This window comes from Lygodium microphyllum, chromosome 7 (genome assembly GCF_053477565.2).
Source record: "Lygodium microphyllum isolate KBCC chromosome 7, Lygodium_microphyllum_v1.1.10, whole genome shotgun sequence".
Lineage (NCBI taxonomy): Eukaryota > Viridiplantae > Streptophyta > Polypodiopsida > Schizaeales > Lygodiaceae > Lygodium > Lygodium microphyllum.
Genome location: NC_141141.1, coordinates 35,753,774 through 35,897,952, shown reverse-complemented (window position 1 = coordinate 35,897,952; position 144,179 = coordinate 35,753,774). Strand labels below are relative to the sequence as shown.

The following is a 144,179-nucleotide window of genomic DNA, read 5'->3' as shown; positions in this document are numbered from 1 at the left end:
TCTTGCAGAGGCAGTATGGATTGGACATGCTGTCCAAATATGGGATGACAGGCTATAAGCCTATTTCAGTTCCTTTGGAGCAAAATGTGAAGCTGAGCACAGATGTAGGTGAGCTTCTGAAAGACCCTACTATGTACAGACGCATAGTAGGAAGCTTGATTTATATGACTATTACCACGCCAGATTTGAGCTATGTTGTTGGATTGGTAAGTCAGTTTATGCAGGCTCCAAGGAAACCACATTTGGATGCGGCTAGACACATACTCAGGTATGTAAAGTCCACATTGCAGTATGGACTATTTTACGAGACTAGGGTTCAGATACAGCTGCATGGATACACTAATGCTGATTGGGCTGGTAGTATTTCTGATAGACGATCTACCAGTGGATATGTGTTCTCTTTTGGGAGTGCTGCAGTCACTTGGAGCAGCAAGAAACAGCCTACAGTTGCCTTGTCGAGCACAGAGGCTGAGTACAGGGGTGCAGCAATGGCTGCATGTGAGGTAGCTTGGTTGCATAAGCTACTTTATGATATGCATCAGCCTACAAATGGGCCAGTTGTCATTTATTGTGACAACGTGAGTAGTATACACTTGGCAAATAACCCAGTCTATCATGCTAGAACAAAGCACATTGAGGTGCATTATCACTATGTGCGAGAGAGAGTTTCACTAGGTCTTATTGATCTAGTTTATGTCAGCACAGAGGATCAGGTAGCTGACATATTCACGAAGGCATTGGGCGCAGAGAAGCTGCGCAAGTTCAGAGACCTACTTGGTGTGCAGGAATTGGGATTGAGCTCGAGGGGGAGTGTTGAGATATCGAGCTCCACTCGTGATATGCCAGGGTGACCGTTGTGCATTTATGTCACCGACTTGTCAGTTGCAGATGCGGTTGGTACACCGCCCATGAATAATATCTAGATGACAGCTATCGTTATCTACTCTAGTTCGTGGCTCAGTTAGTATGCCACCTTAGTTAGTTGAGTTTGGTTTGAGACCCATATATAGGGTTCTTCTATTTCTATGTACGAGAATTCTTTTTGGCTTACACAACTAAGAAGAGGAAAACTGTTTTCAGCCTCCATCTCTGTGTGTATTCCCCCATTGTGCAAGCAAGAAAGCTTCAAGTGAGACTCCTTCCTTCTCTCCCACAATCTTGACACCATGTATATATACAACTACTATATTATCGCTATCTCTCTCTTATTGTGCACATTATCCTCTTATCTACAAGTTTCTGGTTTTCACTACAGCAATATTATATGGAAGACGCTTCAAATGCTACAAGTCATCATCTATACTTTAGTACTTTGCTTGTTGCTTTTGGCACTTCTCGAACCTCGCCGAACCTCCTTCAACACTCCAAACCTTATGGTGAGAACTTGAAATTGAAAATCTGTTGAAAGCTACCATATGCAACCACCACAACCACCATCCTTTCCTACATCCTCGCCTCTCAAATCTCATCTGTCATTTTCATAAGGACACTGCTGTGACTAGAGTTGTAACACTAGTGTGAGGTCATGAGATTGGACATCATTGTTCAAAGGTAAACTTATGTGCTCTCCTTCTATCTTTATCTCTCTCTCTCTCCTACACATGACACTATTCATAAAGGGAAGTAGCATGTAGAGCTATTGTCAAGGGAGGCAGTGTACAAAGCTATCCATCAAGGGAGGTGATGTTGAGCCTCTCTCTCTCTCTCTCTCTCTCTCTCTCTCTCTCTCTCTCTCTCTCTCTCTCTCTCTCTCTCTCTCTCTCTCTCTCTCTCTCTCTCTCTCTCTCTCTCTCTCTCTCTCTCTCTCTCTCTATATATATATATATATGCTTCTAGGAGTGTATAGTCCTCTCTCTCTCTCTTCCTCTTTCAAACCTACACTTTGAGAATATGTGTAGATAGGGTAAGGTAAAGTAATATATTGTTGTGTGGAGACAAGAATAACCATACACCCTCTTTGACTCTTTCACAACATAATTCTTTGTATGTTCTTTCTGTTAGTGATGAAGTTTTCTTTGCTACATGTAGAGTGGGTGTGAGTGCATGTGTTCATGGATGTCTCTTTGCACACAAGAATAGGAACACATGTATATTTAGTACTCTTGCACTGTAAAAGAAACCCTAAGCCTTCACTTATTTGCAAAAATCCAACACCCCCCCCCCCTATTTCTCCTTTTCTATCTTAGCCTAATCCTAGATATCTCTTTGCACACAATAATAGGAATGCATGTATATTTAGTACTCTTGCACTCTAAAACAAACCCTAAGCCTTCACTTATTTGCACAAATCCAACAACCCCTCTCTCTTTCTTCTTTTTTATCTTACCTTAATCCTAAAATGGGAATGTGAGGTTTCTATATTATATCTATTGTTTATTTTTAAGATGGAAATAGTTTGGTACATTTATGTTAAATAAGATGATTCTTGTGAGATAGAAAATTTTAAACTTTAGTGATAGTTTAATGTTCTCTTTCTCTTGCTTTTTCTTTTTTTCTAGAGCCATTTTAGTCTACCCCCATGCACATGCACACATACACACACATCCCATGCACGCACACATGCATGTGCACGCACGCGCGCGCACACACACACACACACACGTAGACACTCACACATGCTTATTCTCTTGGGGTTCAGAGTTCTCTCTCTCTCTCTCTCTCTCTCTCTCTCTCTCTCTCTCTCTCTCTCTCTCTCTCTCTCTCTCTCTCTCTCTCTCTCTCTCTCTCTCTCTCTCTCTCTCTCTAATCATATGTCCTCTAGGAGTTTCTAGTCCTCTCTCTCAATCTCTTTCAAATCTACACTTTGAGATGTGAATGACCCTATTCCCTCTATGATTATTTGACCACTCGCTTCTCAATATATTCTTTCTATAAAAGTGATGAAGTTTTCTCTTTTTCTATCTAGCCATTTTAGCCTTTACCTCATAGCATATACAACACATGGAGGAAGATGGACGATCCTATTCACTTGCAGTCTATTGCCCCCCTTTAAAATTGTATATTTGCTCTTCTGGAGAGAGGGAGAGAACTGTGGACCCTATTTAGCCTCCACAACATAAGTTTTCTCTTTTAGCATAGAGGCTCATATTCTAATTGAATGAGGTGAAACCGATATTAAAAATGGTATGTTTACTCTCTCGGAGAGAGGGAGAGAACCCTAGGCTCTACTTGCCCCCATGACCTAAACATGAACCCTATTCTTTATACCTTATTTATCCTCAACACCACAAGTTGTCTCTTTTGCTATAGAAGTTTATATTCCAATCAATTGACATGAAATCAATATTCCAAATTGTATATTTTCTCTCCTAGAGAGAGAGAGAGAGAGAGAGAGAAGCCTAGCCTCTACTTTCCCCCATAACTTATGCAGAATGGTTTGGAGAGATGCAGGATTTGCAAAATATAGGTTATGTGCAGACGGGTGATGATTCATGCCACCCAATTTCACACATTGGAAATTTTTCCTTGTCCTTGCATGATGGTAAGACAAAGAGTCTTTCAGATGTATTACATGTGCCATCTATTATAAAGAACTTGGTGTCAGTAGGTCAAATGGTAGAGCAAGGGCTGCAAGTTAGATTTAATGCAAAGGGCTGCTTTGTAGAAGACTTCAATGACAAGTGCAGGTTGGTTGCAAAGGAAAGTAGAGTTGGACGTATGTTTACTCTGGATGCTGGAATTCCTACTATGAATGCTGCTATGTATGCTAAAGGAAAAGGTGTTGTTGTAGATATTGACATTTGGCACAAACACATTGGACATGCAAATATACAAAGGCTAAAATTAATGCAGTCCAAAGGGTTGGTTACAAGTTTGCCTACATTTAGAATTGCAAAATTTCATAAGGTATGCGAAGCGTGTCAGTTTGGTAAGCATGCAAGACAACCCTTTTCACATGACAGAGATGTAAGCAAAAATATCCTTGATGTTGTGCATACAGATATTTGGCAGCCTACACAAAATGTATCTCTTGGAGGCAGTTCATACTTTGTCACATTCATTGATGATTGTTCTAGAAAGTTGTGTGTATATTTTATGAAGAAAAAGAGTGAAGCATTTTAGCACTTTAGAACTTTCAAGGCTATAGTTGAAAGAGAAATAGGCTTGAAAGTAAAGTGCTTGAGGTTAGATGGAGGGGGAGAGTATCTCTCGAATGAGTTCAGTGATTTTCTGAGGTCTCATGGGATAAAGAGACAGTTCACATGCAGGTATACCCCATAGCAAAATGGGGTTGTAGAAAGAAAAAACGGGCATATTGCAGAAGTTGCACGCTCCTTGATGGCTGAAAAGAATATGCCTAAGCATTTTTTGTCTGAGGCTATCTATACTGTTGTCTACATTATGAATAGAACTCCCACAGCTGCAGTTCATGGGATGACTCCTGAAGAATGCTTTGCTGGCAAGAAGCCTGATGTATCGCACTTGAAGGTATTTTGCTATGTTGCATATGTTCATATGCCAGATGAGCTATGGAAGAAGCTTGATCCAAAGGCAGAAAAATGTGTCTTTATTGGATACTCTTTAGAGCAGAAAGGGTATCATTGTTATAACCCTGTCACATGTAAGTTCAGAGTGAGCAGGGATGTCATCTTTGATGAAATGAGCAGTTGTATGCATCTAGTGGTGATGCATTGGATGATGATGATGATCATGACACTCATGTGCAGACTGAAAAGCAAGAATCACGGACTCTTAGTGGACCAGAGACATCATCTAGTAGTCCTTGGTCCGGGAGACTAAGGAGTAGCTCTACATCTTCAAGTGCATTTAGTAGCACTACATGTAAAGACAAAGGAAAGAATAAAGTGTCAGATGGCATTGATGCAGTTCTTGATGGAGACTCCAGTGGCTCAGAGAGCTTGGATGATGAGCTTGGTATTCCTTCTGTCAGGACACTAAGTGTACAGAGAGCTCATAGTAACGTAAAGGCTCCATTGAGTGATCCGATGGTATGCAGATCTAGCAAGGTCAGATACCCTGTTAAAAGATTTGGTTTTGAAGGTTATGCAGCTCACCATTATGCTTATATGGTGAAACTAGTTGAGGATGTTGAGGCCACATGTTTTGAGGAGGCTGTTGGGTCATGCTCATTGGGATGCAGCAATGGATGAGAAGATAGCTGCATTAAAGGCCAATAAGACTTGGGATCCAGTATCATTACCGAAGGGCAAGAAAGCTATTGGATGTAAGTGGGTTTATAAGATTAAGCACAACGCAAATGATTCTATTAGTAGATACAAAGCTAGACTGGTTGCAAAAGGCTATGCCCAGACATATGGCATAGGTTATAAAGAAACCTTCAGTCCAGTTGTTAGGATGGCAACTGTCAGATGTGTGATTGCTTTGGCAGGAGCCAAAGGTTGGAGGTTGCAGCAAATGGATGTGAAGAATGCCTTCTTGTATGGGGATTTGCAGGAAGAAGTGTATATGGATGAGCCAGCAGGTTATGAAGATTTAGAGCATTCCACGTATGTGTGCAGGTTGAAGAAGGCGCTCTATGGGCTCAAGGAAGCACCTAGAGCATGGTCTGACAAGATCAAGAGTATCTTGTCAATATTGGCTTTTATGTTTCTGATGCTGATCACTCACTTTATGTGAGAAAGGGAGATGCAGGTTTGGTCATCATAATCATCTATGTGGATGACTTGATTATTAAAAGTGATAGTGATAGCGGGATTGCTGAAGTCAATGACTTTTTGAAGAAGAAGTTTGAGATAAAGGATTTAGGTGAGCTAAGGTACTTCCTTGGCATTGAGGTGATCAGATGTGATGATTGTATATGGCTGTCCCAAAGACAGTATGGCTTGGATATGTTGTCTAAGTATGGTATGGTAGCATGCAAACCACTTTCAGTCCCGTTGGAGCAGAATGTAAAGTTGAGTGCTGATGTTGGGGATGAGATAGAAGACCCTACTATGTTCAAGAGGATAGTGGGGAGTTTGATCTACATGACCATTACAAGGCCAGACTTGAGCTACGCTATTGGTCTTGTGAGTCAGTTTATGCAAGTACCTAGAAAGCCACATTTGGATGCAGTCAGATGCATATTGAGATATGTGAAGTCCACATTATATTATGGACTTTTCTATGAGACAGGTACATATGTACATGTGTTTGGATACATAGATGCAGATTGGGCTGGTAGTATGTCTAATAGAAGATCTACCAGTGGATACATGTTCTCTCTTGGTAGTGCAGCAGTTACTTGGAGCAGCAAAAAGCAATCTATAGTTGCTTTGTCGAGTACAGAGGTTGAGTATAGAGGTGTTGCTATTGTAGCATGTGAGGTAGTATGGCTGCAAAAGTTATTGGTTGATTTAGATGTGCAGGTGGAAGGTCCAGTTGTCATTTATTGTGACAACATGAGCAGTATATAGTTGGCTAGGAACCCTGTGTTCCATGCCATGACAAAACATATTGAGGTACACTACCATCAAAGAGTTGGAGAGCTCTTTGAGCATGACCTCACTCAACATCTCGATGTCTCTTGGGAGCCATGGAAGAAGCTTGATGGATTTGAGCAGTACTTCCACATAGGCGTGGAGAGAGAGGCTCGGTTGATTGCAATAGAGCTTCGTCTCATCAACAATAGAGAGACTTCTACAAGGCTTGTTGTTTTTTTAAACGTGACACTCTATCCTTGTTTATATAGTAATCCGAGGGAATAAAGAGAGAATGCTTGCTTTTAGCGTTTTCAATGACATCATCAATGAAGTCAGAGAGAGGCTCCGTTTTTAGAACATAGCATGGAGATAAACATAATAATTTATGAATATATGATGAGCACCACATGTCGCATTGTTGGTGAGCAGGTATCACTCCAAGGCTCATGACCAAGATGGCGACCAAGGAATAGACCTTGGCATCTTGGCCTTGGCATACTTAGTAATAGCTATAGAGGCTTTGTTGGCGCCGTTGGCTATGCGCGAGACGTTCGTACTTACTTCTACGAAAAGCTTCTCGAGAGGTCACCCATCCCAGCAGTGTCATCGCCCAAGTGTACTTAACTGTCAAGTGACTATCCCACTAGGCTAGTTCTTTTTGTTGTTCTATACTACAAACATAGTTTTAATAAGCTTGCCTTGGGAGGTTTTCCCAAGCCTTCCTTCAATTATCTTCATAGTTAGAGCTAGTTTTAAAAATGTGCAATCTTTACCATTTTGTTTTTAACATAAATCAATTTTTGAAATGTATATGCACATTGTTTATTAAAATAAACTAAGTAATGGGGACATTACAATTTTGATCCTCTATGTGGATGATATGTCGATTGCTAGGAGTGCTTATGATGAGTCGGATGTCTAAAAAGATCAAGTCAAGAAGAGCTTTGAGATGCAAGGATATGGGACAAACCTCACATATTCTTAGGATGCACATTACACACAATCACTCTAAGGGTCTCCTCTACCTATCACAAAAGGTGTACATCTAGAAGGTCCTTGAGCGATTTCATTTACAGAATGTTAAGTCTATTGGCTGTCCTTTACCTTCTCATGTGACAGTTAGTCAAGTCGATTGTTCGCAATATGATGAGCAAAAGGCTGAGATGGCCAAAATCCCTTATGCATCCACAGTGAACAATTTGATGTATGCCATGATAGCCACTCATTCATGATAGCATTTATATTGGGAGTTATGGCACGCTATATAGCTACACCTAGAAGATGGCATTGGGATATTTTCAAGGGTATCATATAATACCTGAAGGGCACAATAACTATGTGCATATGCTACAGTGGCCAAGATATAGGAGTCATGGGATACACTAACTCTAATTATGTAGGACATGCAAGTAGTAGGAAGTCCACCTCTAACTATATCTTTACCCTTGTTGGAGATGTTATTTATTGGATATCCAAGGTGCAAAAATGCACGGCCCTATCTACTACAAAAGCAAAGTACGTTGCAGCCACAGAGGCTTGCAATGAGGTTCTCTGGTTAGGCCATCTGGTGGTAGACCTTGACATTACTGATGCGGTCCCTAGACTGCATTCAAATTCTATGAGTGCTATTCAGTTGGCCAAGAATCACGTATTTCATGCGAAGATGAAGCACATTGAGATGCATTACCACTTTATTCAAGAGGTTGTTGTGAGGACAAGTCCATTGAGCTTGTTAAGATCTCAATTGACCAAAATCTTGCAAATCTACTCACTAAAAGTCTCTCAGTGGAGTGCTTTGCCCACCTTCCTTAGGAAGTTGATGGGTGTTGGATGAGATGATGTATTTCCTCATCCTGTTGTACTTATGGACATTTGTACTTTGTCAAATTTTTCTTATTCTCTCCTCACTAGGAGCACATTCACCTTTAAGTGAAAGGTCGTTGGGGATAAAAGATGTCTGTGCCTAGCCGCCTGTGCATTAGTTACACTGACAATACCTACATACCTGCACACCTATACACTATAGGTGGTGGGCACCCATTCCTTATTCTTTCAGTGACATTTGAATAAAGGGAAGGTTGGGACTATTGGAGTTCCCACATCTTGTGTCTATCTCTCTCTCTCTCTTGCTCTTAGTCCTTCCACCATAGCTCTTGCTTTCTCTCCATGCTTCCACTTTAGGACTCACACCCTTTAGGTATGGGGATAAGAGGTTTATCATTCAAGTAGGATATTCCTCTTAGATTTAATTCCTTGTCAAGTTGGATAGTTTTACAAAATTTTGGTCCCCATTGATTCAACCTCTACTAAATTATTTAGATCTCTTCTCTTGTCATGTTCAACTACTATCTTAGCAACTAGTTCGGATATATTCATGCTACTTTGTCAAAATCCCAAAACATCCTTCCATACTCTAAATCCTTTCTTTGCAATTCTGAAGGCCAATGGTAGACTCCTAAATTCCACTAGTCCATGGAAGATGTTGAACCAAATGGAGTCAATTGCACACTAGGGAAGTGTGAAATTACTAATTGGGGATATATATATATATAGACTCTATAAGGTTGCCACAACTCCTAAATATGCTCCATAAGGTCTAAGTGCCCCTTGATTGTCAATTTGATCTTATTGAAGACTATTGTTTTGGCCTCATAGTTTTTCCATCTAGGAAATTCTTCAAGTTGGAAATTAGTACACCTATTCAGAAAGAGTATGGCCCAATCCTCCTTTTCATGAAGGAAAACATGGCCTATCCATTTAGTAGCATCTTATCTACTAATTTAAATAGGTTGGATAGTGATAGTCCCAAACCATCCTCTTCTTTTGCCTATGTATAGTCCTCCCAAGCCACTTTGGGAATTTGAATCTTTCACAATATCTTGTGACTATAATAATTTTTTAAACAAGCTCTTAATTTTGGTAGGTCTCCAACCAACAAGAATTTAGATGGTTGATGGGATGTTAACATGTTTAAGGATGAAGATTCTACCTGCAAAGTTGAATTGTAGTCCTCAAATATTCTAGTTTATTCCTAACTTTGTCCAAAATCCACTCCCACATTTCTTTCAATGTAACCCCAAATCCATTAGAATGCTTAATTGTCTAAATACCTTCCCCTCTTCAAATTCCTTGCATCCCTCTTTTAATAGCCATTGGGGTGGAGGTTTAATTAGAATTTTGATCCCAAGTTTTATTAGATTAACTATTGGACCTTTAAAGGCAATGATAGAATATTTTCATACAATTTCAAAATGATTTGATTAAGGATGGGTCATTTTTTATTGTGCCATTCATGTCACTAGCAAACAAGTTAAGAACCATGTAAGCATTATTGGGGAGATTTTATCCCTGTTAATCTACCTTCCTTGAGTTCCTCTTCCATTAGCCATCCAAAGGCATTAGCTGAGATTGCAAAGAGTGGGGGGGCTAATGGGCATCCTTGCCTTATGAACCTAAGCAATCAAAAGGGGGCAAACAATTCTCTATTAGTTGCCACTATGGCACTAGCATTACCAAATAGAGTGCCCACATGTATGATAAATCTCTTACCTAGTTGCATATCATGTGGTGATTGTTTTATAAAGCACCAATCCAACTAGTCATATGTTTTGTCAAAGTCTATTTTGAAATATATATAATCTTTGTGTTTTTTGGTGCATATTCAAAGCCTTCCCATAGTCCAATGATTGAGTCTAGGATACATCAACCCCCCTTAATAAATCCTTTTTATTCCTCCTAAGTTAACTATCTAGGTGGGGGTTAAGCCTTCTAGCCTATGCTTTAGCAAAGATTTTGTAGGCTAAGGATAGGCATGTGTGATTGTCCCAAGTTTGACATATTTTCTCTATTGTCCCTTATGTGAATGAGCTTAATAACTCCTTGTTTTGTCCCTTCTATGAGGGCTCGATACTTGATGGATTCTTTCCGTACTAATAGAAGGGGTTTGATAATGAACTCTTTAAATTCCTTATAGATTCCATTTGGGAGGCCATCCAATCCTAGGATTTTTCAAATTTCTAAACTCCCAATGATATCTCCTATTTCTATTTTCTGACAGATCAGCTTCTAGGATTTTAGCCTATGAGTGGGGGATAATTCTAGGTCTAACTCTTACTATATTGGCTCTAGTTAACATAACTTCTTATGTTTGTTCTTTGGGAGGGGAAAAGATATTAGCAAATAACTATTTGGCTATTTCCAAGTTTTCATCTTTTGATAGTACAAGGTTGTCGTCTTTTTTAACTAGCATAGGAACTACATCCATTTTCTTTTTCTTCTTTGTTTTGCATCTTCTTCCTCTAGTAATCTATGACCTTTTTACTATTAGTATATCTTCCTGTAGATCCTATCTTGCTTTACTTATTCCATATGGTGTTTTTCTTGACTCTCACTTCTTTCATCTCGTTAAGTTTGTTTTTTTCTAAAATTGTTTCAAAAAGTCTTAGGTAGCTTTAAGTACAACTATGGCCCAAGCATTTCGTGTTGTGGAAGGCTTTGCCCCCTATAAATTTTCCATTTTACCCCTCAATTTTTGTGCTTTGAAGAGTAGTGGATTTGTATGGAACCATCCAACCCAATAATATTTAAATTATTAGAGAGACTTGTATAAACAAGAAACTCAATATCAACTTGATTACTAGTAGATGCATAATTGTTATGTTTCTTCTCCCATATCTATTATTTCCACCTCTTCTCTTTTTTAGACAATCATATTCAATATGACCTCTCTAACCACAATCATAACATTCTCAATTAGCAGAACATAACATGTATTCTATCATCCACGTCCTCTATGGCTCCCCTTACCTCGAGACTGGCCTTTGCGACTTGTATGTGACTACTCCTATGAGTCATGAGATTGTCCTTGATTTTGCCTATAATGGCCACCATATCGGCCTCTGCCTCTACTTGTGTTAGAGTAGGGCACATGTTCTAAAATATTATTGCTTTGTGACGAGGATTGAACAAGACCCAAATATTTCTCTTCTAATAATAACATAGATAATAGATTTGCAAAATCAAGGATGGTGTCTCTTGTGTTGATAGAGGTTTGAAAATACTTGCACTCCCTTGCCTAATGTAGAGAGGGAGAGACATAGAGTGGAGTGGAAGATGAGCCCCAGCTCATTGTTGTTATTTTTCCATTATTCTTCCATCATACTAACTGAAAGAGACTTACACATATAGGTATGACTAACCAAGACTAACTATGGCTAAGTCACTGACTACACAGACTTATTGAATGTCACACACATGTATAGCTGTATCCAGCTAATGTTGGTCACACACATAAAGATAAACTAATTGAAGAGTAACGGGAGCTTGATATTCTAACACTCCCCCTCAAGCTCAAACCATATGATAAACTCCAAGTAGCTATTTGAAATATATGAACTTTTCTTTACCAAGAGACTTGGTAAATATGTCCACTACCCGGTCTTCAGTCTTCAAATGAATCAAGTCAATCTGCCTTGTAAGAACCATTTCTTTGATGAAATGGTAGTAAACCTCAATATGTTTGGACCTAGCATGGTAGAAAGGATTTCTAGCCAACATAACACTGTTGAGGTTATCACAATGCAATCTCACTCTGCTTTCTAGATGTATTCCCAAGTCTTTTAGCAGTTTCATCAGCCGAAGTGCTTTGCAAAAGCCGCTAAGGCAGCTCCTCTGTACTCAATTTATGTACTAGGCAATGCAACAGTAGGCTATTTCTTACTCTGCCAACTGATCATATTGTTGCCCAATCCAAATGCATAACCACTGGTTGACCTCCTATCAGGCACAACCAGCCCAATCAGCATCAGTAAACCCTATCAAGTCAAGGGATTTTCCATATGCATAAAACAGCCCATAATCTATATTATCCTTTACATATCTCATGATCCTCTTGACTGCATCTAAATGTGGTTTGCGAGGCTTTTGCATGAGTTGACTAATCAACCCCACTACATAACATAAGTTAGGATGGGTAATAGTCAAGTATATCAAGTTGCCCACCATCTATCGATACATGGTCACATTCTCTATGTCATTCCCAACATCAATCTACAGCTTGACATTATGATCAAGAGGTGTCTCCATACGTTTGCATTCATCCATACCATACTTTTGTAACATGTCATGAGCATACTGCTTCTGTAGTAGCCATATACCTTAAGGTGTAGAGACTACCTCAATCCCAAGAAAATACTTTAGCTCACCAAGGTCTTTGACTCTGAATTTAGCACATGATTTAATTTCAGCAATACCCTCTTCATCATCTCTAGTGATGATAAGATCATCTACATAAACCACTAGAAACACATATCCATGATCTATCTTCTTCGTGAACAAACTGTGATTTGCATCACCCAATCTAAATCCATGTTGCTATAAATAACTGTTGATCTGAGCATTCCATGCTCGAGATGCCTATTTCAATCCATATAAAGCCTTTTTCAGCTAATATACATGTGTAGAAAATTCCGTGTGAACATAGCCTTTAGGCTGCTCCATATATACTTCCTCAACCAAATCACCATTCAAGAAAGCACTCTTGACGTCCATTTGCCATAATTTTCAGCCTTTGCATGATGTCAAACCAATGACAGTTTTTATTGTTGCCATTTTAGCCATCGAACTGAAAGTCTCCTCATAGTCAATACCATATTGCTATGCATACCCTTTTGCAACTAGCCTGGCCTTATAGCGTTCTAACGAACCATCTGACTTGCACTTAACCTTGTACACCCATTTGCAACTAATGGGGACTTTGCCTTCAAGAAACTCAACCAATTCCCATGTCTCATTTTCAGCAAGGGTTGCATACTCCTCATCCATGGGGCAGCACACCAGTTATCATCTGTAACTACATCATCAAACTTTGTATGTTCTTTGTAACTTGTCACACTAGCCATATATGCATAATGGCGGGTTGAATAACTAGTGTATGTAAACCTGTCAATTGGTTTTCTGACTCTCTTAGATCTCCGTAACTCTGGCTCACTCTGAGCTTGCCTCTCATGAGGTGGTACATAAGGACTCTGCCTTGCTCCAGGCATCATAATAGATGGAATGCCCAACTCACTATCCAAACTATCACTGCTAGATGACTCATAACCTGCTGTAAGTGGACTTGTCACATCCTCAAGCATCTTTTATTTTTCCTCATCCAATCTCCCCCTCACTAACAAATCCGTGTCAATGGATGTAGGAGTATGACTTCGCAAGTGTCTTGACCAAGGACTTACTGTAGGTGACCCATCACCTGTAGGACCACTCATAGATGTACTCACTCTAGGTGTATTTTCAGCATTACTCGTGCTGGGGGATCCATCAGTAGCCACTGCAATAGGATTGCCATACCACAATGCCAGCTCATCAAAAACATCTCTGCTAATCAATGTCTCATGTGTAGACGGTACATAATACTTGTAAGCTTTCCGGTCTTGTGCATAACCAAGGATCACAATCTTGATAGCTTTAGGATCCAATTTCTTGCTCTTTTCATCAGGAACATGCATATATGCAATGATGTTAATACCTTCAAGTGTGAAATGTTAGGCTTATGACCATACAACCTCTCATATGGAGTTATATCATGAATCCCTACTGTAGGAGTTCTATTTAGCACATAGACAACGGTCACTACTGCTTCAGCCCAATAACCATTTGGCAAACTCTTCTGATTCAACATAGCTCATTCCGATTCCATCACTACCCTATTTTTTCTTTCTACTACACCATTTTGTTGCGGTGTATAGCTGTAAGTTAACTATCTTCCAATCCTATATTTAGCAAGGTACCTATCAAAGTAATTAGAGATATATTCTCCACCTCCAACTATTTTAAGACATGAAATTTTACTACTCAACTCATTTTCAGCATGCTTCTTGAAGTCCTTGAATGCATCAAACACATCATCCTTATGTTTCAGTATGTAAAGCCAAGTATACTTGCTGAAATCATCATAGTAACGAGCACCACCAAACAAAGCATTATGAGACAGACCCCATACATCAGAATGTACCAACTACAAGGATCGTGAGGTATTCCGTTCATGTCTCATTAATGGAAACCGTGCTTGCTTTCCAAACTGACATGCATCACATACATGTCCAAAGTCACGATACTTGAACTTAGGCAGTCCAAGCACAATCTCCTTCTGTTGCATAGATTTTAGCTTTTGTACATTCACATGGCCAGTCCGCTTATGCCATATCTCAACATCCTGTTTAGCACCATCATCATGTGCAAACATGGCTGCTTTCAATTCTGGAATTGATGCATCAAGAGTAAAAATTCTGCCATCTCTTGGCCTCTAGCAATCAATTTGCAGCCATTACCATATTCTTTAACAAAGCATCCATCTCTATTAAATCTCACCTGCTCTGCAGATTCTGTTCTGCCATCTGTCCAACTGACAAAAGATTCTTGGTTATTGTAGGTACATGTAGTACATCATGCAAGCTCTTTTTCTTACCATCAAGCATCAACAACGGAACAATTCATGTGTGTTGAATGTCATGTTGGGTGTCATCCCCAGTACACACATAACCATGTGAACCTGCAACCATCTCATCAAACCATTCTCCATGGGGTGTCATATGATTTGAAGCCCCTGAATCAATGTACCGTCTCTCATCTATGTTCTGCCTAGATGCATTCTTAGACACATGTTGCATGGCAAACAATCTATCAACCTGCTCATCATGAGCACCGCTAGAAGATGCATAATGCCCATGCTGTTTGCTCTTTGCCTTCATATCTCCCTGCTTCTTGTAACAATCATTTGCAATGTGTCCATATCTATCGTAGTAATGACACTCCTTATCTCTGTTTGACGGATCATTTGACTACCATGAACTAGATCCACCACCTCTACCATGGGGTGATCTCCCCCTTCCTCTAAGCCGCCAGATCCATGTTGGCCCTATGTATTTGTGCCATGCCAGGCATTCAACTGGTGCTATCCATAAGCATTTCGAGTGTCTCCTCGACCTCGAAAAGAGCCATGGCCTCTGACACCTCTACCACGCTGGCTAGAGTAAAGAACATTGTCTTTGCTTTGAGACGTCCTAGAACTTGTATTCAGTCCAAGCTTAACTTCCTCATGTAGCAGTAAAGAAATCAGCTCATCCCAATTAGGGGATTCAGCTCTCACAAAAATAGATTTATCAAATATTTTATACTCTTTGCCAAGTCCATTTAATGTCACTGCAAGCATATCATCCTCAGACAACACTGAAGATCCAATGGTGGCAAGCTGATCTGCTTTGTTCTTGATCTCTATAGTGTATCTCTGTAGTATAGGCGTGAATGCTTTTGCCATTCCTAGACATGTTATTGAATTGTTGCTTTAGCTGAATCTTTCTTGCATGTGTTACATTTCCATAATTCTTCATGAGTATATCACATGCATCCTTTGAAGAACTGCATCCTATAACCATAGCATCTGATATACATAAGGAAAACCAATGTAAAACCTTGCATGCTCTCTCAATCCATAACTTATGAGTCCTTTTCTCATCATTTGTTGGATTCCTTTCATGCATTTCAGGTTCAACATCATCTCCTGTACATAAGTCCCAATAACCTCTGCCAACCAAAAACTTATTCATACGGAACTTCCATAAAGCAAATTTTTTGTTGTCCAGCTTTTCTCCCACAATTTGAGTGATATTGTCAGTGCCTTGAGCATTTGCCATAGTTGTAGCTTAGGTATTCAGTGATGTATACAACCTGTGAGTATCTGACTCATTTTCCTACAATTCAGAACCAGTTTCCTGCTATTCAGGATAGTTTCTTGCAATTCAGGACAGTTTTCCTAATAACCTGCTTGCTATAAACTATATTCCAATAATGAAAAAACACAGTCAAATGAGCATAAACCAAGCTCAAATAAGTTCAAAACATTCTATGGTAGTGGCAAAACATCCCAGCAACAAACTATGTCCATACAAGTATCAATGTTTGTACTGTATGCAAGTAGCAGTACCAAATATAGCCAGCCCACTGCTATAACCAGCAATATTTTCTCTGTTAAAACAATAGTATTCAGACCTCAAAACAGCCCCAAAACATCTCATTCAGTTGCCACTCTATGCAGGAGTTGATACATGTCCAACCGGTCATAATATATTGCATGTATGTCAAGTGAAGATGAAAGGTATCCTTCCTGTGAACAATAACTAGTCAATAACCTAGTATAACCAACAACAAATCAGTCCAAACTTTGGACTTTTAGCACTCACAATATCCCAAAAAGCATCTACCACTCAAGTGGTATAATCCAAGCATTTGTCAGTAGCAAATAACCATCATAAATACTTCAACCCTGTAGGTATATTGTTTCCAAATTTAGGACAACAAACCAATTCATTATTTCCAGCTTGCAAATAAGCTCCAAAACTAAGAATTTAACACTCCAATATCATGCTCAAATGCATGATAATAAGGGAATATACATTGTAAGGATGAAAGCCACCAATGCCCTAGAATCACCTGATGTTTACTGCAGTAAATAGCCAGTCTACACAGGTCTGTGCTGAATATCTCAAAATCTATGAGGAATTTGAAAAAACTTTATTCTGCAAAGTTGTTGACCACATCAAAAAGGTCAAGATAGTTGGGTTGTTTCTCCAAAAATCATTTATGTAGCAAGATATAGCTTCTACAAAAAAACAGGCTGCAGGCACAATCTCCCTTGATGAGTTTTCTTCATATATGATGACTTCATGTCAAATGGCCACTGCCGAGCCTTCAGGCTTTAGGCATTCAAGCTCTGATACCATGTTGGAAGAGAGGGAGAGAGACAGAGTGGAGCAGAAGATGAGCCTTAGCTCATTGTTGTTCTTCTTCCATTATTCTTCCATCATACTAATTGAAAGAGACTTACACACATAGGTATGACTAACCAAGACTAAATGTGGTTAAGTCACTGACTACACCAACTTATTGAATGTCACACACATGTACAACTGTATCCAACTAATATCGGTCACACACATGAAGATAGATTGATTGAAGAGTAATGGGAGCTTGATATTCTAACACCTAAACCATTTGAACATGTAGCCAATATATCATCATCAATGTACACTATATTAGATCCAAGAGACTCAACAATGCTTGTAATCTTAAATGCATAGTCATTGATAGAAGATTTCCATGCTTGACATTATTTAACTTGGACTTTAATTGTAACTTTTTGGCTTTGGTATTTATACCAAACAACTTCAATAGATTATTCCATGCTTCTGCAATACTATTTGCATCCTACATATGCCCAATTATGTTGTCTAAAACAAGTAGTGGAAAACCAATATATAACTTTCTGAGCATCGTGGTTCCATTCCTTAAATGCCTTGGTTAGCTTAGGCCTGGTATTTTCATTTGCAAACTATAGAGCCTCAACATTATCTCCTTCAATGTAGTCCCAATAAAGTTTACCCATAAGAAAACCAATCAATCTGAACTTCCAAGCATGGAAGTTATACTTGTCAAGCCTGTCACTAACAATTTAATTAAACCCCTTAAACATTGTGTAATAAAATCCAAAAATCTACTATTATTAATAACCTACTAATTTAGTTAAAATGTCACTTGTATTAGTCTCAATATATAAGCATACCATGAGAAACACTTGTAATGTTTGACAATATGCCACACCCAACACTTGCAACTTGTTTGGGAAATGACAAGGTTTATAAAGTTCTTGAATTTTACCAAATTGGCATGCGAATAGCCTCCAACTCTTGAACAAAGGCCGAAATGCACTTGGAACTCAAATCTAACTGCATATATCTAGACTAGAGGTCCATAACACTTCCTGAGTCACTCCAAGCTTGTGAAGATGGCTCATTAATCAAATATCATATGAGAAAGATCTCCATAAGTGTGCTCCATAGCAAGGCTTTCTTACTCTTGTGCTTTGTTGCTCTTGTGAAGATGGCTCATTAATCAAATGTCACATGATAAAGATCTCCATAGGTGTGCTCCATAGCAAGGCTTTCATACTCTTGTGCTTATTACAACTCACAGCTCCTCACTTGGATGTTGCTCTTATACCATGAAAATATAGGAGGAGAGAGAGAGGGAGGAAAGGAGGGAGCTTGAGCTCTTGCAAGGCACACAACACATAGAGAATGCATAGAAGATAGGAAGTTAAAAACCCTAATCTTTCTTGTTTTTATTCTTTTCCACTATGATAGTCTACTAAAGATAGAGAAAGATTATGACATACATAATATACAAGCAGTCCATAATGTGAGCATGCTAACTAGAAAGATGGCTAGATAGATATCCCATAACTCAAGTAGGTGGACTACAACTATAAAGTATCATTGGAAGCATATGTCCATATAGGTACCAACCATGCCCCTGATATGAATGTGGAAATGCTCATCCAAGTACGTGAGTTTCAGCTCATGTTGAGCTTGATATCTCAACAGGAAGGGCCCATCTCTCTGATCCATATTATAGGCTTTGTCTCTCTTTCTAATGGCACAATGCCATGCTAATTGATGATTAGTGGATGAAGAGAGATTTTGAAAAAAGTAAATCAAAATAGAATCTTTGATTCCTTTCTGAAAATATATATACAATATAACCTGATATAATTGAATATATATCATTATACAGATGTGTCTAATCATGTAAAAAAGTTTAAGAGAGTCAAAGAGGGGTCACAAAGTACATATTGTAGAAGAGAACAAATCCTTTATTCATGATTTATCGTATGTGTGCATGATTTATTTAAGCATATGTGCGCATGCATGTTGGTATAAGAATATATGGTTTGTACTAATCTAGAATTTTTGATTCAATAATTAAGCATTTTATATCATATCAACTAGTAATCTCTACTTTTCCATCCCATCTTTTAGTTTTGATTATGTTGTACACCATGATCCTTTGGAATATGTGATCTTTTAACATTGAAAATTTTATTGGCTAGTATAAAAGTATAACATATTGCATCATTAGTGGAGTTTTACACAAGATTACATGCAAAGCACACCATGTGTCATTTATGCTTCCCTTTGCTCATAAAAATGCAAAGTGCTCTAGCAAACATAGTTAGCTAGCCTAGCTAAACCAGCTATTGTACTTATGTCATTTAACAACATTATTATGGTGATGCATTTTATATGCCTTTTGGTAGAAATTATTAATGGGATCACCCCATCTCTTAACAAGAAGATAGCACAACATGGACCTACAGAGTTGTGGGATTCAAACTTTGAACCTTCCACAAACTCACACCCCCATCCAACCAACTAGGCTGCTGATTGTCATTCCTCAAATCATCTTTTCTTTGCCTAGGGCGTGCTTCTTTACATGTAATAAATGGATTTCTTAACACATGCAGCCAAAGACAAGTTCTTTTTTTAAAGGGGTTTATTTGCAGTAAGAATATTTTTTTGTGATTATTTGAAGTAGATATGATTTTTCCTTTATTTAAAGACGATGAATCCTATAACAATTATCACTATTTAAAAAGTAGGTAAAAAGCTGATGAAGAAGAAGGTGATGTAATCCCTTATTTTGCATTGTTGCTATATTGAGTGGAATAGATGAGCACATCATAGCAACCAAAGAAGAACAAACCCATTGCAACTAGGCCAATGTCAAATTCCAATATTTTTTTTGTACCATTGTAGACTGACCAAAGGAAACTCTAAAATATCAAAATGTGTGTTGATTTGCAGAGCTCTCTAATTAAAATAGAGGGAATGCTCGTAGGTGGGTCTAACGAACTCCATATTCCACACCATGTCACTATGTAGGGCAAGGCCACCCCATGTGTGATGGGCTTCCTATGTCCTACCCGCAACTTTTCTCCTACTTATTGTGCACAATCGTCTCCTTCAAGAGGAGAACTAAGCCTTTAAGAGCAGGGTTATGACACCCAATGAAAGGAATCATCCACAATAGAAGCAATGCATTATGTCTATGCTCCTTCTACCACTCATGACTTTATGTGACACACCAAGCTCACCACACTCTCCTCCCCACCATCATTGTCGTCAAACCAATAGCATCCCCCCAAGACAAAACAAGATCCACTCCTATGAGAGCTTCTTCAGTTGTCAATGGCACTGGCTTATATGGGCGACTTACTAGAGGTGTAGAGTAAGGTGATAAGCTTACCATTGATGGTATAGCTCATGTATAAAGTGCAGCTTTGACACAAGGTGCAACTACTCTAGATGATATAATTCATGACATACATGCAATAGCTCATGATGATAATGTGTTATTATATGCAACAAGGACCTCTTGGGTATAGACAATGTGATGACCCTTCATTGCCCACCACTAATGAGGATCCAAATTTCTTTACTCATGGCCCCTAAATTGAAAACGGATGCTTTTCTTACTACTATGAATTGTGGCTATGGCATTATCTCATCTCCTCTTCTATCATCTTCTCTTAGGAGAAAGATCGCTTGGAACAAGAAGAAGTTTAAAGGGGTGGCAACTTTTGAGCAACAACCATTGCTACAAAGGCAAAGTGGGCTAGATGGGGAGGCCCAATAGAAAAGGAGCAAAGGGGGATGAGGGATGGGAGGCAAGGGTATCAACTACCATAGAGGGAGACTAAAGCGGTAACAATATTGGTGGCCAAGAACAGTCACAAAGCTAAAGAAGAAGAGGAGACAGAAGGTAATAAGGATGAGAGAGAGGAGAGGAGGAAGTTTGGAGAGAGAGAGAGAGAGAGAGAGAGAGAGAGAGAGAGAGAGAGAGAGAGAGAGAGAGAGAGAGAGAGAGAGAGAGAGAGAGAGAGAGAGAGAGAGAGAGAGGGGGGAAGGGGGGAGGACAAGAGAGGAAGGGCTTGTAGGAGAGAAGTTCTGGTGTAGAATTGCAAACCATGCTTAAATTATCATGTTATCACATTTATTAGGTAACACTAATGTTAATACATTATCAATATAATATTAGTTAGTAAATATAGTTAATAAATTAGTTATTGTATTGATTAGGAGTTTTGAAATATGATAAGCACTAAAACGTAAGAACAATATTCCAAGTTAAGCCATTTTCCTTAAATGTCTATGTTTCTATGCTTTATCTTCATCTTTGTCTTCCAAGTTCAATGTTATATATTCATCCTACATGACCTTACCAATGAAAGGTATTTTTCTACTTTCATACCTCTCTTTTCATAATTATAATTGTAATGGAGGTGCCTTGACTAAATGGCCTCCCCATCTTACCCGTTATTATAGAGCAATGGCACCTTCAACTCAGCTGCTATTGCTAATTTCGTACTACTAGTACCAATGCTCTATATTAGTAAGGTTGGTGCCACTACAATGTATTGTTGATTTTGTACTATTGATACTAATGATGTGTATTTTTAAGGCTAGTGCCACTATTGTGTGTTTGGGTATTAAAAAATCACCACAATCATATTGTGATTGAACCTATGTCAATGTTGTTGGCAATAACGATGATGGCCACTATCGTCTTACTGTCATCACTTGAACAAAGGCAAATGTAATCTTCATATGCACAATCTTTCCCAAGATTAGAAAATACATTTTTTTCTTTTTGTCATAATGAATAGTAAAGAAAAGCAAAGAAATGTGTATATCTTTTTGAAATATGGGGGAATGGCACCTCATGAAACAAAAAGGGACTTATGCCAACTCTTTAATATGCTTCTTGTATAGCATCTTTGTGTGTTTTTTTGTGTCACTACTATGCTTTTATGAAGTAATGAGTTAATTCTTAACCAAAAAATTTAGTGAAATGTGAAAGCTAACATATCTCAAACTTTGACCAAGAAACTTCTAGTTATGAGTTTTATGTTTTGCAAGGTGCTCTTTATCAACACAATGTCTTAGACAATACGACAAGTTTCCAACCAAATTTGATTAGGTTCAAAAACTTGTGAGTATTCTTCATCTAATGCATAGTTTAAGAATAACATTTCATTTTCCTTAGATATGATTAAATACATATTCAATTCAACAGTACTAATATCATAAATTTAAAAATACACATTTAGTTTTCATACAAAGTTTAAAAGACACATTCATTTTGACTAGATATGGGTAAAAGCAACTTCAATTCGATAATATTAATATGATTCATAAATAGTTAAATTTTCTAGAATAAGTTACTCCATGCATTACTATTGTAGTCAAAAGATGTAGCACTTATTTTCCAATGTAAAAATATCAAGTAATCTCAATGGAAAAGACAAAGACTTGGTCAATTTTTAGTCATGAAAAGATAGTTGAAATAATAAATCTCATGGGTTACAATGCTTTGGGGATTACAATATGTGGGCCAAACATTTGGCTTTGTCCTATTTTATTAGATTTCCAAGCTTACATCCCATTTCCAAAAGCCAAGATGCTTTGAGGGCTATTTCCTCCCATACAAAGTCTATGTTTTCTCCTTTGAAGACACTAATATTTCTCTTTTCCTAGATTGTTTGAAGGGTCATGTCTAGTTACACAAAGTGCTATTGATTTATGTTTTTCCATGTTGCCAATGGTGCTGAAGACCTAGGCCTCCATGAGTTGGGAGGGATTTCCTAGTGTAGTGAAGTTCAATTGGACTTGGGACCAAGCAAGGTAGGCATAGCAACCATCCCAAAAGATGTGCTTGAGAGATTCATCTTGTCCACAATTGCATCAACCATCTATCATGCCTCTTTTTCTCAATTTGAGCCCATATAGCAGTGCTCTTGCCATGATCCTCTATAGGAAAACCCTATCCTTGAGCAGGAGAGATAGGGACTAGTTCCTGTCAAAATGGATCAAGAGAGAGTCTCCACTAAGGTCAGTTTCCCAGCCCTTATTGATCTAGGTTCGGTCAAATGTAGTGCTCCTCTTGATGTTTTTTACGCTTAGAACAACCAAAATCTTCTTGTCATCAGGTATAAGGTTGTTGTTGCTCTCCATACTAGAGGAGAGCAACCAAGATCTTCTAGTCATCAAGGTGTAAGGTTGTTGTTGCTCTCTTATGTACTAGAGGGCTATTTAAACTTGCATAGTTCTACACTATCTAGAGCCAAGATAGCTTAAGTGCTTTGGAGGAATCTGGCAGTGTGTTCATGGCTTCCATGAGAGCCACCCTTGTTGGACCTTAACCAATGCTTAAAGAGGTGATAGCCAACCCTTACCAAGTATGTTCCTCATTTGCTAAGCTGAGTAGCTAGTGGGGGGTCAAATTGCTTAGACCAAAAGACTTTCTCATTCGGCATTCGACCCCGTGCATTTAGGGGAAATCTTGCCCTTTGCTTTATTGAGGATTGAGGCCCAACCCTTGATGAGGTCCACTAGCAAGCAAGCCTAGGGCATTTCTTGAGACCAGCACTATTTCAGGAACTTAGCTTTGAGTATAATGGTTTGTAAGGTGGGGTCCAACAGTCCTAACCTTCCCTGACCCTTGGGGAGCTTGCGTGTGCTCATTTTGATGGGAGACATGTATCTAGAGCTTCCCATCTTGCCCCATAGGAAGTTTCCTATCATGGATTTCAATTGAATCTCCTCCTTTGACCCCCATTTGATGAAGGGGAGATAGAATAGGAGAATGGGGTTGATGAACAGGCTTAAGATCTCGAGTTTCACATGGAGTGGCCATCTTGTCAACTTCCAACAGTTTACCTTAGCTTTAGTTTTCTCTAGAACCCATGAGGATTGAAGAGCTTCTATTGTGGCTACCCCAATGGGGATGCCCAAGTATCTAAAATTGCCACTGATTTATCGTGTTGTCTTTCCATCCCCAGTTGGCTAGGTGGGTCTCAGTAACACTCATGAGAGCAGATTTTTTGAAGTTGATACAAAAGCTTGCTACTTGGCCTGTAAATCTCAAACAATTGAAGTGCCTGAACCACATTCTGGATTAAATTCATAGGATCATGTGGATCTGGATCTGGATATCCCATAAGTGGGAAGAAAATTATTATGAAGTAAATTGAAAGCCTAATTATGTGGATATGGATATCCCATTAGTGGGGAGCATCAAACTCAAACTATCCTGGAGCCTGGGTAGATTTGGTGAAGAACAATGAAAAGGTTAAGAATCACTTTGAATTTTGAGATATAGATAACAAAGGTTGGCAAATAGTCAAAAATAGGTGTGGTTGCTCAGCACCTAGCAACATTGCAACAAATCCACCTCCTATTAAAGACTTCTAGAACAAGGTTTCCATCCTTTGCAATAGCAAGAGCAGGGCTAGCACTTTTGCTCCAACTCAATAGAATCCCTTTTCATCAATTGGAAAAGGAATTCCTAGGTTTCAATGCTAAGATCCAATCAGCCAACACAAAATGCAACTACACCCATCACTTGCTTGGGGATAATTAGGGTTGGTTCATTGCACAACTCAATGTTGGTCCCAAGGTAATAGAGACCAACTCAAATACAAATCAGCCTAGTGAAATGGCTAGTCTTGGGATATGATGTTAAAGGACTTGAGCATGACCTCTCTCATAAACAGACACATGATGGACAAAATGAGAATTTTGCTTAAACTGGCCTCCCTTAATGAAAAAGCACTTAACGGTGATGCCAAGAGGCATCTCCTTTGGTTGCGGATCTACAAAAATAATATTTATGTCATCTTTGTGCGACAACACAAGCTTCACAAGTGGAGTGGGTTGCAATACAACCATAAGGATAACATTTGCTTCATGGGAGGCTTGCTTGGTTCATACTTAGGATGCATGTCAATCATTAAGTCAACCCGCCCTTAGTTTGCAATGCTCCTATCACTCTAATGATGGAGGTCTATTCTTGGTGTCAATCATGTGGAATGAAGAATAGATCCTTGTGGCCAACATCTATGGCTCCACAAATAGAAGAATCAAGATCAAACAATGGCAAAGCCTTGTGCAAGTTCTTGAAGACTAGCATCTCTTTGGAGGGGACTACAATATGGTCACATCACCTTACGATGCCTCCTCTCCCTCTCCCACCTTGCATAGGGAGAAAGAGGATGTCTAGAACCTTGCAATTGAACACCATGACCTCATAGATGTGGCGGACTACTCAAGCATGCACAGACCACCCTACACCTATGATTCCCTACGTAGTAGAGGCTATTGGGCACAAGTAGGTAGATGGTATGCATTGGGCTATGGAGAATGGCTCCCACTAATCACATTGCTATACATTGATTGCTCTTGTCTCTTGTCGGATAATCATCTAGTAGTACTAGAACTAAGAGCGGTCTCCCTCAGCACAACTCAAGTAAGCACAAATGGCTAAGTGTCAATGCTTGTCACTGAAAACAATTCACATTCAATTATACGATAATGGGTGCTACTCAAAACTTAGTGAAGGTCATCAACAACCACCTCCTAGATCCGTGGGGCTACTAACTTGCAAGGCGCTTAGCTTTGTAATGTGGAAAGAAAGGAACTCAACCCAACCTAAGAGATGCTAACAAACCTCACCTCGACAGCCAATTCTAGGCTCTGAGGAACGAAGAACTCTAGCCCCTAACCAAGTGCCATGCAATGTAGTTTGACAGGCATCTCTCACCAAGGAGCTTGAAAAAATAAGCTTAATATTCAACAAAATACTATCCTCAGGGATTAATTGTATCTCCCTTGACTTTATAAAGGGGCTTCATCGACAAAGGCTTAAGGAAAGCCTGGTGGCAATTCAAGGCAATGATGACATTTGGATAACTAACCAAACCACAAATTGGAATGCTTTACAAAATTCTATACTAACTTGTACAAAGTTGAATTGTAGGATTCAAATGACCAAGCAACTGACACTTTCCTTGACTCTATTCCAAGGGTCACTGAGGAGAAGAACGCATGACTCTTGTTACCATTCAGCCTAGAAGAATTGGAAATGACTCTTAAGAGTCTCGACTCCCACAAATCACCTGTTCATGATGGGGCGACAATCCCTCAAACACAGTTGGAGCACCATAGGGAGCAACATCCAAGCCCCAATTAACAAACATTGGCAAGAAGGAGAGCTTTCCCATTCTTGGTGTAAAAGCATCATCACCCTCATACTAAAATAAAAGCATTGCTCCTGTATCAACCACCACTAGAGGCCCATCTCTCTCTCCTATGTGCAATATACAAGCTACTAACCAAAGCCCTAGCCAATAGGTTGATGTTGCTATTTAGCAAACGCATCAACACATACCAATATGGGTTCATTAAAGGCCAAAATCTTGCAAGCATAAGCCTCTAAGCAAGAGGTAGTCTTCTTACAATTGGATATTGAAGAAGCCTTTGACAGGGCCTCATGGGCATATATCTAGAAAGTGCTTAGTAAAATGGGCTTCCATAGCAAGATAGCCAACCTACCTCTATTGCTATTAGGCCAAGGACCCAAATATTTGTAAATGGAGGGCTCCTAGACCCATTTCCTATTTCCAAGGGAGTGAGGCAAGGCTGCCCCCTTATCTCCTTTCTATTCGTCGCTCCTACTCACCCCCTTTTTTGGCTCACGGAGAAGCTAGTTGAAAAGGGAGAACTTAATGGAGTCAACTATAGAGGTAAGCAACTTATCAGGCATGGTTTCGTAGATGATCTCCCTGAAGTTGTTTCCATAAAGGTTTCTCACACGGGAAACATTTTGTGGTAAGGTTTCAAGTTTTTTAAAATTGGACCCATTCATGTGGAAATCCATTCAAGTTTTTCACAAAAAACCCCACACAGAACCCCCATTCGAAAACCCTTGTGGGAATAGATCCCTTGTTTTGGTTTTGCTCTTTAAAATGTTTGATGCGGAGACTGAATCGAGATATTAAATAAATTACTGTGTCGATGACCTTTTAGTGGGCGTGATAGGAATCTTGGTTAGCACTTAGGCTAGTTACACACGAAATAAGGGATGTCCACTTTGTAAGGTTTAACTAATCAAAACACTTATTTAAGGGTTGGGCGTCCGCAATCCTTTACACATTAGAGAGGACATGAATTGTTGCTTCCCTACTAAACAAGTGAACTCCCTCCCTGCCCACTTTGTAAAGTGGCGAATAAAGGTGTACTTTTTACATTTGCAACCAATAAAAAAATTATAAATTTATTTTTTAATATTTTAAAACAGATTATATCTATTTGATGTGCAAAGATATGATGCCCATGTCCGTGCTTGGTTTCAAAAAGTGCATTCCCACACTCAGGCGGGGGTTGGCCGTCCATTACTTCGTGCGTAACCGGCCTTAGCAGGTGCGAAAGCGTGGTCATGGGCCCACCAAAGCAAAAATAGAACACGCGGCGTAAGACGAAAGGCTGGAATCTTTCGGGGGAGCGAAGAGTGCGAGAGAGAGAGAGAGAAAAGGGAGAGAGAAAAGCGAAAGAGAGAGAGAGAGATTCCAAAGCAGCAATGACTGCTCTCTCCGTTCCCGTTCCCGTTCCCGCTTCCTCTTCATCCTCCTCCATGTGCTGCTGCTACTGCTTCGGACCAGAAGAAGCACTCAAGAGCCCGATAATAAGAGCGCATTCATCGTCCTCCAAACGCAGACTCGCAGGCGCTCTCATCTTCGCGGCGGGCCTTAGGACCAGAAGACTGCTCTTCGGGTCTCCCCAATTCCTCCTCCGCCTGCGTCTCCCCTCCATCGCATCCGCAGCTTCTCAAGAGGATCCTCAGCACAGCCGCCCCCCCACTATGCTTCTCACTGCAGACCTAGATGACGGGCCGACCGTCGACACCCCAAATACATCCCTCCTCTCCTCCCCGCCAGCAACCCTCGCTGTCCCCAAAGTACTCACCCTTCCCACCATCCTCACCCTAGGACGCGTTGCTGCTATTCCGGTTCTGCTCTTCGGTGAGTTTTCTTTTCCCGGTTTCCACATTGTATCCAGTTGTGTGATTGTGTGGTTATTTCTGGGTACTTGTTATCGCATTTCTTCAAACTGGTCCAAAATCACCAGCATTCTGCTTGTGTTGTGTCTGGTCCCTCCTGGCAGATCCATTCTTGTTCTGCACGCCTGACACATGCACCCCGACAATGATTACACACACATTTAATTCTTCAACCATCTTGCTCTCCTCCTGCCTGATTTTGAAAACTATCCATCAACCTAGGAAAAGTTTACATTGATGTTGAATGACTATTTCAATGTCACCTTCAGGATTTATTTTACTTTTCTCAAGATGAGGAATGCTGGTTGACCGGCTTCCAAAAACTATCAAAGGACAATCCCCACTACCTGGGTACGCAGTGGGTTCAGAGAGGATTAAGCAGCAGTCCGCTCAGGGTGGTTCCATGCCATTCACCATTCACTGATACGTCTCTATATGTCTCTCTTTCTCATGCATAGCTGGTATGCCGCACAATGATGACCTCCCGTGACCGAATAAAAGTTTTTCAAACGTTATGATGGCTGACTTGAGCCATATTTAATCTCCAAAACTTTGGCTCTTTTAGTACCAGTGACCTGGAACAAAGTTATGGCTCATTCTCTCACGAATAATTTTGTCTTCTGCCCTCAAAGTCTGTTGTACCTACCATGTGAGCAACGGACTACAAAGTGGTTCAGAGCAGCAGATGTGCTCTGTTTCTGTGTTTCCCAGCCAGTTTTGTTGCTTCCAACAATGCGGAACTCAAGATGTAGAGAACTCAAAGAATAAATGAATGAAGAATGCTGATATGCTGACTGATTTAAGGGGCCTCAAACCTCTGTGTCTTGAGGACAGGGGATGAGGCGAGCTGAGAGTGGTGTTGAAGACATCAAGACAGCTCCTAGAGTGTGTCATCCCGGCATGCAGCAGCAGCAGTCAGCAGGCTGAGGTAAAGATGTCGGATGGTGATGGCAGCAGAAAATGTTGGACCAGCAGTGTAGTGCAGCTGTGTGTGGGTTGTTGATGACATCAGCAGTCCATATGGACAGTTGGTAATCAAATGTCTGCTGGGCGGCCTGCAAATCTGCAAAATGCAGGCTGTCGATGATGGCAACAGGTAGGATGATGATCCCAGCAGCTTGGCGAACTCTTGGATGGCAAAATACAGGTGTAGGAAGGTTGTTAGGGGCAGTGCCGCAGCAGTGATGTTGCCAACAGGGGCAGCCTAAAGAACAATTATATGGACCAGGCAGCTGAATAAATGCTCTACCATAGAAAACACAAAAACCATTGTATGACAAATGCATGGACTGACAAAGAACAGATTTAGGGTTAGCGTAACTTAGAAACAATGAACACAATGAATAACGAAGAATGAGTACCGAATAGAATACAATGCTCAATGCAGCAAACACACTATGCAGTGAAGAATATTGACCCTTGAACTCCCATGTCTCGATGACTGGGGCAGAGAGTATGAGCTGAAGAGTGTCTCGTACTTTGACAGATCCTGAAACGCAGCAAGATGCAGAAAATGCAAGCTGGGGGTGACTCTAGCTGATGCTGATAGCAGCACTGGGTAAAACACAGCTGCGCAAATGCAAGATCGGGAGGATGGGCAGCAGCTGCCTTGATGTTCAGCAGGTAGATGATGGCTGGAAATAGTCTGAATCTGTGAGCAATGGTTAAGTAGGTTTGTGCTATGGGACATAGGCAATCTCTAGGAATGCATTTCTCAATTAGGGTTTGTGCTATGGGACATAGGCAATCTCTAGGAATGCATTTCTCTTTAATAAAAGGTTTAATTACTTAATTAATTGATGTTTGGGATTGTTTTAATAAAGCTTATGCATTTTTAGCTCAACTCCCTTTGAGCTCCAAAATTGAAACTAGAAAGGGACTTTACTAGCTCAATTTAAAAAAAAAAAAAAAAAAAGCTAGGGCATCAAGCAAAGGGTGTATATTGGTTGCCCACCAATAATCTACTAAGATTATAGAGGCGATGGTTATCTTACCAAGGGAGTCCAAGTGATCACCCCAAAGAGGCCAAGGCATCAAAGAAGGGTGCTGGTCGGTTGCCTAGTGGCCTATCAGGACTTGCAAAGAGAGATGAAACCATAGTGGACTTTGCTTGTTGCTTTTTAAAAAACAGAGGGCTTTTTAATTGTTTTGAGTAGATTTAATTGTAAGTGAGTGTTTTTAATCAGTGCTTATTATATTGTGAGGTGTCCCATCCTAAAGCAGCTAGAATATTGGGCCAAAGGTACACGTCAGCTATCCAAGGACCTAACAAGACTATAGAGGTGATGGTTATCTTATCTCGGGAGCCCAAGGATCATCCCAAAAAGGCCAAGATATCGTACAAAGGGTGCTTGTTTGCTACCAGTGGCCCATCAAGACTTGCAAAGGTGATGAAACCACTTTGAACCTTTTTTTTGGTTTTCTAGGGAGTAAATGTTGTCAGAAGTGGAGCAGCGGTGGAAGCATAAACATGTGCTGAAATAAACTGCTGAAACACAAGACAAAAAGAGAAAAGAAAAGAACACGATACAGATGAGAACTCAAATGTATGCACGGGAAATGGAATCCATATATCTGAACACGAGACAGTCGCATACAACAGTGAGTCACTGGCTGCGTGGGCACTGGCACTGGCTCCTCTCTCCACAGAGTCTGCAGATGGTGAAGATGATGATGACGACTGAGGAGGAGCATTGAGTATAAATAGGCTGAAAAAGTGGGGAGCAATAATGCTGGTTGGACAGCATTAATGTTGGCCGACTAGTGCATAAATATGCTCCACTGGCATAAAATGCCACACCAGAAAAATACCTAATAAAAATGCCCAGCCCAGATCAAGCTCAGACTCACACATGAGCTGACAAATACTCTGCTAACACCCTCTCTCAGATCATGAGTGATCTGATACAATACAATAGTACAATGAAAAGGGATCAGAAACTATACAACATAGAACCACCAAGTAGAACCATGGATATCCAAGCAGTGGGTGATCAAGCCACCATCAAGGTGCCTCGGAGAGAACCTGATGTCGATGTCGATCGTACCAAACACCTGAAAATAGAGAAGATCATAGCATGTCTCTGGGTCCATCACTAATGTCTCGCAGTAGCATACAAGACCATCCTGTCAAAAATGCCTCTGAACATAGGTGACCATGGATTCCCCGCCTTTGACTAGACTGCCAAAGTGTCCCCTCATGTGAGCTCCAGACGAAAGCCTCCCGCTCTCTGTTAGATAACCAGCTCAGCATGAACCTGGATGTCAATTCCAGCTCCAGGATTTGATTCCGCCAGACTGAAGTCGATGCGTCAGGGACGTGCCTCTCTGGAACCTGTGCACCTGTATAAAAGTATAGATGAGGTGCGGCTACCCCATCTGAACACCCGCTCACACTCCCTCTCTGGCACAAGAGAGTCGTGAGGGATGTCCTCATCACCACCACTAGAAAGCAGCTGAGGAAGGGGCCACCAAGCCCTTCCCGTGATCCAAAGAAGAGGATCCCTTCCGCGCCTTGGACTTCACCTTGGTCGGAGGATTGGAGTCGGAGTCTGATGAAGGAGAGGACTCATCGGTAGAGCCAGCATCCCGCTTCGTCTTCTGCTCCTTCTTCCTGGAAACCGCTAACTTCTTGCAGTCCTTCCGCAAATGTCCCTTCTTGCCACAGTGGTAACACTGGGCCTTCGACTTCTTCTTCCCGTCACCCCTCTCTGAAGCTACATAAGCCTCACCTCCATAATGTGCCGGAAGCCGCCCCTGTAATCTCAAGGATGCCTCATGCTTAAGAAGCATCGAGGTCATATGTGTAAAACTGACAGGAGTCAATGATGTCTGCGCCCGCAAAGCATTGGCCACTCCATCAAACTCCGGGGGGAGCTTGTAGAGGACCGTCCCGACAAGATGCACCTCGGGAAGAGCAAATTGCATGTGTCGAAGCTGGTCCTGTACCTGCGTAACACGAAGAAGAAAAGACTGAATAGTATCTTTCGGCTCAAACTTCATCTGCTGGAGCTGGCCATAAAGTGTGACGGCCCGCATGGTGGAAGGTGCCTCGTACATCTGTTGCAACTTCTGCCATACTTCAGGAGATGTCCTACAGGAGGTAACCGCCGGTAAGACCACTTTAGAAATACACCGAAGCAACGCCGAGTAAGCACGGGCATCGTCCGAGTCCCATGTGAGCACCGCTTCCTCATGGTTGTCCTCATCAAAATCTTCAGGAAGAGGAGAAGGACGGAGAGGTCGAGCAATAGCTCCACAGACGATGTACCATAACTGCTTCTGCACAAACCAAGCTTTCATGACAGCACTCCATGTGAGATAATCAGGTCCATGTAACTTATTATCAGTGGAAGTGCACGGAGGAGCCATATGGAGAGGATAAGGAGAGAAGTAGAGAAGAGATGGAATTTAGAGAGGAAACACAGCCAAAACACAAGCACAGACTACAGAAAATGAGAGTTCACATGCAATAGAAGCCAAAATCTGATCAATAGAAGACAAAATCTGCTGCAGAAAGTCAAAAAATCAGTCAAAAACTGCCAAAAATAGAGAAAACGGCCTGAAGTAACAGTCACCCAGCCACGAGAGATGCTGAATCAGCAAAACGCAGGCTGTAAACTGGAGAAAAAAACAGGTAGAAAACTGTCGCCAGCAGCTGCAGATGAAAAACGCAGGCAGCAGAGGGTGCGTAGGCAGCAGGCGATGGCAAAACTGCAAAAAACGCAGGCTGAAAACAGCCCCAAAACAGGTCGCCTGGCTGCGACAGCAGTCGTCTGATCAGTAGGGGTACAAAACAGTCCCGAAATCAGCAAGAAAACACAGCAGAAACACAAATCCTGAAAACTGATACCATGTCAGAAGTGGAGCAGCGGTGGAAGCATAAACATGTGCTGAAATAAACTGCTAAAACACAAGACAAAAAGAGAAAAGAAAAGAACACGATACAGATGAGAACTCAGATGTATGCACGGGAAATGGAATCCATATATCTGAACACGAGACAGTCGCATACAACAGTGAGTCACTGGCTGCGTGGGCACTGGCACTGGCTCCTCTCTCCACAGAGTCTGCAGATGCTGAAGATGATGATGATGACTGAGGAGGAGCACTGAGTATAAATAGGCTGAAAAAGTGGGGAGCAATAATGCTGGTCGGACAGCATTAATGCTGGCCGACTAGTGCATAAATATGCTCCACTGGCATAAAATGCCACACCAGAAAAATACCTAAAATACCTAATAAAAATGCCCAGCCCAGATCAAGCTCAGACTCACACATGAGCTGACAAATACTCTGCTAACAAATGTGCCATGGGAAAAATAAAGGGATGGTTAGATTCAATGTTAGAACTTAGGGGACTATCCCAAATACCTGTCCAGGGTGTTAGTGATGAAGGAAAACGATGAAGAGATATGGAGGAATGGTGATAAAAGAACTGCTATTGGATATAGCTCAAGATCTGATCAAGGAGGGTGCTGTGCATAATGAGATGCATAGATAAATACTACATGATGAGAATGCACATGCAATAAGGTGCCATTTGGACAATGTTCCTCGTGGGGAAATTGTTCACTTGCCCAAGCGCCCTTTTATAAAGATGATGATGAACATACAATGCAAAGGGTAGGTACAATAGAAAAGGGAGGTAGAGGTTGAAGACAAATGCCGAAACTTGTAGGTACCAACTTCGAAGTGAAGGATAAGAACTCCCTCTCAACGATGTTGATGCTAAAGCAGGAATAGGAACTGGTGCAGAAACATGATGTCCATCTTTGTGTAGTATAGAGAACCATAGTAGAGTATACCCCTTAGTTAAAAGAGGCAAAGTAAATATATCCATACTCAATCTCAAGAGAGGACACTTGTGTTGTAGGCAAGCCTCCATCTCAACCTTGGGAGAGGGCTCTAGTGCTAGTCGAGAAGCGTCAGGATAATAGTCCACCATGCAAATGCATCTAGTGGATGAAGAAAAAATACACGACACTTCCTAATTGGAAAAGCAAGGAAAGAGGCAACCCCAAGGCAATTGGGATTGCCCTTAATCAATCTTGGGAGATGGATCCGATGCTGGTCAACTATTGTAGGCACAACCACCAAAGTAGTAGTCCACCTAACATGAAAAAGAAATAAACTAGAGTAATAAATGATGTTAAATAATAAAGGCACCTTAGATGAGAAGAAAAGCAAAACGAATAGTAATAGGCTTTATAGGTTTTAACACACTTTGATGCACATGGACTCTTTCCTGGTCTTTTGATGGTGCCATTCGTCATTAGCTTGATCTGGTGCTCTCTCCAGTGCCTTGGGCTACATGCAGGGAGTGATCAGTCCTCTTTTATATTTAGCTTTCATTTAGTTCAATGTAGATTTTCTTCTTCTATTCTCTTCTTTGATTGTGGTCTCTCTCTTTCCTTCTCTCTCCATGTTTGTGTTTCCTCCATTGTTGCACATTCTTATATGGTATGATTGCCAAAGTGAGGACTTAAAGTTTCTATGAAAAGAAGAGGGATGAATATAATGACTAGGCAACCTTCTCGGTGGTGTCAAAGGTTGAAATCTTGTAAACATAGCAATGTATCACTAGAGAAGGTTGAAAACTGATCACTCGAGGTAGAGAATTGTCAGGTGACAACATGAGAGGTGTTTGCTGATATAGATGGCATGCTGGACAGCAAAAACACAGATACTGCAGCAGTCTCCTAGTGGGAGAGATGGTAGTAGCTTTGCTTGGCACTAAATGTTGAAAATGTAGGCTGATCAGTTGCTATGATGACACAACAAATGGAGAGTTCCAAATAGTAGGGCGATGGCTGAAAAAAGGCCACCTAGGGCTGGATAGTGATGGCGGGCTTTAGTCGGTGATGGCTGGACAACAGATGGTTCGAATCTGCATGGTAGATTGAGAAACATGCACAAAAGGATTATGCTGAATGGTGGGCAGCTTGTCTATTTATAAAGCGTGTTTTAGCTCAGCACTTGGATGTTCTATCACCACTATCACTCATACTTTTTCTTTGGTACTGGAGAGTTGTGAGGGATGACAGTACCACTAGGACTAGAAGAAGGATTTTGGGGCTGTTGTGGCCTTTGTTGCATGGCCTGAATTGGAGTTGAAATCTGAGGATGATTATGATTCGAAAGTTGGACAAAGAGTAGGAACAATATCATGTTAGCTTGAAAGGCTACAATTTCTTGTTGTCAGAGTCTCACTCTCCTTGCTCTTAAGGAGGGTTTGTTGGATATTTCAGAGCTTAGTGTGTTAACTTGCTTTAGCTTGTGTGCCTAAAGGTACAAGTGTGGCTATATGTATGAACAGCCCCTAATGGCTTAGATATTTTAAATAAAATCTATATATTATTTAGGTCAAGGAAAAAAGGTTACATGCCTAAAAAATTGTACTTAGTCTCATACTTCAAACACATCATTCACTAAGTTTATTCATTGTGCAACATCTCTAGTGTATATGTCATGATGACATGAAATTTCAATGCTTTGATTAGCATTTGATTAAAAGTTAATCAAATGTGCAAAGGTGACTTGCACATGTGAGATGTAAGATAGTTATTTCATCATGTGGGATCTAGGACCCTAAGATATGGTGGGGCAAAACTTGTCTATGCAAGTGGGAAAAACGTGTTTGAGGTTGGGAGAGGGAAACAGAGGGTCATTCCACCCTTGTATAAGTTGAGAGAGAGAGAGAGAGAGAGAGAGAGAGAGAGAGGGGCTACCATTGCTACTATAATAGTTGGCAGGCCATTTCTAGCTAGTAGTAGACCCTCTTAAGAGCTGATGATATGCCCAAAAGAGATGATAGGAGTAGATGACAGCAGTTTGAGAGTTGTTTTAGCGAGACAACATCATATTCGATGTGTTTCATTAGCGGAGACAGCTTTCATAGCTGTCTAGATAGGGCAACAATTGATTTCTTCCATTTTCTTGTGATGGAAGTTTGAATTTTCTCTCTTCGACATTCTCTCTCATCATTCAGCCATCTCTCAAGTTATCTTAGCAAAATCCAACCATTTGAGTCATCACAGGTGGAGATTTTGGTTAATCTCTGATGTAAACCCTAATTTACAGCACAAATTAGGGTTTTATAGTTGCCTCAAGATGTATGCTCCGAATTGAGGGCCTAGGACTTGAATTCCGGCAAATGAAATTGAAGAATTTTAGGAAGATTCAAGAGGCCAAGCAGCTAATATCAAATTTGGGGCTAAATTTGTCTTGCAAGGAGCACAGTGAAGTCCAATTCTTGCTCAAACAAAGGGGCAAATTGGTTTGAAGGCTTATTGGTCAAGTATGACAGCAAGGGGCACTTGGATTAGTGGAGGAGAATACTGAATCTCAATTGTACTCCATCCATTTGCAATTAAAGATAAAGAAATACCACAAGGGGTGCAAGTTTTGGGGCCAATAGGTTGTCCATTGTTTAATATTAAAGTGGTAAAGTGTGTATTTTAGTTTACATTTATTTACTTGTTGTGATTATTGTTAAATGAGATTATTACCACCCTTTTCGAGGAGGAAGGTTGGTTTCATGGTTTCATCGCCAGGGTACCATCAAATCCCTTGACTTGGTGGACTCCAGACACTTGATTGAAAGTGAGAAGTTTTGCTCTCGTGCTGAAATTTTGTTTAGCTGAGCATTTACAGCAAGTATATCTTTTTGTAGTCAGATGGGATCAAGCAATGATGATGCATCTCAATCTAAAAATGCACATAATGAAGGGGAAAATGCAATGCCTAATCTTGGAACATGCTTACAGCATGGACAACAAGGAGAAAATGTGGTTGTTGACTAAGAAGCAGATCCTTCAAGGCCACAAGATGCTAATGACTAACAAGGAGATGAAAAATATGATGATCAATTCAAGGTTCGGTTGAAGGCAGCAGTTGATATCTTTGTTTAATTGGCCAAAATATTTGAGAGATTTTTGAATTCTCCCAAAAAGGACAGCAAGGGTAAGACGAAGATGTCATCTTCAAGGGCCTTTGGGCAGTAAGAAGCACCCAAAAGACATCCCATGCTGTCAGAGTGCAGCGATGCGGAAGCGTAGGACATAGACTGAGAGAGAGTGAACACAGAGAGAAGAGAGAGAAAAGGAGACAGTGTAAGTGCAGAAAATTTGCAGTGTAGTATGCTGTATAAGAGTGCAAAAATATACAAGGGGGTAGAGGAAATATCTGCGTATGTCTCCGACTTGATGACCTTGATCTCTGTCAGCCCGAACACAGTCTATCTCAGCCAACATATCTCAAGATCAGAATTTGAAAATGAATGAATACAGGAGTGTGCCACAAATTGGCTATAAATAGCCAAAAAATAGGAAATAACAGTACCAGGTCGGCTGCATTAAATGCAGTTGACTGTAGTAAAACTGTTTGACTGCAGGCTGCCACGTGGCACCTGCGCAGTTTGCTGACGTGGCACTACTGTACTCTGCTGTCCACCAACTGTCTAGGCCACCAACTGTCCATGAAATGACTGTCTAACACCCCCTCTCAGATCCTAGACGGGTCAAAAGACTGAGGGATCTAGAATGTTGCTGAAGAAGAGCCTGGGGAAGCGCCTTCGTAAACAAATCTGCAAGATTATCCTCCGTCTTGCAATACTCCACATCAATGGTTCCATCCAGAAGCTTCTCTCAAATGAAGTGATATTGGATCTCAATGTGCTTCGTTCGGACATGGAATACAGGATTTCGTACCAAGGCAATGCAACTCTCATTGTTGCACTGTAGAAGAGTAGGACGAGTCTGGGGGCAGCCAAGCTTCTCCAACAATATCCGAAGCCACACAACCTCACATGTGGTGGAAGACACAGCCCGATACTTCGCCTCAGTAGAAGAAAGGGCTATCGTGGGCTGCTTCCTGCTACTCCAAGAGATAATACTTGTACCCAAGGTAAAACAATAGCCTGTAGTAGACCGTTAGTGGTCCACATCACCAGTCCAATCCGAGTCACTCCAACCTGCAAGAACCAGATCGGAAGCATCTGTACCTGCGGGATAAGAAATCCCTAAGTCAGAGGCCCCCTTAAAATACCGAAGAATCCTGAAGGACCTGTTTGGGTTTAGTCATGAACCCTGCCAAAAGACCCACAGCAAACAAAGATCAACACGAGTGTTGAGAAGCCAAATCAAGGATCCAATCAACTGACGGTAGCGTGAAGCATCCATCATGAGAGAATTTGAGTGTGAAGTGGCCTTCCAATTCGGATCCATAGGAGTAGTAATGGGCCGACAAGTCTCCATCTCAAAAGTCACCAAGAGCTCCTGAATGTACCTCTATTGAGAGATGAAAATCCCCCTCTGAGATTGATAAATCTCGTGACCCAAGAAGAAATGAAGAGAATGCTTGATGTAAAGCTGTCTTGGTCTCTCAAACCTTCTGTGCATGATCTCATATCAGAATCAAATCATCAACATATAACATAAACAACACATGACCAACCTCGGAAGTGTGCACATAAAGCTGCAGATCAGCCTTGGAGCGTCGATATCCCAATTTCGACTGAAGAAACGAGTCAATCTTCTCGTTCCATGCACGGGGAGCCTGCTTGAGGCCATACAAGGCCTTCTTCAACCTGTAAACTTTCCGATCCGAGGATCCAAATCCAAGAGGTTGCTCAACATGGATCTCCTCTTGCAAGTCACTATTCAGAAAGGTCGACTTCACATCCAACTGATAGACAGGCCATCTCCTATGGCCAACCAAGGCAAAAACAGCTCGAGTAGTCGCCATACGAGCAGTGGGGGCAAAAGTATCATGGAAATCAATGCCTGGGCACTGAGCAAAACCTTTAGCAACAAGGCGAGCCTTGTGCTTGCCCAAAGAACCATTGCTAAGATACTTGGTCTTGAAGACCCACTTGACGCCAATCACCTTCTTGTGAGAGGAACGAGGCACAAGAGACCAAGTGCCATTCCTCTCAATAGCCTCCAACTCAGCTTCCATGGCCTTCCACCAATTATCAGACTGCAAAGCCTCCTTCACTGAAGTGGGCTCACGATCCTGCATAACACGGGTCAAGAAACAATAGTTGGAGCAAACAAGCTCCGAAGAATGTGCCTGGTTTCTTCGTGACCTCCGCGGTCCATCCTGCAGTTCCTACTTCTCAGGGACCCCCTCAATCCCTGAATCTCGGAGTGTGTCATGGGCCCAACGAGGAGGAGGACGAATCTCTTCCCATCACTCTCCATCTGTTGAAGACTCAGGAACATTCAGCGGTGGAATCTCCTCAGGGTTGGCCGATGGAAGTGAAGACTCAAAATCAGAAGAAGAATCTCCATCAAAAGACTCTGGCTCCAAAGGAACTGTCTCGGGAGCCCAACTCTCCCTTGGATCTCCAAGAACGGGATGCTCCTCACCCCCCTCTGTGGCTGGAACTTCCATGAACTGCACATCTCAGCTCGTGTAGACATCTCGCTCGATGGGATCAAATAGACGATAACCTTGGGATTGGGAGTCGTAGCCAACAAAAACCTGACGTCAGGAAGCCACCTCGAACTTATCGCGCTAGGTCTTCAGAATGTGCACATTAGTGTCACACCCTAAGATCATGAAATAAGAGACTCCTTTCCCGCACGCCCACGCTCTCTTCAGCCTTGATCCGATGTGCAGCCCTCCCACTTGCCCTCAAATCCTGGAAACGCAACTTTGTGTTGCGCTGAAATCTCCTCTTCAGATAAGTTCAGCTCTCAGTTAGTCCATCTTCACCGCTCTGATACCATGTCAGAGTGCAGCGATGCGGAAGCGTAGGACATAGACTGAGAGAGAGTGAACACAGAGAGGAGAGAGAGAAAAGGAGTGTAAACGCAGAAAATCTACAGTGTAGTATGTTGTGTAAGAGTGCAAAAATATACAAGGGGGCTGAGGAAATATTTGCGTATGTCTTCGACTTGATGACCTTGATCTCCCTCAGCCCGAGCACAGTTTGTCTCAGCCAACAGATCTCAAGATCAGAATCTGAAAATGAATGAATGCTGGAGTGTGCCACAAACTGGCTATAAATAGCCAAAAAATAGGAAATAACAGCACCAGGTCGCTGCAGTAAAACTGTCTGACTGCAGGCTGCCATGTGGCACCTATCTAGTCTGCTGACGTGGATGCTAACATGGCACTGCCGTACTCCGCTGTCCACCAACTATCCAGGAAATGACTGTCTAACACATGCAACATAAAGGTGCACCAAAGGTGGGTGATATATGGTATAAGTGGGATTGGATACCCAAATGCAAGGCCATTGTGGTAGTGCCAATCCAATGGGTTTTGGACAACTGGGCATGCATACAATGATGGTGCGGTTAGGATACTTTGGTGGTGGCACTATTTTTCAAGCTATGGTGGGTCAGGGACTTCATATGGGAATGTATGGCGCAACTTCTTATGGTATGCAGCATCCAATGCATAGTGTACAAGGCCCGATGTATATGGGGACTGCATATAGGAACGTATGGCGCAGCTTATGGTATGCATCAACCAATGCATAGTGTATACAAGGTCCAATGTATTCGGGTATGGTTGGTAATATGCATAACCCCATGTATGACAACATTGGCATGATGCATGGGGCTTTAAGTGGTATGTTTAGTAATGCTTTTGCACCCCTAGGTGCATATGGGGCTTAAGGAATGAGTGTTGGCCATGCGAATGCTTCATATGGTGTTGATCATATGGCACACTTATTTTCACAGCATGTTCTTAAGTATCATGGTATGCCAAAGTCGATCATTGGTAATTGAGACCCTTGGATGACCTATTTGTTTTGGAAGGGGCTGTTTGAAAATATAGGTACCATGCTGAAATTTTATTCATCCTTCCATCCACAAATAAATGGTCAATCAGAAGAGAGAAATTCTATAGTGCTTGATCTCTTGAGATGCTATGTATCTGAGCATAAGTCATGGTGGGAGTAGTATTTGCCTTTGGTAGAGTTTGCATACAATAATACAATGTATAGTTCCATAGGCAAAGCTCCATTCGAGGTTGTGGAAAGTGCTTGAGAATGTACCTACTGAAATTCAGCCAAAGGTTGAGGAGCTAGATTAGATTTTGACACATAAAGAGAGAAAGATTAGAGGTAAAGTTTTTAGAAGGTATTTGGTGAAGTTTCAGAACTATTCACTAAAATTCTCAGTTATTGTAGCTTTACCTCCAAGCTTTTCAGTTAGAGCCAGGCTCACTCAAGTTCAGTAGAGTAGCATTGCCTGATGCTCAAGGGGGAGGTAGCACTTCCACTCCTCGAGTGTGTTAGTCTGCCTATGTTATTCATGTCAGTTTGTCATCTCTTGGTTGTGAGCTCCTATCAGAGTCTAATGGAGACATAGGAGCTCTGGCAGCTTTAGGTGCATTTTCTTCAATTGGTGGCTTCCTGTATGCATTCCTAGGTTAGTTTCCGCTTGTTATAGTTTGCCTCTACTTGTCGGACTTTTTTTTTTTTACATCGAAGATTTTTTTGTGGCCATCCCCTATTTTTTGGCATTTCTTTCGGTGGAACCATCATTAAATAGTGATTGCCCAGCATTTATTGCACCTACAGGTATAGATCGGTTAGATTTTGGCATTGTTGGCTATTTATAGCCTGCCTCTTCCACTTGGCAGACACACTCTCTTCAGTGTTTAGTGCTTCATTTGCAAGTGCACGCTTTGACACTCTGACACTCCGTGCTTGGTGTTGCCATTGTCATTAGCTTGATCAACCCTCCTCTGATGCTGTGGGCTATGTGCAATGATCAACCCTCCACTTGATCATTCCATTCCCTTGTATTAGCATTCTTCTTCGGCCAGTGTGGTATTCTTTCTTCATCTTTTGCTTGCTCTCTCTCTCTCTCTCTCTCTCTATGTTAGTGTTACTCTTCTGTTGCACTCTTACATGGTATCATCGCCTAAGTGAGGACATAGCTGATACCGCCCAAGTGAGGACATAGCTCAAAGATTTCTTATAGCAGAGCAAGCGATTTTTGCAGAGTAGCAAGCTAGTCATCAAAATGCATGTTTTCAGCTTGCATTTGCTGTAAACGCAGTACTTACAAGAGGTTTTGTGCCCTATTGATCCCATTTGGCAGCCAAACGATCCCAGCTAATGCATTGTGACATCAACTAGAGGCTAGGCGGCAGCATATATGTGAAGGCAACGTCTTTCTAGCATTAGATAGCCCATCTTTCTCAGCGTTTTGCTGAAATGCAAATTTCTTGGTAGTGAGGACCGTTCCTTGGTACATGTGATAGTCTCTTGGTGTGGGCAACAACCTTTTGGTGGCAAGTGAATAGCTGATTGCTTTCTATCCATCATGTTGTTTCTATCAAAACATAGATTTTTGGGTGATTACAGAATCGAAGATATCTTACCAGTTCAAGAGCTTTGATGACTCAAAGGAGGAGCTTCTTTCTAGACACTCTTCTAAGTAGAGATGATTATTGTGACTATCGTTGATGGGAGGAGTCTCCCATTCATACCCGTCCCCTTTCTATTCATCCTTCACAAAAGCCTCCATCCAAAGTGAAGATGCCATCCTTGATACCCTCAGTGCAAGTATATGCATGTTTAACCTTTCGTACCTAAAGAAGACAAACTTAATGGTACAAACTATTTGTTGTGGTCGTGTAAGGTGGAGTGTTGTGAAGAAATACCCTAACACAAAAACACAAATAACACTGTACGACAAAGCACACACACAGAATGAATGATGATTATTGAATATACAATGCTCATGCAACAAACACACTATGGAGTGAATGAATATTGTACCTCAAACTCCAATATCTCAAGGATTAGGGTAGGAGTAATGAGCTGGAGAGAGTGTCGTACTCTGAATGGATCCCGAATCGCAACAAGATAGCCTCTGGATTTCGAACACCAACAAATGCAGCCAAGGAAGGTTGGATTTGATGGAGACAACAATGCAGGAGAGAGAAAGACTAAAAACACAAGTGAGGAGAGAGAAAGACTAAAAACGTAGGTGAAGAGGGAGACAACAATCAACGCAGCTGGGAGGAGAGAGAAAACAGTGGTGACAAGGTAGGGAGATTATGGCGATAATTGGAGGAGAGAGAAAATCTGCAGGGCGACAATTAGGGTCCACAAACATAGTAGTATGTTGACGTTGCAGGTTGTACAATTGGATGATGGACATCAGCAGTTACCTGGCTGGAAACACTAGCAAATTGATGAGACGGAAGGTTGGAAACAAGTGCTAGATGAGTGAAGATTGCAATGGACAGCTTCGACTGTGATGTCCTCTGCGAACGGGGTGTGGGCAAGAAGCTGAAAACACTTGAAGCAAAAATGAGATTAAGGCTAGATGGAGGGTAGCATACCTATTTATAGAAAGTTTGGGCCCTCCCAAGTGGGTTTGTGCTTATGGGATACAGACACTCTCTTGGAATGCATTTCTATTTAAATAAACAAGATTTCTTCCTTAATTAGGCATGTTTTGGACATGTTTAAGTGAAGCTAATGCATTTTTAGCTCAATACCCCCTCTTAGGCCCAACAACGGTGCCACGAGAAGTAGGCCAGACTGCCAGCTAAGTCCTTTTTTTCTTTATCTTTTACCCCAAGGCATCCCATCCCAAAGTAGCCAGAGCATTGGACAAAGGGTGCGTGTCAGTTGCCCGGTGGCCTACTAAGACTATAGAGGTGAATGCTATCTTACCAAGGGAGCCCAAGTGATCAGCCCAAAGAGGTTAGGGCATTAGATAAAGGGTGCACGACCGCTAACCAATGGCCTACCAAGTCATGGAAAGGCGGGTGAAATCAACTATGGACTTTTTTTTTGAGGGCTTTCTAGTGTAATAGATTTAAGATAAAGTGAGGGTTTGAAATCTGTTTTCGTCCTATTATCTGTGCTCCAAATGGGAGAGCGATAAGGGATGGTCAGACCTAGGATCTCAGACTCAAGGCCTTCTCAAAACAAGCATACTATCAATACCATTACTAGGTGTTGGTAAAGAAAGAAAATGGCTAAGGTGTGGGTGACACAAATATAGCAAAGATGTGAAGCAAGCAAGCTAGGGAGAACTACCTTGGAGTTTGCCATGTGCCATGCCACAAATATGGGGATCCAGAGTCGACCACTTCAAAAGACCAAAAAGGGATAAATGCGCATAGATGCATGTTTACATGAACAGAATGCCAATGCATGGGGTAATGCAAAGGGAGATGCAAGATGCCATACTCATGCAAAATGCAATGCAACGATGCCACTTGGACAATGCTTCGCAGGTGTTCACTTACCTAAGTGCCCTTTTACAATCATGTCATCCTAATAGTGCAGATGAAGTTACAAATGTCCATAAGTACAATACAAAAGAATAAATAAATGAATGAATGTCTAAAAATTGTAATCATCATCATTGTCACTATCAAGAGAAGTAGCCACCTCCTCTCAAACTGGAAGGGAAAGCAAGAGGGAAGCACCTGTTAGCATTTGAGTCATCCCTTGGACAGGCTGTGTTAGGGTTTCTGCACAGTTAGGGTTTGGTACAACAGACAAATTACAGAGGACACGTTAGTAGTTGGACATCAGACAGAGTACAATGCCACATCAATAGCCAGTCACATCAGTAGACTGCGCAAGTGCCACGTGGCAGCCTGTAGTGCAGCCGGCCTGCAGTTCAATCATAAAATTTTTTTAAGGCATTATTTTATTACAGTCGGTTGCATTTAATGCAGCCGATCTGTTTATTTTATGCCTTTTATTAATGCTTTATATAGCAGTCCTCGAGCACATTGTTGACACATTATTTAGTGATTTCAGATTCTGATCTTGAGATTTGTTGGTTGAGACAGACTGTGCTTGGGTTGACGGAGATTGAGGTTATCAAGTCGGAGACATACGCAGATATTTCCTCTGCCCCCTCGCGTGTTTCTGCACTCTTATACAGCATACTACACTGTAGTTTTTTTGCATTTACACTGTCTCCTCTCTCTCTCTCTCTCTCCTCTCTGTGTTCACTCTCTCTCAGTCTTTGTCCTACGCTTCCGCATCGCTGCACTCTGACATGGTATCAGAGCTATGAAGATGGACTGACTGAGGGCTGAACCTATTTGAAGAGGAGATTTCAGCGCGACACAAGGCTGCGTTTCCAGGATTCGAGGGTAAGCGGGAGGGTTGTGCATTGGATCAATGCTGAAGCAAGTGTGGGCATGCGGGAAAGGAGTCTAATCGGTGAATTTGCTGCAGGTTATTGCTGTTCGAAGGGGAGAAAGGTTGCGTTTGAGGCCTTCCATTGCAGATTTTACCTTTTCATCGCCTCTAGCGGGTGAAGAAGGTTTGGGCAACGGAGGAATCAATCCTAGAAGGCTGCGTTTTCACAGTCAGAGGGGGGTTGCTTTTGCGTTTATGTAGGTATTACAAGTTAACATGTCTATAGAGGTTGATTTGGAGTTCCAGGCAATCATGGATAGAAAAGTGCTTGTTCTATCAGCTCTTCCAACGGATCAAAAGCTTGATGGTGACAATTACCGCATGTGGCGGGTGATGATGTTGGCCATTAGAGTCTTATGATTTGGCGGAACTGGTGATGGAGGAGATTAACAGGCCCTCGGTGAGGGATGAGTCCAAACTCTCTTCCAATGCTCATGCGGAGTTGACCAAGGCCCAGTCTCATTGGGACAAACTGAATGCTAGGATTCAATCTTTTCTGTTTTTGTCTTGCACCACAGCTGTGATAGCTCACATCAAGCACTTGACGGTGGCTCGTGAGATATGGCTGGAACTCGATTTGATCTACGACTGGATGACCCTGATAAAGAGGGTTTCTTTGGAGGTGTTGATGCGGACTTTGTCCGTGAATAAGTCTTTTTTGCTTCGGGAACACATCAACAAGCTTTGGTAGCTTCAGATGCAGATTCAAAATGCGGGGAAGCCTATTTCCTCCGAAGACATGGCGACCACTTTACTATCCCAGTTGCCGCCACGATTTTGTACTTTTTATTCTGCTCTTATTGCTTCAAGGCGGGAGTCGACTCTTCGGTGGGAAGAGTTGGTTCCTATGGTCTTGGACCAGGAGGAACAATTGAAGGTACAGAATTCTTCCAAATCGGAGGCATTGGTTGGTCAAGCCTCTTAGAAGAAGGGGAAGGAACAAAAGAAGAAGGAGGACAACAAATCTAGTAGGACAAGGAGAAGGAATGGACTTGCTATATTTGTGGAAAGACCGGTCACTGAAAGAAGGATTGCCTCGACAAAGACAAGAAGGATACCGAGAAGAAGGACACGAAGGACTCTGGAGTGGTGGCTGTACCCTCATCAGCTGCTTTTTTACACTTAGCAGTCATTGAGGACTCTACACCGACAACTTCTGATCTTGCGATGACAACTCCCCAGGCTCGAGAGTGGATTGTGAACAGTGGTGCCTCACGGCACATGACTCCTTTTTCCGTTGGTGTTGCCCATTTGCGACCTTTGCTTGGGCAGATTCTCATTGGAGACAGCTCTTCTGTGTCTATTGTTGCGTGAGGTGAGATGTAGCTTATTCCAGATGGCCGTGGTGGTACCCACACCTGTGAGGTGTTGCATGTGCCAGGTTTGGGGTATCATTTACTTTCGGTTCATAAGATTTGTGCTCTTGGCGGAGTTTGACAGTGATACTGTTCAAGTCCTTGATCGTGGATCGAGGAAGGTTCTCTCTACAGGGTATGAGAAGGATGGCGTCTACAAATCGAAGTCTTCTTCAACTCTTACTTCTCTTCTTCTTACTTCTTAGACACAGTCCAAGCTATGGCATGCTCGGTTTGGCCACCTGAACTACGAGTACCTTCGGAAGGCGTTGCGAGGGTCGTTTGTCCTAGGCTTGCCGGACATAGTGATGAGCCATCAGCCATGTGTGTCCTGCATTCGTGGGAAACTGCATCGGGATGCGATTCCCAACAAAGCTTCTAGGAGGTCTACTACACCCATGGAGCTTGTATCTACGGATCTTTGTGGCCTGATGAGAACTGAGTCCCTGAAGGGGAGCTTGTACTTCATGTTGATTGTAGATGACTACAACAGGATGACTTGGGTCTATTTTTTTGACTTTGAAGTCGGAGGCTTTCTCTCATTTTAAGGATTGGCTTCTCTTTGAGAAGAATCGTTCTAGCCGGCGACTGAAGACCTTGCGTTCAGACAAGGGAGGTGAATTTATGTCTAATGAGTTAGCTCGTTTTTGTGCAGATAGGGGCATTCACCAAGAGTTTGCTAACACCAACACTCCCCAAGAGAATGGCATTTTGGAGCGGAAGAACCGAAGTGTGATCGAGATGGCACACAACATGATGAAGCACCGACAGACACCTTAATTTCTGTGGGCCGAGACAGTGGCTACTGCAGTTCACATCCTTAAATCTATCTCCCACTTCGGCCGTTGATAGGATGACCCCTTTTGAGACTTACTTCAGGACTAAGCCTGATGTCTCTTATTTCAGGATCTTTGGGTGTGACACTTATGTACATATTCCGAAGACGCAACATGATAAGTTCGAGGCGGCTTCCCGATGACAGTTTTTTGTTGGCTATAGCTCCCAATCCCAAGGTTATCGTTTGTTTGATCCCATTAAGTGGGATGTCTATACGAGCCGAGATGTGCGGTTCATGGAAGTACGGGTCACAAAGGGGGGTGAGAAGCACTCCGTCCTTGGAGATCCAGGGGAGAGTTGGACTCCCGAGACAGTTTCTTTGGAGCGAGAGCCTCTTGATGGAGATTGTTCTTTGGATTCAGAGTTTTCTTTTTCACTGGCCACCCCCGACGAGCTTCCGCCGGTGGATGTTTCCGAGTCTTCAGTAGATGGAGAGGGACGGGCAGAGGTTCTCCTCCTCCTCGTTGGGCGCGTGACACCCTTTGAGATTTAGGGATCGAGGGGGTCCCTGAGGAGTGGGAACCGCAGGATGGACCGCGGAGGTCACAGAGGAACCAGGCACATTCTTCGGAGCTTGTCTGCTTCAACTATTGTTTACTGACCCGTGTTATGCAAGATCGAGAGCCCACTTTAGTGAAGGAGGCTTTGCAGTCCGATCATTGGCGGAAGGCCATGGAAGCGGAGTTGGAGGCTATTGAGAGGAATGGCACTTGGTCTCTTGTGCCTCTTCCCTCTCACAAGAAGGTGATTGGTGTCAAGTGGGTCTTCAAGACCAAGTACCTTAGCAATGGTTCTTTGGACAAGCACAAGGCTCGCCTTGTTTCTAAAGGTTTTGCTCAACGCCCCGGCATTGATTTCCATGATACTTTTGCCCCCACTGCTCGTATGGTGACTAATCGAGCTGTTCTTGCCTTGGCTGGCCTGTTTATCAGTTGGATGTGAAGTCGGCCTTTCTGAGTAGTGACTTGCAGGAGGAGATCTATGTTGAGCAGCCTCCTGGCTTTGGATCCTCGGATGGGAGAAGAATGACTCGTTTCTTCAGTCGAAGTTGGGATATCGGCGCTCCAAGGCTGATCCGCAGCTTTATGTGCACACTTCTAAGGTTGGTCGTGTGTTGTTCGTGTTATATGTTGATGATTTGATTTTGACAGGGGATCATGCACAGAAGATTCGAGAGACCAAGATAGCTTTATATTAGGCATTTGAGATGATGGATTTGGGGCTTCTTCATTTCTTCTTGGGTCACGAGATTTATCAATCTCAGAGGGGGATTTTCATCTCTCAGCAGAGGTACATTCAGGAGCTCTTGGTGACTTTTGAGATGGAGACTTGTCGGCCCATTACTACTCCTATGGATCTGAATTGGAAGGCCACTTCACACTCAGATTCTCCAGTGATGGATGCTTCACGCTACCTTCAGTTGATTGGATCCTTGATTTGGCTTCTCAACACTCGTGTTGATCTTTGTTTTGCTGTGGGTCTTTTGGCAAGGTCCATGACGGAATCCAAACAGGTGCATTGGCAGGCTGCCCTGAGGATTCTTTGGTATTTGAGGGGGACATCTGACTTAGGGATTTCTTATCCCGTAGGTACAGATGCTTCAGATCTGGTTCTTGCAAGTCGGAGTGACTCAGATTGGGCTGGCGATGTGGACCATCGATGGTCTACTACAAGCTACTATTTTATCTTGGGTACAAGTGTTATCTCTTGGAGTAGCAAGAAGCAGCCCACGGTAGCCCTTTCTTCTACTGAGGTGGAGTATCAAGTTGCGTCTTCCACCACATGTGAGGTTGTGTGGCTTCAGAGATTGTTGGAGGAGCTTGGCTGCCCCCAGACTCGTCCTACTCTTCTGCGGTGCAACAATGAGAGTTGCATTGCCTTGGTACGGAATCCTGTATTCCATGCCCGGACGAAGCACATTGAGATTTAGTATCACTTCATTTGGGAGAAGCTTTTGGATGGGACCATTGATGTGGAGTATTGCAAGACGGAGGATAATCTTGCAGATTTGTTTATGAAGGCGCTTCTCTAGGCTCTTCTTCGGCAGCATTCCAGATCCCTCAGTTTGATGCCTCGTCCAGGATCTGAGAGGGGGTGTTAGCATTTGAGTCATCCCTTGGACAGGCTGTGTTAGGGTTTGGTACAGCAGACAGATAACAGAGGACACGTCAGAAGTCGGAGAGCAGACAGAGTACAGTGCCACGTCAGCAGTCAGTCAAGTCAGCAGACTGTGCAGGTGCCACGTGGCAGCCTGCAGTGCAGTCGGACAGCTTTTTTTAGGCATTATTTTATTGCAGTTGGTTGCATTTAATGCAGTTGACCTGTTTATTTTATGCCTTTTATTACTGCTTTATATAGCAGTCCTCCAGCACATTGTTGACACATTATTCAGTGATTTCAGATTCTGATCTTGAGATCTGTTGGCTGAGATAGATTGTGCTCGGGCTGACGGAGATTGAGGTTATCAAGTCGGAGACATACGCAGATATTTCCTCTGTCCCCCTTGTGTATTTCTGCACCCTTATACAGCATACTACACGGCAGATTTTCGGTGTTTACACTCTCGTTTTCTCTCTCTGTGTTCACTGTCCCTCAGTCTTTGTCCTATGCTTCCACATCGCTGCACTCTAACAGCACCTTGCCCCGGTCAATCTGAAGATGTAGGGGAGGGTGTACCCCAGCCGATCTTGGGTAGAAGGTACTGAAGAACTAGTTGGTTGATAACTTTGGTTAAAATGTGTGCAAAATTGTTTGATGAAGGCACAAACTCTAGGCGGATAGTGTCTAGCTCAACCTACTCTCTGGAGAAGTGGAAGTGGACTCCCGTATGCCGCATCTGTGGTGTGATGATCGGATTGCCCGCAAGGGTAATGCCACTCTGGTTGTCGCAGTAGACAATGGTGGGAGAGTCACAAGGGAAGTGAAGCGCGGTGGTGCCATTGAAGAGAGCCCTATACTCAGCCTCGACTGTGGACACTGCCACCATCTTTTGCTTACAGCTGAACTAAGAAATGGGAGTTGTGCCCAAGGTGAAGAGGTAGCCGCCATGGGAACACCAGGTGTCAGGATCTCCTGTCCAATCAGAATCAGTGTAACCCTGCAAACATAAATTAGAACCATAAGTGAGGCCATAAGAATAAGTACTCAAAAAATAACGCAACATATGAAGACATGCAAGTGACATCCTAGGTAGTGTGAAATGCTGATTGAGTAAGCTAAGTCTAGCCTAATATGAATTAACCAAAGAAGTTTTCTACAACAAACCTATAGGTATGTGCATTGAAGAGCTGACCTAGGGTATCCCCTACAAACCATGTCTAATCCGAAGTGAATTGTTCTGTGAGGTGAAGTGTGTACTTCTATTGTGACACAAAAATACAACCCCCAGATGGAACTACCTTCATCCTCAAGAGGTAAGACAACAAATCTAGGTTTGTTATCTCAAATGTAGCACTGAGCTTTGCCTTGATTTCCGCTATGGCAACAGAATTTGAGCCTTTGATAAGTAAGTCATCAATGTATAGCAGGATGTAGCTGACACCCTCTATAGCAAATCGAACATATAAGTTCAGGTCATAAGGGGTAGAATGGTATCTGTGAGTCTATAAGAACTCGTCCATCCTATGGAACCAAGACCGTGGTGCTTGCTTCAACCCATAAAGAGCTTTTTGCAAGCAAAATACCTTATCCCTCGGGTTTGCAGAAGGAAATCTTGGCGGTTGCTCCACATAGACTTCCTCCTCTAGATAACCATTCAATAAGGCACCCTTGATATCCATTTGATATATCGGCCAATTGTGGTGAGCGGCTAGCGTGAGTAATAATTGAAAAGATGTCAATTGCGCAATAGATGCGAAGGTCTCTTCATGATCGATACCATGCTTCTGTTGAAACCCTTGCATGACTAGGTGAGCCTTGTACTTGTCTAAAGTCGCATTAGCCTTTAGCTTGGTCCTAAAAATCCACCCCGTCCTGATGAATTTCTTGTAGCTCGGATGATCCACCAATGTCCAAGTCTCATTTCGGTCAATATTCTCTAGCTTCTCCATGGCCTCTCGCCATTGAGGGTGTTGAAGATGTTAGCAGTTATGTTTGTCATGCCTTGTCATCTCCTGCTTGTGAGCCTCAATCTGAGTCAAACGAGGACTTTAGGAGCTCTGACTTGTCTATCACTTGTTTTGATGGAAGAGGTAGCTCATTCTAGAGCACTCAATTTATTGCATTTCAGTGCATTTTCTCCTCCAGTCGGGATTTTATGTGCATTTCCCGGGGCAGTTTCTGCATTCTTTAGCTTGCCTCACTTGCCAGACATTGTCCACCCTTTCCGGGAAATTTTTGAGCATTCTTGGCATTTTTACCAGCATTAAATGCTGGTCGGATCAGCATTAAATGCTGTCTGACATATTTATGGCCTCAAATTTCAGTTCGGCCAGTTTTTGGGTTTTTTTGGCTATTTATAGCCATTTCCCACTTGGCAGTCAGTTGTATTATCATCTTCCCTCCTTCCTTGGCAGGTGCACTCTCCGACTCCGTCATCTTCCTCCGTCTTCTGTGCTGCCGTCATCATCAGCCTGATTTGGTGCCCTCATTGACGCTTCGGGCTGCATGCAGGGACTGATCAGTCCATTTCAGTGTATTCAGCATTCATTTCAGTCAGTGCAGATTTGCTTCCTTCATTTTCTGCTTTCTCTCTCTCTCTCCCTCTGTGTTCGTGTTTCTTCTTCCGTTGCGCACTCTCACATGGTATCAGAGCCTAACTGAGAGCACAGAGGAGAGCTTCCATTGCAGAGGAGGACACCATCAAGTGCAGCCTTTCTTCCCTCCTTTCCAGCCCTTGGCGGTGCTGTCCATGCTGAAACGCAGCCTTCCATACCTGCGTTTTGTTGTTTTGCAGCATCAGGAGGAGTAGTCGACAGTTTTCTAGGTGTTTGCAGCCCGCGTTTGCATCAAACGCAGCCAACAAGAGGTGGTCAACATCAGCAGAGGAGAAGGCGTCATCATCTGGAGGATAGGCAACGGTTTTTTTCTCGAGGCGGCAGCATTTTCTCTCTCCTCTTACAGGCGACATCTTTTGGGTCTTTTCTGACATAGGCGGCTCCATCTTGACTGTCTGTTGGTTGCATATTGTTTGGTGATTGTAGATATATACGAAGATGTCTTATCACCAATTCTTTGTTGGATTTAGAGAATGAGGTCTCTATTCCTTCCTCTGAGAGACGGAGAGACTTTTGTGCTAGTTCACGCGACGATCGGAGGTCACCTAGCCCATTTGACCGAGATCCCTCTATTCCCTGTTCTCTCCATGTTTCACAGAAGGCTCGTTCTGCTAGCCTTCATATGCTCTCCATGGCACCCTCTATATAGGTGCATGTACTCCCTTCTTTGCCCAAAGAAGACCGACTTGATGGTCCCAACTACTCGCTTTGGTCGTGTAAGGTGGAGTGTATCCTTGATACCTTCACTCTTTGGGAGTTTGTTACCCACCCTATTTCTCGTCAAGTGGAGGATCCCACCGTTGGATCGTGCAGCCTTATGGGATCGGCTCAACTCACGAGCTCGATCTTTCCTCTTTATGAGCTTACAGGATTCTATCCTAGTGCATGTGCGCAGGTTGCGGAAAGCAGCGGAAGTGTGGACAAAGCTTGCTTCTTTGTACCATCAGAAGACTTTTGCCCATCGGATTACTCTCGAGAAGAAATTATGGATACTTGTTGTTGATGATTCTTCTTCCATGAAGGATCATATCAACAGGTTGGAGGACATGAGGGATGAGCTTGCGTCGCTTGATAGGATGATCTCTTCCGAGGATATGGCCATGATTCTTTTGACTCAGCTGCCATCTCCTCGTTTTGATGTCTTCTACACCAACCTTCTTACATCGAGGACCCGTGAGAAGCTTCTATGGGAGGAGCTTGCCCTGCTTGTTTTGGAGCATGACGAGCGTGCCAAAGAGATAGCTAGTGGATTCACCTCCATCAAAGCTCTTGTTGCAGGTTCGAGAGGGGGGACATAAAAGAAAGGGAAGTCACAGGCTAAAAGACAGGAGAGTTCTTCGGGTTTTGACTCCGACTCGGAGAAGCCTAAATGCCCATACTGTGAGAAGGGGACACATCCAGAGGAGAAATGTTGGAAGAAGTACCCTCACCTTCGTCTAGGAGCGAAGGATGGAGCTAAAACATCTGAGCCTTCTATCTCTACTCCAGCGGTTACCCATGAGTTAGTGTTCCTTCATATTGTTGACTTGGAGGAGCCTTCTTCAGTGGGTGGTTGCCTCATCTTCTGAGAGGCCTTGGCTAGTTGATAGTGAAGCTTCTAGTCATATGACTCCTCGAGGTGATTTGTTGCAGGATCTATGCCCATCTGAGGGTTCAGTCACTGTTGGTGACATTGTTTCGGTGCCTATTTGTGGTGTTGGCACTTTGCCTTTATGCATCGAGCTCCCTTTCCTAGGCTCTTTATGTTCCTGACTTGGGCTTTCCACTCCTCTGAGTCTATGGCTTTACTAGGCTTGGTACCCGGGTTGTCTTCATTGAGCAAGCAATTTGTATTGAGGATTCTTTTACAGGGGCTATTATTGCGACAGGTTGGCAAGAGAGCGGGCTTTATAGGCTCCATTCCCCTTCTCTTATGCAAGGACCTCCGAGGCGGTTGTCTATTGCTACACCCGTTCCCACTTGTGTACCCTCTTTTCCACAAGTTCCTTCCCATCCCCCACCCTCTCCTCCGGTGGTTCCCTCATACGGGGGCCCATCCCTTCCAGAGGGGGACGACCTCGGTGATGCGGCTATGGATTTCCTAGCCCCTACTGTTTTAGAGGGGGCTTCCCAGGAACGCGAGGAGTTTCTTCATCGGCAATCTTCATCGACGGACTTCATCGACCTTGGCATTCCTCTTGCCACCCCAAGATCCGTTTCTCCCTTGGCCTTCCGCCACATCCAGGATCTGAGAGGCGGTATTAGCAGTCATGTTTGTCATGCCTTGTCATCTTCTGCCTGTGAGCCTGAGTCTGAGTCAGACGAGGACTTTAGGAGCTCTGACTTGTCTATCACTTGTTTTGACGGAGGAGATAGCTCATTCTAGAGCACTCAGTTTATTGCATTTCAGTGCATTTTCTCCTCCAGTCGGGATTTTATGTGCATTTCCCGGGGCAGTTTCTGCATTCTTCAACCTGCCTCACTTGCCGGACATTGTTCACCCTTTCCGGGAATTTTCTGAGCATTCTTGGCATTTTTACTAGTATTAAATGCTGGTCGGACATATTTATGGCCTCAAATTTCAGGTCGGCCAATTTTTGGGTTTTTTGGCTATTTATAGCCATTTCCCACTTGGCAGTCAGTTGTATTATCATCTTCCCTCCTTCCTTGGCAGGTGCATACTCCGACTTCGTCATCTTTCTCCGTCTTCGGTGCTGCGGTCATCAGCAGCCTGATCTGGTGTACTCACTGATGCTTCGGGCTGCGTGCAGGGATTGATCAATCCATTTCAGTGTATTCAGTATTCATTTCAGTCAATGCAGATTCTCTTCCTTCATTTTCTGCTCTCTCTCTCTCTCCCTCTGTGTTCATGTTTCTTCTTCCATTGCGCACTCTCACAGAAGAGCCTCCTGCTATATATCCGGCTCAGAATGTGCTATGTAATTAGCTATAAAGAGTGACGCAAATGATGCTTGAGGTGCAAGTTGTCGGGCAGATCTTCTAGGTCTCTCCGTAGTGGAATCCGGTGGTAAGATTCCCGAATCCCACATGGTTTGTCGGTACCAATGAGGTAACGTGTAAGAATCCGCAAGTAGGACATGAGCAGGTAGTAGACCCAAGCTCAGTAGGCACAATCTCTAATGATGTGGAAGGAGGAAGCGGATCGGAATCTGGTACACAAGTTAAGGTGAGCTGGTGAGAGATGCCATGTTGTTGTGGAAACTCGGAAAACTTGTGGGAGATGAACTTACCACCGCTATTACTCCTCATGCAACCAATTCGATGACCCGTCTGGTTATGAACTAGTAGCACCCAAGCAGAGAAATATGGGAAAGCATCGGACTTATGCTTGAGGAAGTACACCCAGATGTATCTCGAATGATTATCCACGATAAAAGAGTACAATGTGTCGTTCAAGGCGGCAGTGAATGTTGGCCCACAAAGATCAACATGAATCGATCTAAGAGGCACCTCAGCTCTATGTGAAGAGTGCTGAGGGAATGGGGTACAGTGCTGCTTTCCAAGCTGATATGCTTTACAGACATCTCGAGCTAGCTTCAGGTGAGGAAGGCCCTCAACCTTCTCACGGTGAGACAACTCATAAAGAGAGTCATAGCCAAGGTGCCCAAAGACGCTCATTGTTCGTAGGCTTCCGAGATGTGGCTAATGCCTGGAAGAGCTATGGAACATGGAGCCCTTGGCTGTCGGCTCAGAAAGAAAACGGGTCATATGATATAAGCAATCAGGCGTCATTAAATGAGTCTGAGAGTCAAGGACCTCGACTGTGGTTGCTATAAAGAAAACTGCTCACCCCAATCCGTAAAGTTGTTGAATAGATAAGAAGTTCACCCCAAGTTGAGGGACACTGTATACATTGTCTAGCGAAGCCAAATTCGAACCCTTGTTAGTGGCAAAACTAATGCAATCTTGAGCTTGGATCTTGACAGAGGAGTTGTTTCCTACGCAGACCGGCCCGGCTTTGTAGTGGCTCGGGTACGGAAGATGTCCTCTATAAGAGTCATGTGATGTGTAGCTCCATTGCCCACAATCCAAACGGGTGCTAATGTGCTTGGCTGTGGCAAGTGGGCCGCTATGGTAATCTCATTAGGAGGCAACTCACAGATGTGATGAGATTTGCATTGGATGTCTCTATGGAGATGATGTGGGTCTCTACAAACTAGTCAGACACACCCTCTGGAGTTGAGAACGTTGTTGAATGAGATGGCTGATTGGTGGTAGTGTGAGTTTGATCTTTCCACTGCTCCTTGCCATCACCTTGTCTCCCCTGAGGGGAATTCTCGATTTAGGGGCGGGGGTTTGTGACTTGGGGTTTTAGCGCTGTGCCTCTTGCCTTTGATCGACACTCGTTGTTAAAATGGCGAGGCTTTTGATAACGTTGACAATACCTATTCTTCTTAGATACATTTTGCCAAGTTGAGATTGGAAGTTTACATGTGATTTTCATGCTTGATTTTGATTTTGATTTGAAGTTTGATTTTGTTTACTCTTCCCTTGCTACCCCTTCTGAGAATGAGCAATAAGAGTCCTCTCTGAGGGATTATTCATATGAAATTGATCGAACAGTCGTGCATAATGCAATAGGTGATATTTAAATTTATAGAATGTAGATAAATTAGGCAGAGAAATCACTTGCTGCACAAAATTGAAGTATTTATGTGACAACTTATTAGAAAACAATGTGACCTAATCGTTAGAAGACTTAGTAGTCCATATAGTGGAGAATTCGGCAAGGAGACGCTGATACTCAGCCAACTTGACTTTCAAGTCATCTCGGTTAGAGATTTTAAAGTTCTGAAGCTCATGGTCAAGATTTATTTAACGGGCCCGCCCTATCTCGAGCCGCATAGCGATCAGTCATGTGTGCCCATCGCTCTGACTTTATGTTAAAATGGTGAAGTTAAGAATGAAATTCAGGCAATAAGCCTTGCATCAGTTTGACAATAGCAGAGGCATTCCTAGCCTTCCATGAGCGGACGACCTCGTATGGAACAAGTGCGAGATCGGGTTGGGGTTTCAACCCCTACACAAGATCCCATAGGTTTTGTGAGTCAAGGATATATCTCATCAAGTTCAACCAAGTTGTAAAGTTTGGCTCGTTAAAACGAGCCTTGTCATTGAATGCATGCTTGGTGGAAGATGAGATAGAACCATGAGGTGTCGGGAATGTGAGGTAAGATGGATGTGGAGGATAAGATGGTGGTGGTGGAGGTATCTGATAAGGAGGAGGGAAAAGAGGTGGGTAGATAGAAATAGGCTGAGTGTCAAATGAGTGCCGATTGATGCGGAGGCACTGAAACATGAATGTTTTCATAAGGTGCTGATGGAGGTGGAGGCATTGGGACACGTAAGCCCTGCCCAAATGTCGGCGGGGACACAACATAATGACCAGAGGGTCCACTAGATAGTGCCATGGAGGCAAATTGTGGCACCAATTGATCCACACTTGGGAGAGACTGGCGGGAATACCCAGGCTGCAATGGTTCCGAAAGTGTGTGAGGAAAAGGTGGAATACCACCCGGCTGGGAAGAGATGAGGTGCTGACGGTTGTACCTAAGTTTGAAGAACCCCCCCTTGTGGTGAATGAAAACACATGTGATCCTACATAGGATGCAACATGTGGTGCACTTAATGGAGGTTGAAAGGATGTGGTTGCGAAATAAGAGGGTGGGATGGGAGGGAGATTAAATGGATTTTGTGATAGGTGTAGATGTGGGAAATAATGTGGGTTCCTTTTGTCCATTAAATGCATTAAATTGAAACGATGATGATGAAGATGCACCTACTTTGTTTTAACCTTTGAAAACAAAATTATTTGAAGGAAAAAAGGGAAAGGAGTACTTATAGTTTCTTGTTTCAACTGCTTACCTAGGTTTGACTTCATAAAGGAATATCTATCTTTCTCATTACTCATAAACCGGAAATTGGTTTGCATATGTCCTTCATATTGAAAATTATCCATACCAATAGAAGAAGGGAAATCATCATTAACAGAATTTAAAATGATAGACATACCTGGCACTAGAGAGAATAAGTATGCAGACAATGGAGTGTACTTTGTGCCAATTTCCACTTGCGGATGGCTAGTCCTGAGTGGAGATTCTGCCCTTTTTGCATGGTCACTAGATCGGTGCACCGAATCTAAAGGGTGAAATCCAGACTTAACCTTCTATCTGCTGTTGGGATCTATGCATCAAAATGAGATTGTACTCAGTTGCAATGATCTCGTAAGGTTGTGGAACTCCATGGTAGTTCAATGTCTGTTTAGCCATGTCGGGAGCTTGTGAAGCAAGTTGTGAGGCCCACTTCGACTTGTTCCTTGATGGATTTAGCTCAGATGTGAGAAGTGGTGCGGAAGTAGTGTTTGAAGTCATCTACCCTTCTGTTGTTCTTGCTTATTGTGTGGAGCTTTCAGATCAAGGCTTAGGTTTCTCTTAGAGAACTTGGCTCTGATACCATGTGAAGAAATACCCTAACACAGAAACACAAATAACACTGTACGATAAAGCACAGACTGATAGAAGAACATAGGTAGGGTTAAGATAACTCAGAGACAATGAACATAGAGAATGAATGAAGACTGAAGTGATATGATTATTGAATATACAATGCTTATGCAGCAAACACACTATGAAGTGAATGAATATTGTACCTTGAACTCTTGGACCTCAAAGATCAGGGCAAGGGTAATGAGTTGGAGAGTGTGTTGCTCAAATCACAGCAAGGTAGCCTCTAGATGTCGCACACCAGCAAATGCAGCCAAGGAAGGCTGGATTTGATGCAGATGGTAGTGCAGGAGAGAGAAAGACTAAAAATGCAGGAGAGGAGAGAGAAATCAGTAAATGTAGTTGAAAGGAGAGAGAAAATAGCAGCAACATGCTGGGGAGATGATGGCGACAGTTGGAGGAGAGAAAATCTGTAGGGCGGTAGCTGGGGCCTGCAAACGCAACAGTATGTTGACGTGGCAGGTTGTACAGTAGCTAGATGACGGACAACAGCAGTTGCCTGGCTGGAAACAACAGCAAACTGATGAAGATGGAGGGTGGGAAATTGGTGCCAAATGAGTGAAGACTGCAATGGACAGCTTGGATTGCGATATCCTCCGCGAACGGGGTGTGGGCAGTAAGGTGAAAACACCTGAAACCTGCAAAAACGAGATTAAGGTTAAATGAAGGCAGCATACCTATTTATAGAAAGTTTGGGCCCTCCCAAGCGGGTTTGTGGTTACGGGATACAGATGCTCTCTAGGAACACATTTCTTTTTGAATAAACAAGGTTTCTTCCTTAATTAAGCATATTTTGGGATTGTTTAAGTGAAGCTAATGTATTTTTAGCTCAACAAGTGCATATTGGACACCTTTGTGTCAAAGTGAAGCAATGCTAAAGTGAATGACTGTGACAGAGTGAACACAGAGAGAGAGAGAGAGAGAGAGAGAGAGAGAGAGAGAGAGAGAGAGAGAGAGAGAGAGAGAGTTATATTAACGTCTTCTAAAGACCAAAATTGGCCTATGAGACAAACTGTGATACAACTGATGAGGTCGAGCTATCCAAAATAAAAGTGCTGAATGAAAAGCTAAAAACAGGAAACTGAAAATATGGTGCTGTGAGTGTGATAAGTGTCGTGTATGTGTATGTGCGTATGTAGCTCTGGTACTTCAGATAATGGCTACAAAAGGGAAACAAATGTCGGCTGTGATAGGGGAACAACTGTCGGTTGTGATAAAGTGGTGCGATGTGTATATGTAACAGATGCAGGGAGATATACTATCCTAGGATGTAGTAGCAGTCGTCGAAGTCGCTAATAGCAGGTGATCCCTCCTGGATGCAAGATGTGGTACATCGGCAGTGGAGAAAGAGCAAACCGGAGTTCCGAGATTCAATGTGTCGAGTGTCGTCGGATCTCAGTCTGCTGTCGATGTAGATCAAGAATCCTCTGGATCTCCTGTCGGTGTGGCTGTGGGGTCTGAAACCCACGGATCCTCGTGCGGCGTCGGGTACGCTGGTCCTCAACCTGCTGTAGTGTGAGCCCGGAGGTTTGGCTAGAGGCTGGTACAGTAGCTCTCACTCTGTCTGTCTGAAAGAACTGTGTAATAGTCGTCTGGGTGGGCCTCTCTCTGACTGGGACCCGCTGTGTGCTCTGCTCTCTGATGTGCCATGCCTCTCCCAGAAAACAGCCAAATGATCTCTGATCCATATCAGTCATACATCCCTGAAGTGAGCTGCTCAATGTGTATCTAGATCTCAACTCTGAGTATGCCGGGCATCTGAGAACAAAATGCTCCTCACTCTCCACCTCTGATCTGTAAAGGGGGCATATCCTCTCCTCCCGTGGGATGCCACTGGCTCTGCCACTCTCAATCATAAGCTGATGTGATGATACCCTGAGCTGTCCAATAAGAACTCTCAATCGATGTGGCATATAGATTTGCATATATCTCGGAATCTCTATGAATCCCTGCTCTGATATGCTCAAGAACTATGTATAATAATGTTCCATCTTCGATGGCAGTGGCTGTGCAGGGCTGACCCATGTCCTCTGTATATAAATATGCCATATCTCCTGTCTGATGACTCTGTTCCTCTCAGAGAGAGAGAGGGTGTAAGTGGGAGCCTGAGTATCATATAGAAGAGGTGGGAGTCTATCAATGTCCAGCCCATGTCTGTCAAACCAAGCTCTAGTCTATGCATACCATGATGTGGTATCCCCCGCTCGAGCCATCTCTTGAGATGCCATATATGCTCTGTATGCAATGCAATCTCTGTCCATATCCTGAAATCTGTGTAGGAAGCAGATTGTTTGAAATAATGCCTCGACTAGCATGGGCGGTGTGGCAAGCTCTGCTCGCACAATGTCATGTGGGACTGAGGCCTTGCTGCGAATCAATCTAGATATCATGATCACCTGAGGTCTCTCCATCAATGTCCATACATAATCGGCAAGGCCTGGCCCCCTTATAGTTGCTCCATACATCAGTGCTGGAGTGACTAGAGTATCAAAGAGCCACCCCTTGGTGTGGGGCTCCTGGAAATGTGCCTGATGACACTGTCGCTCCATAAGAGCCAATGCTGAGTATCCTCTAGTGAGGCGGTCACGAGCTGCCTGTGTCATCGAGAAAATCCCTGAAGCTGCTTTAAAGGTGACTCCCAAATATACATATGATCCAGTGACCTCAATACTCCCTCCTGCTGCCATGAAAATACTCTGTCTGTGTATCTGAGCTGATGTATGGAATATAAGAACCTTGGTTTTACCAAGGTTCACTGTCATGCCTCTCTGTATGCAAAAATCATCCAATGCTAATAAATGCTACTGTAATCCTTGAGCTGAATCTGAGACCAACACAATGTCATCTGCATATAGTAAGATATGAACTGTGGCTCCACTGAGATCTATACCTCCACCGGCTTGCTGTTGAATAAAATCTGCTATCTCATCAATGTATAGCCCAAATAGAGTCGGTGAGAGTAGGCATCCTTGTTTCACACCAATGGTGCTCACAAGGGGATCTGATATACCTCCCGGACGTCTGACTGTGCCAGTAACCCGCTCATATATAGAGAGAGAGAGAGAGAGAGAGAGAGAGAGAGAGAGAGAATATATTAACGTCTCTAAAAGGCTAATGTGGCCTATGAGACCAAAGCAATACATACAATGATGGTGTGTTTCTCATCTGGAATGAGAAAAGATGAAAAACATGCCTATAAGACTGAAAAAATGAAAGTGTCCTATAAAAGGGAAACATGTCAATGATCTAAAAGTGAAAGTAGAAAAAGGAAAACTCTCCATCAATGAGATGTTTGTTCTCTAAGGAGGTGCGAGGCATGGCTGAGGCGTCTCGGCATCTGTCTCCTGTGGCGCTCAATGATGGCTTTAATTTGTCTGTGGTGTGGATGTCTAGGCCTTCGTCCGGGTGGATGTGGGCGCCTAGACCGGCTAAGTGCCACTGCTCTATCCAAAGGATGCACAAAATATGCAGTGAAGAATGCTATATAAGGATGCAGAATTATACACGGGTGCAGAAAGAATATGTGTACGTCTTCGCCTTGAGGATGTCGATCTCCGTTAGTCCCAAGTGCTGTCTCTGTCACCAACAGGCTGAAATCTGTCCAATACAAGTGATTGAGTCTGTTGGAAACTCGCCTTAAAAAGGTTGAAAAGAATGCCTCGAAAAATGCCCAAAAAAGGCAGGTTTGCTGCATTTAAAGCAGCCGATTGGAATCGGATAGTTCGATTGCTGCCACATGGCATTGTTGACATGGCAGGGAGTTCTTAACACCCCCTCTCAGATCTTGAACAAGGTAGCAAATGTAGGGATATGAAATGTCGATGAAGTAAAGCCCAGGGAAATGCCTTTGTAAACAAATCTGCAAGATTGTCTTCAGTCTTACAGTACTCCACGTCAATGGTCGCATCTAGAAGCTTCTCCTTGGTGAAGTGATATTGAATCTCTATGTGCTTTGTCCGGGCATGGAATATGGGATTTCGTGCCAAGGCAATGCAACTCTCTTTGTCGCATCGCAAGATAGTAGGACAGGTTTGGGGGTAGCCAAGCTCCTCCAACAACCGCCGAAGCCACATAGCCTCACGTGGTAGAAGACGTAGCCCGATACTTTGCCTTAGTCAAGGATAGGGTTACTATGGGCTGCTTCTTGCTACTTCAAGAGATAGCACCAGCACCCAAAGTAAAACAATAACCTGCAGTAGACTGTGTGTGATCCACATCGCCAGCCCAATCTGAATTACTCCAACCTGCAAGAACAAGATCGGAGACAAGTTTGGGGGCAGCCAAGCTCCTCCAACAACCGTCGAAGCCACACAGCCTCACATGTAGTAGAAGACGAAGCCTGATACTTTGCCTCAGTCAAAGATAGGGCTACTGTGAGCTGCTTCTTGTTACTCCAAGAGATAGCACCAGCACGCAAAGTAAAACAATAACCTATAGTAGACTGCCTGTGATCCACATCGCTAGCCGATCTGAATTATTCCAACTTGCAAGAATAAAATCATAAGCACCTGTACCTATTGGATAATGAGTTTCTAAGTCGGAGGTCCCCCTCAGATACCGTAGGATCCTTTGAGCAACCTGCCAATGCACCTTTTGAGGTGAACTCATGAATCCAGCCAAGAGACCTACAACAAAACAGAGATCAACCCATGTGCTGAGGAGCCAAGTCAATGATCCGATTAGTTGATGGTAGCGAGTAGCATCCGCCAAAGGAGAATCTATGTGTGAAGTGGCCTTCCAGTTCAGATCCATAGGAGTAGAAATGAACCGACAACCCTCCATCTCAAAAGTCACCAAGAGCTCTAGTACATATCTCTGTTGAGAGATAAAAATCCCCCTTTGAGATTGATAAATCTTATGGCCCAAAAAGAAATGGAGAAGTCCTAAATCCGTCATCTCGAACTTTTGGTGTAGGGCTGCCTTTGTCTCTTCGACCTTTTGGGTATGAGTACCTGCAATAATCAAGTCATCAATATACAAAACAAAAAACACACGACCACCCTCGGAAGTATGCACACAAAGCTACAGATCGGCCCTAGAACGCAGATATCCCAACGTGGCTTGGAGAAATGAGTCAATCTTCTCGTTCCAAGCACACACGGAGCATGCTTCAGGCCATACAAGGCCTTCTTTAACCTGTAAATTGGCCCATTTGAAGAACCAAATCCAAGAGGTTACTCTACATAGATCTTCTCCTTCAAATCACCATTCAAGAAGGCCGACTTCACATCCAACTGAAAAACAGGCCATCTCCTATGGCTAGCCAAAGCAATAACAACATGTATAGTCACCATGCGAGATGTAGGGGCAAAAGTATCATAAAAGTCTACACCTAGGCGCTGTGCAAAGCCTTTAGCAACAAGGCGAGCCTTGTGCTTGTTCAAGGAGCCATCACTATGGTACTTGGTCTTGAAGACCCATTTGATACCAATCATCTTCTTATGAGAGGGATGAGGCATAAGGAACCCAGTGCCATTCCGCTCACCTTTTGCCAATGATCAGATTGTAAAGCCTCCTTAATTGATGTAGGCTTTCTATCTTGCATAACACGGGATATCAAACAGTAGTTAGAGCAAACAAGCTCCGTAGTATGTGCTTGGTGCCTTCGTTACCTCCGCGGTCCATCCTACGGTTTCCACTCCTCAGGGACCTCCTCGATCCCTGAATCTTGGAGGGTGTTACGGGTCTAATGAGGAGGAGGCCGGGGAGCTCTCCTTGGCGCTCTCCATCCATTGAAGATTTGGGTACATCCATCGGCGGGATCTCCACTGGGGTGGCTAGTGAAAGAGAAGACTCGGAATATGAAGAAGGCTCTGGCTCCAAAGGAACTGTCACGAGAGCCTAACTCTCCCCTAGATCTCCAAGTACATGGCGCTCCTCACCCCCCTTTGTGGATGGAACTTCCATGAACCGCACATCTTGGCTCTTGTAGACATTCCGCTTTACATGATCATACAAGCGATAATTTTGGGATTGCGAGCTATAGCCAACAAAGACCTGTCGTCGGGAAGCTACCTCGAACTTGTCACGTTGCATCTTCGGGATGTGCACATAGGTGTCACACCCAAAGATCCAGAAATAAGAGACATTAGGCTTAGTCCCAAAGTAAGCCTCAAAAGGTGTCATCATGTCATTGGCCGAAGTGGGAGATCGATTTAGGATGTGGACTGTCGTAGCCACTGCCTCGGCCCATAGAAACTGAGGTGTGTACTAGTGCTCCATCATGGTGCACGCCATCTTGATTACACTTCGATTTTTTCGCTCCAAAATGCCATTCTCTTGAGGAGTGTTTATATTAGCAAACTCTTGGTGAATGTCCCTATTTGCACAAAAATGAGCAAACTCATTAGAAACAAATTCACCACCCTTGTCTGATCACAAGGTCTTCAATCTCTGGCCAGACTAGTTTCCTCGAAGAGAAGCCAATCCTTGAACTGGGAGAAAGCCTCTGACTTCAGCGTCAAGAAGTAGACCCATGTCATCCTGTTGTAGTCATCTACAATCAACATGGAGTACAAGCTCCCCTTTAGGGACTCATTCCTCATCGGGCCACAAAGATCCGTAGATACAAGCTCCATAGGTGAAGTAGACAGCCTCAAAGCGTTGGTGGGAATTGCATCCCTATGCTACTTCCCACGAATGCAAGAGACACATGGCTGCTGGCTCACCACTATGTCCGGCAAACCTCGCACAAGCGATCCCCGCGACACCTTTCGAAGATACTCATAGTTCAAGTGGCCAAATCGAGCATGCTATAACTCAGACTGTGTTTAAGAGGTAAGGAGAAGAGAGATGAGAGCAGAAGAAGACTTCAATTTGTAGATGCCATTCTCCTCATACCTTGAAGAGGGAATCTTTCTCAATCCACGATCAAGAACGTGAATAGTATTACTGTCAAACTCCACCAAGAGACCAAGAGAACAAATCTTATGTACCGAGAGTAAATGATACCCTAAACTTGGTACATGCAACACCTCGGAAGTGTGGATACCACGATGTCCATCTGGAATTAGCCGCATCTCACCCGTGCAACAATAGACGCAGAAGAGCTATCTCCGATGAGAATTTGCCCACGCAAGGGTCGCAAATGGGCAACACTTACTGTCGAAGGAGGCATGTGCCGTGAGGCACCATTGTCCACAATCCACTCTGTAGCTTGGGGAGCTGTCATCGCAACATCAAAAGTCTTCGATGTAGGGTCCTCAATGACCGCTAAGTGTAGAAAAGCAGCTGATGAGGGTGCAACCACCGCTCCAAAATCCTTCGCGTCCTTCTTCTTGGTGTCCTTCTCGTCCTTGTCGGGGCAATCCTTTTTCAAATGGCCGGTCTTACCACAAATATGGCATGTTGATTTTTTCTCTTTGTTCTTCTTCTTCTTTTGGTCCTTCCCCTTTCTTTTGAGAGGCTTGATCACCCAATGCCTCTGATTTGGAAGCATTTTGTTCCTTCAATTGTTTCTCTTGGTCCAAGACCATAGGAACCAACTCTTCCCATTGAAGAGTCGACTCTCGCCCTGAAGCAATAAGAGTGGAATAAAAAGTACCGAATCGTGGCGGCAACTAGGACAATAAAGTGATCACCATGTCTTCGGAGTAAATGGGCTTTCCCGCATTTTGAACCTGCATTTGAAGTTGCTGAAGCTTGTTGATGTGTTCCTGAAGCGAAGAAGACTTGTTTATGGACATGGTCCACATTTGCACCTCCAAAGAAACCCTCTTCATAAGGGTCCTTCGATTGTACATCTGATCAAGTTCCAGCCATATCTCCCAAGCCACCGTCAAGTGCTCTGTATGGGCTATCATGGCTATTGTACAAGATGCTAAAAGAAAAGGAAAGAACGAATCGTGGCATTCAGTTTGTCCCAATGAGACTGGGCTTTGATCAACTCTACACGAGCATTGGAAGAGAGTTTGGATTCATCTCTCACTGAGGGCTGGTTGATCTCTTCCATCACAAGCTCCGTCAAATCATAAGATTCCAATATGGCCAACATCATCACACACCATATGCGGTAATTGTCGCCATCAAGCTTTTGATTTGATGGAAGAGCCGGTAAGACAGGCACCTTCCGGTCCATGATTGCAATGCCTGCACAAACGCAAAAGAAACCCCCTCTGACTGTGAAAACGCAGCCTGCTAGGGCTTCTCTGCACGTCCCAAACCTTCTTCAGTCCCAGAGGTGATGAAAAGGTAAAATCTGCACTTGAAGGCCAAAAACACAGCCTTTTTCCTTCTCTAACAGCAGGAAAACAGCAGCAGTTGCAGCAAATCTTCTCTTTTCTCGCACACCCGCACTCACCTCAGCCTTGTTCTGATGCACGGCCCACTTGCTCTCACTTGAACACTGAAAACACAGCCTTGTGTCGCACTAAAAACTCCTCTTCAGTTAGATCCATCCTAGGTCAGTCCTTAAATGCTTTGATACCATGTCAGAGTGAAGCAATGCGGAAGTGGATGACCGTGACAAAGAGTGAACATAGAGAGGAGAGAGAGAGAGAGAGAGAGAGAGAGAGAGAGAGAGAGAGAGAGAGAGAGAGAGAGAGAGAGAGAGAGAGAGAGAGAGAGAGAGAGAGAGAGAGAGAGAGAGGAGTGATGGCGACTTGACCCTTCGCGTCGATTCTGTCGGGGCCTGAACGCCTGCGCAATCCTGCCCCGCGTCAACGCGCAGAGCTGAGGCAACACAGAGAGAGAGAGAGAGAGAGAGAGAGAGAGAGAGAGAGAGAGAGAGAGAGAGAGAGAGAGAGAGAGAGAGAGAGAGAGAGAGACGTTCCTCTGCTGTCGGTGCCTGCACCCTCCCGTTTCGCCTTCAAGAGAGAGAGAGGATGCGTCGAGCGATGGCGGAACTGGCTGGGGCCTGACCTGGTGACGCGCGTCCTGACCTGTGCGCTACGGGAGATCGCCCCTCAGACCAGCGTGGGGTTCGCCTTGACGACACTATCTCGCCCTGCCAACCTGTAAGTACCCTGCCGTCCTTCAGAGCCTATTGCCGTGCGACCTGCTGTTCTGGGTCGCCCTCCTCGGAGAGAGAGAGAGAGAGAGATCGCCGCCTCTGGTTGACGGTCGCGCCTGCTCACGGAGCCGTCCCGCCGCCCTGTTTCTGCCGCCCTAGCCACGGCAGCCTGCCCCTGCGGCCGTGAGTCAGCGGATCCGCCCCTGCCTGTCTCGCTGAATCATCTGAAGCCGCCCTGTCAACTTCACCTCTGCTGCGGCTCGAGGCGCCGCCTGCGTGTGCTCCTCCTTTCGTGCAGAGGCGCCCAGTTCTTGTGAAAACCCTGAACCTGACCTTCGTCAGAGAGGAGAGAGTTCGTCCTCTGTGTGAAGACAGCAGTATGGCTAGCCTGGATTTGGATTTTCTTGACCGGACGGTGGCAGCCCTTGGCCCTGATTCCGATGCAGAGGAGCCGGAAGATATGGTGCCATGCACGGAGGAGTTGCCGCCGAGTTCTGAACAGCCGCCTGCCGGCAAACGCTCCAAGCCTACGCCTGATGAGCCAATGAGTCCTCCGGAACGCTCCTATGCGCAAGTGGCCTCTGATCCGGTGGATTCGCAGGAAATCGACTGGGAGCATTTGCTGGACTTCGCCAATACTCTGCTTGGCGATTATGTCCAGCATAATACCGAATCTTTTTCTGTTGCGGGAACGGATGATGTGCTGGAAGCCACGGTGGACCCCAAATCAGTCTTGCGATCTTTCTCGGTGTTCTATGACCGTGCAGTTATTCTTTTCTTCACTGGCAGGATTCCAATGCTTTCGCATATTCGCCAGTGGCTGCACCATCTATTGCAAGGGGAGTCGGTTGAGGAGATTTTCCTTGGACCTCGCGGGTTTTATGAGGTCCTGCTGAAATCGGAAACGCATCGCGCTGAACTCCTGTCCAAGTTGCCGCTATTCTTTGATCGCCGCCTGGTTCATGTTGTGCCATGGCGCCCCATGGCCGACTTCCAGCGTCTGCTTCAACGCGAATGCCCGGTGTGGGTAGAGGTGGAAAACTGTCCGGCGGTCTATTGGCCCTTGTTGAAGGATGCGATGGCAGTTGTGGGAACAGTGCTGGTTCCCCCAAGCCTCAGGGCGATGAACCGCAACCGTTTATGCATGCTATGGGACACGGCCAGGAAAAGGCCCGCGTGGCTTCGCCTCAATTGTTCGGGCATGCATCCTTTGTATTTTCGCTTAAAATGGGGCAACTTTGCGGGCCACTGCTTTTCATGTGGTAAATTGGGGCATTTCATGGCCGAATGCCCTGAAAAGCAATCGTCTTCGGATGATGCGCAGGTTGTGCTGCCCAAGGACGACATGGTGCTTGATGCCACGCCCCAGGAAGCCCTTCAGTCTCCTCATGTCATGGACAAAGGCAAACAACAGGTCCGAAGTGTGGATTCCCGTCGTACTGACTGGATTGAGGCACGTCCTCAAAAAGGTAAAAACTTGGATACAGGCTTGGCGGATCCTGGGCCTCCCGCTTCCCAGGATTCCGTGTGCACGTATACGCGCCGGAAAGAAATGGCCACTTCACAGCAGGCTCCGCGTCCTAGGGCCCCGTCGGGCCCCCGCAATCAGTCTCCAAGGAGAGCCTATACCGACGGCCCCAGAGGCCCACCTGCCAAGCTGGCGTTCGATGCCAAAGGAAATGTTATTACACCCTGGGATCGGCGTTATCCCCGCCCCTCTCCCAAGGCAGTGGATTGCCCTTCTACCTCCAACGCAGGTCGCCAGAATTCTTTTGCAGTATTGGCTGTTTTTCTGGATGAGGGTGTCCTGGATGCTCTTGCGGAAAGGGTGAAATCGAGGCAGCAGGTGCCTCGTTCCTGACTTCCTTCTTTGAGGATACATGAAGATAGCCACGTGGAATGTGCGAGGCATTTGCTCTCGCCATAAGCAACATGCCATGTGGACCGTCTTGCACGAGAACCAGTGGGATGTATTGTGTGCAGTTGAGCACAAAAGTCACGGTGAAGCAGGAAAAGTGATGGATTGTCATGGATTCCGCCTGTTTTATGCAGGGACCCATGCTACGCACTATTCGGGCGTGCTGATGATTGTCCATGAGAAATATCAGCCTGTCCTTGTTAAAAATGATGTGCAGGGCCGCTTTCTGGTGATCGAAGTCTTATTTGAAGGCGAGATTTTATGGCTGTTGGGCCTCTATGCTCCGAATGATCCCGCATCCCGGCGGGATCTTTGGTCCACTTTGCAGGGCTCCATGTCACTCGGCCGAAGGGGATTCTTGATGGGAGATTTCAATATGTGTGTCGACTCTTCTCAGTCCACTTCAGGGCATTCGGTAATGGATACGCCGGAAAGCCGGGTGTGGAGTTCTTTTGCTTTGCACGTGCTCAAGCAAGATCTTTGGTCGTGGCTTCACCCTTCTTTTTCAGGGTTTACTTTTCATTCCGCACAATATGCAACTACCTGGTCGCGGCTGGACAGAATGTATATCATGCAGGGCGATGACTTTCTTCCCGACATGCTGGAAATGAAGGTCTTGCGGCAATATGCGTTGTCGGACCATTTCCCCCTCCAGCTTGAGATGCGGGCACACTCTATTGCACCTTTTGTGCAATTCCTGGACAGGCTCCCTTTACGTTTCAACTCCTCTTATCTAAAGCATTCAGTTTTCCAAGGCTATATGCAGCAGTTGATTGAGAGGTTCTTATTGGACTTCGCCTCTGAGGGCTGGCCTTCATTTGCACGGCTGCTCTCTAATGTGCAGCGGGTTGCTCGCCAGTATGGGATCCATCATGCCTCGCTTTGCCGCCGACGTCGACATGCAGCAGAAGACTTACTGGCCTTGGTCCGTTCCTTGCTCCTGGATTCCCCTGATGATGATTTTCTGCTGTCTCTGGAGAGGCGGTTGGCCCATCTTATTCAAGTGTTTCAGTTGAAATCTTATCAACAGGCCAAGCTGCACAACTTGATGGACACAATGCAAGATAGCACCTGCCAGTCTCATAAGTTCTTTCGCGCCTTGCATGCATCTCCGCCCCGCGAAAATATGACCAGACTCCAGGATTCGGACGGTCGCATGGTCACGGATCCGCAGACCATTGTCACTATGTGCAGAAACTATTTTATGGATCTTCTTGGTTCCTCTTTCTCGCCTTCTAGCCAGGTTACGCATGCCCGTGCGGTCTTCTATCATCTGGTCCGCCAGCAGGTTCCAGTTGATATGCAAGCCGCTTTGGAGACGGATATTTGCGAGGACGAGGTTATGGACGTTTTGTTGCACCTACCGAATGATAAAAGCCCTGGCTGGGATGGTCTCACTAATGAATTCTTTCAGACCTCGGCCACGCAGTTGGCGAAGCCATTGGTGGCCATGTTTCAGCAGGTGTGGGAAACGGGGGTCATGCCCTCCTCATGGAAAGAAGGCCTTATCAAACTAATTCCAAAGGTCCCTTTGCCGTCAAAGTTGCAACACTGGCGACCAATCTCTTTGATGGGCTCCATGTATAAAATCTACTTCAAAGTGCTGGCGAATCGGCTCCACAAGCACCTTCCAGCTATTGTGCATCCTCTCCAATATGGTTTCATCAAGGGCCGCAACATTCTGCATAATATCTTAAATGTGCAAATGGCCATTGACTATGCGCGGCACTCCGGTCAGGAAGTGGTATTGATCCAATTGGACTTGGAAAAGGCATTTGATTATGTGGACTGGTCTTTCATTGCAGACCTCATGTCGGCTATGGGCTTTGGTACCCGAATGTCCCGATTGATCTACACCATCAGTGCTGAGGCTTCCTCCAGAGTTATGCTTAATGGTGGAGTTACAGAGCCATTTGTCCTTGCACGCTCGGTCCGACAGGGTTGTCCTTTGAGCCCTCTCTTCTTTGCCCTGGCGACTCACCCGGTCCTTTCAATGTTATCCTCCATGGCAGTCTCTGCCCAGCTGGCCGGTCTGTCTCTTCCGTTGGGTCAGCACTTCGTTAGCCAATCTTTGGCGGATGACACCTTTATGATTTTGCAGGCGGACAGGGACAACATTCGAAGGGCATTAGATGTTTGGACACTCTTTGGTTAGGCCTCTGGGCTTCGCATCAATGCCCTTAAGTCAGCCCTTCTCAGTTATACGGAGCCTGATTTGCAGTCCTTAGGCTGGCAAGGCCAGGTGGTTTCCCGTGGCTCCATTGTCAGGCATCTTGGATACCCATTGGGGGTGGATGTACGGCTAAAAGCCCTGCTGGAGTGGATTTCACAAAAATTGGCAGCAAAGTTTATGTATTGGAAGTCGCAAGCGTGGCCATTCCATGTCCGCCTCAAAGTGGCCCAGACAATCATGCTTCCAATGCTAACGTATTTCCTGCCATTGTTGCCATGGACTCCTACTACTTTGAAGGCCCTCACTCATCCCATCCGTTTCATGCTATGGAAGAAGGACTCACTGCAGGCCGGCATTTCCTGGATTTCTTGGTCACACGCATGTACCCCTAAGCGCATGGGTGGCGGAGCGATTTTGGATGCACACACTCATATGTTAGCTCTCCGTTGGTCCCTTTTTCGTGCCATGTGTGTGGACCACCACCCTTGGTCCATCATAGCCCGTTATTTTCTTGAGGACAGCGGGCTCCGCCATGGCAACACACGGCTTCGGGCCTCCTGGTGGCATGTCCTTAATGCTGACTCTCGTGTTTCCAGTCCCTCTTCCTCTTTGTTACTGCACTTGGTCGGCTCTTGGAAAGTGGTGCTCCAAAAGGCCCGCTGGCACCCAGTGGGGGACCGCTTGCAGACTAACTCCTTTCAGCTGGAATTGTTGGCAGTATCGAGACTCCTTTCATGGGAAGATAAACATCAACTCAGACCAAGATTTAATCGCATGGCCCGTCTAGGTGTGATGTCGGTTGCGGATGCTACCCTTGCTACTCGCAATGTCCTCGTCTCATTTCGGACTGCTCGGCGACTCTTTAAGATCCCGCGTGGATACCGTGATTTGTGGGAGCAGCTTTCGTCGAAGCTTCAGGGTCGGCAACCCTTTCCTGCCTTGACGGTGGATCGCCCTTGGCAGGACTGGGATCTTGCAGGCCGCCTGAGTCTGGAAAAGGCCTCCACTAATCAGGTGTATCATCTTCTTGTTCAAGATCACCAATGGCTGGGAGAGAAAGCTAACACTATTTGGGGACTGCGGAAATCGCTGTCATGGTGGCACAAAACGCTGATGGAGGGCTGGCAAAATAAGACACCTTTCAAATGCAAGGTTTTTCTTTGGCGGGTAATGATTGGTGGTCTTCCTCTGGCCTCGGCCCTTGCCAAGCGTCGCATCTCGAATGGCAATTGTTTCTTCTGTACCACACTGGCGGAATCGGCCCGACATCGTTTTCTCTCTTGCCCGCTCGCCAAGAATATCTGGTCACTCTTGTCGCACATTTGGCGCGCGGTGGTGGGATCCTCGCTAACTCCTTTCGATTGGGTTTTTGTGCGCCCGAAGTATTCCGCACCGCCACAGTTGCATGAGAAGATCTTATTTCACTTTTTCAGATATTGGGGATGCTGGCACATTTGGACCACGCGCAATGCTTTTCTCTTTGATTTGGCCTCTAATGTACCCCGACATATTGCCAGGCTTAAAGGGCTCTTGCATTGGCAGCTGGATATCATCCGACACTCCGACTTGCTCCCTCGAGAGGATTTGCATCCGTGGCATATGGCAATTGCCTCTGGGTCGTTGCCATGATTGGTGTAACTTTTTCAGTGCATTACTACGGGGCTTCCCCACACGTTGGCCTAGGGCCCTCGTGTATCTTGTAATCAGAAAACAGAGAGAGAGAGAGAAAGAGAAAACCTCTTCACATGATGGCTTTGTGTCATCATGTATCTTGTAATCCAGTAATCTTGTATTTTTTTCGTAATTAATATAATTACCTTTTACGAAAAAAAAAAAAGAGAGAGAGAGAGTGAAACGCAGAAAATCTGCAGTGAAGAATGATGTATAAGGATGCAGAATTATACACGGGTGCAAAGAGAATATCTGCGCATGTCTCCGCCTTGAGGACATCGATCTCCGTCAGCCCTAAGTGCTGTCTCTGTCACTTGCAGGCTGAAATCTGTCCAATACAAGTGATTAAGTTTGCTGGAACTCAGCTTTAAAAAGGCTGTAAAGAATGCCTTGAAAAATGCCCAAAAAAGGCAGGTCGACTGCATTTAATGCAGCCAACTGCAGTCGTGGACAGTTCGACAGCTGCCATATGGCAAAACAGCCACGTGGCATTGCTGACATGGTAGGGAGATGACTCTTAATACTTCAATCTTTGGGAGCTAATTTTTAATTCTATCCCCCATCCTAAGGAGGATCCAGCTGATGGGACTTCTATGGATTGTGCCGCCTTGTGGGATTGACTCAACTCTAGAGCCCGATCCTTTCTCTTTGAGTATGCAAGATTCTGTCCTTGTGCATGTTCACAGGTTGAAGACCGTGGCAGAAGTGTGGAAAAAGCTTGCATCTTTATATCAACACAAGATGTTTGCCTGCAAGATTTCTCTTGAGAAGAAGTTGTGGATGCTCAGATGGCTCCTCCTCTATGAAGGAGCATATCACTAGGATGGAGGACATGAGGGGTGAGCTTGCCTCTGTTGGTTGGATGATATTCTTCGAAGACATGGCTATGATCCTTTTGACTCAGCTGCCATCTCCTTGGTTCAATGTTTTCTACACTAGCCTTATCACATTGTTGAGGATCTGCGAGACACTCTTATGGGAAGAGCTTTCAGCACTCGTCGTGGAGCATGACAAGTGACTCAAAGAGATTGGGGCCAGTGGTTCTGGCTCTACTAAGGCATTTACTGGAGGTATAGGTGGAGGGAAGAAGAAGAAGATTCAAGCCAAGGAAAAGAAGCAGGAGGACAAGAAGGATGAGAAGAAGGAGAAGAAGCCCAAGTGCCCACATTGTGGGAAGGACACTTATCTTGAGGAGAAGTGTTGGCAAAAGTATCCCCATTTGAAGCCAAAGAAGGATTCGAAGACCACCTTTGCTAGGACAAAGTCTATCTTTGTGCATGTCTTTGCTGAAGAGGATACAACTCTTGCTTCTTCCACATAGGAGAAGACTTGGCTTGTGGACAATGGGGCATCTTCTCACATGATCTATCAATAGGATTGGCTTCAAGATACGAGTGCCAAAGGGGGCACCATCACATTGGTGACAACTCTATCGTTCCTGTTCGAGTGGAGACTATTCCTTTATTGCTAGATAGGTAGTCTTCGTCGGCCAGAGTCCTCTATATACCGGATTTGGGTTGTAACCTATTTTTTGTTCATGGTCTAACACAGCTTGGTACCCGTGTGGTCTTTACACAGGATACAATGACTGTGGAGGATGCTTCTATAGGTTTAGTTCTTTGGATAAGTTCACAAGACAATGGTTTTTATATGCTCATGGTCTTAGCCGCAAGGTTCCCCACAAGCTTGGGCTGCTTTGGCATGCTCGTTATGGTCATATGAACATTGATGCTATTTGATGGGCTTCTTAGAAGAAGATGGTGGAGGGACTTCTTGATTTTCCTCCTATTCACACTTATGCCCTAGTTGTTTTAGGGGCAAGTAGCATAGGCAACTTGATCCACAGGTTGCTACTAGGATGGCTTCTACACCACTTGAGTTGGTCCATACCAACCTTTGTGAACCTATGGGCCCAACCTCCATTGGAAGGACAAGTATTTGAGCGAGGCATACTCCTGATTATGCGAGTGGAAGGTGTTTGCGAAGGAGCAAACAGCTTCCAAAGTTTGTGGCATATGAGTAGATCACGGTGGAGAGTATATTTCTAACATCTTTTTTTGAGTTTTGCAAGGATCATGGTACTCGAGTGGAGTATTCCCATCCGAACACACCATTCGAGAATGGTGTGGTGGAGTGTGCGAATCGGACTATGCTTAAGATGTCTTGATCGATGTTGGAGCATTGGGGTCTTCCTCATTTCCTTTGGGGTAAGGCGATGGCTATTGCGGTTCACATCCACAATTGCTCCCCAATTTTTGCATTATAGTATATGAATCCATATGAGGCTTTCTTTGGTAGGAAGCCTTCCGTGTCTCACTTTTGCATCGTTGGGTGTGATGTCTTTGTCCATATGGATAAGATGAAGAGAAAGACGAAGCTTGACTCGAAGTCTAGGAAGCTCATCTTTGTGGTCTACAACACTAGCACAAAGGGCTGTCCACTCTATGACCCAACGACATGAAAGATTGAGGTGAGGAGGGATGTGATCTTTGATGAGGTTGCGGCCTCTGAGGATCCTCTTAATTGTTCTATTGGAGGTGATTCTTCGTCATTGACCAACCCTTCTTCTCCCTTCGTACCTCCTCCCTTCTCGTCGCCTCTTAGCACCCCTTCTTCATCTTTGGCTCCTCCCCCTCCTTCTTTACCCTCTATACCGGCTTTTCCACTATCTTTGACGTATGTAAGTACTTCTTTGCCAAGTACTTCCACCCCTTGAGGTTTCCCTCCAGAGTCTTCTAGGGATGCTCAGCCTTCAGAGGGGGAGCATGTTAGAAGCGGTGCAACAATGGAAGCATAGACAAGTGCTGAATTAAATTGCTGAACATAAGACAAAAGAGAAAGAAAACAAAAGAACAAAAGAACAAAAGAGCAAAAGAACACTGCAAAGGAGGAGAACTCAGAGATGTGCTCGGGAAATGGAATTCATATACCAAATATGAGAATGACGCATACAACAGTGAGTCACTAGTTGTGTGGGATCGGCATTGACTTCTCTCTCCAGTAGGAAGACCACATGAAGAATGATGATGATTGCATGAGACGAGGAGGAGCCATTGAATAAATAAGCCCAAAATATGCCAAATATGGCAGCTGATTAGCCATCAATAAATGCCTAAATAATCACTAAAATGACCTTTATAAAATGCCTAAATTACCCAATAATGTCAAGCATAGCCCGAACTTACACATGAGGTGACTAGACTGCTAACATCCTCTCTCAAATCAGGGATGATTTGATACAATACAATGATACAATGATCATCATATACAACAAAGAACCACTAGAGTAGAACCATGGATACCCAAGTAGTGGGTGAACAAGCCACCACAAAGGTGCCTTAGAGAGATCTTGAGGTCAATGTTGATCGTACCAGCTCGTGAAAATAGAGAAGAGTCATAATAGATCTCTGTGTCTGTCAACAATGTCTCACAATAGCATACAATACTATCTTGTAAAAAATGCATGCCTCTGAACATATGTGACCATGGATTTCTCGCCTTTGGCTAAGACCGCCAAAGTGTCCCCTCATGTGAGCTCAAGACTAGGAGCCAATCCCGCTCGTTGTCGAAGAATAGCCCATCATGAACTTGGATGTCAATCCCAACTCGAGGATTTGAATTTGCCAGACTTCTATCGATGGGTTAGGAACGTCCCTCTTTGGAACCTGTGCACCTATATATCTAAATAGATGAGACTCGACTATCCCATGGCACCACCCTCTCATACTTCCTCTCTGGCACCGAAGAGTTGTGAGGAATGATCGCATCACCTAGACTAGAAAGTAGCTAAGGAAGGGGCGATCAAGCCCTTCATGCGATTTAAAGAAGTGGATCCCTTCCGCGCCGCAGATTTCTTCTTGGCCGAAGGATTGAAGTTGAAGTTTGAGGAAGAGGATGATGCGTCAGAGGAGACTGTATCCCGTTTCTTTTTCTTTTTCCGTGAGGCTGCTAACTCCTTGCAGCCCTTCCACAAGTGGCCCTTCTTACCACAATGATAACATTGGGCCTTCGACTTCTTCTTCTTGTCACCCCTCTCTGAAGTTGTAAAGGTCTCACTGGATCCGCCATAATGAGATGAGAGCCTTTCTTGTAAACGCAAAGATGTCTTATGCTTGAGCAGTATCGAGGATATATGTGTAAAGCTCACAGGTGTAGAGGATGTTTGCGCTCTCAAAGCGTTCGCCACTATCGAGGATATATGTGTAAAGCTCACAGGTATAGAGGATGTTTGCGCTTTCAAAGCGTTCGCCACTCCATCAAACTTCGGGGGGAGCTTGTAGAGTATTGTACCCACGAGATGTGCCTCTAAAAAGGGCAGACTACCTGTGTCGTGTATTTGTGTAACATGGAGCAAAAATGACTAAATGGTGTCCTTGGACTCAAACTTCATTTGTTGAAGTAGTCCATAAGGGTCACAACACGCATGGGGGAAGGTGCCTCGTACAACATTTGAACCTTCGACCATATTTTTAGTGATGCCCTATAGGAGGTAACCATTGGTAGAACTTCTTTAGGAATACACGGAAGCAGGGCAGAATACGCACGTGCATCGTCCGAATCCCATGTAATCACAGCTTTCTCGTGGTTGTACTAATCAAAATTGTCGGAAAGAGGAAAAGGATGTTGAGATCGAGGAATAGCTCCACATACAATGTACCAAATCTGCTTTTGCACAAACCAAGCTTTCATCACAATAGTCCATGTAAGATAGTCAGGTCCATGAAACTTATCATCTGGAGAAGTGCACGGAGGAGCCATCTAGAGAGGAGAAGAAGAGAAGATAGAGGGTATACGGAGAGGGAATATAGCCAAACCAACAGCAAAGACTTCACAAAATGAGAGTTCACAGTAGTGTAACAAAAAATTTGATAAAAAACAAAAGCCAACTACTGCAAAATGAAGAAAAACCAGGCAAAAACTGCCAAAAACAGAAAAAACGGCATGCACAAAAAATCGCCCAGCCATGGTTAGGGGCAGAAAACCAAAAACGCAGGTTGGGGAAGCATTGAATGCAGCAAATTGACTATCGCAGGCTGAAATCGAGGCGCAGGATGAAAATGTTGGTTGTTGGTCTAAAAAACGTAGGCTTGATCAACAAGGGGAAGAAAGACCTGTAATCATTAGAAAAAACACAGCAGGAACCTAGATCTTGCAATTTGATACCATGTCAGAAGTGGCGCAGCAATGGAAGCATAGACAAGTGCTGAAATGAATTGTTGAACACAAGACAAAAGAGAAAGAAAACAAAAGAACTAAAGAACACTGCAAAGGAAGAGAACTTAGAGATGTGCTCGGGAAATGGAATCCATATACCAAACATGAGAATGATGCGTACAATAGTGAGTCATTGGCTATGTGGACACTGGCACTGACTCCTCTCTCTAGCAAAAAGAGCACTTGAAGAATGATGATGACTACATGAGAGGAGGAGGAGCCACTGAATAAATAGGCCCAAAAAATGCCAAATATGACAGTTGGTTGGCCAGCATTTAATGCTAGTTGGACAGCAATAAATGCCTAAATAATCATTAAAATGACCACTATAAAATGCCTAAATTACCCAGTAATGTCGAGCATAGCCCAGACTCACATATGAGCTAACTAGACTGCTAATAGAGCCTTCTTCAGATGAGGAGGATTTACCTTTTCTTAGTGAGGGGGAGTCCCTTACTCAGAGGCCACTAAGTTTGCCTCACAGCGGGATGAGCCTCTTTGGATTTCTCTTTGGTATAGGTGACACATGCATGATTTAAGTGTTTCTCACTTTTCTGCTTCTCCTACAGGTCCACCTAGATCAACTCGCTTGTAGGCCCAGTGGGATTATTCACTATGTGTGAACTATGCTCTTTTGTCTAGATTCTTCATGACAGTGAGCCTACTGCTATTGAGGAGGGTCTCACACAAGATATTTGGCGTTAGGCTATGCAAGAGGAGCTTGATTCTATTGAGAGTTGGTTTTGCGTCCACAAAAGTAGAAGGTGATAGGGGTGAAGTGAGTCTATAAGACCGAGTATCTTGTAGATGGTTCCTTGGATAAGGAAAAGCTAGGCTTATTGCCAAGGGTTTTGCTTAGAGGACAGATTTTGACTATTTTGAGACTTTTGCACCTATGGCTTGGATGTCTACTATTCGAGCTATCTTAGCACTTGCAGCCCACCACCACTGGCCTGTTTATCAGATGGATGTTAAGTCTGCCTTCTCAAATGGCATCCTTACGGAGGAGATTTATGTTTCACAGCTTCCAGGTTTTCTTGTGCAGGGAAAGGAGGACCGTGTCTACAGATTGCAGAAGGTCCTCTATGGCCTGGTGTAGGATCCTAGAGCTCGGTATGAGAGGATTGATTGATTCTTTTTGTAGAGTCGCTTCCATCGATCACCTTATGACCCCAACCTCTACTACAAGGTTGAGGGCGATAGGTGTGTCTTGACTATGTTATATGTGGATGATCTTTTCATCACATGGAGCTATACTCAAGAGGTTTATCGGACTTGGGATTTTTTGAGACATGAGTTTGACATGATGGATCTTGGGATCCTACACTTATTCCTTGGATTGGAGATCTATAAGATGGCACATGGCATATTTATTTCCCAGCACAGGTATATCTTTGAGTTACTCTTAGAGTTTGGTATGGCCAATTGTCGGCCTATTTCATGCCCCATGGACCCAGAGTCCAAGCTTTTGGCAGTAGGAGATCCCCTTACAGATGCCATTCATTACATGTATCTTGTTGGCTCCCTTATCTGGCTTATTCACACTTGGCCTAATATTTCGTTTGTTCTGGCTTTGTTGTATTCTTTCACGAAGACTTCCACTCAAGAGCATTGGAGTAGTAAGAAGTAGCTTGCTATGGCCCTTTTTTCTACAGAGGTAGAGTATCGTGCATTATGTTCTATAGCTATAGAGGCAGTTTGGCTTTGTTGCACGTCAATAGATTTCCTTAGCCTAGGCCCTAGACCTACGGAGCTATGCATGGATAACTAGAGTGCTCTGGCTTTGGCAAAGAACCCCGTGTTTTATGCTCGCTCGAAGCACATTGAGGTTCAATATCATTATGTTCGAGAGCCAGTTGTGGATTCCGAGTTAGTGGTGGCCTACTGTCCCATGGTGGAAGATGCATCAGATCTCTTCACAAAGCCTTTATCCTATTCTTCTATGCTTCATCACATGAGGTGGTTGGGCCTTCAAACACTCCTAGGATCTAAGAGGGGGTGTTAGCTTGCCTATGTTAATCATGTCAGTTAGTCATCTTCTAGTTGTGAGCTCTTGTTGGAGTCTGACGGAGACATAGGAGCTCTAGTTGTTTTAGGTGCTTTTTCTTAAGTTGCCGGCTTTTTGTATGCATTTCTAGGTCAGTTTTTGCCTTTTACAGTCTATCTCTACATGTTGGACATTATCCTTGCCATTTGAGATTTTTCTGTGGCCGTCCCCTATTTTTCTGGTTTCTTTGAGTATGACCAAGATTAAATGCTGGCCAGCCATCATTTATTGCACCTACAGGTGTAAGTCGGTGAGATTTTGGCATTGTTGGCTATTTATAGCTTGCCTCTCCTACTTGGTAGACACACACTCTCTTCAGCCTTCAGTCCTTCATTTGCAAGTGCACACTTCGATACTCCAATACTCCGTGTTTGGTGTTGCCATCTTCATCAGCTTGATCTGGTGCCCTCACTAACGCTGTGGGTTGCATGCTGGGGCTGATTAGTCCATTCCCTTTGTATCAATATTCTTCTTTAGTCAATGTAATATTCTTCCTTTATCTTTTGCTTCTTGTGTGTGTGTGTGTGTGTGTGTGTGTTTCTCTCTGTGTTCGTGTTTCTGCTCCGTTGCACACTCTCACGTAGTGATGGACAACTCTTGTGTATAGTGAATCTCGGATGTATTCAGTATGCATCAAGGATACTGTGTTGACAGTATGATTGCCATGAGGTCACTATTCAGTGTACTAGTCATTGCACTTGGTATACTTATGGTATGGTTTTTCACTTGCAGCTTTGAAACCATACATTTTTTATTAGTGTATGATCATAAGAGATTAATTATCAGATGTTGGTTCTCAGTAGGATGATCATTAATTCTCAGTGGTATTTAGCTGGTTTTGTAGACAATAGCATGTGTTATGAATGCTATTGATAGTTCAACCATGGTTTATGCTTAAGTTATGCTTTGCTATGGTTGTTTGGCTAAAACAATTGAGACATGCAAATTGGAAATATATTCTATGGGTTTCTAGTAGTAGTATTGGATTCTTTATGAGTCTTATGTTTTATATATGTTGGTTGGAAGTTCTTAGCAGTTGTTTGACATTAGCATGGTTAAGAAAGAGTGGCTAATGTTATTTACACTATGATGCCTTTTGGAAAATTCTAGTGTAATATGTTTTGCTTGAGCACATTGCAATGCAATGGAGGATGATTGCAAAGATTTCAAGGAGGAAGTTTGTCTCACAATGATATGAAATTTTAATGCTTTTCTTAGCATTTGATTAAAAGTCAATCAAATGTGCAAAGGTGACTCGCACATGTGAGATGCAAGTTAATTATTTTATCATGTGGGACTTAGAACCTCGAGATATCAATTTTGGTGCCAAAGACAAAAGTTGTAATAAGTTATGCTTGAAAGGTACTAGATGGTATGTGATATCAAATTTGAACCTAGACCAATTTATTAGCCACTAATATCGGCATTAATCAATTAATGCCACCACTTTAAAGGTCAATAATTGCTCAAGGATACTTGGGAGACAAATTAGTCTAGCTAATTTAATTTTTGGCTAGTTGAATTATTTTTGTGTACTAAAATAATTATTTAATTAATATTTTAAAAATTAATTCAATAAGCTAGATATTGCTAGAAAATGGGATTAGAAGGTTGCCACTTGGCAAACCTTGGCCATGTAAGTAGGAAAAACATTTTTGAGGCTAGGAGAGGCAGGGTCATTCGAGCCTTGTATAAGTTGAGAGAGAGAGAGAGAGAGAGAGAGAGAGAGAGAGAGAGAGAGAGAGAGCGCTGTTGCCGTTGTTGTTGCAATAGTTGAGAAGCCATTTCCAGCCAATAGGAGATCCTTCAAGAGCTAATGACATACCTACAAGAGACTATAGGAGTAGGTGACATGAGTTTGAGGGTTGTTTCAGCTAGGCAGCATCATATTCAGGGTGTTTCATTAGTGGAGACAGTTTTCATGGCTATCCAGATAGTGCAGCAATTGATTTCTTCTATTTTCTTGCGATGGAAGTCTGAATTTTCTTTCGCTTTTAGCATTCTCTCTTCTCTTTCAGTCATCTCTCAAGTTATCTCAGCAAAATCCAGCCATTTGTGTCACTAGAGCTGGAGACTTTGGTTAATCTTTGTTGAAAATCGTAATTTAAAGCACACAAATTAGGGTTTGACAGCTCCCTCGGGATGCGCACTCAGAATTGAGGGTCTAGGATTGGAATTCCAGCAGTTGAAATTGAAGAAATTTAGGGAGATTCAAGAGCTTAGCTAGCCAATATCGAATTTGGGGCTAAATTTGTCTTGCAACGAGTAGAGTGAAGGTCAATCCTCGAGCAAACCAAGGGGCAAATTGGTTTACCATGACAGCAAGGGCCACTTGGATTAGTGGAGGAGAATAGTGAATCTTAGTTGTACTACATTCATTTGCAATTGAAGATAAAGAAATACTGCAAGGGATGCGAGTTTTGGGGCCAACCGGCTGTCCATTGTTCAAGATTAAAGTGGTAAAGTATGCGTTTTAGTTCATGTGATTTATTTACTTCTTGTAATTATTGTTAAATTAGGTCATTACCACCCTTTCCAAGGAGGAAGGCCGATTTTAGTACATGTCTCTTCACACATGCATGTGCATGTACACTCACATTTGTCACCATGGATTGACTTTTAGATCTCATTCTTTCGTGATTGAGTGGAAACCCTAGTGGTAAGCCACTTATTTTATTAACTGGAATCTTATATATCCTCCAAGTCCCATGGGCCATGACAAAACACACATTGAACATGATTTATTATTGTATACAAAATCTAAGTAAATGATCAAATTATCAACAACTTATATACACCATATTCCATGATTCATCATCTAGATTCAAGGAATTTAAAAGAAGCATGATGCTAGTCATTACAAATTTCTCAAACATACAAAGTGTAATCAATGTCAAAATAGCAATAACATGCTGAATTGGGCTGACTTTAATCTTCCGGGCAGGAAAGATGGATTCAAGTATTTCCCATGTTTCAAAAATGCCTAGATGTTTCTAATGTTTCCTACGTGTAGGAAACATGTTTCTTGGCAACATTGGTTCGTTCACACCTGAGTGGCCATGGCCTGTTTTTCATAATGCAGGTGGGCCACCCTAGGTGATGTTACATAATACATTCCCCCTCAATGGCTTCTATCCCATACCTATCTATTAAAAAAAAAAACACATTCCACAAGTGCTACAGGTCATGAAGTCTGCAACAAAAGAAAATGGAATAGTTTAATGTCTAGACTCTAGGTAATTGGATGCAATTACAAAGAGCAAAGTGATGATGAGTAGTAGGCTCCATGTGCATTGCCAAGTCAGGGGCTATGTGCAAGTTTTACAACTTATAGTGGACCACATGTAAGCAAAAGCCTGGACACTAATTTTTCCTGCAGAATGTATTGATGTAGGTGGCAGCTGAGGGAGTGGCTGAGTGAGGAGGCTTTCTCCTCATGTCTCCTGCACATGATTGGCTAGGTTTTATTCTCTCTGGTCTTCTCTGCTTTTATATTAGAAAAGGAATCAATGCCACTTTGATTGCGTCTGGAATTTATGATGTGTGTTTACATGGCATTGATAAAAAATCAGGTGTCATCCATGAGTGCTGTTGGCATAATGTGATTTTTCAAGTTGGTTGAACTGGTTACTGCATCAATGGCATCAGAAGTTCATACTAGTTCATATTTTGTTGTTCTGGATTGAGCCTTTGTACATGAGTTTTGGTAAACTACACAACATCCTAACAGTTTTGTTATGCCTTTTCTTATTTGCCAAACATTGCAGTGTTTTATTCAAATAAATGGTGGGCCACTACAGCTGTTGCTTCCATCTTTGTCCTGGCTGCTATAACAGACTGGCTAGATGGCTTTCTTGCCAGGAAGGTTTGCATCTTCAATAACATTCAATATCTGGCCTTCTTACTAAAGCGAGCTCATGCAAGTTTATTTGTCTGTTGTTCATTTCAGATGGGTTCGAATTCTAGTTTTGGAGCATTTTTGGACCCAGTTGCTGATAAGGTGATAGGGGAAGTCAGGTCATGATTTTCTAGGGTGGCTTTGAATAAAGTGTAGTGTAGATACATTTTTCCTGGATTTCTCCAACTTTTATGCTGTTGAACATGTTTAATACTGAAATGAGCTTTAATTTAATCCACCACTCAACCTTCATGTGTTGGGCTCCTTTCAGAAAATGATTATGTTGAAATTTCCTAATTCTAGTTTACGTTAGTTTCCTTCACTAATCCATAGCATGTTACTTCCTTATCAGGCAGAACTGGCTGTAGACCACATAATCTGGTTTTGCATAATTTGAACCCACTGATTTTTGGTGCGCTGGTAGTGTTTTGACTTCTGTATCCTGTAACGAAAGGAGAGAGTGGGAGGAAGCCATGGAAGCTGAAGGAGAAGGTGAAGAGTGAGTTCTTGATTATATGTGGATGCCCTAAACTGAGTCTCTTACACTTTTTATACCCTAGTCAGTGTGATTGGGCATTTAATCCTAGTTCTCGTGTACCCCATTGATTACATTCCATCCCAACCTTGAAAGTTTTTGCCTTAAAAAACAAAAGACAGTTGGAGGGACTTGTTAGAGCGGCTAGTGAGTGGGGCTCTAGAGCACTACTCTGATCAGCATTACAATGAGAAGAGTGGATGGGGAAGGGGGAGGGGTATCCAAGGAGAATTGGGACAAAAGGCCAAGTATGAGTGACATGTATACTGTGGGCATGGTCACAAGGAAATAGTGCCGCCAATTCATTTTAAGTGAGGGCATAAAGACTATGGATAGCATGCTGTCCACCACAGGCCTGTTGAGGTAAATTTGTCATAACTTTTGATGGGCTGCTCCAAATGGGACATGCCATATGTCAATATAGAGCTTATGACTAGCACTTTTTACCCATGTAGGAAGTGCATGACTGTAATTAATGTAGGTATAAAATTGTTCTAAAATAGTGTGCAGTCAGCAAGCAGTGTGGGGTTAAAATGGAGCATATACATCTAGTCTTCAGCCCTTTGGACCTCTTGAAGGCGAGGAAACTCTTCCACGATCGTGATTGGGCACCAAGAGGCTTCTTCCAGGGGTAGGCCTTGCCATTTGATGAGGTATTTCTTGATGGATTGAGATCTTAAGTGTTTATCTCGTTGCCTAGTGATTGCCTTTGGGATATATTGATGATGCCTTCTTCGTCTATGAGAGGTAGCTCTTTCACACAGTTCACTAAGGTGCCAATGAAAGGCTTCAGCTTATTGACATGAAACACATTGCGAATCTTGGTGGTAGGGGGAAGCTCTAATCGGTAGGCTAAGTCACCAACTCGCTTGAGGATCCGGTAGGGGCCATAGAAATGATGGGCCAACTTGTCGTTGCTACCCTCCTTGAGAGTGGAGTAACAGGACTTCGGCATTTTTAAGAGAACTAGCTCCCTTTCTTGGAATTTCAAATGGCTTCTTTTCTCATTAGCATAAAGCTTCCTGTGATCTTGTGCCTTTTGAAGATTCACTTTGTATTGCTAAAGCAAGACTTACATGCGCTCGAGCTCCTCTTTACTCTGGGGGTTGACCTTGTCACTGAAAAGGACTGTAGGGCGGGAAACCTTATACCCATATAGTGTCTTAAAAGGAGAAACCCCAATGCTAGAGTGTATGGAGTGATTATATGCAAATTCAGCCAAGTGGAGCCACATATCCCAATTGTGTTGTACATCATGGTAAAAGTGCCTTAGATAGGACTCATAGTATCCCGAAATGTTGTTTCGGCAGTGCTGAAACGGACCGGCTGTTTCGGACCGGAATAGAAACGGGAGACCCATTTCGGGATCTTGCGGCTCACAATATCCCAAAACGTCGGAGACCGCGGTTTCGGGATCTTGCAGCTCGTTTTAGAGTGGTTATCCAGTGCCGGATCGCGATTTGACTCGTTCTTCTTCTCAACTCGTGCGCTCGGCACACTCCAACAGCTCTCACCTTCTCCTCCTTGGATCTCTAGCTCTTGCCTCCTCTTTCTCTTTCTCTTCCTCTTTCTCTTCCTCTTCCTCTTCCTCTTCCTGTAAGCTCTTCTTCTTCTCCTTCTCCTTCTCCTTCTTTCATCTTTTTCTTCCTCTTTCTTCTTTCTCTTTCTCTTTCTCCTTCTCCTTCTTCTCCTTCTTCTCCTCCTTCTTTAATCCATTACCTAGGTTCTAAAGGCTAATCATATCATGGCGTCGGATCCATATTGGAGGCACGTCACTCCAATCAAGGGATACGAGGGCTCCGGCAGATCAAAGAAGTGGCAGTACAACTATTGTGGATTGGAGAAATCGGGGAGTGTAACGCGTGTGAAAGACCACTTGGCATGCGTTTCCAACAAAGACATTGGGCCTTACGCAAATGTGTCGGCAAAAGTAACAGTAAGTTTCCATCTTTGGCTCCGAAAGCATATGGATATTGAGCTAGAAGAGGATGAATCAACACCACATCGGGCTAATGAAGCACAAGTGGGGCAAAGAGAGGCTAGTGGACCTAGTAGCACTAGCCAAATTGGAGGTGCCAATGGCCCATAAAAAAAAAGTTGTATCCATATCCATATCAAGTCTAAGTGCAAAAAGGACCCTGTTGCCATCTTCTAGTGGTGGTGGGCAAAAGGGCTCCTTGCATGGTGCAAGTGTCCATGCAGGACTTGAGAGGCAAGCAATTGTGGAGGCAACCAAGAATCTCACACGCTTATTTATTCGGTGTGCTTTCCCTTTCAATGTGGCCACTACATATCAATGGAAGAAGACAATCAGGGCATCAAGCCGCATAGAGTGTGAGTGGAAAGGCCCATCTGTAGATGCATTATGGTGACTTTTATATTTTGAATCTTTATAATCTAATGCATTATGCAACCTAGGCAACAAGTTTTGTGATCTATTGCCCACTTAAATGTTGCTTTTGCGGCATGCATATTAAGAATTGCCAATCACTTAACCTCAGTCTTTTAAATTTGAATAGAAATGCATTGCCATTTGGGTTCTCTCGCAAGATTGTAGTTCAGGGCCTGTTGAGAGGAACTAGAGCACATGGGTCCTCTTTCACACCAAAAAGAAAAACAAGCTCACAACTGCCTAGCTAGAGTGTTTAGTGTTTTGTCATTCCAATCTCCAGCTTCTTGAGAGGACCGCTCTGTCCCTTGAGCCTTCAGAGGTAAATTGATAATGATTAGTATTATGTATAATTAACTTTTTAACTTTGAGTCCTTGACACTTGACATTACTAATTTGCTTGGAAGTTGAATTGTAAATTGCGATATGTATGAACATTTAACATATTGAATCTCCTCTCATATGATATATCTTTGTCTCGTTCACCTTTACAGGTGAATGTTGACAAGATTAATACAGAGAAGGTGCGTGACATTCCATAGATACCACAGGAGGAGCGGGATATCTACTCCATGCTCTATGAGCAGCTATCGGTACCGGTGCATGAGACTCGTGCACAGAGGAGGGTGAGAGTGAGGGCTACACGTGATCGTGGATCATAGGTAGAGTCAGAGCTAGAGTCTGAGGTTGAGGTTGAGGCTGCTTCATCAATTTCTCGATCAGGGTCCTCGGAGTCGGATGAGGAGATGGTGCACAGATTCTCAAAGTCCGGATGAGTCATGAGTCATGACTTGTGATATACAGGAGTCAGTTTAGCAGTGTAGAGTCTAGACTAGAGTTGCCAGTTGTTCATTGGTGTTGATACTTATAGCCTCACTAGACTTTGGAGTTTTAACATATTATTCACATGACATAGTTACTATCATTGTATCTTGATCCCACTTATTATGCATCTTGATTCTTGTTTCATTGTTCTTGAATCTTGATATCAGTCTTCAGTGTTCACTGCTCTTTAGATCATAGATTATTCATGAGTCATAAATTCTAATTCATTTTGTTGCCTTAAGTTTTGAAAATTGAGTCTTAATTGTGCTAAGCTGTCTTAAGTTTCAACCATTGAGTCCTCTGTCTTGACTCCTCAACCTTCACTCATAAGTGGTGACTCTGACTCGTGAAATGTGTAATGAATCATGGTTTCAATCATATGACTTAAAGACACTCATAATTTTGTATGAAATTTGGATACATGTTGTTGTAGGCATTGATATATTTACATACCCACATATTATTGTATTTTTTTTAGTGTACAATCCGAAACGCCGTTTCCCCGTTCCCAAAATTTGGTCAAAACTCCAAAACTCCGAAACTCCGATTTTTTCAGTTTCCGTTTCCCTCGTTTCCGAAACTCCTCCGTACTATGATAGGACGTAAGCCATTTATCTACCTTTTCGGTGTGATCATTAGTTTGTGGGTGGTATGTGGTGGATGGAGTAAGCTTGGTGCCCGTAGATGTGAAAACTACATGCCAAAAGTTGCTCATAAACTTGGCATCCCGATCATGCGCTGTGACTTGCGGTAACCTATGCAACTTAAACACATGCTCTACAAATTGAGTAGCCATGTAATATTCAGTATACTGGTTCTTAGTTGGGATAAAGTGGGCATCCTTAGTTAGGTGGTCAACTATCACATATGTACTGTTTCATCCTTTTTTGGTGACGGGCAGACCAGCGATGAAATCCATAGTGATATATGTCCATTTTCCTTCTGGAATGGATAGGGGTTGCAAGAGATCAGTGGGTCTAATCATTTTGTCCTTATTCTGTTGGCATGGTATTAGAGATTGTCATCCCTTGGATAGACATTCATCAGATAGGCTGTATACATATGTATTTCTTGTTAGACAAGCATTCAAGAGCAGTTTTGTGTGGTGGAGTAGACAGGATATCCATGTGGTAGATTTGTGTACAGTCACATGTGGTAGATCGTGCCTTTTATATGTGCACGGGTGTGAACACACCCTTAGCACATTGTACTTTCATACATATATCTATCTAAAACCTAAAGTGGTATACTCTTCATTGTACCGAAAAACGCGTTCACTCTCTACTTTGCTTACTCGCACTCTCTTTGTCTCTTTCTCAGAGCGTAAGGTCTGTCTACCTCTATCTCCGTGCCTGATCGATTTCTTCAAACTGGTATCAGAGCCAATGGCTTACTCAAGCTGTTGAGAGGTGTAGGTGACACACAGAGTCTTGTGTAACAGTCTTGTGGACTGTTGAGGAGCCGACAAGAGGCAGTGCGAGCAGGAATCGCTGGCGGGCAACAGCAGAACAGGCAGTAGCGTGACGGGCTGGGACTAGTCGGGTCTAGCGTGGACCAAGGCGACTGCAATTGACAGGCCATAGTGGACAGCAGGCAATGCGTAACGGAGCCAGCGGGTAAGAAGACCTGACAGGGCGTGCAACGCGTGATAGAATTAGTGGGCGAGCACGCGACGGGGAGGCCTGACGGGTCAATAGACCCGTAATTCGAAACATTTTTTTCAAAAAAATCTTTTTTCTCAAACTCCTTTCCCTAACCGGGGTTCGTGCGTGCAAGCATAAAACATCAACTTTGTGCAATTTTGGCCCAAAAAGCTGGGGTTTTGCCAGACTGAGTACTGTTTGTGAAAAATTGAGGCATTTGCACTGGAATTGCAGACATTGTGCGCATTTGAATTGGGGATTTCGCCAAAATTGTTGAAATTTTGCTCATTTGAGTGAAATTTCTCAACATTTAGCCTAGAAATTTGGGGCTTTTCCCAAATTTGGGAAATTTGATGCAAGACAAGCAAATTTGTCTCAGAAATTGCAGGAATTTGTGACATTTTGTCCCCGACATTTGGGGCTTTTCATGTATATGCATAAATTGGGCTGAAATTAACCCAATTTCTCGACATTGAGGCACATTAGACCCCGTGCAATTTGGGGCTTTTGCAATTTGGGCTAAATTTGTGCAGCATTTGGTCATTTTATGTACATGCAGGTTGAATTCCGCGCAATTTGGACATCAACACTTGGTGAAATTTGGGTTTTGTTGAAATTGCTTCATTTTGGCAAAATTGGACAGCCCTATGCATGACAGGAAATGCAGATGTGTGTTTGACGCTTTTGAGCCCAAAATTTTGGGGCTTTTGACCGTTCGTGTCAAATTTTATGCCCGTGGGTACATGTACAACAGAAATTGCAGCTGAAATTTTGGGATTTCTCACGTAATGTGATGCACATGCCCTTTGGGACAGCTGTAATCAGTTGGATAATGCTATAGCACTTGGTTTGGTGCTTCTGAAAACTGAATTACAGATCTGAAATCTGTACTTCTGCGTGGTCATTTATTGCTGATTGGTAGTTGTTTGTACTTTGGTCACTTGGGTGACAATTTGGGCCCTGCATTTACTGGTTTTTTGGTCACTTTTGAGCTGAAAACCATGGCTGGCAGCAATGACAGCAGTAATTTGATGCATATAAAGAAGCTTGAAGGCGCACATAATTTTGCAGGGTGGCAAAAATAGTGCTACAATATCCTATTACAAAAGAAGCAAGCAAAGCCGATCAAAACTAAAGGAGCAAAGCCAGTGGACATGGATCAGGACGATTGAATGAGCTTTCACGCTTTGGGGGGGGGGGGGGGGGGGCGGGGGGGAGGGGAGAGTCCCTCAAGAAGTGTGGTCAGGCAAACCACCTTCGTATGCTCACTTGAGAGTGTTTGGGTGCGAGGCATTTGTGCACATTTGCAAGGAAGAATGTAGCAAACTTGAGCCAAAGTCTTGCAAATGTATTTTCCTAGGATATGGTGATGAGGGTGAAATGGAGTATAGGTTATGGGATTTTGAAAAAGGAAAATTGTACGCAGCTATGATGTTATCTTCCAGGAAGATTGCATGCACAAACAGCTTGAAAAGATTGAGGAAGTCAGAAGGGTTGTATTTTGGGAAGATGTATCGATAGGACAACAAAGAATGCTCATTGGAAAGCAGCAAATACCAGTTGTAAATGGCCTTGAAAATGCAAGAAATGATGTTGAAAATGATCAGCAAGATATTGCCCATGATGTACCACAATTTCAGCAAGAACAAATACCTTTGTAACAACCAGAACTAACTGTACAACATGCTGAACTTGCAGAATAGCAAGCTGTTAATGCAAATTTGCATGATGAACAACCAACAAACTTGATTGTAGAGTCTTTAGGTCGACCATAATGTAAATTCAGTCAGACAAGTTTGTTCGTGGTGTAAATTATGTGGCTGATTATATCATGTTGATAGCTTGTGGTCAGCTGTCATGCTTCAAGGAAGCAATGGATAGAAAAGACAACAAGAAATGGCATAAGGCTATGCTGTCAAAGATGGAAGCTCTCGTAAAAAATGACACTTGGGATTCGGTGCATTTGTCTAAAGGGCAGAAATTGCTATCATGCAAATGGGTTTACAAAATGAAAGTCACTTTTGGTTCTTTGCCAAAGTATAAAGTATGATTGGTTGCTAAAGGATACAAACAAGAATATGGAGTTGACTTTGATGAAATTTCTTCTCTTGTAGTCAAAATGACTACTTTGCGAACCATTTTGGGCTTGGTTCCATCTGAAGATATGGAACTCATATGGATGGATGTAAAAAGAACTTTATTACATGGTGATCTGCATGAGTAGATCTATATGCAACAACTTGAGGGTTTTGTTGCAAAGGGAAAAGAGCATATGGTATGTAAACTCAAGAAGAGTTTGTATGGGCTGAAACAGGCACCACGAGAATGATATCATAAATTTGATATATCTATGCAATCTCAGAGATTCCATAGATCTCAAGGTGATCATTGCTTATACACCAAGAAGGCAACAAATGACAGCCTTATTCTCTTGGTTTTGTATGTGGATGACATGCTGATTGCAGGTAGGGATGTTTATGCTTTGGACTCCTTGAAACAAAGGCTACACAATAGCTTTGATATGGAGGATCTTGGTGAGGCCAATCATATTCTTGGCATGCGTATACTTAGGGACAGATCACAAGGTTTTCTCTCTCTGTCATAGTAGGAGTATGTTACTAAGGGTTTACATCGTTTCAATATGGAGGGGGGAAAGCCATTGGTGTATTGTTGCCTCCATATGTGAAACTTAGTGCAGGTGATAGTTCTATATCTGATGATGGAAAGGTTGAGATGGCTAAGATTCCTTATGCTTCAACTGTTGGTAGATTGATGTATGCTATGGTTACTACACGTCCTGATATTGCATTTTGTGGTAGGGGTGGTTAGCAAGTATATGTCATATCCTAGCAAAAAGCATTGGGAAGCAGTGAAGGGTACATGAGATACCTTAAGGGCACAAAGGACTTGTGCATCTACTTTGGGAAGCAAAAGTCATTTGACTGCAGGAAGTCTACTTCAGGATATGTGTTCACATTCACAGGGGGAGTAGTCTCTTGGATATCCAGGCTGCAGAAGTGTGTTGCATTGTCTACTACAGAGGCAGAGTATGTGACTGCCATTGAGGCATACAAAGAGGCTTTATGGCTTTCACGTTCGGTGAGAGAGCTTGGCATTACAGAGGTTCATATCTTTCACTGTGATAGTCAGAGTGCTATCATGCTAGTACAGAATCTTGTCTTTCATGCAAAGACAAAGTACATACATGTGAAGTATCATTTTATCAGGGATGTACTTAATAACAAGAGCATTGAGCTTGTCAAGGTACATACTAATGATAACCTTGCAGACCTTCTCATGAAGGGTCTTCTAGCAGAGTGGTTTGCTCATTGCCGCCAGGTGATGGGGGTTGGATAGTATATGTGTATTTCAGCTTTGTACATACATAGACTTAGCTGATTCTTTCCTCTATCTTTAGGCATGTTGCCTTTAGGTGAGAGGTGGTTGGAAATGAAGGATCACCGTGCCTTTTATGGTGTTTGAGTATGCACACACCCTTACATATGTAATATATATATATTATCAAAAACCTAAAGTGGTACACTTTGAGATTGTATCCACATCGAGTCTTGTGCTCTCTCTCTCTCACTCTCTCATTCACTACTCTATACTTACTCTCTCTCACTGTGCGAACCACAACATTGCGTGTCTCAATCCTTGCGTACTCCGCTAACACATTGCTTGAATAACTTGTTGAAGGATAGTAGGGACTTACCATGGATTGCATCTCTTGTTGTGAAAGGCAACAAGATTGTCACATTTATATGTAATCATTAACACTTGCATGCTGAGTTTCACAAGAGAAGTGACAAAGATTATGCATGGTTTCAAAGAGGATTTGGTGACTTATTCAGCTTTGCACTTTTGTTCAAAATGTACAAAGAGGCTTGCTTTTGACATGTATGCTTCTTGTGGATAGTATTTGTGTGGAAACATAGCAGTTTTTTGAAAGTACATTGTATTTATGTTTGTCTTGCTTTTGTTGGTTTGAATTATCAATCCAAAAAAAAGAAAAAAAACAAAACATCAATTAATCAATCATGTCAGGTATTGAAGATATGCCTTTTAACGACATTGATGTAGAGGAAGAACCTCTTATGCATGATGACGAGTTGCCCTCTTCATCTAGTGATGTGCATAATCGTCTTTCTAGTTTGGAAGGCACTATGCAAGTTTTGCTTGAACAAATACAAATTTTAACTCGAAATGCTTTGGATAAAGGCAAGAGACCTTTAGATAAAGAGTTTACCTGATGCATGTATGCTTGACACAGAAGTTGTACATGACTCCTCCATAGTTGTTCCTCCACTGCGAGAAGCTAAGTGGTAGCTTAAAGACCTTAAGCCACCTAAGTTCAATGGCACGGCGGCACAAAGGACTGCAGATGCGGTGGAACAGTGGCTCTCTAAATGGGAGCAGTGTTTTAAGTTATGCCATATTCATGAGGATGTTTTAAAGATACAACAAGCCATATATAATCTCATGGATGCTGCTCACTGTTGGTGGCGGAAAATTGAGCAGGATCATGCAAAGCTGTCTACTTGGATTGCATTTAAGACATTGTTTTATAATAATTTTGTCTCTCCAGATGAGCGGACAAGGGCTCTAGATGCGTGGTTCTTCATAGCTCAGAAGAGCTACTCTGTCTAGGAATATGTGGACAAGTATAGAGAGATTCTGTTAAAGGTCCCTGAACATATTCTTGACTTTCTGCAAGTGCATAAATTTGTAATGGGCTTACAAGAAACCTTAAGGCCACTTGTCAGGAAGGAGAGATGTAAAACCTTGAATGCGGCAGTGAAGCTTGCATTGGTCCTTGAAGATGGGAAGGCCCAGAGATTTCCTTGGACTAGAGATGCATGCCTTGTCTTTACTCTTGCAGTTGTATCTAGTGCTCCTCGTGTGAAGGCAGGAGGAAGGTATTTGCTATGGTTGAGAGAGCCTACAATAAATCCATGCTCACCCCACAGCAAAGGGAGAAAGCAATGAGAGGACTCTGTTACGGATGCGTAGGATAGCATAAATTTAAGGCTTGTCCCAAGAAGGCAAGAGTCAATGCTCAAATGGTGCTTAATCCAATGTAGGATGTGGATAAGGCAAGAGATGACCTAGATGAGTCATCTCCACACGACTCTGGTTATCATGAACGTATCCTAGCCGTCACAGTAACAAAAAAACTACCAACTATGCCAGATGCAATGTTATCGCTTGAGGCACAAAAGGGGTATCAGTTTGCTGATACCGAGCTCATTATAATGAAAGGCATAGTGGCTGGATGCCCTGTGCGTATTTTATTTGATACAGGCTCTTCACATAATGTTATTAGCTCTAATCTCGTCAAGAAGTTGAAGCTCAAGACTACCCCTTCAGAATATAGTTATTCGGTAGAGCTAGCTGATGGGATGGGCACAGAGACATGGAATCAGCGAGTTATTGACCTCCTTGTACAGATCCAGTCCTATGAGGTCAGATTGGATTTTGAAATTACACGGCTTGCAAGATTCGACCTAGTGTTGAGCAAGCAATGGCACGCAAAGAAGAGACCTATCATTGACTTCTCTTCTCATATTTATCAATTTGAGCACGAGGGCCGACGATTGTTGATTCGCAGAGAATTAGATCTCCAAGAAGCGAATATTCTCTCGATGACCAAGGTGCTCAAGATTGACTGTAAGTCTCTTTATTTTTGTCATATTTTAAATATTTCTAAATGTGTGTCAAAGGATGACACGGATAAAGGTGGAAGTTCCACAAGTATCTCTTCGGCCTTATCAAGTAAAATAAGAGCTCAATTTTCTGATGTATTTAAAATCTGAACTACCTCTTGGTTTACCTTCTAGTAAAATAAGAGCCCAATTTTCTGATATATTTAAATCTGAACTACCTCTTGGTTTACCTCCTAGTAGGAACGTGGAGCATAGGATTGAGCTTGTCCCAGGAGCTAATCCAATTGCTAGACCCCCATTCAGGATGAGTCTACAAGAGGAGAATGAAGTCCGTAAGGTGGTGGATGAGTACTTAAGCAAAGGATTGATTAGACCTAGCTTTTTACCCTTTGTAGCCCCTGTTTTACTTGTAAAAAAATAAAGATGGTTCTTTTTGAATGTGTGTAGACTATACGCCTTTAAATAAAATAACTGTTAAGCATAGATATCCTATGACTCGTATTGATGATCTCTTGGATGCTCTAGGTGGTGCTTCTATCTTTAGTAAGATTGATTTAAAAAGTGGTTATCACCAGATTAGAGTAAGAGATGAATATATTTTTAAAATTGCTTTTAGAACAAGATTTGGTCAATATGAGTATTTGATTATGCCTTTCAGTTTAACAAATGCTCTTGCTACTTTTATGATGTTAATGAATGATTTACTAAGATCATACATGGGCAAGTTCGTTGTAGACTTTATTGACGATGTGCTTGTGTATAGTAAGAGTATCCATGAACATGAGTCACATTTGGTGACAGTCTTTGAAACTTTGCGGGAAGCAAAACTCTATGCTAACCCAGACAAGACGATTCTATGTTTAGTAGAGATAGAGTATTTAGGTCATATTGTATCTGCCGACGGGATTAAGATGGACCCCAAGAAGGTTGTTATGATACTTAGTTGGCCAACATCCCAAAATGAAACAGCTCTTCGTTCCTTTTTGGGATTGTCAGGATTCTATAGGAGATTTATATACGCATACTTGTATATAGCTGCTCCTATGATAGATTTGTTGCAAGCTATGGTGCCCTATGTGTGGACATCAGTGCAACAAGAAAGTTGGCTATGAAACAAGCAGTTTCTACTGCCCCTGTTCTTAAGATAGTTGATCTTGAGAAACCATTTGTTTTGGAAACAGATGCAAGTAGCATCGCGATAGGTGCAGTCCTTAGCCAAGAAGGCAAGCTTGTAGCTTTTGAAAGGAAGAAGCTTTCCCCAAGCCAATAGAATTGGCCAGTTCATGAACAAGAGCTTTATGCTATTGTTCATTGCCTTGAAGTTTGGCGGCACTATTTATATGGTGCAGATTTTAAAGTTTATACAAATCACCATATCCTTAAGTATTTTTGTAGTCAACCAGATCTTTGAGGGCGCTAAGCTCAATAGGCTGAAATGATGCAAGAATTTCATATGGAAATTCTATACAAGAAGGGTAAGGATAATGTTGTTGCTGATGCATTATCTCGTATAATGTATCAAATGAGCTTTACAATTTTAGAAAGCTCATTGCTTCAAGAAATAAAGGAAGCACAGTTAGAGGACTTTTATATGGCAAAAATTTATTAGGCCATAGAATGAGACTCTTTGATTAGGGATGGACTAGATACTTCTGTTTCATTACTTGCTGTTATTTCTGATAAGGTAAGTTCATTTAAGAACCTTTCAATTGAGAATGGGTTTCTTAAACGAAAAGGCAAGATTTGTGTTCCTAGTGCACGAGAACTACGAAAGAAAGTTTTTTTTGTTAACCATGATGTGCCTTGTACAGGACATCCTGGTATTGATAAGACCATACAGCTTGTTAGAAGGAAATTCTGGTGGCCAAGGATGTTTGCCAATATGTACAACAATGCTTTCAATGTCAAGTTACTAAAGCAGAAAGGGTGAAGCCACCAGGTCTGCTAATGCTATTACAAATTCCAGAATCTAATTGGAAAAGTATTTCCATGGATTTCATTGTCGGCTTACCTAGGACCCAGAGACAAAAAGACACTATCCTAGTGATAGTGGATAGCTTCAGTAAGATGGCTCATTTTATAGCCACTTACGAAAGTGTGGAAGCTCCACAAGTCACAGATTTGTTTATTGATCATGTGTTCAGGTTGCATGGTCTACCTACATCCATTGTGTCTGATAGGGATGTCAAGTTTACTGGTCATTTTTGGTGTCATGTCTTTGGTCATTTAAATGTGTCTTTAAACATGTCAAGTGGTCATCACCCAAAAAACAGATGGTCAAACAGAAAGGGTCAATTAGATACTAGAAGACATGCTGAGAGCATATGCATCTGATAACAACAGACCTCATAAGGCGACATGTATGTCTCCTTTTGAAATAAATTATGGAATGAATCCAAGTCTTCCTAGTACAGTAAGGTCAAATGAGAAATGCCCAGCTGCGGCAGAATTTCTTACTGACATACATGCTAATATTAAAATTGCTCAAGCCAAGTTACAGCAAGTTGTTGATAGGGCTAAGCATTTTGCAGATAAGAAAAGGTCAAGTAGGATCTTTGAATTAGGAGAAAAAATTTATCTTCAAGTACCATCCAAGTCGTCTAGTTTATCGACTAGTAAATGTCCAAAGTTTCTTACATGGGAATTAGAAGCCCTGATTCGACGACATTTTCCATCACTAATCATTGAGGACAATGATTTTTTTGAAAGGGGGAGAATGTTTTGCTAGCGTTTCACTGGTTTAGTCCTCTTGAAATGCATTAATCCGTTTGTAAGTGCCAAAATTGGTGTTCCCTGTTTATGCCATGCTACCCATGATGGGGCTAAGCCGGATATGTTCCATTGGGGCTCCTAGGTAGAGTGTGGGAGCTTTTACTCATGTGGGGTGGGGGTCTCATGGCGGGATTGGCTGCATGGATGATGGGAGAGCTCAAAAGAGGCTCGTCGTGATTGAGGGAGGACTTGCCAATCTCAAATGTGGAAGGAGGGGGAATACCCTTAGCTCCAAGAGTGTTGTATTGACCATGAAGCAGATCCAATGGTGGAGGCCGTCGTGATTCATGCTTAGACTTGTTTGCCTTGTCTTGTGCCAAGGTTGTGGCTACTTGGGCTACAAGAGTGGTGAGATGTTCCAAGGTGTGTTGAGTCCGAGAGTTGGATAAGCCCATTTGCTCGATCGCAATATCTATTTTGGAGAGCATCTGATGATGATTGGCAACCATGTCATTGTGCCTTTCCATGTGGCAGATCTCATGCTGACAAAAGGTGTGATTGAGTATACTACAAGGGTCCATATCGGGTACTTCCTTTTGCATCTTGCCATTATAATCTTGCGTTGAGCTGGGTTCCTTATTCATTGAGGCCCTAGAGTCCCTAATCTTCCTTTAGACCTCCTCATGGGCCTTGCCTTTGTCTTTTTGTCCTGCCATCTGAGTGATCAGAGAATTTTGCAATTGAATCTTTGTGCTTGTCTTGGAGAGGTTTGCACCCTGTCCACAATGAGCTCAATGCACAAAAATGGCCATATCTTTTAGGCTGTAGCTTTGATTGGGGAGATTTTTGATTTAAATTGAAGGAAAGGAAGCCCTCTTTGCGGTGAGCTATAAGGTTTATTCCCAGATGCAATATAAAATTTAATGCAACAAGCTTTTTGTGACTATCCCTGAATGCTTGCAACTAAAATACTGCTTGTCCTAGTTCAAGTATGCACTGTATGAGTGGCTTATGGGTTGATGAGCCTAAGTATGATAGTAACCAACATTTGTAGCATACTGACATGATCCCAAGTACATTTAGGCATTAGTTTGCTCTGCTATTATTGCATATGAAAGCCTCAGTGTCATACATACATGTCAAAGATGAGTATCTAGAGTATGGCTATGGCGGCTTGTAGGTATAGACTGAACTCATGATGACATTGACCAAGGATTGAAGACCAACTGTTACACAAGTGAATTAGGTTTCAAGATGGAAGCTTGGACTCATAAAGACATTCTTGTGTAAGGAGACAATGACATAGATACTTGACAGAAAGAGACAAGTACTATTGTATTATCATATTGTGTGTAAGTGATAGTCAAGTACATCATTTTATAGAGTAGCTTGGTAGCACTTTACATCCACTGTGCATATGGGATTCTGTCTCTCTTCCTAGAATAAACTGCATCTTCCTAGCCTAGTTGTTTCATACAAAGGGGGATACATAGGGTGTGATTGGCAGATTCTCAACAATACATCTCCCGTTGACTGCATACATGTCAAGTGCTATACATGGGCGTTTTGATCAATGAAAGTGCTTCATGTCAGGGGGTCTCTCATCGGGAAAGGGGTGATTAAGGAGTGCTATGCATCTACATACAAGTATCAGACTCCGGATCATTTGGAGGTGGGCAAAGTCCCTTTCGGGCCGGGTTGTGTACCCTTTCAGGGTCTTAAGTGGTAAGGAAGAGTCACCTCTCTTTTGGCTTACCACCTCGCTTGACATTGGTCTTTTTTCTCAGCCGGAGTATACATGGAAGATATTTTAAATTATTCAATCAACATGAGATGCATTGAAAAATAAACATTGGGCCTTTTCATGAGATGCAAGAATCGATAGGAGCTTGGGTGAGGGACTTACCTTGGTAGTCCAGTGACTCATTGGCTGCCACTTACCCTTTTACAATGGCTTATTACTCTCTTGGGATCAATTCAATACACACATGATTGGATAATTGTTAGGGTTAACAATAATCAATTGGGAAGAGTTGACATGGTGAAGCAAGCAAGCTACTGATTCAATGTGGGTAGCATGTATTCAATGCAGGACTCCATTTACAAGGCAATACGAACCCTTAATCTCTCCAACAAAAGGACTAAGCTCAGCAAGTGGATTAAAGTGAGATTAAGGTGTTGAATTAACATCTCTTTAGTGCTTGAAGTAGATGGATGAAGCATGATTCCACAATGGCTTAAGTCCTCCATTAAGTCAGGCCGGGGAAGCAAAACACCTTCAATGGGGTACAATCTTCAAGGTTTTGATACTTGCTGTGATGGTGGGGGACTCTTGTGCTTGATCCCAAGTTTGCTCTTCAAGAATTGAAAGCTTCAAGTGGAGCTTTCATGTCTGCCCATAAGAAATCTTTCCATGCTGAGCTCCATGTCTTCAATTTGGGTTAATGTCCCCAAGAATGGTTGAAGGAGCTCTTGAGGGTTGAGATTTCAGAGGTTGTGGACTCATTTGAGAGCTCAGGCTGAGTGGCTATGGCTGCCCTCTAGTTGTCCACAACAGGGTGCTGCAACCTATGAAGAGTTGCTAAGAATGGGGTTAGAAGCAGGCTTGGAGGATGCCATTTAAGCAGGGGTAGTAAGCTTCACGCCTCAACAAGTGGATTAGAAGCAACAAGGAGCACGAAGGGGGCAGTGAAAAATGTGTTGCAAATTGCGGGCTGTTTGTTGGGGCACTTTTGTGGTCAAACTCCAGCACTAAGCTGCTTTATAGGTTGTGTGGGATGCAAGGAAACAGGTCCTGGTGGTTGTTGATGTCTTGGAGAAGGATAAAGTAAGATCTTGAGGGTTCTTGTCCATGGTAATCATGGCAGTTGCAAGGAAAGAGAGAGAGAAGGGCTAGAGCAAAAAGTCATTGAGGTATGCCCTCCTCTAACTTCGAAGCCTCCAAATTTGTCTTGAAACCCCTAACAATTGCATAGGAAAGATCGATGACTTGCTAAATTAATTATTTTACCTCTAGATATGTCAAAAGTTCTAGCCATCGCTCTTGCTTGTCTTCAAGAAAGCTGTCACTAACTGTAGTCCTCCCTAATGTACTTGTACCTGTTGCCTAGGTAACTAGGGTTTTTAGATTTGAAAAGGGAGAAAAAGGAAGAGGGAAAAGGATCAAAGCTTGAAGCTCTTACACCACTCGTAATGAAGGAGGTTGAGAGGAGAGAGGAGAATGAGGAGAAGAGAGAGAAAGAGAGAAAGAAGAGAGAGGAAGAGTAGAAGAGGAGAGAAAGACAAGAAAGAAGGGAGAGAAAGGGAGGAAGCCATGGAAGCTAAAGGAGGAGGTGAAGAGTCAGTTGTTGATTATACGTGGGGTATGATGGCTCTCTTCACTAACAAGGAAATCAGTAACAAAGCATGCTCATCTTTCAAGTCCCGTCTCCTGTAGGAGCAGGGGCAGCAACAACTAGAGCAACAGAGGAGCAGCAGCTGGCTATCCTTCCACAGTGAGGTGTCTGAGGAGCAAGCTTACCCAGTCTTGGTAAATCACTTGTAACATAATCCTAGAGATCCTTTGCAATGAGAAGAGTGTGCACCATAAAACTCCAGAGAGGATAATTGGTGCCATCTACCTTATCCTCCTTTGTGAGGACTTCCAAAATGTTGCTCTGATCTTGGGTTTTGTGATTTGACATTGGCCATCTATATACACAAATTGAGCAGCAGTAGCAAAATCCCAACATGGGATACTAAAGCAAGTGCAAAATTGTTAAAACTCTCTTTGTTCTTGAAAAGCATGCCCAAATTGGATAAACAGTACCCAAACTGCAATTTACAGCAATTCAATGTTGTACAACTGCATATGCCTTGGTATGTGTGCCCAACATTAAATGCAGTAACTTATTGATGAAAATCCCTAATTTTGCATTGCAATTTGTAGATTTACTGCAATTTCTCTATCCAATGTCTCTTAAACAGCAAAATAATGCCATCCCAACACTTGTCCATTGCTTCGGAATGTGTGCCATGCCAAAAGCCCCAAATCTCGGTGAACAAATTTTTAGAAATTTTAGAGACGGAGTGTCACCTTGGGATATGTGTTGCCAAGGTCCCTTGGTATATGTGCCAGATGTAATAATCACAAAAGTCTCAAATTTATTGCACCAATGTTGAAGAAATTGTGCAATGCTGGCAATTTTAGTGGAGATTCATGCATGGAGCTTGAATCAGGCAAAAGCTCCAAATTTTATTGAAGAAATTTTAAGAAATTTTAAAAATTGGACAAGTCAATTGAAAATTCTCAAATTTCTTGGCACAGAGTGCAGGAAATTAAAAATTTCTTTGAAATTGGGTATGACACGAGCAAGATGGATGAGAAATTGCAAAAATTTTCAAAAACCCTCAAATTCAAAAAATTAGAGCTTCATTTTTTTTCCAGATTCGTAAAAAATGGCAGGTAAGACTAAGAAAATGGCGAGCAGGGTTGAGAAAATAGCGGGTAGGGCTGAGAATATCACAAGCAAGGTTGAGAGAGGTTGTGTGTAAGGTTGCGTCCAAGACTATGTATGGGACCGCTGTTGCTGCTGCATTTTTGGATTTGTCAGGAGTATGACACACTCCCACATCATTTCCCATTCACCTCTACCCTAGTTTTGGAGACATTGAGGTTTGAGGCCCCTCATTGTATCATTCACATTCTCATTTGGCATCCTACAAATCATGCTCATTGTTTTTCACAGATTTGGCGTTTCTCTATGTTTGCTGTGCCATTTCTTTACATTAGGTTCTGATACTTACATGATGGGCTTATATTTAAGAAAAATTAAAGGCCTGAATTGCAAAAAAATCATAATGGATATCAGGATTCAGCCTAGTTTGACTCCACAAAAACAGCTGATAAATTCATTATTAATAAAAGAAAAATATTTCATTGAATAGTATTACAAATGCCCGAAATTATCCTATTTAAGGACATGTTATGTGCATTCCTTTCGCCCCCCTTTGTGAAGAAATACCCTAACACAGAAACATAAATGAAAGCATATGACAAAGCATAAACTCAAAAGAATAGAGTGTATACGACAAACATCGAGAGAGAAGAGAAACTCAGAAACACAAGAGAACACAATGATGATGCACCAAGTCATGCTATGAGAAGAAATGCTGATACAGTGGAGCTAAAGCTTAGAAGATGACTGCGATGATTGCAATGGCGTCAACCTGCAATTTGCATTTGCTGATGGGAGTTGATGCCTGTTGATGGAGAGCTTGCGGATGTAGCAAATGCAAATTGCAGGATGACACCGGCTGGTGGAAGAGCTCCAAATGCAAGATCTGATAATGGAAACAGGGCGCTTGAAGGAGAGGAGGAAGGGATCTGCCATGTCAAACTCTTGTCTCAAAATCTCCCGAGTACGATCAACCTTTTGAGTATAGCTCCTTGTAATAATAAGATCATCAACATACAACATGAACAAAACACACATATCACCCTCAACCTTGAAGTATATGTTGGGGTCATGAGTTGATCGATGGAAACCACCCTATAGAAAGAAAGAATCAATCCTCTGGTACCAAGCACGAGGAGCTTGCTTTAGGCCATATAGGGTCTTTTGCAATTAGTAGACACGGTTCTCCTTCCCTTGCACAAGAAAACTTGGAGGCTATGAAACATAAATCTCCTCCTCAAGGACACCATTTAAGGAGGCAGACTTTACGTGGTAACTTGGGGTTATGGCTTCCTATACTGCTTACCTCTCAAACAGCTAGGGCATAAATTGTGAATAGGAGGGAAATCAAAAAGTTTCTCCACCATCTTCTTCCAAGAAGCCCACTGGATAGCATCAAAGTTGAGATGACCATAATGATTATGTCAAAGTAGTCCAAGCTCTTGGGAAAACCTTGTGGCTAAGGTTACAAGTGTGCAAAGCCCACTCTCGTGGAATCCTATCCAAAGAATGGCACCTGTAGAAGCATCTTCCATTGTCACTGCATTGTATGTAAATACCATGCGGGTACTAAGTTGTGTAAGACCATGAATAGACAAAATGTTAAAATCTAAATCCGATACATAGAGAACTTTGGCTGAAGAAGACTCTTTGCTTGGCAATAAAGAAATAGTTTCCACTCCTCGAACAAGAATGGTAGAGTTGTCACTAATGGTGATTGTACCCCCTCTGATACTTAGATCTTGAAGCCAATCTTGTCTATAGGTCATGTGAGAAGAGATCACACTATTAACGAGCCAAGGCTTCTCATGAGCAGAAGAAGTAAGAGCTATATTCTGGTCAGCAAATACATGCACAAAGACAGACTTTGTTGTCGTAACAGCTTTTGTATCCTTCTAATTCTTCTCCTTTGGCTTCAAGTGGGGGTACTTTTGCCAACACTTCTCTTCAAGATGAGTGCCCTTTGCACAATGTGGGCACTTGGGCTTCTTCTTCTTCTCATCCTTCTTGTCCTTGGCATGTATCTTCTTCTTCTTCTTCTTCCCTCCACCTATATCTGCATTAAATGCCTTGGTGAAGGCAGAACCACTGGCCCCAACCTCTCTGAGTGGCTCATCATGCTCCAAGACAAGCGGTGAAAGCTCCTTCCATGAGAGTGTCTCACGGGTCCTCGATGTGATAAGGTTGATGTACAAGACATCGAACCAAGGAGATGGCAGTTGAGTCAAAAGGATCATAGCCATGTCTTTAGAGGATATCATCCGACCAAGAGAGGCCTATTCACCTTTCATGTCCTCCATCTTTGTGATTTGCCCCTTCATAGTGGAGGAATAATTAAGACTGAGCGCATCTGCAGACTGCGACTTCTTCTTAAGGGAAATCTTCTGCGCAAATGTCTTGTGTTGATACAAAGAAGCAAGCTTTGTCGACACTTTTACCGCGGTTTTCAACCCTCGAACATGCACATGGACATAATCCTACAACCTCATAAACAGAAAGGATCGGGCTTAAGAGTTGAGAGTCGATCTTGCAAGGCTGCTCGGTCCATTGAAGTCTCATCTGTTGGATCCTCCTTAGAACGGGGGATTGAATCTAAAACAAGAGCCCAAAGATCAAAGGTGTCAAGAATGCACTCCACCTTACATGACCACAACGAATAATTGGAACCATTGAGTTTGTCTTCTTTGGGTAATGAAGGTAAGATAGACACCTACATCGGGGATATTAAGGACGACATCTTCACTTTGGACGGAGCCTTCTATGATAGATGAATAGAAAGGGGGATGGGTGTGAACAGGGGAATCCTCTCGCCAACCACAATCACGATAATCATGTCTCCGCTCAAAAGAGTGTCTGGAAAGAAGCTCCTTCTCTAGTTCATCAAAGCTTGTGAACAAGTAAGACATCTTTGATCTTGCAATCACCCAGAAAGTTGCGTTTATTAAAGAAAGGCTGCCATCTGCCACGAGAAGGGGATCAGCTGCACCAAGAGGTTGTCGCCTGTGCCAGAGAGTTGCTGGCTACACTAGAAAGCTACCGCCTTCAAAACACAAATTTGCATTTTTTGCAAAATGCAGAAAGCTGGAGCTGCTTGAGATTTGGACAAGGTCGCTTGGTTCTAGATGATGTCACCTGGTTTCTAGAAGGCTTGACTGGGCTCTTGACCACTTGTAGGGGCCGTAGATGCAATGAACGCATGCTGAAAATCAGCATTTTGAAGATCTAGGCTGCTCCTCCATGATAAAAACTTGCTTTTTTGCAAGAAATCTCTAGACTATGTCCTCACTTAGGTGATGATACCATGTGAGAGTGCGCAACAAAAGAGAAACGTGAACACAGAGAGAGAGAGAGAGAGAGAGAGAGAGAGAGAGAGAGAGAGAGAGAGAGAGAGAGAGAGAGAGAGAGAGAGTAGAAGACAAAGGAAGAATATTGCACTGATTAAAGAAGAATGTTGATACAATGATGATGGACTGATTAATCCTTGCACGTAGCCCAAAGTGTCAATGAGGATGTCAGATCAAGCTGATGACGATGGCAGCACCAAGCGTGGAGAGTTGGAGTGTGCACTTGAAAAGGGGAGATTGAAGACTGAAGAGTGTGCGTTTTTGCCAAGTAGGCAGTGCAGCTATAAATAGCAAAAGTAGCAAAAACTAGTCGATCTGATCCTAAAGAGGCCATAAATGCTGGCCAACCAGCATTAAATGGTGGTCACTGAAAAAAAATATGGGAAAAAATAGACGAGACCTTGGAAAAATCCTAGAGGACAATGATAATGTCTAGCAGGTATAGATAGACTATGGAAAGGGAAAACTAGCCTAGGAATGCACACAAGAAGCCCACAAATAAAGAAAATGCACCTAAATTGTTAGAGCTCCTATGTCTTTGTCAGACTCTGATAGGAGCTCACAACTAGGAGATGACAGGTTGACATAACTAACATAGGCAAGCTAACAAAGTGTCGGAGTGATGGTGGAAGAGGGGTGAAGAATGACTGAAGTGGGGTGAATAATGAATGAAGTGGCGGCCTATTTATAGGCATGAGTTATCTAGGGTGGTGCACCACTAAGTGGGCGTCCACTAAAAAAGTGATCAAAATGCGGATACCAGCCCTTTTTGGGGCTATTAGTGTGAAACACTAAATGAAGTGTGTTAATTGAAGAAGTGATTTCTCAATACCCCCTCTCACACCCAAAAAGGGATGAAGAAAGAGGAGCGAAGAGAGAGGGAGATGTAGAGGGTCTCGAAGATTCAAGATTTTCACTTGAAAGGGATGCAGTAAAGAACAAAAGATGGGATGAATTGTAGAACATGACTCCACCTCGAGAGAGAAGCCACTAGCTCCATAACTTCATGCTAGAAGGAATCTGAAGGCCTCGTTACCAAGTCGCGACTAAACCTCCAAGGCTTCAATATAGGCTATACGTGAAGATCCTGGGTATCAATAGGAAAAATGATTGCTTGAAGACAGTCATTTCCAAAGAGAAAACTGTGGGCGAAGAACTTTTTGATGAGTAGGTCAGAATGCCAATACAATTGAGGTATGCAGGAGGCAATGTAGGTGTGATCGTGCTCATGTAAAATGCTATGCAACGGTGCCATTTGGAGAGTGCCCTTGCAAGGAAATTGTTCACTTGCCCAAGTGTTCTTTTACAATCATGTCATCATGCTGATGTGGATGAAGATACAAAGTACAATATACAATAATGTCTGAAAAAGAAACTGTAAACAACACTATCACCACCAAGAGAAAAAAGTTGTTTCCTCTCAAATTGGAATTGGAAATCTAGAGGGAAGCACCCTCTCCCCATCAATTTGAAGAAGTAGAGGAGGGTATACCCAAGCTGATCTTGGGTAAAATATACTGCAACACTTGTCGATTGACCACCTTTGTCAATATGTCTGCATAGTTGTTGGAGGAAGGCACAAACTCTAGGCGTATGGTGCTTAGCTTAACTTGTTCGTTGGTGAAGTGGAAGTGGGCTCTCACATGCCACGTTTGTGGTGTGATGATCGGATTTCCTTAAGGCTAACGACACTCTGGTTGTTGCAATAAACAATGGTGGGAGAGTTGCAAGGAAAATTTAATGTCTCCAATAAGCTCCTTAAATAGATATCCTCCATGGTACCATTAGATCCTATCTTTCCGGTTAGTAGAAGAAAATCCGGGAGGTTGCTCTACATAGAGTTTCTCTTCTGAATACTCGTTTAGAAAGGCACTTTTGACATCCATTTGATAGATTGGCCAACCATGGTGAGCGGCAAGCGCAACTAAGAGATGAAACGATATCAACTGTGCAATAGGAGCAAATGTCTCTTGATAGTCAATACCTTGCTTTTGTCGAAACCCTTGCACCGTAAGGCAAGCCTTGTACTTGTCTAAAGTCCCATGAGCTTTTAGCTTAGTCCTAAAACTCCACTTTATCTTGATGACTTTCTTGTTTCTCGAATGATCTACCAAGGTCCAAGTCTCATTTCGGTTAATACTCTCTAGCTCCTTTTCCATGGTCTCTCTCCATTGGGGGTGTTGAAGGGCTGAATGGAGGGCAGCATATGTATTTATAGAGGGCTGAATGGAGGGCAGTATATGTCCAACTCTGCAAAAATGAGATTTAGGGCTGAATGGAGGGCAGTTGAATGCAACGTTTCTTTTAAATAAACAAGGTTTCTTCATTAATTAAGCAAGTTTTGGGGCTGTTTAAGTAAAGCTAATGCATTTTAAGCTTAATACCCCCTCTTAGGCCCAATAATGGTACCACGAGAAAGATCTTTTACCCCAAGGTGTCCCACCCAAAGCGGCTAGAGCATCGGACAAAGGGTGCACATTGGCTGCCTAGTAGCCTACTAAGACTACAGAGGCGATGATAATCTTACCAAGGGAGCCCAAGTGATCACCCCAAAGAGAGCACATGGCATCGGACAAAGGATGCATGTCGGCTACCCAGTGGCCTACCAAGCCCTACAAAGGTGGATGGAATCGGCTATGGATTGCTCTTTGTGTATGTGTTTTTTTTTTGTGAATTTGATAGATTTAGCATTTAGTGGAGATTCAAATTAGTTTTTGTCCTATCGAGTATCCATAACCGAAATGGGAGAAAGATAAAGAATGGTCAGACCCAAGACCTTCACAAAACAAGCATACTATCCCTACCATTACTGGATGTAGGTGAAGAAGAATAAGGCGAAGGTGCGGATATAACAAATATGGGAAGCAAGCTAGACAAGTAAAACAAGCAAACAAGCCAAGGATAAACTGCCTTGGGGATTGCCATGGATAATGCCACGAATATGGTGGATCCAGAGTCAACTACTCCAAAAGACCAAAAAGGGATAAATGCGCACAGATGCATGTTTACATGAACAGAATGCCAATGCATGGGGTATTACAAAGGGTGATGCAAGATGTCATGCTCACGCAAGATGCAATGCAACGGTGCCACTTGGAAAGTGCCCTTGCGGGGGAATTGTTCACTTGCCCAAGCGCCCTTTTACAATCAGGTCATCCTGACAGTGCGGATGAAGTTATGTCCATAATACAATACAAAAGAACAATTGAATGAATGTCTAAAAAAGTTATAAGCATCATCACTGTCACTATCAAGAGTAGAAGTCGCCCCCTCACTTAACAGCCTCCCAATGTGTTTTGCTAGGATTTGACATAAACCTGCTAACAACTCCCACTGCATGAGCAATGTCTGGACGAGTAGCAACCATAGCATACATAAGAGAGCCACAAGCTGATGTATAAGGAACTCCCTTCATAGCATTTGCTTCCACGTTATCTTTCGGGCTGTTGGCTTTGCTAAGCTTGAGATAAGGAGGTAAGGGTACCCCAAAAGGCTTAGCTTCAGCCATGTTAAATCTGTCCAGTACCTTTCCAATGTACTTTTCTTGAGATAAAAACAGCAATTTTTGCATTCTATCTCTACGAATCCTCATGCCCAAAATATGCTTTGCATTTCCCAAATCTTTCATGGAGAAAGCTGATTTCAGCTGATTTTTGAGAGCATCCAAGCTAGTCTTTCTTTTCCCAGCTATTAACATATCATCCACATACAAACAAGTATTATGGGGCTGCCATCTGTATCCTTTTTCATGTACTAGCAATGATCTGGATGGCTGCGTGTAAACTCATGAGATAGCATAAAAGTATGAAACTTTTTGTATCACTGCCGTGGTGCTTGTGTCAGCCCATACAGGCTGCGTTTTAGCTTACACACCATCTGCTCTTTTCTAGGAACTACAAAGCCCTCGGGCTGTTTCATGTAGATTTTCTCATCAATGTCACCATGCAAGAAAGCTGTTTTTACATCCATTTGATACAGCTCTAAATCCAAAACAACAGTAAGAGCAAAAAGCACACGTAAAGTGGTCATCTTCACAACAGGTGAGAAGGCCTCTTGGAAGTCAATCCCTTCCTTTTGTGTATAACCTTTGGCAACTAGCCTTGCCTTGTACTTGGGTTTCCCATCAACTGTCTTGACTTTGTACACCCATTTGTTTGGAAGTGGCTTCCTTCCCTTTGGTAATGACACAAGATCCCAAGTATCATTTGCATATAGAAATTTTGTCTCTTCTTGCATAGCTAGCTTCCACTTATTACTGAACTCACATGACTTGGCCTCTTTGTATGTAAGAGGCTCACCCTCATCTGTAAGCATCACATAATGCAAGGAGGGGTCAAACCTGTGTGGTTGCCTTCTTACGCGTGTAGACTTGCGTACCCAATGATTAACATTTTCAGGAATTGGGTCTACATCAGGAGGTATATTATTTTCAGCATTCATTTATTGCTGTAAACCATTTTCAGCATGCTGCTCATGCTGTACAATACCTTCATTTTCATTTCGAGCACCTACATTTTCATAATCAGCAAGCCTATCTTGCTGTCCATGACCTCCTTGTGCTTCTATTTGCAGTCCATCATCTGGCACAAAAGTAACCGGTTGATCATCAGTTTCAGCTTGTGGTACGGCACCTTGAGGCTCATTTTCTGAAGTTATGGGTGGCTGCAAACTCTGAAATTTTACATTTTTCAGATCTTCATTAGAGGCTAAAGAGCCTTTCAGCAATTTTGCCTCATTAAACACAACATTACGGTTGTGAATAATTTTCTTGGACTGAGGTAACCACACTCTGTAGCCAAATTCACCCTCATCATCATAGCCCATGAAAATGCCTTTGGTGGATTTTGGGTCAAGTTTGTTCCTAAGCTCATCCCTAACATGTACAAAAGCATCATAGCCAAATATACGTAAATGGTCATATGAGGCCGATTTGCTAGACCAAACCTCCTCAGGGATGCCATTAGTTAAGGACCTATTTGGAGAGCGGTTGCAAATGTGAACTGCGGTTTTGAGTGCCTCTCCCCAAAATGCATGAGGGAGATTAGCAATGGACAGCATGCACTGCACTCTTTTACATAAAGTCCTGTTATACCTTTCAGCCACCCCATTTGAAGAAGGGTTGTAAGGGGCTGTAAGCTCTCTCTTAATACCATGCAAGTCACAAAATGACTTGAATTCAGTCGATGTGAACTCACCCCCATTATCAATTCTCAAGCATTTCAGCTTTCTACCTGTTTGAGTGGTCACAAATGCATGAAAAGTTTTAAAAACAGCAAATACTTCACTTTTCTTTTTCAGCAAGTACACCCAAATCTTCTTGGAACAATCATCAATAAAGGAGAAAAAATATGCAGCACCACCCAATGATTTCACGGGCATACTACATACATTAGAATGCAGTAAGTCCAAGACATTGGACTTATGAGAGACACCGGAGTAAAATGAAATTTTTATTTGCTTTCCAAACTGACACTCGTTACAAAAATCAAATTTATAGCCTTTTTCATCAACCCTCTTTAGAGAGGTAAGAACATCAAGTTCTTTTTGGCTCATATGGCCTAATCTCTTGTGCCATAACTCCAAGTGGCTGCAAATTTCAGCAACTGCAAGAAACTTGCCATTCAAGGCTTTACAATGCAAACAATACAATGTGCCCTTCTTGGATCCTTTTGCAATCAACATGAAACCCTTTTTTACTTTCCACAAACCACCACCAAACAGTGTGGTGTAGCCATGCAAGTCAAACTGACCAATAGATAGCAAACTCTTTTTAATGCCAGACACATATCTGACATCTTTCAACACAAGCTCCTGACCATTGTCTAAAGACAAGTGTACGGTGCCAATTCCATCAATGCTGTAAGCATGGTTATTTCCAAGGTACACCTTTCCATAACTGCCTGCATTGACCATAGCAAAACACTCCGAGCAAGGAGTTATATGGAAAGAGGCACCAGAGTCTACAATCCAAGTCTGAGTGATGACATCATCAACTGACAAGAGAGCATCAATCACATCAGCCTTGGTAATTTGCATATCCTGCATGTGACATACAAGGGTATCATAATCAATTGCACATAATATATCAGCCTCTGTATCTGAAAGCTCCTCTATGACCACACTAGAGGCCACATTGGCCTTTTCTTTGCCTTTGGATGTCTCCAATGCATCTGTCTTTTCTTTATTCTTCTTTTTATCTCCTGCATTCTTCTTTCTCTCTTGTTTCTTCTTGTAGTACCTGCAATCAGGTTTCTTGTGGCCCTTCCGACCACAATGATAGCAAGTGATATCACTCTTATCCTTTCCTTTGCTCTTGCTCTTGTTTCTCTACCCTGCATATGCATTTTTCTTTTTAGCCTTGCCTCTTACATTATAAGCTGAGTTGCTGCCTTCTCCACTAGACATACGTCTAATTTCTTCATTCAAGATAGAATCCCTCACCCCATCATATGAGAGATTGGGGTTATTGCTGAGTGAAACCACCAAGGTTTCCCACGAGTCCGGCAGTGTCATGATAAAAAAGATCGCCCTCAACTTATCATCAAAGTTCAAGTTTGCATTTTTGAGCTGATTTAGAATCCGTGTAAATACACTCGAGTGCTCAGCTACAGGCTTTGACTCATCCAGTTACATATTCACCAACTTGTGCATTAAATGCACTTGATTAATAGGTGTGGTGATCTCATAAGTAGTCTTCAGCTTCTCCCATATTGCATAACCTGTGTCTAAACCCTTAATGTTTGTCAGAATATCATTAGTGACACCCATCTTTATGTAAGCCACAACCTTTTTATTCAATCTGGCCCAATCTGCATCACACATTAGTGCGGGTTTATCTTCCTGCAAAGCATCCTTACAATTCTTCAGGAACAAAATGCCCTGGATACGGTCTTTCCAAAGGTCAAAGCCATGACCATCAAACCGTTTGATCTCCATCAAACTCTTGATGTTTGAACTGGAAGAAGTTGCAGCCATTTTATCACGAACACGAGTAAATGCACTAATCTGCGGAAGCACAAGCTGGACTAGCAAAATACCCTGCTGTTTTTTCTTCAACCAGAAATAAATCTCTGCTGTTTATACATTAACTAGCCATTGCACAGACAAAAGATGCAGAAATTTACCAAAATTTTGCGCAAATCCCCAAAATTTCAAGTCCAAAATTGTATGAATGTCAGTCAATCTAACCTAGCTGAGTAGAGCTTTGCCAATATATGAAAAGGCTCAAATTTCTGGGATCTAATGTTAGGAAAATTTACCCAAAAATGCAAAATTTCGACAAAATTGGCAAAATCCCCAATTTAATTGAGGTCACCGCTCGCAATGTTTGCAATTTCTGACTCAAAAGTCACTGATAGGCATGAATGATGCCAAATCTGGAAAAAGCCCCAAATTCTGTGGCCCAATTTGCACAAATTTTGAAACTGTGCCTCTGGTGTATGAACATCCGCCAAGGCAAGTGGTAATTAAAGAGATTGAAGGAAAAATTCTTATTTAAAAAACAGACAGGGTCCGTTGACCGTTGCGTTACTAGCAGTCGGCTGGTGTTGGTTCCATGCGCGTGTCTCACACCGTGTGATAGTTCTCCACGATGGCCCCCTCCGTCGCGACACGGCGTCTCTTTGCCAAACACGTCAGTCGCCTCACGTCTTCACGGCGCGCAGTAGCAGGCACCTGATCCACGCCCGCTGCCCATTGCCGCTTGGTTGGTACACGCGAGAGTAGCTGCTGCCTGGTTGGTCCATGTTCCCGACGACTTGTCTGCACGTCTGCTACAAGTTGACTGTGCCTGTCGCTTGCCTGTTGAAGGTCATGTTCGAGTTGGGAAGCGTACACAGAACCTTAAGCTCTGATACTAGTTGTTGGAACTGGAGGGGGTACAACAGAGAGTGATGGAGGTCGAGCAGGAGTGAGCATGAGTGTGACCAGCTGGGGTGAGAGAGTGTGAGCAGAGTGAAAGTACGAGACGATAAGAGTGTACCAACAATGTGTTGGCACGCAAAGAATAAAATGTATTTATACTTAGGGCGCGTAAAGGGTGCGTTCACATATACAATGTGCGTGTACTATATACACGGAGGTTACGGGGCCTTTATATCCCAACAACCAATTGCTCTTGCTGTCATAAATGACCAGCAAGCCTTTTGGGTCATTTGCCCCTTGATTCACCCAGGACTTCTCCAATTTGAGCCTTGCCTGGCCAAATGCTGCCCCAAGTCAATTCAGGATGGGTTGGCTCTTGAAATCCCTTGATAATCTTCAATTATCAGCTGCTGATTTCAGTCCCTTGAGCCTTCAATCTTTAGCACGGATCCCAAGGTGGTTTGCTAAACCCTAATTTCTGCTGTAAATTAGGGTTTATTGCAGAAATTATAGATCAGCCCACCAAAAATGGCTGAGATCTCCTCCGAATGGCTAAGAATTGCTGAGAATGGCTGAGCATAGGCTGAAGGAGATGAGAGAATGTTGTAGAGAGAGAAAATTCTGAGATTTGTCGCGAAGAACTGATCAAAATCTGTTGCTGCCCTGCTGTACCAGCCCCAAACGGATGCACCAACAACAATAGGAGTATCAAAGACTATGATCTTCAGGAGAAAGTGCATCAGCAGCAATTGCCAGCTTCCCAAGGTCAAGAATATGCAATCTCCATCATCAAAATGGTCTCCAATGGCTAGGAAATGGCCCCAAAAGCTGGCAGCAACAGTCCAACACCTCTTCCCAACAGCTCCAAAATGGAAAAACGAGATTTCCCTCTCCCTTTAGCCCTATTTAACCTTTCCCCCACTTGCATGGGAAAGTTTTGCCAAGTGGCAGCTTTCTTAATCCATTTTCAGCAATTTCCAGCCATTTAATTAATTTTCAGAATGAATTAATTCTGAAAATTAATTCAGCCCTTAATCCATGCTCAGAAAATTGACCTTGCCCATCCAAAAATTAATTGGCTAGGCCATTTGCAACCCAAAGTGGTCCCATGCATTAATTGACCCTTGGACATGCATTAATCCATTAATTAATGCCTAGGCCCTAGTGTCACCACTGACACTTAATGGCCAATAATGGTTCTAGGGGCAAACTGACACCATAGTTCACCTAAGAACCTAACAAGTATAACTTGTTACAACTTTTGTCTTTGACACCCATCTTTTTCATAGGGTCCTTGGGCCTTCAACAACGTCGATCCAAAGGTGCTCAAGAAGCTCTGCTGTGAACAGCATAGAGCGTGCCATTTCCATGACTGTCCGATTCCTACGCTCTATGACTCCATTCTTAGAGGGGGAGTTAGTATTGTTGAGTTGGCGATAGATGCCATGCTTTAGCAGAAACTCGAAAAACTCGTGGGAGATAAACTCACCACCGCTATCAATCCTCATGCAACCAACGCGACAATCCGTCTGGTTATGAACCAGCAGCACCCAAGTAGAAAAGTAGGTAAAAGCATTGGACTTATGGTTGAGGAAGTACACCCACATGTATCTAGAATGATCATCCACTACAAAAAAGAAGTACAACACGCCATTGAAGGCGGCAATGGATGTCGGTCCACAAAGATCAACATGAATCAATCTAAGAGGCTCCTTAGCACGATGCGTGGACTGCTAAGGGAATGGGGTACAATGTTGCTTTCCAAGCTGACAAGCTTTATAGACATCACGAGGTAGTTTTAGAAGGGGAAGGCCCTTAACCAGTTGATGGCGGGATAACTCATAAAGAGAGTCATGAACAATATGTCTTAAGCAAAAGTGCCAAAGACGCTCATTGTTCATAGGCTCCCGAGATGTGGCTAATGCTTGGAAGCTATGGAACACGGAGCCCTCGACTGTCGGCTTGGTCAAAAAGTGTGTCATGTGGTAAAGGCCATTAGGCTGTGCCTCACCACGAGCAATAACTAAGCCAGTTTGAGAGTCAAGGATCTCAATTGTGGTCGTTGTAAAGAAAACTGCTCGCCCCAATTGGCAAAGTTGCTGAACAAATAACAAGTTCACCCCAAGTTGGGGGACATGGTATACATTATCGAGCGAAGCCAAATCTGGACCCTTGTCAGTGGCAAACCGTTACCTTGAGCCTGAATCTTGACCGAGGAGTTGTTTCCTATGCGGACGTGTCTGTTTGCAAGGGCTTGGGTACGGAAAATGTCCTCTATAGGAGTCATATGATATGTAGCTCCACTGTCCACAATCCAAACAAGAGCTGAAGTGCTCGGTTGTGACGAATGGGCCTTTTGCGGTAGACTCGCATCTGATGTCTCTATGGAGACGATGTGGGCCTTTGCAAACCAGCCAGACAAGCCCTCTGGAGTTGAGAACATTGTCGATTGAGATGGCTGAGTGGTGGCAGTATGAGTTTGACCTTTAAACTGCCCCTTGCCATCACCCTACATCCCTACTGGGGGTTGAATGTAGTCATTGATCTTAAGATGGTATACACCTTCTGAAAATCAATGACTTGAATCATAGGCACTGCATGTTTTGTACTACCATCAGCTCTCTCTCTCTCTCTCTCTCTCTCTCTCTCTCTCTCTCTCTCACAGCTACTACCATCCATGGAGCTCCATCTGTCATAGCTAGGGTGCTCCTTTCAACCTACAACACTACAACAAAGATAAGCTCAATGCTTGATGAGCTCGATGTTGGATCCAGATTGATCTAAATTCATCCAGACTAACAATGCGGTGCCTTAAGCCAGCAATGCTCAAGGATTCTGATTGAAGTGAGTATGACTTGCTGAGAAAACTGTTTTGAGTAACTAATGTCACTTACAGTTGAGAACATTACTCATTTTACCACAGGTTTACCTAGGAGCAGATTGAAACAGCTTATTTTTAAATTTGTTATAGTTGCTAAGGGAAACAGAAATAAAGCTAATGTGAAGCATGCAGTCATCGTTGTTGACCTTTGATACGAAAGCAATATGTAAAGCATGCAATGCCAAGGAGCAAGTTATTGAGTTGATAATACATCAATAACAGTCAACATATGAGTCTGCTGAGTTCTGAGTTTCAATGTATATTCATTCTTATATAGTTGTATGGCCTAAGCATTCGTTCATCATGCATATCATTAACTAGCTGTCTGCCGCGATCAAAAGTGTGTTGGTCTTTCTGTCAATCTAAATCTTTTGCGATCTGTATGTGAAACGGACATTGTTATGTTGAGGTTTCTAAGAGAATGGGGAGATCTTTCTGAAAACAAGTGTTGTTAGACATTTAACCCTGTTTCAAGAGCCATGGCACTTGAAGTTGACAATAAACCCTTCTTCATGAGCCAAACTCCGTTTTAACTAGAAAAACTATTTGCATGTTTCTACTACCAGGCTACATGTATTTCACCTGTATTTGATAGGTCTTTAGATAAAATGCTAAACTGCTTAAATCTAATATTCTGACTTTATTCACTTATTTGTGTGCAGCTGATGGTTGCAACAACTTTGGTTCTCTTGTCCTCCAAGCCCATTTGGGCTACAACTTTACCATGGCTAATTCCATTACCATCAATTGCAATTATTGGAAGAGAGGTCACATGCTAATTTGATTTTTTGCTGAGTGTCGTGGAAAGCTGCCAGTTTATGCAGTCATTTCTTAGATTCTATCTCACGTTAATGCTTGGGTTCTCCAGATCACCATGTCTGCTGTTCGGGAATGGGCAGCAAGTCAAGGTGGGAATTTGCAAGCAGTAAGTTTCCTGCATAGTGTCCCACTACTCTAGAAAAGTTATCTTGTATCCTAACAGAAAGTTGAAAAGCATTTAACCAACTCGTTCATTTGCAGCAGGTAGGTTAAGTTGCTCCCTAGAGTTTCTTATCATTAATAATGGTGAATCCTCTGTTTAATAGATTGAGTAGTTGCTTCATTAAAAATCATAAAATATCTAAATAATGACAGGCTGTAGCCGTGAATAGACTGGGTAAATGGAAAACTGCTTCTCAAATGGTAGCCTTGACAATCCTCCTTGCTGTCAGGAATGAGAGGTAAGATACATACATGAGTATGAAGAGTGATCAGAGAAGAATGCTAGAATGGTTTGTAAGTTGTAATGACCTTCTGTTGTGGTGGCAGTCATGTCATGGCTGGCCCACTAGGAGTGGTTGGAGTTGCCATGCTCTACGTGTCTGCAGGGCTTGCACTTTGGTCACTCGGGGTGTACATGAAGGCCATTTGGGGAGCTCTGGTCAAATAAGGTCATGGATATGCTATCATCAGATTATTTACATCCAGGAAGCATTATGCATGGAATACTGTTTACTGCTGCCCATCATTATACATTCCTTCATTTTCCATGAATGTCAACCTTGCAAGACATGTGAACTAGTACATACTACAGGTGAGACGTTGGTACATGTCATGGCTTAGAGGTCATGGGGATGCTGTATAGGGAGGTCTACATGAGATTGAGACACATTGATATCGCAAAGAAGCAATAATGGTGGTGATCAAACACATGTATGTTCAGTGACTGGCCAAGCAATAGAGCTCTCAGTCCGATCATTGACGTGTGTGATCTCTTTTGCAGATCTGTAGACTGTGATTAAAATGAAGGTGGCAAAATCAATCCTCATGCCTATCTTCTCTTTGAAAGCCATTTGACCTGAACAAATTCATAAACTAACCCAAGGAAGCATGTTGAATTCTTTACTCTCTGAAGTGTTTTTGTACCTGATGACCTCCATGATGCTCAAATTTGCAACCCTTTAAAAAGGCTTAAAGCTATGTCAATTTCAGACAGATTGTTGCTAACGCCGTTGTTCCATTAGCAATCAGCTCCAAATGCAAGCATATGCATATCCATACATTAACACCTATAATGAACAATCGTAGGCATTTGTAAAGCTATGGGATCAATGCCCAGCAACCTTAGTCACAGTAGCCTGACTCTCCTTAAATTAAACATGTTTGATCGGCCCTGAACAGCGAAACTTCTCATGAAACGATTGATTCAAACACGATTTTTAAATTAAACATATTTACTTGTGTTAAAACGTTGTTTTTTAAAATTTTAATGTTTTTGAGGGTTATTGCACATGTACCACCACCTGCAGGATACCATGCTTATTCATCTTGCCTAATTTATGAGGGTATACTACTCTGCCTTGTATTGAAACCTCTTGAATCATCATACTGATGATATGCTATTAGCCAAGATCTGGAATGTCTAAGGTAAGTTAGAGTCCAACCTCACCCGATAGGTACATTGACAAGGATAAGGATACAATCAAACAAATCTCTTGTGCCTTAAGTTCAAGAACATGCTTGATGCATATGCATGGTCTCTACTCTATTTTATTATGCACGCGTATAGTGCACATACATGGACCTGAAAAAAAGATAACTTTTTTTGGTATGAAAGGATTTGCATGGTTTAATATTTGTAAGCTGCAGCCCATTGTTTGTGAAAATTTTAGTATTCATATTTAACCTTTTCCCATGGCGCTTATCTTGGGATTTTCCCATAGGCAACGTTTTTAGGGTGGAATGCAATGTCTCATGGTGAAATGTTTGGTGGTTGCCCCTAGGAGTTATGTTGCTTTAAATGTGTACTTGTTTTTGATTTTGTTCAAGTCACATTATTTAACAATCAAATATATTCGTATTGGGCTCATCACACAAGCGAACGATATGCTTGTTCGATTACAATAAATGAGGCCTAGTACTACCAACCTTTCCAACTCAAATGAGAAGTTTTAAGGAGAAGGATGATGTAAAATCTTAGCATGAGTGACATCCATATGCAAGAACATTGTTTGAGGTTGAATATCTTTATCACAAGCAGTTTACAAGAATTTAATGTTTTGTCCAAATTGTGGTATACTCAGTAAATCTCATATGTTGCTCTTGCATAGTTTTATTACTCAACAAAACTACTTGATCTAATATTTATGTTTGCAACATGGATCTCCATGTTGATTGCTCTTGCCTAGTTTTATTACTTGACAAAACTGCTTGAGTTAATATTTATGTTTGCAACATGGATCTCCATGTTTTAGTTCCTTTAAAACATTTTGATTGCTTTAATGTTGCCACCTTTGATGTTTCCAAACTCTAAGGTTGCTTGATACTTCCCTTGCCTAGTTTCTCTTGTGTTTCATGCCGCCATCAAAGAAGCCTTATGCATGTGCATGGAATGCTATCTTCTTTTGCAATGAAGCATAATTAACTATACCAACATGAAATATCACCCTTTGTAGGAAGCTATGGCAAGGAATCAAGGGTGGGCTAGTTGTACATGTATGTGTCTAAGAATCTCCCATAAGCTATGTATGAATGATAATGATATGGTTAGAGCCTTTGTCACAATCCAAGGAGACCCCAATTCATCTCTATCTCATGTAGGATTGAAGCCTCACATGTAATCATCTTGGAAATCATGGATACCAATGTATTTTCCATTGAGCTTTGTCCATCATATGTGCAATTTGATCTATTATCTTGGTTAGGGCTAGGTCTCCATATTTGTACTACATATCATAGTATTGATGTGACCAAAGTATCAAATAGACAAACCTTGATGTAGGGCTCCTTGAATTGTATTTGTGAGTGAATCCTCTCTAATCCTACCAATGTTGTATACCCTTTTGCCAATCTAGTCTTTGTTGCCTCTTTTATAGAGAAATTGGGCCCTATGAATATTAGACCTTGATACATATAAGAATCCATATATTCCACCTCTTTCTTTCCATAGATATAACTTGGTGCTCATCTCCAAACCCATTGAGATGTGGTATTAAACCCCATAGCCTTGGTTTTACCAAGGATAACTGGTAGTCCATAGGTATATCTGGGTGCTAATGTCCTAATCCATTATGGTCTAGTATTAAACAACATAACCTTGGTATCACCAAGATTAACTGAGAGTTCATTGTCTTGTATATATGAGAACAACACATCCAAATGTTTTTGTAACCTCTATGGGGAATAGGTTATCAACACAAATATCATTTGTGTGTACTAAGAAGTATTCAAGTACCTACAAGTGAGGCTCCTCCATCTCTTCCCCTAGAGATGCAATCAAAGATCTCACCAATTTATAATTCTAAAAGTCACTTAGAGAGGAATTAGTGAAGTTTTAAGATCTTGCAATCACCTTTCTGTGTGTATAGATATGGACTAGTAGGAGCAAAGGCTTTATAATGCAATTTCTATTATTGAAAAAACAATTTTTTTTTCTAGATACATATAAATATTCATAATTATATTTTTATTATAATATCTATTTTTAAAATCACGCGGCTGTGGTAATGTTACTCTTATAATCATGTGATTGCATGATAATTATGATTAAATCTAAATTCAAATCATAAAAAAGGTGAGTGCTTCAAACTTTCCTCCCATCTTTTTCTCCTTTGTCTCATTTCTTTTTTTCCATCTCTCTCATCCATGGATATAGAAATTTGACCTTCAACAAGGCACTCGAGCTCTAGATGATATCCATATTAGTGTTTAATTTATTTTGAAACAATTAAAAATGGAATCTTACTATTGTTAGAACAAGTGTATGGATTGCCATATAGCAAACAATATGTATGAAAATACAGATGTGAGAGTTCATTTATATTTGCTTTGAAAGGATAGAATCGAAGATTTCAAACTTAAAGCAAGTAAAGTTAGTGTAAAAGAGGTATTATTACAACATGTGTTTATGTGTAGAGAGCTATGTTAACAACTTGGAACTTCAAACCTTTAAATGTGCAAACTTAATTGTAAGTATTTAATTGTTAATGTTTATTTTTTTAAAGACTTTATATTACTATGTTGCCCCAACACAACATTGTTATGCAATATTCCTCTTTCTTTGTCAGGTTTTTCAAGCTTTGAATAGCCTTTGCGAAGCCCAACTGTTAGTGAAGGATACAACTACAAAATGTTTTCTGACATACAAAGAACATTGAAATCTAATATCTTAAGTAGGCTAAGCCATATCACTTTGTTTACGCCTATTGATACAGTTGTATGTTTTTAATCCAATGCTAAGATAATAAAATCAAAGACCATGCTCTTAATGAAAGGACTAGCATATGATTATGTATTGTAGCTTGTTGATGAAAAATGAGATGCTGGAATAGGAGGATAACCTATAAGATAGATAATGACTCTATTGCTTGTAAATACTTAATGACTACTTAAAATTTCATTCTTAAAATTTATTACTTAAAATTTCATTCTTAGATTTTATTGCAATAGATATTGTTATGTTGGTGGTAGTCTGGTTGCTTTAGACCAAAATCTTGATGACTTTAGTCAAGCTGCTATATCGAATCTTGATATGTGGTTCAATGGGAAGTTATCACATTATCATGTACAATATATCAAGTAAGAATGAACTTGCAGAACGAAGATATTGAATTGCCAAGCTCATTTGTGTTTAAAAGTAATAACAAAAGGGCAAGTTTCTAAATCACATTATACAAAACTGCGATTTCTATTGAAATTTTTGCAAATATCAAAGAGAAGAGTACAAAATGCAAAGATATTGAAGCAAAGCTCTTTACTTTCAACATAGTTACAAGTATTGATATTGAAGAAAAGCTATCTTTATTTTCATCATAATTATATATATGAATTTTTACAAGAAGATACAAAAAAGCTAATGCTTTTTTAGAGGAACTTTCTTAGGAGTGACGTTTTTTCTAAAAGTCCTTTGTACCTTTTGGGCTTTCTTCGATTGTTTAGTTGCTATACGTGTTGAGGGTATGCTTTCATTTTACAAAGTTTTGGGAACCACCTACCAAAAGAGTTTTTTTGGGGACACGAATTCAATTCTTAGTTTTCAGAGGGTTTGGTTCAATAATAATGTTGTCTCTATACAAACTAATTAAATATAAAATTTGATTAGTCTTGGTTATAATATCATTTTTAGTAGAGCAAACAAGGGTTTAAGCTTCCAAGCGAACCCTACATACAAAGAACAAGTTTTTCAATTATTTTGCAAAGTGCATAAAGTGTGTATATATGAGCATTGGCTAAATGAATATATAAAAATGCCTTGAAATGTGGGCCTTTGACATGTATAAAAGGAGCTTTATTTTGATTGATTTACATAGAGTAAAAAAATGTCATAAGAGGACCATTTACTAGTCCTGAAATTAAGAAAAGAGCTAAAGAGAGTTTGCTATATGTACAAAAATATAGCATTTGCTTTTGAGATAGTAGAGTCCATTTCATCATTCTCTCCTCTTTTTTAGCCAAAATCTCCAAAGTGTGGCATGTTGGGTAGTCCCAATGGTTCTATTTTCTAACAAAGGCCATCAACAGATATGATAAATATGGGATAAAGTTAATACTGAATGTTTTGAAAATTGAGAAATCTATTCTTAAAGTCATGCTCTTTGAGACAATCACTTCGGGAGCCTTGACAGATTTTAGCAAGGCGGCGGGACTTGAATAGTAAAGATTAGCTTTTTAAATAGTTTCTATAGGTTTGCCATAGGAGCCAACTAGGGCCATCTGACTTCTCTCACTCCCCAAACACCTATGACAATGAATGTTGGGATGTTCTTTTGCACTCTTGGTTTCCATAGGTTAGGCTTTTTGGCTCCTATTGGCTTGAACTTAATTGAAGGGATGTTGTCTCAAAACAATGAAAGATGTGCATCAAACAATTACTAGTTCTTTGGTTAATCTTTTGTTATATTGGTGTCTCAAACCAAAAAGATATGCTCCACTATCCTACTAGCAACCACTTGCTAGAGTGGTGTATGTGGGCATTGAGGTGACTCCTCCCTCCCACAATGTATTTAAACCTTTAAAGGAGTACTCCAAGTAAGATTTTAGCTAGCTTCTATTAACTTGTTGATGTCGTAAATCATACATGACAAGGGAATTAGGAGTTGGTCCAAACTAAAAAGATGTGCATGAAACAATTACTAGTCCTTTGGTTAATCTTTTGTTATGTCGGCATCTTAAACCAAAAAGATATGATCCACTATCCTAGTAGCAACCACTAGCTAGAGTGGCGTAGGTGGGCACTAAGGTGACTCCTCCCTCTTGCAGTGTGTTTGGACTTGTAAAGGAGTACTCCAAGCAATATTTTTGCTAGCTCCTATTAATCTGGAGATGTCCTAAAGCCTACATGACAAGGGAATTAGGAGTTGGTCCAAACTATGGGATGAGGAGCAACTTACCTTTGTCTCATGTGAGAATGCTACAAGGGAATTCTCACTTATCCCTCGGGAGGAAAATTGGCTAGAGGAATTATTACCGAGGGCAGTTGAGCTAGCTCACTGCAACTTGAAGTCTACATAAACACATTGCTATGTTCTTAAGGTGACCCTTTGGTAGGATACACCAATTATTTTATTAGAACTTATTGGGACTAAAGAATCATTGTATAGAGAATTTCCTTACTTTAAACAATTGTGGGCTTGCATAAAAAGAAAAGGCTTTGCTACTAGAAATAATATACATCTCTAGAAGGTTATTGCGCATTGGTTCATATGGTTCCCTAGAACTAGGTGCAAGGCATGGAAAGCTAGGGTCATGATTGTTGTGACACCCTCCCTTGGCCTTAATCTTGTGCTATGGAAAGTGATTATGAACAAGTTTTCATCCAAAGAAAGGATTGCCAAAATGATAAAGGTATCTCCTTTGTGCCCTTGTTGTCATGGAGGGAGGAGGCGACGACCCCAAATTTGTTTTTGCATTGCCGAGAAGCTAAGGTTGTGTGGTAGTGGATTAGAAAATGGATGCAATAAGAAAGCTTCTCTAATTCTATTGGACTAAGGACCTCTCTTTTGATGTCTTAGGTAAGTTGGGCAATGAGTTCCTAAAAGCATGGAATCTTCTTTAGGTTATGACCTTTGAGTACATTTGCCATAATTTTGAAATGCTAAGCTTTACAAGTATTTCATGTGGCATTGGAGCCTACCAAGTAGGGTTAATACATTAGCAAACGATGTTTTAGTAGCATTTAAGAGCTCAATCCCCTGTTTTTAGGACTGCAAGGAGATACCTTTCTTAGGCTCGTTGATTATTTGGTTAATCTTTTGTTATGTTGCTTTGCCATACTTTCATTTCCTAGAAGATGATGTAAATGTTTCCTCTCTTTATTGAATTCATACCAATTTCTAAAAGATAGAGAGAGTGTGCTTTTCACAGTCTAGCGCGTAGCTCTTTGAAATGCTTTTAAAAATACAAATCAGAACTTGAGAGCTTAGATAGCCTAACGAGTTTTCTCTATGTTGAGAGGTCACAAGCTAATGCTTCTCTCATGTTGGTGATAACGATGGAAATAAAATGAACAGTATGTTAGGGGAAATTATTGTGGAGAAACATGCATCAATTCTATTGGAAAGCTTCTTAAACTGGCAAATCAATCAATTGGGACTTTCAGTTTGAGAGATTTACAGTATTTCAGAAATGTAGGCTTCACAAGGTAAAATAGGCCAAAGTCCCGGCGCCGTGATAGGCTGAGACAAAAATTTCCCCAACCCTCACAATGAACAGTGGTTTTAGGATATAGGTGCAGCTCCATCGTCATCAACATCGTGTTCTGGAAGAGGGGCTGGGTCATGTCCATGCTACCTTCCAGCATTTTGATGACTTGGGCCATTGAAGGCCTGAACTTGGGGTCATCATGAATGCAGGAAAGGGCTACCAAGATCATCCGTCTGGCCTGCTCCCTGTTATACGAGTCCCCCATGCGCCTGTCTACTATCTCCACGATAGCGCCTTGGGCCACCTTGTCGGCAGCCCAAGTGAGGAAGTGCCAGACATCCTCTTGGCCGGGCTGATCCGCCGCCTGGAGCCTCGACAGCGATATGGATTTCCGACCTCCGACAATCTCCAGTAGAACTATCCCGAAGCTGTACACATCGCTCTTTCTCGAGGCAGCAGAATGGCGCAGCCACTCAGGGGCGATGTATCCTGGTGTGCCCCTCACTCCCGTCACCACCGTTGATGCTGCTCTGTCGGTGAGCCTTGACAACCCAAAATCAGCTACCTTGGGCACCCATTCTGCATCCAGCAGAATGTTCTGTGGCTTGATGTCCAAGTGCAGGATGGGTTCTCTGCACTCATCGTGCAAGTAGGCAAGCCCTCTAGCTGTCCCCATTGCAACGCTGAAACGTTGAATCCAGTCTAGCATCGATATTTCGGCATCGTCAGCATCGTCATGGGTAAAAAGCCATTTGTCCAAAGACCCATTCTCCATGTACTCGTACACCAGGAGCCTTCTCCATTGGTCTGAGCAGAAGCCAAGCAGTCGAACAATGTTGCGATGGTCTATTCTGCCCATGGCTACCACCTCAGCCAAGAATTGCTTGTGCCCTTGCCTCTCCACCTCCAGCTTGCTTCTTCACTGCCACTGTCCTGCCATCTTGCAAAGTTCCTTCGTACACAGAACCAAACCCCCCCTGCACCCAACTTCTTGCTGAACTCCCCAGTTGCAATTTCTAATTCCCGGTACGAGTATCTACTAGGTAGAGCTGTCGCAATAGCACGGATCTCTCTCTCCTCCCCAAGCTGCGCTTCTGCTAAAGAGCCAGCTGCTCTAGACCGTCTGTAGATGCAGTAGTAGAACGCAAGGCCAGCACAACTGAGTAGCATGAGTACTCCAAGGACAACCACAAGAATTAAGCCAGTATTAAGATGGGCCGAGTTGGCCGGTTGCTCGTAGTTTGGAGCAAGAGGAGTGTTGCTAGTCGAGGTAGTTGGAGCAGTACCAGTAGCCTGGTCTGGTACCTTGAGAAAAGCAGAGTAGCTAAGGTCAGCCACATCGATCATTGTGAAAACATTGTCAATCGGGATGAGGATGCAAAGGGAGGCGTTATGGTTGTAGAAAGCAGCAGCACAGGAGCAATTAGATATGCAAAGTTGCTGACATTGCTGGACGGTGTGCGTGTTGTTACTCCAGCCTTCTATGAGCATGGAACCCAAAGTGATGTTCTTGTACTCCAGGAGATCCTCATGTTGGGTGGCAAATGCGTTGCACTGGAGGGGCACTGCTAGTTTGCACCCTTGCGATGGATCATTTGCATTGTTAGGATTGAAAACTTGTGAGGACTCGGTAGCATTGGTGTTGTCGCTGATGGTGTAAGGGGCTTGAATCTGGGCATGAGCATGACTTGTTCTTGTTTGAGGAGGTGGAAGGAGAGCATATCCCATAAGGACCGCATGCTTCAGGATCCACACAGTCACCCAGAGCCCATGGTTGATGATCTGTAATTGTTGCTCTGTTTGGAACACTAAGCTGAAGATCGGCCTCTAGCTCTTTACCGTTGTCATAGTCGTTGTACTGATAACCTCGCAAGACCCCATCTGGATCTAGCCTCACATAATCCACAATCCAATAGCCATGGGAATTGTTAGCATAAGGGGCAAAGATGGAGATATTGAATTGAATGCATGGAGCCTGCAAGCTGAAGGTGTAGTCAGACTCATCTTCCAAGAGAAGTGCGGCAGTGATGGCAGTGCTTCTATTGTCGGTATTAACGGGGCAGGGTGAGGCAAGGGCTTGCGTGAAGTTAGTACTGAACGTTGAAGAGAAGGAGACGATTCTCCATGGGATGGACCAGGAAGAATTAGGGCTGTCAGGTGGACAAACTTGTCGATAGAAGACCAAGCCTCCAGGGTACATGATGGCGGAAGAGACAGAGGTATTGCTGCGAAGGGTCATACCTAATTGCAGGAGTGGCTGGTTCGGGAGGAGCTTGTCCAAGGGATGCTGGAAGCTCTGGAAGACGACACGGCCTTGAGAGTTCATGAGGATGATGAGGTTGCCGGAGTTCTGGAGAAAGAGCCCTGACACATTAATTGCTGCCCCCCCTCCACACCTCGCTGCCATTGCCGTTGAGTAAGCACAGGCTCCCGCCCTCGCAGATGCCAAGCGAACCGTCCACAGTCACGGGCGACTTCGGGTTCGCAGTCCACACAGGCATGTGCTGGCCACGGGCTATTATGCTCCCATGCGCCACAACAGAAAATACGTCTCCTGGAAATCACGTCGGGGGCTCCAGAACAAGACCGAGTAAGCCGTGCCTCCCGATCGCAGAAACCGGATGTAGGGCGTGGAGCCGTCTTCCAGAACAGCGTATTGGTTGGCACCCTCCAGGCAATCCCTTATTGTGATGCAGAACAGTCTGCACATGTGTGAATCTAACCTAACTCAAAATTTAGGAGGGCCCTTTGGATCGGATTACACGTATGATGTATTGACCATATCGTAATTAAAAATTCTGTAATATTATAGCTCTTTTAAATCTAACAAGTTAAAATAAATGTTTTTTTTTAAAATATTCTCATTGAGTTCATTTTATTTTCCAAAGTATCTTTATGATCTAAAGAAACTAAAATTAGAAGAAGGTTTCTCTATTTTTCGAAACTTCAAAATCTAGACTAGTCTTCGAAAGTTTTGATCATCACTCCCTCAGTTTTAACAAATAAATGTACAAGAAGTTTTCGCACGACTCCCTTTTGATAATCCCACACAGTATTTAGGAAAATATTATTGGATCCCATTGGACTCTTCTCGAACTGACAAATCAATCAAATTTGGACGTACATTTTATAGATTTTCATTTTAAGAAATATTATTTACAAATCAAAATCTTTCTAGGTTCAAGTCTCATTAGATTCCTCAAAGCTAATTGGCTCTATAATACGTTGAGACACCACTTTTCAAAAGAGCGATCCCACATGTGAATCATAGTCTTTTCCCACAAGGAAATGTATAAAAAGGTGATTGACCACAAGTAAATGTATAAAAAGGACAAGAAAAAGTATAAAAAGTTGATGTGACCGCAAGGGCCTTCCAAGATCAAAGCAAAGTTACGTTCAAAGGCTTAATAAAGGAAACATAATAACAACCATATACAAAAATAAATGAAAAACATGATAACTAGAGGTAAAATTTACCGATATTTCATCAATGGAAAATATAATAACTAGAGGCAAAGTTCTTATGATAAAGCAGGGCAGGTTCGCTTCAACCGAGAACTTGTTTACCTCGAGAAAAATCCTTCTCATTTTTTTTGCGAGAAGGAAATAAGTCCTCTTCAAATTTTTCTAAATATAGTTATATTTTTTAAACTTAGATATAAATACCATCTCAATAGAGGATATTTCCTTCTCAAATGATGATGAAAAGGATTTACTTCCTCTTCCACAAATTTTTTTCCCTTAACCCTGTGATAAAGCATTAAAAATATACAATGGCTAGAATAAAACTTCAATCCCAACACATTCCTACCATCTATGTATATTAGGGCCTCTTCACAATTTGGTCCAATATTATGTTTGTTACTATTTAGCTTTCCTAACTAATTTGCTCCTTGAGCTAGATGCAACAATCATAGATGGTAATAGAATTCTCTAGGAATGTGTATATTTATTTATGTCTGTGTATGCTTTAGTGTGTGTCTATGTGTTGTTGCATGTGTGTGTTTTGTGTCCACAAAAATATCTATATCAAAATGCTTTTAGCAAAATATTAGTTTAAATTTTCTATCCTGGTTCAATTGCTCTAATGTCATTAGAGTTTCTAATATTCCATAGATACTCTTGTGAATAATCTCTCTCTCTCTCTCTCTCTCTCTCTCATTGATTAGTCCATGACCCTTCCACACAACAAAATCAATACCTTACCTCCAATCAATCTTCTTGCCTCTCCTTTTGCATGAAGCAAAGGCCTTCTTATTATAGACATGTTTTCCACCCCCCACACACTCTCACATAAAAAATCAATCGCTACCTCTCCTCGGTTCATTACCATATACTACCATGTTCACCCAAAAGGTGGAAGAATCCCAGTTGACTTTTCTTAGACCCACAGATGAGCAATTTGGACATATATCTTTAGAGATTTACACTTTCAACAATTTTCTATACAACCCAAAATCTTCTTCTTCCATGCACAATATAATGCACACAAAGTATAGATAAGATACAACATAAAGGAAAGTGGCCTACTAAGTCAAACAATGCATAATTGACTATACTAATCGACTAGCACTATAAATATGCCAATTTTCAGTAAACTAAATATAATAAATGATAAGTTAGTGGATCATAATGACCACGACATGCTAGTGTAGAAATGTAGACCCATCTAGCCAGGCAGTCCATCATCAATGTCCACACATGTTGAGCTTGCCATCTCAACAGAAGAGTCTATAATTCTTGTCCATTAGGTGACATACTTGCGCGCGTGCACACACACACACACACACACACACACACACACACACACACACACACACACACACACACATACACACACACACACATGAATAATATGCACACCATACACTCATACACACATTCACAATCACTAAGATATTATAACTCTCTAGATTTTTCTCTCACATTGATTGTAGATTCCTACAAATAAAAGGTTCACATAGGCATACACTCTACTATTTCATCTTAAGCTAGTTAGTACTTTATTTGAGTCGAATCCTACACATGCACACATACTAGCCCTCTACACTAATGATTTGTATTGAAATGCCATTTACTTTTAGTGACTTACTTCTATGCTTAAAGCTTGTATGTATGTATGTATGTATGTATGTATGAATTACTAGCTAGCCTTTAAAACTATAATGTATTCTCATAGTACTTGCTAATGACATTAAGCATAAAGTCTCCTATATTCTACCCACTTTAGAAGGCCCACTTGAAACTTGGATATATTCACATATATGCACACATTTTATTGTTGAATCACATGGACAAATCTTGGCTAATGGATAGGCATTATTCACAAGAGTGTGCAATGTTGTAGAATATCTTTCAACCTGTGAGACAGTCAAAGGAAAACTAATCCAAATCATTGATTAAAAGGTTAGGATGAGTGAGGAACCTATACTTTCTCCCTCGCTTTCTTTGTGATCATAATTTCCTTTGATGCCCATGGAGGAAGATTTTTTAATGCAACAATGGCCAAGCTTCTTTCAGATGATTGCATAATTGCTAGTGAAACAGGATAATTGACAAGCCATGCGATGCCTTTATCGGCAGTTGCAGATTCAACCCCCTATAAGGTATCTTTCTCATGAATATCATGAGAGTTTGAGCATCATCTTCAACTCCTCTCTAATATACCCCCTTGACGGATTGTAAAACATACAATAATTCCTTGAAATACACATATATTGGATGCTATGATGTGGTGAAGGTCTATTTTCCCAATTTATGTGCTAAGTATTGATATTGTGCATATTAAGCCTCCATGCGTTGATCTAGGATGTACAACTTGGCTTAGAATCATTATTAGATCTTAAGCAATTACCACATAATGGAGGATATATGTCTATTGGATAGTGTTGTGATGCCTATTTTCATATTCTAGAAGGTTTGTTTATGAGCATACCTGATTATAGGTATCTTTGAAACTTTAGGCTATGATGGATATGCGCTCAGATTATCTAAAGTGATCTCAAGCACGTGAGATATGATAAAACATAAATGATATTTTAGATCTGAAGTATTAATGCTACAAAGGTTAAAAATGGTTGATGCATGTACAATTGTGCTCTTGCCTATACAAGGAACTTTAGACACTTACCTAGATAGTAAAATTTGTAAATAGTAAATAAGAACCCTATACCATCCAATTAATCCCAATAATCCTTATACCTCTTTAACTTTTGTTGGAGTAGGTTGCTTACAGAGTGGATTGAAGACACGGAAATCATCCAAATATACCTCAATAAAATCATGTAAGTGATTTTGAAATGTGGCCACCATCATGACTTGTTGAAAGGTAGTAGGGGTGTTACAAAGTCCAAATGGCATCACCTTGTAGGCATAGGCACCCCATTTTTTTGTGAAGGTTGTCTTGGACTGGTCTTCTTCTGCAATTTGCACTTGATTGATCCACTAAAACCATCCAGCAAGGAATAGAGTTCATGACCTACCACTATGTCTAATAGTTGGTTAGTGAACAGGGTAGGAAAATGATATTTCTTTGTTTTGGAATTTAGCTTTCGGAAGCCCACATAGATTCACAACTTTCCATTCTTCTTAGGTACAACCACAATGGGTGAAATCCATTCACTATTGGCCACTTGATAGATGAACTCGACTTCTAAGACCTTCAACAACTTTGCTTTCACAAGGACATAGTAATTTGGATTCATGCACCTCTATTGTTGTTGTACAAGCTTAGCATCAAGCTCTAGGTTGATGTGATATTGACACAGTGCGAGATCAATCCCCTTTAAATCTTTGTAAGACCAAGCAAAAACATCAAGGTTCTCCTTCAATAGGTTATGAATGGCCAATAGCTCCTCTTCTAGAAGACTGCTACCCACTTTGAGATGTCTTTCCATGCCATCTACATCGATAATAGTCAACTTCTTTTAACTTTCACTTCTTGAAAATGAAGGTCCCACGGTCTGCTTCTAGATATGGGTCAGACTCCTTCGAGGGAGTGGTGTCCTCGTCCTGTTGCTCTGCTAGAACCAGCTTTGACCTTCAATGATGACCCATCTGGCTCCTTGGAATGTTGAAATGGTATCAAGGTTGTTTTGGATTTTATTATAGAGTTAATTACTTTTTGAATTAAGAACTCATCTTCTGAGGATGCATCCAAAAATGCCATATAACAAGGACCATCTCGGGTTGTAGGACTGGTTGATTTGATGAGCCTTTGTACACAATTTCATTCCCATCTTAATGAGGCCCAAACTTTGAGCTTTATAATAAAGGTATAAGAAGATGGGAAGATGTGTAGCATGGTAACTACCTTCGATGGCTCACCTTGGAATAAGTTGCACATAAATGGAGACTAACTAATAAAGAGAAGCTCCAAATGCAAGAAAATTTCCAAAAAATAAGATGATCCAATCGAGATAGGATTCGACACTCCAACATTTGTTGTGGGAGTGTCAAGTAGTAAGAGCCTATGGTCTTTCCTAAATTAATTGGATGGAACACGTTGGTTTTGTTGGCAAAATTGTTGTGAAGAGTATCAATTTTTGTGATTTTGGACACCTCAACAAAGGCTTACTCAAACTATGGAATGCTTTTCATGCAATAGCATAAGGTCTATTTGGACTTTTGAAGCAATAAGTTTTTTGTAGAATTTCAACCATGTGCTCCTTAAATGCTCATGATTTTTAAAAATAAATTTTGGTAGCTTTGAAAGGACTACAACTCAATGTTTTAAAGGTCTCATACAAGGCTCTTAAGAGATATAGCTAAGTCATTTTTGAACTTTAATCTACATAGCATACACATTATATTGTGAGTTGATGTAAATATTTCTCATAATATATTTATTGCATTATTATAAAAATCTTGAGATACTTTGTAAGTGTAATCCTATAACTTACCCAAATTTTATGAAATAAAATACCATCCTAGTGTGAAAAGTCGGTAGTAAGGGGAGGCAAAGATGCAGCTCAATTACAAGCCAATAGAATAGTGAAAAAAGTACTAATACAATGATAAAATTACTTTGATAAAAAGTGTTTTTTACAAAGACAAAAGTACTTTTTATATACGAAAGTGCTTCGGTCCAGATACAAATCACTATTGCATATGCAAAAGTGCTTTTAGTACTAATAGTACATTTGACTATTTAATAGAGCTGTGGCTACCCCAAACTCAAAAATAACATTAAGCTTGTCTTTAACAATGCACTTAAGGGAATATTTCCAACCCAAAGAACTAAATTATTTGAAGTGACTTTAGGCAAGAAAGCGGAAGCAAGATTAGTTGAAGATAAGGTAGTGAATAAAGTGTAGATTAGTAGAAAAGAATGATTATAATTAAGAATGAAGACAAGGAGATACTCAAATGTATGATTATATTGAATAAGTACAAATGAAAGTAAGCCAATAGTCTACTCAAACTAAAGAGTGAGTCGACTCATTGTAACTACACATTGTAGGTCAAACAAACTAATGAGTTGAATGGCTATTACAAAGCTCTCAGTGAGATTTTCTCCAATATAATATCACTTATCCTTCAGCATATCAACTATATATAAAGCTAATTTAGTTGTGAGAATAGAGCTAAAGCTATTCCTAACTTTCAAGTACTCAATAGCCTAACAAGACAGATTGGACACCCTGATTTTCAAGAGCCATAACTTTTGGCACAAAACTCTGATTTGGATGATCAATTAATCTAAATCTATACACAAGCTGAACTTTCCAAATGAATAATAACATAAATATTTGGAGGTCATCAAAAGAAGTTATTGCAATTCAAGTAAAAGTGAGATGTTTATTATAGCATGTAAAGACTTCTTCAAAAGCCAGTTTGACTTTTTGTACTTCAACACCTAGGAACCCACAACCAAATATTTGGGAAACTTTTGTAAGTTCGGGGGACCTTGTACATGTAATCTTGTAAAAATTTCCACAATAATACATTTATTACGATGCATGTTCCTCCCTCCCTCCCTCCCTCCCTCCTCTCTCTCTCTCTCTCTCTCTCTCTCTCTCTCTCTCTCTCTCTCTCTCTCTCTCTCTCTCTCTCTCTTTTCCATCCATGATTTATGTTGTGAATAACAAATCTTGTATGTTTATTAGTCTATTTTGGATATGCAAAATCACAAAAAGATGGAAATTGATATGCACATGGGTCAAACAAAGGTCAACTAAACCAACTTTGACTACGTTTGAGAGGCTACCAATGGCTATGCATCTCAAGGATCATCCACCTGGAAATGCATAGATTTTTTCTTTGAATTTTATCTCCTTCATCCTTTTTCCACTACTCTAGGTTTTCTTATGCACATGTTCTTCCTAGAAATTTATATCCTTCACCTTTTCACAATTGCTTTGCAATTTATTCATTATTAGTTACAACTTTGAAGCAACTAATAAGCTTTATGCACATCAAAAGACCACTTTGATTATGCTATAATTTTTGTTGGGCCTAGTAACAACCTTGCGTTAAAGCTCACATTGCATAATTATTGTGAAGTTTTCTTCATTGGAGGATTAACTTTATAAAGGACATGCCAAAATTCAAGCCACTTCAAATAAGATCTCAATACTAATCCAAGAAGTGTTCTTGGAGGCTTAGAATTTTATGACAATAGTTATAACACTTCATGTTGAGCGGATACAAGAATATTAATTGAAGGTAAGGCATCAATTTTGTTGCGCGGAGAGGTGATGGATTAATGTGTGTGTGTGTGTGCGTGTGTGCACACGCGCGTGTGTGCGTGCATGCTCTTCTCCACAAGGGTATACATGGAATACTAGAATCTTGTAAAACAACATTGAAGCAATTGAATTAGGATGAAAATTTTAAAATGTTTTCCTAAAAGGGTTTTTGATATAGATGTTTTTTGTGGACCCAACACACACACACACACACACACACACACACACACACACACACACACACACACACACACACACACACACACACACACACACACACACACACACACACACACACACACACACACACACGCACACACACACACCCACGCATGCACATGCACACGCACACACACACATTGTGTGTGCATGCACACAAACCAATATACACATACATAAATAAACATGCATATTCACAAAGAACTCTATTAGTATCTATGACATACTCACTCCTCACTTATATCTAGCTCAAGGAGTAAATCTTTGTTTGTTAGGCAACTAGATCCTACCAAACATAACCTATTGGATCAAATTGTGAGGGGCCCTCAATATATGTAGATACTAGGAATGCGATGGGATTGAAGTTTTATACTAGCAATTGTACAGTTTGAATGATTTATCTTTTCCTCTAAGATAGGAGATTTTCTATTAATATTTTACTAGTAAATTTGGCATATCATATTTTTCATTTATTTTCATATATGGTCATTCTTATGTTTCCTTTATTAAGCCTTTGAATCTAACCTTTGTTCTAATCTTCGCATGACCTTGTGATCACATCATTTTTTGATACTTTTCCTTGTGGAAAATACTATGATTCACATGTGGGACAACTATTTGGGAAAGTGTCTCAATGTCGATTAGCTTTGAGGATTAGAAAACCATCAAAAACATTATGGCCTCCATCTCTCTTCTTGTATTCTTGAGTGAGCTTTCTCTTGTGTGTATGGTGTGTATTTGACGTAGCAACTCAAGCAAGTCCTCAACCACACGATTCTTGACATGATATTAAAGCATCACCACTTAGAGAGGCTAGTTTTGAAGGCTGAAGTGAAGGAGAAGAATCAAGGATTTGAGCAAGCAAGCAACAAGTAAGAAGCTCTTTGATTCTTCCACTCTTTCTCTTAGATAGTGTCTATGGAGGCATCAGAAGTAGAGCAAAGCAAATATCTCAAATTATTGTGAGATTTGGTGTACGAGTAGAGCATTGTATATTCTATAGATCCTTTTGGGCTTTCCCACTAGTTTTTTGGTTATTTGAGGTCATTTCGAGCCCCGTTTTAGAGCTCCAAGGTTGAAGACAACAGTTTCAAGATATATTGTGATTTTGATTGTGTTGATAGAAAGTGGGTGCACCTATTATAGATTTCAAATTTGTAAATTTTGAGGTGCTTTTCAAAAAGTAAATACACGTTTTATCTATAAAAAAGATGTAGATTACATGTACTATTGAGCAGTTAGTGAAAAAGGTTGCTTGGTGTGTTGCTATGCACTTGTTGTGAAAGGTTGCAAAAGACGTGCTTGCTGTTTTGTATCGTTCTTGGGATAATCGCAGAGAATAGTGGAAACCCCATCATTGAGAATCTAGACAAGAATAACTACGGCATCATGGAAGTTTCGTATGACCAATTTTCTTATTGGAAAATGCCTTCACGAGTTCATTTTTTAGGTGAAGAAAAGGAGCCAAAGCTAAGTAATCCTACAACTGCAAAATGAATTAAAGGCATCGAAAGAATGGAATGCAAAGGAAAAAAGGATGATGTACTGGCTATCTATAGTCATTGATAATACTATACTGGGGCATATTGAAAATGTAAAAACTTCACATGCAACTTGGGCAATTTTTGAGAGCATGTTTTACAAAGGTATGGAAGATTCAACTCAAGAAAGAGTTGAATACTTTGAAGAAAGGGAAAATGTCTAGAGTATGTTTTGAAGGTGAGAAGCATTGCAAATACTTTGATAGCGATTGATGCAATGCCTAATGATGATGATTTGGTTTTATCTACCTTGGGTGGACTTAATAATGAGAAATCTTGAAAATCATTTTTTACTTCTGTATATGTATGGAAGCCACTTCCAAATTTTGATGAGTTGGTCTCTCACATAATCACTAAAGAGATCAACATGCAGGGTGAATCATCTAAAAGAAGTGGTGAACAGGTCCAAGCTTGTTACTCAAGTTGAAGAAGGAGACATGGCAAATCCTCTTTAAGAGGCCGTGGTGTGGGATGTGCTCGTGATAACTAGTAAAACAAGTTAAATCAACAATTTGGTGAAATGTAGATTTCAGAAGGCCATGGAAACTATGCATCATCTTTACAATAGAATATACAAAAATGAGCATATGTTTATTAAGCAACATATGATGAATGTTGTTACAGAAAAGGGGGCATGCGATAATGTATTGTATGTTGATTCAAGTGCATCTAATCATATAACCAGCCATATTGAATGGTTTGGAGAGATGTAGGATTTACAAAATCTAAGCTATGTCTAGATGGATGATGATTTATACCACCCAATTTTACACATTAGAAAGGTTCCATTGTCCTTACATGATGGCTAGATAAAGAGTATGTTAGATGTGCTACATGTGCCATTAATCACAAAGAATTCAGTGTCTATTTGCCAAATGGTAGAGCAAGGATCGCAGGTTCGATTAATGCAAGATGTTGTTTTGTAGAAGAATTTAATGATAAGTGTAGGTTGGTCATAAAAGGAGTAGAGTTGTCTACATATTCACTTTAGATGTTGAAGTTTCTGCTATGAATGCTGCTATGTATGCTAAAGAAAAATGAATGGTTGCAAACATTGAAATATAGCATAAACATATTGGACATGTAAATATTCAAAGGTTGAAATTAATGCAACCAATCCAAAGGATTGGTTATAGGATTTCATCCTTTTAGAGTTACAGAATTTCATAAAGTGTGTGAAGCGTGTCAATTTGGTAAGCATGCGCAAGACAATCTTTTTTGCATGATAGACATGGGACCATAAACATAATGTTATACATACAGATGTTTGGAGGCCTACATAAAATATATCTCTTAATGGCAGTAAATATTTTGTTATGTTTATTAATGATTGTTCAAGGAAGATGTGGCTATATTTCATGAAGGAAAATATGATGTATTTAAGCACTTCAAAAATTTCAAGTCTACTATTCAAATAGAAACATGCTTGAAAGTTAAGTGCTTGAGATTAGATAAAGGGGGAGAGTACCTCTCTAATGAGTTTAGTGACTTCTTGAGGTCTCATGGGATAAAAATATAGTTTACTTGCAAGTATATCCATGGAAAAATGGGATTATAATAAGAAAAATTAGGCATATTGCAAAGGTTGCACATGCATTGATGGCTGAAAAGAATATACCAAAAATTACATATTCAAGAATTTGGAAATTTTCATAAAAGTTAAAAATTCCTAATGTGATTAATATTTGGATATATGGTCAAATCTTATGCCCTTACTTGAAGTTGAAATTATCCCTAGATACTATATAAGCAATTCCCCCAAGTCCCACTCTCAAATATGGAGTTAAGATTAAGCCACTTGATCAAATCTTTATTCTTTATTTGAAAGTGAAACTTCGGAGATTCTAAAATTCTCTAATATGGCATTCAAAACATTTTTGGTCTGAAGCTGTTCATACTACTATATATATTATGAACAAAACTCCCGTAGTTGTAGTTCATGGAATGATTCTCAAAGAATGCTTTATAGGCAAGAAGGGTGTATTGCACGTGCTCATGTGCTAGATGAGCTATGAAAGAAGCTTGATCCAAAGGCTAAAAAATACATTTTTCTTGGATACTATTTAGAGTAGAAAATGTATTGTTGTTATAACCCTATCATAGGTGAGTTTAGAGTGAGCAAGGATGTTATCTTTTATGAGATGAGTAGTTGGCATACATCTAGTAGTGATGTATTGGATAATGATGATGATCGTGATAGTTATGTGTAGAAAGAAAAGCAAGAATCATGGAGTCTTAGTGGACTGGAAACATAATTTGGTATTACATCTATAGTTGGCCCTTGGTTTAGGAGACTAAGGAGTATCCCCACATCGTCAAGTGCATCTACAAGTGTTCTAGGTAAAGACAAAGGGAAGAAGAAAGTGTTGGATGGTAATGATGCATCTACTAGTTATTGGGATTTGATGGTGATTCCAGTGGTTCAGAGAGTTTGGATGATGAGCTTGGTATTCCTTTAGTTAGGACACCTATTGTACTACAGAGAGCACATGGTAATGTAAAGGCTCCACTGAGTGATCTAGTGGTATGCAAGGCTAGTAGGGTTAGATACCCTTTGAAAAGATTTGGTATTGAAATTTATGCAGCTCACCATTATGCTTATAATGTAAAGATGGTTGAGGATATTGAGCCAACTTATTTTGAGGATGATGTTGACCATGGTCATTAGGATGTAGCAATGGATGAGGAGATGGCTGCATTAGAAGTCAATAAGACTTGGGATCTTGTACCATTGCTTAAGGGCAAGAAATCTATTGGCTATAGGTGGGTTTACAAAATTAAGCATAATGCAAATGGTTTGGTTAGCAGGTATAAGGCTAGGCTGGTTGCAAAAGGCTATGCTCAAACATATGACATAGATTATGAAGACACATTCAAACCATGCTCCAAAGGAGGATGCGAAGCATGTCCTTTGCACCAAGATGTCTGATGATAATAATTTCTTAAGCCATCTACCAAAGTCATCTCAACTCAATGCACATGCATGAAAACTTGTAAGATCACATCACTTACGTAAACATTCATGTCCTCATCATATCAGGGATTTGCAAATCTCCTTTAAGCTACATGAAATAAAGTAACTATGCCTCATGAGAAATTACCTCATCCATAAATCTATCAAAGACAAATGTTAGGATGTCTGTAGACCACAAAATTTTCCAACCATTCTCTAGAGATTCTAAATCCACATTACTCAGGGAAATACATAAGGCCAAGTATTGTTGATTGTACTTAATCCAGAAAGAAGGTTGAGGTGACATCAATTTAGCATAGCAAAAAAATCTTTCTTGGACATAGTTCATGCATTGTTGACGGCATTCTACCTTAGTAGAAAAACCATCACATAACTTAGTCTTTTGCTATAATTGTTCAAGCTCCTCTTTAGAGGACAACAGAAGATACCACATGAATTAGAGGAGTAATAGAAAGGGTAGCTACTTTACCATGGAGTTCTTCAATAAGCTTTCTCTATGACTCCATAGTTTGTTGAGAGTGGTACAAAAATGACCCTCAAATGTACCAAGCTTACTGACACTAACATCTCCTTGAGAACAACATTCTTCTCTTTAGTTATATCGATGCATTCTCCTCCTCTAAAGTAGTGATCTTGGTTTCTAGCTCTTTAATGTCGGCTTTCTGTGAATTCATTAAAGATGTAGTTGCAATCATCTATTTATGGATGTCACTCAAGGTAGTTTTCTTAGAGGCTAGATCCTCTAAAGCCTTGTTAAGTTGGCACGTTAGGAAGTCCACCTTGTCTTGCAAAGAGGTGTAAGAACCTATATATATGGACTAAGGAGATATGAAGTGATGGAGATTTCTAGAGTAGAATGGATACTAGAAACCAACTATGAAAGCATGGGTCCAGATAATATTGTCTGCAAGGAGGAGGAGGAAGGGATTTGTGAATCTGATTGACCTTCCCTTTGGGTTGCAAATAGATTTGTACTGGAAAGGAACGAGGGAAGAGAGCTGCTAGAAACAACAAGAATAGTTTCCTTTAAGGGAGGATCTAGAACAAAAGGAGGATTAGAGTGACCCTTTATGCATAAACATTTTTTTCGAGGGAACTTAGTAGGGAACACATCTTCAGAATCAGAGTTTGGTTACATGGGAGGAGGAGAGAAAATAGAAGGTGGAGGTTGCTTCGGAAGAAGGGCATGATCAGGTACTGGTACTCCACCTAGAGGAGGTGCAAGAGTAATAGTCTTCTTGAGAAAAGCTCCATATGACACATTTTTAAGTTGACATTTCCTGATACCCTGGAAGTGTTGGCCCATTTTAGCCAAAAGAAGCATTTTCTAATTAAACTTGACACCTTCAAGTATCTTGACACATGCAATGAATAATTATTTAGACATGCACTTGGACTCCATTCAAAGTTGATCATTCCTTTGTGTTCTTTTGGTTCTTTGATGGTTTCTATAAAGAATATGTTGAAGATTTATTGTGATAAATTCGTGGGAGATTCACTATATTGAAGGGGGTGAGCCATGAAGTGGAAGCACAGAGTAGAAGTAAGAGCTATGGTGGAAGGAGCAAGAGAGAGAGAGAGAGAAAGAGAGAGAGAGAGAGAGAGAGAGAGAGAGAGAGAGAGGATGTGGGAACTCCAATAGTCACAATGTGTGACTGGCCTTCCGTTTATTTAAATGTCACTGAAAGAATAAAGAATGAAGTGATAGTGATGAGCACTAGCCACTTGCAATGTATAAGGATGCGAATGTGCGAGTATTATAAGTGTAACTAATACATGGGCAACTAGGCACATAGGTGCCTTTACCCCCAACAATCTCCAATTTAAAGGCGAATGTGTCCCTAGTGAGGAGAGTGTCAAGATTGTGGGAGAGAAGGAAGGAGTCTCGCTTGAAGCTTTCTTGCTTGCACAATGGGGGAAGACACACAAGGGTGGAGGCTGAAAATAGTTTTCCTCTTCTTAGTTGTGTAAGCCAAAAAGAACTCAAGTACAAAGAAATAGAAGAACCCTAGATATGGGTCTCAAACCAAACTCAACTAACTAAGGTGGCATACTAACTGAGCCACGAACTAGAGTAGATAAGGATAGCTATCATGTAGCTCTTATTCAGGGGCGGTGTACCAACCGCATCTGCAACAACTGACAAGTCGGTGACATAAATACACAACGGTCACCCTGGCGTATCACGAGTGGAGCTCGATATCTCAACACTCCTCCTCGAGCTCAATCCCAATTCCTGCACACCAAGCAGGTCTCTGAACTTGCGCAGCTTCTCTGCGCCCAATGCCTTCCTGAATATGTCAGCTACCTGATCCTCTGTGCTGACATAAACTAGATCAATAAGACCTAGTAAAACCCTCTCTCGCACATAGTGATAATGCACTTCAATGTGCTTTGTTCTAGCATGATAGACTGGGTTATTTGCCAAGTGTATACTACTCATGTTGTCACAATAAATGACAACTGGCCCATCTGTAGACTGATGCATATCATAAAGTAGCTTATGCAACCAAGCTACCTCACATGCAGCCATTGCTGCACCCCTGTACTCAGCCTCTGTGCTCGACAAGGCAACTGTAGACTGTTTCTTGCTGCTCCAAGTGACTGCAGCACTTCCAAAAGAGAACACATATCCACTGGTAGATCGTCTATCAAAAATACTACCAGCCCAATCAGCATCAGTGTATCCATGCAACTGTATCTGAACCCCAGTCTCATAAAATAGTCCATACTGCAATGTGGACTTCACATACCTGAGTATGCGTCTAGCCGCATCCAAATGTGGTTTCCTTGGAGCCTGCATAAACTGACTTACCAATCCAACAACATAGCTCAAATCTGGCCTGGTAATAGTCATATAAATTAAACTTCCTACTATGCGTCTGTACATAGTAGGGTCTTCTAGAAGCTCACCTGCATCTGTGCTCAGCTTCACATTCTGCTCCAAAGGAACTGAAATAGGCTTACAGCCTGTCATCCCATATTTGGACAGCATGTCCAATCCATACTGCCTCTGCAAGAGCTGTATCCCACTTGGTGATCTAATCACCTCAATGCCCAAGAAATAACGCAGCTCTCCCAAATCCTTCATCTCAAACTTCTGCTTCAATAGCATTTTCACATGAAGGATATCTTCATCACTGTCACCTGTCATAATCAAATCATCAACATAAATGACAAGTAGCATAATACATTTCTCTGTTTTTCTCACATAAAGTGAGAAATCTGCCTTGGAAATCTGAAAGCCAATAGTGACAAGATACTGTCCTATCTTGTCAGACCATGCTCTAGGTGCTTGCTTCAAGCTATATAAGGCTTTCTTCAACCTGCAAACAAACTCAGGACGAACAGCATGCACATAACCTGGTGGCTGCTCCATATAGACCTCTTCTTGCAAATCACCATGCAAGAAGGCATTCTTTACATCCATCTGATGTAAAGACCATCCCTTTGATGTAGCCATAGCAATGACTACTCTTACAGTTGCCATCCTTGCAACTGGACTGAATGTTTCTTCATAGTCAATGCCATATGTTTGTGCATACCCCTTGACTACTAATCTTGCCTTGTATCTGTTCACAGAACCATCTGCATTGTGCTTCACCTTATAAACCCACTTACAGCCAATTGCATTTTTACCTTTAGGCAAATGTACCAATTCCCATGTAGTATTTGCTTCCAAGGCATCCATTTCTTCATCCATGGCTTTCTCCCATTTTTCTTTTCCCATGGCTTGCTCAAAAGAAGTGGGTTCTGGTTCCTATATCACTTTGACCATATATGCATAGTGAATGGCTGTAAATCCATCGTATTTCAGCCTATCCACAGGATACCTAACTCTGGTAGACCTGCGCAAAGTGGGTTCACTCCCAGGTGCTCTCAAAACATCCCTGGTCTTCCTTACTCCAGGTGTAACGATAGAAGGAATACCCAACTCATCATCAATGCTCTGTTCTGAGCCACTAGATTCACCATCCACATAAGAGTGATCTGCATTCACATCAACCATGGGCTGATCAACCTTCTCTTTTCCTTTTCGTGATACCTGCATACCACTATCTGCATTGCTTTGAGAAGATTCTCCTGATCTCAATCTGCCTGTCCATGGCGAAGAATGTGAACCACTGCTAGAGGATGCTCCAGGTCCACTAATATTTTGTGACTGCTGCTGTGAATTTTGTGCAGCATTACCATTTTGTGCATCTACATCATCAATCACATTTACTGGTTTATACCAGCTA

General features: G+C 42.0%; 2 protein-coding genes across 3 annotated transcripts; one reads left to right on the top strand and one right to left on the bottom strand.

The window, feature by feature from the left end:
* Nucleotides 1–27,658: 27,658 nt before the first annotated feature.
* On the top strand, nucleotides 27,659–119,041 carry LOC148033340 (CDP-diacylglycerol--glycerol-3-phosphate 3-phosphatidyltransferase 2-like). Of its 2 annotated transcripts, none has more exons than XM_087681254.1 (7): nucleotides 27,659–28,131; nucleotides 84,472–84,569; nucleotides 84,654–84,704; nucleotides 117,559–117,663; nucleotides 117,765–117,821; nucleotides 118,031–118,116; nucleotides 118,205–119,041. In XM_087681254.1, exons 1-7 carry the CDS (start codon nucleotides 27,690–27,692, stop codon nucleotides 118,323–118,325), a joined length of 960 nt encoding a protein of 319 aa, XP_087537380.1. In that variant the 5' UTR covers nucleotides 27,659–27,689; the 3' UTR covers nucleotides 118,326–119,041. The 2 variants fall into 2 exon arrangements, with proteins under 2 accessions (XP_087537380.1, XP_087537381.1); XM_087681255.1 differs by lacking the exon at nucleotides 27,659–28,131 and adding an exon at nucleotides 83,949–84,165.
* Nucleotides 119,042–125,395: 6,354 nt separating this feature from the next.
* On the bottom strand, nucleotides 125,396–126,635 carry LOC148033339 (G-type lectin S-receptor-like serine/threonine-protein kinase SD2-2). Its single transcript, XM_087681253.1, has one exon. It carries the CDS (start codon nucleotides 126,372–126,374, stop codon nucleotides 125,451–125,453), a length of 924 nt encoding a protein of 307 aa, XP_087537379.1. The 5' UTR covers nucleotides 126,375–126,635; the 3' UTR covers nucleotides 125,396–125,450.
* Nucleotides 126,636–144,179: the final 17,544 nt, after the last annotated feature.

Coding starts and splice junctions, on each gene's coding strand:
- LOC148033340 (XM_087681254.1), top strand. CDS start 27,690: ATGACTGCTCTCTCCGTTCCCGTTCCCGTTCCCGCTTCCTCTTCATCC. Junction 28,132..84,471: donor TATTCCGGTTCTGCTCTTCG/GTGAGTTTTCTT, acceptor CAAACATTGCAG/TGTTTTATTCAAATAAATGG. Junction 84,570..84,653: donor ATGGCTTTCTTGCCAGGAAG/GTTTGCATCTTC, acceptor TGTTCATTTCAG/ATGGGTTCGAATTCTAGTTT.
- LOC148033339 (XM_087681253.1), bottom strand. CDS start 126,374: ATGGGCAGAATAGACCATCGCAACATTGTTCGACTGCTTGGCTTCTGC.